Genomic DNA, 142330 nt, shown 5'->3' on the forward strand with positions numbered 1-142330 from the left:
TATGCCACTTTTATTGGGAAATTACAAGGAGAATGTGAATTTAATATCTACTGATGAATTATTCAACTATATTTCAGTCAGCCTGGCTGACTGGATGACAGAGTATGAGTATTTTTCAAGCACTCATAGAAAACTCCTGAACTCTCTTGAATGTTGGCCTGATGGTTATTTCTGGTGAAGAATGGACACCTGAATGTATAAGAAGAGAGACCCTTTCTCTAGGAATGGGAAAGGACATCATTATGGGATGCCCCAGGGGATCATTTGAAACCCTTTAAATATACAACTTGGGGAAAGAAGACTTTATCCTGACTGGATATCCGACCTGGAAAATACCTTCCAAGACAAAAGAACAGTGCGGTCATACACAGAGGGCGTGAAAGGCTTAGGAAAAGAGTAAAGGAAGCCCCAAGAAACAGAGACTGTTGAGTCCAGGGGAGTTTGAGAAGCCATACGAGACCGAAATAGAGGTTTACGCATATGTTGATGATATATGCGTGATTTGGAGGAAGTCAGAGAGAAAGATGGCTGATTTCTCAGCAAACACACTTTAAAATGCACATGGTCTAAACCTAACTCGCTATCTATAAATGCCAGCAATAGCCATGATTAACTAGTAGAGACGCAGTGGGTGGTAGGCATGAGTTCTTCCCACTCAGGCACTGGGAGGCTTTCAGTCACTCCAAAGTCCCCACTGCCTAAATAGTTACAAGTTTGTAGTAGCAAATATACACAATATTACCAAATGTAACAGCTTTAAAAATCACCCATTTGGCCAAGGCTGGAGAATTCTGTTTGCATCGGTTTCTCTTTTTGGAAGAGATCAAAATGTTGCCTCTCACAGTCCTTTGACTGAAGGAGAAATCAGAGGAAACCTGGATGGTCCACAGCAAGTTAGCATTTCCCACTGAAATAAACACATTCTTTTGACTCCCCTCCAGCCATGGAGCCCTGGCCAACATCTCACAATACAAAGCCGAGACTGGCTTCAGTAGGAACACAGCAACTGCTAATCCCCATTATCACACCCGACAGTGTCCACCACACCCCCATAAAGATGCATTTTCTAGTAACTAATAAAAACTGGTCCTGAAGACAATAGCCTCTTGCTCATCTAAATACCCGTTGGGATATTACAAATTAACACCTTGTAAAGCAACCCAATTAAAAACTATGCCCATACACACAGTCTCACCCACCAAAACATACATCTGCCTCTCCAAATATTATGCAACGCTGGATTCTAACTCGGTCTTAATTTCTAAAAAGCCTACAGGCACGGATATAAATTCGCAGTTCTTGTGGCTGTGGCCGCCCTATGCACTCTTCCCTGTGGTGGACACAAACGTTAATGTACTTGTTATTATTTAAGGACACAAAAATATAGAAGGTGGCATTTTTCGCTTTCCCCTTCGAAGACTCTCCCCAGAGCTGCCAGATGAACGCCCACGCCACCTTCTCCCACCAAAGGTGGATCCGGCTAACAGGAGACTGGATCGCGACCACAGCGCGTTTGTGCCCAAGTCTGGGGAAAGCCTCATCTTAGCGAGTGGCCCTCGGCTCGTCTCGCAGATCGGCCAAGTACACGGAGGCCGCGCGGTTTCACCATTAATGCTCCTGAAGGACAATAGCTCATCAAGCCCCACCGAAAGCCCCGGACCCGTCGTGGAGCCTGGGCTGGCGGGGGATGAGGCTGAGCGACTCCTCCTAGAGGTGGTTATGTGGAGAAGGAGCAATCCCTTCTCCCTCCTCCTCCTCCCCCCCGCTACTATCCGCGGCCCAGAGAACTGCCGCTTGCCGCCATTGACACGCACAGATAGAACCCAAAGAAAGGCAAAGAGTCCTGCCCGGCACCGGCGCCGCGTGGGCCGAACCTGCGCCCGGGGAGGGGCGCGTAGAGGGCACCGGGCGCCCGGAGCAGGCGGCGCAGCACCAGGTGAGCCCGCCATGGCCATGGCATTATTGTTTAGGGTGCTCCGGGGTCTGGAAACAAAACGCGCCGCCGGGGCAGTGCAGGGGCCGGAGAGAACCACCTCTGCCTCTCCCCCGAGCCCCTGCGGGCGCACCCTCGATAGCCGACCCACCCCCTGCAAAAACAAATTCTTAAATCCAGCTGCCCAACTTGCTTCCTTGGGCGATAAAGGGGGGGCTGCTAAAGAAGTGGTCAAATTCCTGCGGCCAGCGAGGGGCCGGGGGCATCGAGGGTACTGAGGGGGTGAGGAGGAGGGATGCGAGATTCAGCAGCGGGCCCCAGGCGAGGCTGGACCCGGAGGAAGCGGAGGGCTCCTGGGAATGCGGAGTTTCGGGCGCAGGAGCGGGAGGAGGGAGGCGCCTGGCCGCCAAGGGGCACGGGGCGATGGGTGGGGGGCTGCGCAGGGCCCGAGGGAGCCCGGGGAGGGCCGCTCGGGGGCCTCTGAGGGTACCCAGGCAGGGCGCCGGCGGCTCCAGACTGACAATGGAGGGGGCGCGGAGCAGCCGGGCGGAGGTTAGGGACCCGAGTCCGGGGGCGGGCCGCGCCCGGGAAGGTCAGGCCGGGGACGCCGGGCGGCGGGGCGAGAGCTGGGGGTTGCTGCGCGGACACCCCGGCACCGCAGGCGGGCGTGCGCCCCGGGGCCGGCGCGGAAGAGGGCGCGGGGCCGGGCACTCCCCTTCGGTTCCCTTTCCGGGGCGCCCGGTGCCGACGCGCGCTGCGCTTTCACCGGGAAATGGCGGCCCCGCCGTGGCTCGCCTGGGCAGTCTGGCTCCCGCTTTGCGCGGGAAAAAATAATAATAATAAAAATATCGAAAAAGGGAATAAAAGTAAACTGGCTGCGGCACAGGAAAGGGCTCTGCCGGGCGCCGGACGCCGTGCGTATCGCTCGCGGGGCGCGGCGGTTGGGGACCAGCCCTGCCTCCCCCGGCTCCCAGCCTGCACCCCCGGCGCACCTCAGCCCCAGCCCGGCCAGCCCCCCGGATCGCCCGTGGGTGTCCTCCCCCGCCTTTCCTCGGGGGGGCGCCCTCAGTTCTTGCCCTCTTTGTTCCTTACAACAATGGCCAAAGGGGCATTGGTTCCCCAAGGGCCAGACGAGCCTCCTCCAGGAGTTTCCCGTGGCGTGCAGTGGACCACCGTGGGCCTGACTGAGGCCTGGTCCTTGGCAGGGTTTTTTGGCAACGGCCCTGGATGAGTGAAGGGATGAAAGGCGCGAGAAGAAATGGGCTGAGAAACCAAAGTGCGGGGCCCTGAGTGTTTGAGGGGACGCGATGGGAACCGTGGCTCCGCTGCCCTGATTTTAAGGGTAGTTTCCCTATCACAGCCACGCTGGAACTGAGGTGTCCGTCCAGCCTCTGTCCACCTCAGAGGAATTCAAAACAAGGGCCCAGTTCTAAGCCCCACAGACCCCAGGATCCCCTAGGGGCGATGAGCCCACCACGGCAAATAGTTTCCTCACTTTGCTCATTTGTGTTTGTTTTGAAATCCAATTGTCACCTCACTGGGCTGCACAGTTGCTACTGAAACGGTTCAATAGGTGAGAGAAAAAGAAAACATTATTAAGAGCGAGAACGTGTCTTCGTGTGTGTTGTTTTGAAACACAAACTAAGCTACACATAATTCTCAGTCCGTTTTAACACACTTCTTATTTTCAAACTAAATGTTCAGAGCTCCAAGATTTGGAAACATACTGGTGATTTTTAGAACTGTTTTAGCCTAAAATTACATATAAATAAATAGAGGCACTGCCCGGCAGAAAAGTTTATCTTGAGTCGCATAATTCACATCTTCATAACCCCCCTTTCCCGTAGCCAAATTTCCTTCTAAAACATGCCCAGTTCTCCTCTTCTCTGGTTTTTCCTACCCTACCACAGTTACACCTCACCTGGATCCATTAATTGTCAGACTTTACACATTATTAGTGGTTTCCTCTATATCAAAACTCCGTAAAAGATTTTACCTCCTTGAATCCAGAGTGTCCCGAGGATTCTGACCCTACTCCCTCACCATTCCATCTTCTGTCTGGTTCCCAGGATTTTTAAGGCGCCTCTGGTCTGCCATTTCCCAGTGGGTGGGACACCCTGCTAGCTATTGTCTGAGACAACCACATCTGTTTTCACTGCCTCCTGCCAGCAGAACAGGAGGTGAGTCCTGTCTTAGGCAACTTTAAATGAAAGGTATCTATAACTTGTTACTGGGGAGGGATGTGCAAAAATTCAGCCAACTTTCTTGAGAATGTTTTTCAACCTTAAGAAATAACCTCCAAGTTAGATGCAGTCTTGGTAAATGGAAAGTATATTGCACAGAGATTAACAAAGAACTTATGGTTAGAGATCATTCAGCAAACACTTATTGAGCACCATTCTTTTGTTGTTTGTTTTATTGTTTTGAGATAGGGGGTGTCGCTATATTGCTCAAACCGGTCTCGAAATCCTGGGTTCAAGGGGTGCACCTGTCTCAGCCTCCTGAGTATACACCAATTCTTAAACACCTCTAGATAGGGAAGGAAATGAAATAAAATATAAGGAAGTCATTGGGCCCTTCTCTCATAAAGCTTACAACCCCAAGCCTAGGAGATAAAATATACATGAAGGTAAAACAAGGTAAAAAGTGATTTTGGCAAGCTAGTGGGAAAACAGGTACTTTCATATACTGCTGACTGGTGTGTAAATTGATATAACCAATTGAAAGAGCAGTTTGGCACTATAAAATTAATAATGTGTACATTCTGTGACTCACCATTCCATTTCTCAGTATGTCACCCAAAGAAGCAGGCATCTATGAGCTCAGCATGTACAAGGATGTTCATTGCAATTTTGGTCATTCTGAAGTAGAAAACAGCCTAACAGCCGTCAACAGGGAATGGCTAAATAAACTCTGGTGCATCTGTCTTCTGGAATATTAGGCAGCAGTTCAAAAGAATGAAGCAAATCTATATATACTGAGACAGAAAAAGATCACCAAGATATACTATTAATGAAAAAAGCAAATTGCAGAACAGTACATACTATATGGTACTATTGATATTAAAACAATATAAAATTATACATCTCTGTAAGTAAAAATGCATACAAAATGGACAGAAAAAGTATAGAAGATGTCCACTAAGAGAGACAAGAACTAGAGGAATTGTCAAGAAGGGCTTTGGCCATATCATTATTAATACCCATCCATAACCTTGTTATAATATTTGAAGTTCTGTAATTTGTTTTGTTGTTTTGTTTTGTTTTGTTTTGTTTTGTTTTGTTTTGTTCTGTTGAGATGGAGTCTCACTCTGTTGTCCAGGCTGGAGTGCATTGGCACAATGTCAGCTCACTGCAACCTCCATCGCCTAGGCTCAAGTGATCCTCCTGCCTCAGCCTCCCTAATAGCTGGGACTACAAGCTTGTGCCTTCCAAAGTGCTGGAATTACAGGCGTGTGCCACCGTGCCTGGCCAAGTTCTGTAATTTGAATTAATGTATGTCTTGCTTGGATAACTAAATACAAGTAATCATTTTAAAGTGATTGATAATACGTAATGATAATACATAATTAATACATAACGATATACACAAAAAATTTACTACAACAGTTTGTAAAGGGAGAAGAGAGTTTTGGACTTGAGGGAGGGGGTTGGGCTAGGCTTCGTAGAGAACATGGCAGGATATGGATGAAGAATGGTAAGGGAGTGAGGCAGGTGGAAGGAAGCTGGATGCAGATGCTGTGTTCCAGCTAGTCCTCGTTCTTCAACATGATTATGAGATTCCCTTGCAAGGCTGAGAGTCCTGGCCTAGCCTACCCTGCCAAGGTTCAGGTTGAAGGGTGAACTAAAAGAACCCTCACAATTTTTTTCATTGCCATTTAAGTCTGTGACCACCTTAAATTCTATATATAGAAGAAAGAGAAAAACGAACCAGTAGAGAAGTATGTGAGTTCCAGTATGGTATTGGAAGATCATGTTTTTAAAAGGAATGTAGTAAAATCTTGAAGATAGAATTTTTTTCCCCAATATACACTGGGATGTATATTGGGAATTAGGTTGGAGGGAAAGATAAGTGTTTGGGAGGATAATTCATTTCCCTCAAAAAATCACAAAAGAGACCTTTTGAAACAAAATATTTAAGGCTGGTTTCATTTATTCAAACACTAGTTGAAGGAATATTTATTGAATATCAACTGTGACCTAACACTATGCTAGGTGGCATCTGGGGGTAAAACATGCAATAGTGTGTTGGAAGAACAGCCCAGTTGCAGCAGTTGAGGTAAGGGGGCTGGTTCTAGTTTGGTCTCACAGGCCGTGGACAAGTCATTCAATGAGCACGTTCCCTTCCAAGCCATTCCTTTCATTGTAACTACATTTGGGTGGGGGCGGGGGGTGGGAGAATGCTAAATGATTGATCACTCAAGTCCCTTTCAGTCTTAGATTATGATTTTGTGAAATCCTGTGATTTCCAACATTGCAATGACTATGAATTCAGGCAGATGGAATTTGGAGACTACAGGATTAGACCGAGGGGATCTGAAAGTGCCCAGCCTTGGGAAAAACAAAACTATTTGCTGTCATGAGGGTTCTCAGCAGATGATGTGGCTCTCAGGGTTTTCCTAGAGTTAAACTTTCATTATTATCCCTTTACACACATACAACCTCAAGTACCATAATAATTGTAGCAGTTGGTTTTGAAATAGAGTGGACAAAGAGGCAGAAATATGCCCAATAAAATGTCAGATTGCATTTCATGAAAATAGTTCTCTATAATGATTTCTTTTGTGGAAATAAATCACAGTAGTTAATGTTTATTAAATGTCTGCTACCTGCCAGGTACTGTTCAAGCACCTTACATGTATTAACCCATTTAATTCTGACAGCAGCCCTATAAGTAGGTACTGTTACTACATCAATCACAGGAAAACGAAATGGTGGGGGGATGGTGAAGAACATGACCCAAAGTCACCACACAAGGGACTCCAGGCCAGGCAGCCTGACCCCAAAGCCTTACATCCTTATGCCCATGTGGTAAGAGAGGAGCTGCTAGCTTTCCAGTGATTCTCAGATGATGCTCAGCTTAATGTTTGTCTAGGCAAATTTTTATTTTCAAAACTTATTTGTCTCACTACTTTATCCAACTATGACAAATGAAAGAAAGAATATGAGACTGAGCCACAGAACTCTGTACTTTAAACTGTCTTGTCACAAAGTATTAAATAAGATAAATTTGGTGGTTTCTCTGAAGCCCTTACTGTTCATTTATCCATCTCACCATCCATCATACTTTGCCCGATTTATTTGACTGGCATTGCCAATTTGGACTTGGAATGGAGTAAGTAATTCAAGTCAAAATTCTCATGCTTTGATAGAAATATGCATAGACCACCAGTGTACAGACATTTACTCCAACTGATTCTGAGATGTCAGAAGGGTTAGATACACTGACCACATTTATTCACTCAAAGTTACAACACATGATCTGGCCAAAGATTTAGGGGTTGTTTCTGGATATGAAAGGCGGTCCTGATGATAAGAGTTTAGATGCCCAAATCTGGGATATTTCTATGACAACAGGATAAAAGCAGCACAAGATAAAATCAAACTTACCCTGGAACCCAGGCCCCATGCTGGCTGGGCTGGCACTGCCAATTTTATACACACACACACACACACACACAGAGAATTTTGTAACTTGTATTTTGCACTCCTGCCTTCACTGCTCAATAAGACCATTAAAATTAAATAGTGGTGGTGGACCACAAAGAGGCAAACCCCAATAGCTTATACAATATGCAACATAAACTTTTAGGTCAGGTGGTAATTCACTGGGTTGCTCATCCGAGTGGTAAACTTCCAAATTGAGCTTTCTTGCAGAATTTCAATGAAGTGATCATTGACTTAAGTCCCCCGTACCCCCACCACCCCACCAACAACCCTATCACCACTAAACTGAATTTTCACCTCAGCTGTTCCGTAGTAAACAATGTAGATTATTGTTTTGGGGTGAAGAAAAGGCAGTCCTAGATATAAAATCAAGCAGATTTTTTCAGGTCCAGTTTTTCTTTTCTATGGTTATCCTGGGTGAAGAAATAGCAACTTCAAAGGAAAGATCCTGTGAATGTGACTTACTTATCCTAGTTGCTCCATCTCTGTGAATGTAAGTGACGGGTGGGGCTCAGAGGGAGTCTGTTTTGAGCATCTTATAGGTTGGAGAGGACCTCAGAGGCGAGCTGGTGCATTGGTTCTCAGGTGGGGCTCCACAGAACCCAGTGCTCCTTGGAGGCCCAAGGCAGGAAAGGTGGGGACCAAGCTGTTGAAGTTCCCAGGCACTTGCCCACTCCAGCGAGGACAGCTCCCCTTGCATCTCTTTTATATATTAAAGCATAATTTTTTTTTTTTTTTTTTTTTTGAGACAGAGTCTCACTCTGTCACCCAGGCTGGAGTGCAGTGGCGTGGTCTTGGCTCACTGCAACCTCTGCCTCCTGGGTTCACGATTTTCCTGCCTCAGCCTCCTAAGTAGCTAGGATTACAGATGTGCGCCATCACACCTGGCTAATTTTTGTATTTTTAGTAGAGACAGAATTTCACCATGTTGGCCAGGCTGGTCTCGAACTCCTGACCTCAAGTGATCCTCCCGCCTCGGCCTCCCAAAGTGCTGGGATTACAGGCGTGAGCCACCACGCCTGGCCTCCTACAAATTTTTGTTCAAGCAAAAAGGGAGCCCTAAAAGGTCTACTGGTTTGCCTACAGGCCACAGCTAGTCACAGCCAAACTGGAGGCTCCCTCCCCATGGTCTACCACACCTTCCATTCTACCACCTTGATGCCCCCTTGAGCTTTGGCAGGTTTCACCCACAGAGGGGATGGTGTGGTGTGGCCAGTGGCTGGTTACACCCACAGAGAGGATGGTGTGGTGTGGTGTGGTGTGGTGTGGCCAGTGGTAGCCCTTAGCTGAAGCAGCTGATACAACGTGCCGGGGCCCAGGAGCTACAGGGGACCCACACACGCATAACCAGGGAGCAACACTGTCAACAGCACAGAACACAGAACTGCAGCAAAAGACCCAAGCCACTTTTCCCCACAGTGCAGCCACTGCCTGAGGACTGACAGCAGGGCCAGGTGCGGTGGTTCACAACTGTAATCCCAGCAGTTTGGGAGGCTGAGGCAGGCGGATCACTTGAGGTCAGGAGTTGGAAACCAGTCTGGCCAACATGCCGAAAACCCATCTCTACTAAAAATACAAAAATTAGTGGGGCACAGTGGTGGACGCCTGTAATCCCAGCTATTTGGGAGGCTGAGGCAGAAGAATCGCTTGAACCAGGGAGGCAGAAGTTGCAGTGAGCCAAGATCGCACCACTGCACTCCAGCCTGGGTGACAGAGCCAGACTCTCTTAAAAAAAAAAAAAAAAAAAAAAAAAGAAAGAGAAAAAGAGAAAAAAGGACAGACAGCAAGAAAAACTGGGTAGGGAGGTGCAGGCAGAGGAAGGGATGGAGGAAGAGGGTTTCCAGAGCAGTCTGTTGTTCTAGCTTTGAGAGCAGACAACTGGCCCCACTGATGTACTCAGTTGCCCAGCAAACATGGATGTCTCTGGAAGCCCCTGGTGGATGAGGCTCACCAAGGCATACAGCCCACCTGCTGTCTGGTACTGGAACATTCACCCTAGACCCTAAGGGTGCTCCTACACACCTCTACTCGCATTTGGAAATCTCATCTTGGCTCAGACAAAGCCAGTGCCCTGCTCAGAGAAGTAAAGAAGGTGCTGCTTATAACAATAAACTGCATTACTAATTTGGATCTGTTAGATTTGCAGGAAACAAGATAGTTTACCCACTGTTATACTTGATAAAGAACTTATTTAAATTAAAAGAAAATCTTGGTCAAGCTGGTCTCAGTGGCTCATGCCTATAATCTCAGCACTTTGGGAGGCTAAGGTGGGAGGACGATTTGAACTTAGGATGTCAAGGCTGCAGTGAGCTATGATTGGGCCACTGCACTCCAGCCTGGGTGACAGAGACTCTGTCTAAAAAAAAAGAAAGAAAAAAAAGAGAATATTGGTTTAAAGAAACCAGACTACTTCGTCTTTTTATGAAGGCCATCAGCATGTTAAATAAAGTTTATTCTTTCTCCCCAAAAGCAATTCATTCAATAAGGGCACGTGCTAAGGGGTTTTTCTTTCTTTCCTCTCCTCCCTTCTGAGATCCCAGTATAATTTTAAATATTGTTTATGGAAATCCCACTGTTCCTATTTGTCAAGCCTCAAAGAACAAAAAGACAAGAAGAGACCAGGCTGGACCCAGTGAGGGTGTTTTTGTTTTGTTTTCTGTGAATGAATAGATTCAGGAAGGCAGACTGGTTCATTTTCTGGTTGGCTTTCTTTAGGAATGCATTGCTAACTCAGATTCAAAGAAAACTGAAATTATTTTTATTCATTTCTCATCCAAGTACCACAGGTGGCCAAACATATTTATATTAGAAAATAGCGTAAGGCTAATAATAAAGAAACAAGCTACATTATAGATCAAAAACTTCTGCTTTTCTCTTTTTTAAAACAACCATAGCTCAGGTTCAACAGAGACAACAAAACATGTTAAAATGTCTTAGTATCCTGCAGTAGCAGCAGATATCCTAAATCTATCCCTTAAACCCCCCTACCCCTTGTCCCAAGCTCCTCTAGAGTGACCCCACATGCTCTGCCTCTGAATGACAATGTGCCGGCAGTTGAACTTCCCGCTCCACGATGTGACTTGAAATACTTTTTTAAAAGGGAATGATTTGTTATTCAATAGTATAATTTAAATAAATTGGATTAATGCTTGGTTCTAACATTCATGGTTGGTTAATTTGGTTAATTTGATCTGCGTGTCATTTTGATGAAATTGCATTTGATATAGCCCTTTACGTTATAAATTGTTAATGTGCTTTAACATATATGACGATAAAATTATTGACTATTCTCATTCACTTAAAGGTGGCCTTGAAAGAAAATGGTTTGGAAAGTATTATACTATAATGATTTGCCCTTGGAGTTCATAAATAGAAGTGTAATAGAGCCAGTGATTTAGCTTGTATTACTGAAAATGGTTTTTACAGCTACAAAATAATGCTAACAAACTATTATTATTTTAATACAGTACTTAGGGTAACACACCAAAATACAGTCAAACTCTATTAGGTGGGAAGCTAAGATTTTTTTCATACCCTTTAAAATATATTTCAATGTATAGTTAATATATTTATATTGAATCCCCTCATTTCCTACCTAGTTTTGTTTTATTTCCTCTCAATGTATTCTCCCAAAGGATTATTTTGAACTGACAAAGATGCTTCATTGCAGTGTCTCCATCACTTTTCATAAATATTTACAATATAAAATATTCTGAAGCACAATACCACAGATTAGGGAAATATCATAGGGGATAAGAATGAATAAATTGAATAAATTTCAGCAATTTTAAAACAGTACACGAGTCCATTAGGGATGACACTGTGAATTTCATGTTCATGAAAACAATGTTTAAAGTTTTTTTTTAAATTTCAATTCCATCATTAAAAGCTCTAAGATCTCTTATTTCTAGATTTAAAATAATGTATGATGAAAGCATTTTGATTTGCATACTTCTGAAGAGAATGATCTCTAAAGAGTGCTTTAAAATAAGCTGTCTTGTGATTCTAGATCCTTTGTCAAGGTGATTCATCGGTGTGACTGAACCCCACCTGTGACACCCTGGCCTATAATTATAGCTCCCAATCCTCAAATTACTGACTGCTGTCTCTTTTTCAAAGCCTCGTTGTAGAAGCTTGACTGTAGAAAAAAATGGTCATTTAAGTCAGGATGCTGTTGTATGTTCTCACCCATAAGTGGAAGCTAAACTATGAGGGTACAAAGGCATCAGAACGACATAATAGACTTTGGGTACTCAGGGGAAAGGTGGGAAGGGGGTGAGGGATAAAAGACTACAAATCAGGTTCAGTGCACCAAAATCTCACAAATCACCACTAAAGAACTTACTCATGTAACCTAATACCACCAATAAAAAATTTAACAAAAACAAAATAAATAAATAAATAAATAAATAAATAAATAAATAAATCAATCAATCAATCAGGACGCTGGAGGTGTCAATGGCCCACCTTGCTGGCTGGCAGAGGGTTTGTTGCAGCCCTCCACAGTTTACAAAAAAAATAAAAATGTGGAGAAGTTGAGGTGTAAAATATTGCTCACTGTATAACAGCTCCTTATACTTGATAAAGAAATTATTTGAATAAAAAGAAAATATTGGTCTAAGGAAACCAGACTATTTTGTCTTTTGATGAAGGCCATCAGGGTGTTAAATAAAGTTTCCTGTTTCTCACCAAAAGCAACTCATTCAATAAGGGCACATGCTAAGGGGTTTCCTTTCTTTCCTCTCTTCCCATCTGGGATCACAGTATAATTTTAAATATTGTTTATGGGAACCTCATATGCTGTAATTGTGCAAATACAGACACACTGAGTTGGATTCTATTCTATTAAGGAGTCTTTATCGTCTCTTGATACAAAATTTTATATTCTTCAATTATCTCAAGACCGGTTAGTTTTCAGGGACTCACCTGGTGATGAAGGTGATCTTAATTTTTTAACATGACATTATTACTCAATTATAAAACAGTTGAGCTGTTTCTCCTCAGCAGCATACTCATTTCTAGGCTAATCCACAAATGAGGTTTGTTAAAATGTTAAAGTAAAATGACATTTTCAGTTTCCAGTTCAAAATGATGGACTGAGCACATGTGCTTTCCTTCAAATCCCTCCTCTCCAGAGCCACAGAAATAATGGTAAAGAAGTACAAATAAAATAAACAATAACAAAGGGGTAGGGGCTGGTGTGGTTAGTCAACAGCAGATGGGAGATTTCAAGAAATTTCCAGAAGACTGAAAGTGCATAAGAACATATGCACGTCACAGGGGAAGCCACGACTGAGAGTAAAAGCAAGAGGGAACTGCGGCGAAGGTGGGGAGGGTGATAAGCGGGGACTCATTGAAGGTCTGTTTCCAGGACAGCTCGGTGAATTGTCCTTTCTCCCTCCTTTACTACTAGAAGAGTTTCCAGCAATTTGGTGTTTAGCCCTTAAGCTAACAATCTGAGAGTTCTTCTCTAAAGCAATCAAACAACTACAAGAGGCTGGGCATGGTGGCTCATGCCTGTAATCCCAGTATTTTGGGAGGCCAAGGCAGGCAGATCACCTGAGGTCAGGAGTTCGAGACCAGCCTGTCTAACATGGTGAAACCCTGTCTCTACTAAAAATACAAAAATTAGCCAGGTGTGGTGGCAGGCTTCTGTAATCCCAGCTACTCGGGAGGCTGAGGCAGGGAGAATTGTTTGAACCCGGGGGACGGAGGTTGCAATGAGCCAAGATTGTGCCACTGCACTCCAACCTGGGTGACAGAACAAGACTCCATCTCAAAAAAAATTAAAAAACTACAAGGCACACGTAGAATTTCTAGGATAAATATCGCACCACAAAATAAAGCTCCCCGCTCATTCTGGCATTTGGGGATTCTCAGTTCCTAACTGGACACCCTAAAGCCATGCCTACTGATGTGGTTTGGCTGTGTCCTCATCCACGTCTCAACTTGAATTGTGTCTCCCAGAATTCCCACATGTTGTGGAAGGGACCCGGGGGAGGTAATTGAATCATGGGGGCTGGACTTTCCTGTGCCATTCTGCTGATAGTGAATAAGTCTCACGAGATCTGATGGGTTTATCAGGGGTTTCTGCTTTTCCTTCCTCCTCATTTTTCTCTTGCCGCTGCCACGTAAGAAGTGCCTTTTGCCTCCCGCCCTGATTCTGAGGCCTCCCCAGCTATGTGGAACTGTAAGTCTAATGAAACCGCTTTTTGTTCCCAGTTTTGCGTGTGTCTTTATCAGCAGTGTGAAAATGAACTAATACAACTAGCTCCTAACTGGACACCTAAAGCCATGCCTGCTAATTAGCATGCCCTGCACACACACACCCAGAGATCCCAAACGGGAAGCATGCCCACCAAACAATGGTTGAAGAATTGAAGAAAGCTCTTCTATCTGCCTATAATCATCAACCTTGTCCTTCATTTTTTTTTTTTTTTTTTTTGAGACAGAGTCTCACTTTCTCGCCCAGGCTGGAGTGCTTGAAAAAGGATCGTTGCAGTGGCAGGACCTTGGCTCACTGCAACCTCTACCTCCCAGGTTCAAGTGATTCTCCTGCCTCAGCCTCCCAAGTAGCTGGGATTACAGGCACGCACCACCATGCTCAGCTTTTGTATTTTTAGTAGAGGTAGGGTTTTGCTATGTTGGCCAGGCTGGTCTTGAACTCCTGACTTAAGTGATCTGCCCACCTCAGCCTCCCAAAGTGCTGGGATTACAGGCGTAAGCCACCATGCCTGGCCTTGTCCTTCATTCTTAAATACAAACGCATAGCCAAAGATCACCAGACATTTAAGAAAAGCCTACATGAAAGTGAAAGATGAAAATCAATCAATCAATCAATAGAACAACTGCCTGATAAAATAATTTAGAGGACAGAAGATAAATTTAACACATTCTAATTAGTTTCAGAAAGATTTGAAGACATGGTGCATTCATAAAAGTACAGGATGCTATAAAAAAGGAATAATCTGAGAACAAAAAGAGCTCTTGGAAATTAAAAATACGATTACCAAAATTAGATAAAGACTGAAGAAAAAATAGAAGAAAAAAGATAAGAGACTTGGACTATTAATCTAGGAGATCCATTACCTGGTTTACAGGAATCTCAGTAAGAGACAAAGAAAGGGGGTATTGGGAGAAATAAAGAAATTGGCAGTGGGTCAAGGGGGGAGGGATAATCAAAGACATAATAGAAAAAAAAATTCCATGTTATAAAAGTCTAAGTTTTCAGGTTGAACCAACTTATTGCCAAATGCTGAGCAGGGTTCAATGACTTCAAAATATTGAAGCAAAATGATTTTGACACTAAACATGATAATACTCTACTAAATGATAACCTAAAGATCTTTCAAGTAAGATAGTTCTGTTTCTGTAAGAAAACAAAGTTTAGGCCAGATGTGGTGGCTTATGCCTTTAATGCCAGCACTTTGGGAGGCTGAGATGGGAGGATCACTTGAAGCCAAGAGTTGACAGGCAGGGGGATCACCTGAGGCCAGGAGTTCAAGACCAGCCTGGGCAACATAGTGAGACCCCATCTCTACAAAAAAATTAGCTGGGTGTGGTGTACACCTATAGTCCTAGCTATTCAGGAGGCTGAGGTAGAGGATTGCTTGAGCCCAGGAGGTCAAAGCTGCAGTGAGCCATGATTATACTACTGCACTCCAGCCTGGGTGACAGAGCAAGACTGTCTCAAAAAAAGAAAGAAAGAAAACAAAGTTTACTTCCCTGTCCTGTTTCTGAAGAGTTACGTCAGGTGGATACTAACAAAACAAGGGAGAAAACCAAGAAAGAGGAAGTCATAGGGCCAAGGATGAACAGAGAAGATAGGTCCCAGAAAGACCAGTCCCAGGAAGACCGCTGGCTAAAACAACTCCATTCCAAACTGGAGCTGGAGGTCAGAGGGCTTTGAAAATAACCCCTCTGCAAAGGGTTCTCTGGGAAAAACAGGGTCTCTACAAAGAACAATGTGATTGAGAAGCTGAGTGATTTTGAGGACATGGTAAAGGAACATCTTTTGTCAACACAGAAAAATACAGTCCACGTTCCTATTTGTGGATCCTATATTTGTGAATTTGCCTACATGCTAAAATGTATTTGGAGCCCCCAAATCAATACTTGCGGCACTTTCATTGTCATTCTAAAACACGCACGTACACAGAGCAGCAAAACATCTTAGTCGCCACAAGCACACCTTCCCAGCTGAGGTTGCACCAGGTGACTGCCTTCTTGTTTCAGCTCACACTGCAATCAAGTGCCCTTTCCATGCCCTATTTAGTGCCATGTTTTTCACATGTTTGTGCTTTTTGTTGGTGATTTTGCTGTTTAGAATGGCCCCCAGGTGTAGTGCTGAAATGATGTCTAGCATTCCCAAGTGCAAGAAGGCCATGATGTGCAAGCTTCCTTCAGGCACGTGTTACAGTGCTGTCAGCCGGAAGCTCAATGTTAATGAGTCAACAATATCTATTAAACAAGTTGTCTTTGAACACAAACATACATAAAACAAGGTGAAGTATTGATTAGTTGATGAAATGTTGTGACCAGAGGCTTGTAGGAGCCTAACCCTGTATTTCCCCTAAGCGCAGTTTTTCAGTTTTTGCTAATTCTGTGTTTCTGACTACTTTATAGAACATAACTACCCCACATATTGAGAATCAACTATAATTAATAAATTCAGGGTTAGAGAGGAGCTATACAAGAAAGACATGGTCCAAATGTGAAGCCACGGAAAATGTGGAATGGTTTTGAACATCAGGTTTTCAGAAAAAAAAAAAGAAAAATTCTTCTTGACATGAGGACTCAAGGATTCCGATGCTGGACCACAGAGAAGAAACTGTGATGCTAGCATCACGCTTGATTCTGCAGAAAATATTTACAAATGTGATGAGCACTATACTCAGTTCTGCAAGGAACAATATTTAGAAAGTCTTAACCATGTAAATGGAGTTTAACTTTCAAAATAAATCTAGAGTCAAAATGTGAATGATTTTATTGTGATTATAGAATAAAATATATATGTTATGAACTAAGACAATAGCAAGTATAGAAGACAGAGGTAGAGCTTAGGGAGGTGATGTAGGGAGGAGAGGACCAGGGAAAGATTAGGGCGCTCATATCCTCATCTCATATGATGATGACATGAGAGATAATCCCCAAAGTTGATGAAGTCAGAAACAGAGATTGGAGTGTACAGTATTACTTCAAGTTTCCAAGGCAATCAGTGGGGAAATAAAACTGAAAAAATAACTGTCAACAATTGAAAAGGGAGGAGGAAGGTGGGTTAAGGCCTCATCCTTCTTCGGCACAGGTAGAGACTGTCTAAAAATGAAAATACATCAAGAAGTGGAGGTATAAGCATGAGAGTTTTGGAGGTAGCCACCAGAACTGAAATTAACCCTTGTCACCTGTACTTGTCTCTTTCAATGAGACCAATGAGTGAGAAACTGTTGCTCTTCATTTTATACATTTTGGTTTCTTTTTGCTATTTTTTTTTTTTTTACTTTGTGCAAATATTCCTCAGATTTAAAGATAAACTCAAAATATTTAAATAATTTCTTTAACTTTCTTGTTTTCCTTGCTTTAGGGTAACCTTGAGCAAGTCAGAAGTATAGGTTTAAGCTTGTTGGTGGTGGGCCCTAGCATAGAAATTCCCTCACTTTCTCAGAGTTCTTAATGTCTCCAGCATGTTCTGGATACCACTAGGGCAGAGGAAATGCCTGCCTGTTCCATTTATGAAGTGTTGAACCCAAACAACTTAATAAGTTTTCGTGTTCTAACATTGTACTAGCCATTTGGGAAAATAATACACATGAATTAAAAGGAAAAAGTATTCTTATTCTGTTCTTAAATAACCACAATGAATTACAAATAGGATGTGTACATCTGTTGGGCACTGCACAGGTACCCAGACCTTGGAGTCAGATTGGACACTGCCACCCTCATTTTCTGTTCTGTATTGACTTTCACCCAACACTTGCTTTTAATCACAGCAACAGCCAAAAACCCAGCTTTGCAAGAAAAAAATGGCATCATCTAAAGGAACATAGTGCACCCTACTGTTGAAACTGAACCATCGGGAGCTGGTAGTGGTGGGGTCTCACAGAGGCCAACTATGGCTGTATTCAAGGGAAAGCTTAAACCTTCCTGCAGTGCTTCTGTGGGTTTGTTGATTGCCCCAGTGTACCCTGGTGCACAATTTGGGAACCATAGCTCTGACATCTATTTGAAACTTCATTTTGGTCTGTCAGGCAACTTCACTGGAAAATATTGGAGGACAAGGGTCATATAAATTTAACAACATCTAATGTAGTTTCTTGTTCAATAATAAATGCTCCATAAATACTGTCTTACATTGAATCTATGATGGTATCGATTGCAAGAGGCATACCAACTTCTAGAGACAGTAAAATGTTAAAAAATAAAAGTGCATCATAAAATCAGTGAAATACGGTAGTTATTTGAATAGTCTGGTGTGAGTTTATTGCCCGTGTCTGAGTCAATGCTGCAACTTCATATTTACCCGGTGTTATATATAAAATCTAACCTGTCGGTGTTGTTATGGGCTTAAAAGCTAAACCTAGAAATAAATCCTGAAACAACAGAGTCTGAATACGCCCTCTTCCCCAGCACACACAAGACCAATGATGTGCTTCCACTTGCTGTGCTCCTGGGGGTTGGGGGGAACAAGCCAGGAGCCCTACATTCTCTCTCTTCTTCTCTGAGTCTGGAGTTTTACCTCCCTGTTTCTCACCGTTAACATGCTTGAAATGCTCTGATCCACTCTACTAATAATTATAAGACTGTATACCTTGGTCTTTCTGCTATGAAAGGACAGGTACATTGCAGATCCAGGGTTTGTCTGGTTTCCTCTATATCCCATGTGTGTCTGGGAAGATGGGGCCACCTGAACAGAGCCGCATGGTCTCCAGGGATTGCCCACACGGTGTCTCTGAGGACACCAAGAGGTGCGTCCAGCCATATTCACTCTCCAAACGTGTAAACTTAGTGTATCGTAGTCCTTAAGCTTTGCCTAATCAGAGTGAAATTGTCTTAGAGCAGAAATTGTTTCCTTCAGGCTAATACTTAAATGTTTAAAATTTGTTTCCCTCAGGCTAATACTTAAATGTTTACATTTAAGTATTAGCCTGAGGGAAACAAATTTTCACCTTGCAGTGGTTCTTTTTAGACAGTAGGCCTACACCGAGACTCCAATTACCAGGATGTGGATAAAAACCCATTCAAGTTTTTGACTCCTGACTTCCCAAGACGGAATAGAGTTGGAGGAAAGGGTGGCCTGGGAAAGAAGGAAGTTCAGAGTTATAATTTATCATAACTCCAGGCATAATCCAGCACAGGCTTTGGGGAGAAGTGGTCTTTAGAAAGCAGGGTCTTCTCTGGAGTGGCCCCAGAGGCTCAGCACTTCCTGCCGTCGGTGGGCTCTGATAGATGTAACATGTCAGCTCCATCAGCCCCTCCTTGCTTCCCCTAGGGATTCCTGGATGTGCTCTAATTCTTACTGTCCGTGTGCGGGGACCTCACAGCCCTGAGTCCCCAGGAGGGCCTGGGAGATAGGTGCCTGGCTGCTTAAATTCCACACAAGACCTGAAAAGATGGGTTTGGCAGGCATAGAGAACTCTCCAGTCCTGCTTAAAATACATGCGTAAGTCAATCCATCTCACACTTAGACTTCAGATGGAGCTGCATCCCCCACCCAGGGGAATCCCTCTAAGGCCGTCACTTAGAGGGAAGTCTGGAAGCCACAGAGAGAAAACCTTGTTATAAAGTACCATGTTCGAGATGATTCTTACATTTAGGTTCTTTTTTACAATGTGCAGGTGGTATGTTTCTCTACTTGTTCCTACTTTGATTTTCCTTACTTGGCTATTTTATCTTCATGAGTGTTGGGTTTTGTTTGTTTGTTTTTGAGACGGAGTTTCGCTGTTGGTGCCCAGGCAGGAGTACAGTGGTACAATCTCGGCTTACTGCAACCTCCACCTCGCGGGTTCAAGTGACTCTTTTGCCTCAGCCTCCAGAGTAGCTGGGATTACAGGCACCCGCCACCACGCCCGGCTAATATTTTGTATTTTTAGTAGAGTCGGGGTTTCATCATGTTGGCCAGGCTCAAACTCCTGACCTCAGGTGATCCACCCACCTTAGCCTCTCTAAACGTAGGGATTACAGGCATGAGCCACCGCACCTTGCCTCTTCATGAGTGTTTTAGGCATCCGTCCCCTAAAGTCACTTGCTTTTCTTATACTCCTAGTCCTAAGTTCAATTTTTAGGGCAATTTGTGACTTCTCTTGGCGGCTAATAGTAGGAAAGTCCCTAAATGGCTTTATCCTGCATACCTAGTCATTCTCTGGCTGTTTTGAGGAAAGTGTGTGTGTGTGTGTCTGTGCGCACGTGTGTGTGTGCATGCATGTATGTGTGAGCACGTGCGTGTATGCGTGTGTGTGCGCGTGCATGCATGTGTGTGTGTGCGTGCACACAGGGGGTGTCCCTGGCCTTGTGGTGTTTGTACTTCATGTAGCATTCTCTGGTGGAAGCATGGTAGGGAGAGATTAAGACCAGCCAGCACACACCATATTCACAGAGCACGTCCACCCTGTGATGGGCTTTTCGGGTGGTTTTCTTGACAACCAGACTTACTAATCATCCTCCAATCCCACTTACCGTTAACTGAGAAAAGCACATAATTGGCTTAGGAGAGTCACTAATGCACCTTTATGAGCCTGCGTAGGCTCTTAAGTCTTTAGAACCGACTGCTTAAAGAGCCTAAGCTTCTCTACCAAAATCATTGAAAAGTGCCTTTCAGAAAAATCAGGATGTTTAAGAGCAGAACAACTGTAAGGATGTTAGCCACCTGCCCTGTTTTACAGATGAGGCCACTGAGGTCCAAAAAAATAACATGAAGCTCACATAACTACAGTCATGCATCACTTAACGAAAGGGGTACATTCTGAGAAATGCATCGTTAGGTGATTTTGTCATTGTGCAAACAGCATAGAGTGGACTTCACAAATCTAGATGGTACAGCCTCCTGCACACCTAGGCTATAATCCTATGATCTGTTGCTTCTAGGCTACAAACCTGCTCAACATGTTACCATACTGAATACTGCAGGCAATGGTAACACAGTGGTAAGTTTTTGTGTCTCTAAACTTAGAAAAGGACAGTAAAATACAGTATAAAATGTAAACAGCAGTACACATGTATAGGGCACTTGCCATGAATAGAGCTTGCAGGACTAGAAGTACTCTGGGTGAGTGAGTGAGTCATTCAGTGATGAGTGAGTCATTCAGTGATGAGTGAATGTGAAGGCCTGGGACATTATTGTACACACTGTAGACTTCATACCGTACATGTAAGCTACACTACATTTAAAAGAGAATATTTTCCTTAATAATAGATTAACCTTATCCAATAATAAATTTTCCAATAATAAATTAACCTTAGCTTACTGTAATTTTTTTTACTTTATAAACTTTTTAAACTTTTTAAACTTTTTGACTTTTGTAATAACACTTAGCTTAAAACACAAATACATTGTACAGCTACATGTATTTTCCTTCTTTATAGCCTTACTCTATAAGCATTTTTCTATTAAAATTTTTTTAACTTTTTAAACTTTTGTTAAAAAAAAATAAGACACATACACATTAGCCTAGGCCTACACAGAGTCAGGGTCATCAATAACACTGTCTTCCACCTTCACATCTTGTCCACTGGAAAGTCTTCAGGGACAATAACACGCACGGAGCTGTCATCTGTAATAATAATGCCTCCTTCTGGAATACCTCCTGAAGAACCCGTTTAAGGCTGGTTTACAGTTAACTTTGTTTTTAATAAGTAGAAGGAGTACCAGTAACATAGTCATTTGTTATCAAGTATTATATACTATACATAATTATATGTGCTAGACTTTTATATGACTGGCAGCACGGTAGGTTTGTTTACGTCAGCGTCACCACAAACACATGAGTAAGGCATTGTGTTACGCCGTAGGATGTCACTAGGTTGGCCGGGTGTGGTGGCTCACACCTGTAATCCCACCACTTTGGGAGGCTGAGGAGGATGGATCCCTTGAGGTCAGGAGTTTGAGACCAGCCTGGCCAACATGGTGAAACCTCGTCTCTACTAAAAATACAAAAATTAGCCAGGCGTAGTGGTGCACGCCGATAGTCCCAGCTACTTGGGAGGCTGAGGCAGGAGAATCGTTTGAGCCCGGGAGGCAGAAGTTGCAATGAGCTGAGATTGCACCACTGCACTCCAGCCTGGGCGACAGAGCAAGACTCCTTCCCAAACAACAACAGCAGCAACAACAACAACAACAACAACAAAAAGATGTCACTAGATCATAGGAATTTTTCAGCTCTGTTATGATCTTATGGGACCAGCGTCATATGTGCGGTTGTTGTGGGGTGCATTACTGTAGTTATGTAGAAGTGGCGCTATGTCCAGGACTTTCTGTTCCACAGTCCTGGGCTCCTTCCACTATAGCAAGAGCCACCTCCATTTAGAGCACCACAACCCAGCTAGCAAACACGTGCTATGTGAGGACAGGGACAACTTAGCAATGCTGTCTGTTTCCCCTCTTTCCTGTGACAGTGCTGACTAACAGCAGGCCCTCCATACATTTACCTAACACATAGTCGCTTGCTTCCTCAAAGAGAAAACCCCTACAAGTGGATTTATGAGAGTGAGCAGCCACAGACAGCAGCAGCACAGCAAATGTGGGAGATCTTGTTTCTTCCAGATGAGGAAACAACATGATAAAACAACATGGCAACATTGCCTGACCCTGGGCCTTGCGGTCAAAGAGATAATAGTCTAAGGCACTTCTCTCATCTTTGCTTGTACCTAACTGATGAATAGCTACATCCTTTGGTGGCAAAACTACATATAAAGTATAAAATAGGGGAGTAGTAAGTACGTATGAGCATTTTAAATAATGTATATGAAGTATATACTAAAATGCCCCAAACTTGAATCATTCACTTCGGGGACAGGTGAGAATTGAGAAAGGGCTTTGTTGCTAATTTCAGAGCTTTTAATATAGTCTCCTTGGTCATAATGGAGTTATCAGATGCTTTAGAAAATTGAAATCTGTTCACTCTTTCACCTAGATTAAGTAAATCCCACTTTTGTATCTATTTCGTATTAGCCAAGCATTCATTTAGTATCTTCTTCTGTCATATATTTAGCGACTTTCTTGGGCCCTCCTTTCCTTTGCCATCTTGCCTGTTGGTATGATGACCTAACCAGGATCAAGGGATAGAACCAATTTCAATTTGTTCCTGACTTTCTCATTTTTCATCTCCAGAGGAAACGGCCCCTGAGAACGCCATTGACCTTGGGGAAGAGAGCTTTGATATATTAACACATTTCCTAGAAAATGTCATTTTCCTTTTCTTTGCTCCTGACCGTTTGTCCCTTGTAATTTGCTTTTACTTACTGAAGATTATATTCCATTTGTCAGTTACAATACTCTGTCAACCAGCAGACCAAGCCTACCCAAGGTCTACTACAATTTTCTAGATTGTGGGTGGGCTTACAAAGACTGTGTCCAGGAATATGTGATTATTTTATCTTCACACAAAAGATAGCTTCCTTAAGCAACAGTAAATGTTTCTCTCTTAGTTCCTGGTGCTGAATTCACCTCTTTGTGCTGACTGTGAAGTTTCTCCCCAAAATCAACCTGGATTCCTCATTCCAAGGAACAGACGCTCAGGCCGCATTATGGCTTTTCATTTGCTATGTTTGCATACCACACATATTCAGTAAAACTGCCTCTTCTGGCCTGTTTCCATTTCTAAGAGTGCTACATTATTGCAGGATTTAGAAAAGTGTCTAAAAAATACACATCAGCTCTCAGTTATGTCTGTCAAACCTAACAGATATGGTTTGGCTGTGTCCCCACCCAAATCTCATCTTGAATTGTAGCTCCTGTAATTCCCACATGTTGTGGGAGGGACCTGGTGGGAGATAATAGAATCATGGGGGTGGTTTCCCCCATACCATTCTCGTGGTAGTGAATAAGTCTCACGAGATCTGATGGTTTTATAAGAGGAAACCCCTTTCGCTTGGTTCTCATTCTGTCTTGTCTACTGCCATATAAGACATGCCTTTCACCTTCCACTATGATTGTGAGGCCTCCCCAGCCACGTGGAACTGTGAGTGCATTAAACCTCTTTTTCTTTATAAATTACCCAGTCTCGGATACATCTTTATTAGCAGTGTGAGAACAGACTAATACACTAACCATTATAACGGGCAAAGTCATATAAGCCAAGAGGAATTGTATTAGTTTTCTTGTTGTTGCTGGAACAAATTACCCCAAACTTAGTGTTTAAAACAATACAAATTTATTCTCTTATAGTTCAGGGGTCAGAAGTCCAAAATTAGCCTTACTGGGCTAAAGTCAGGGTATCAGCAGGACTAATTCCTTCTGATGGCTTTGAGGGGAAAATCCTTTTCCTTCTGTTCTCACATCTCTTACTGCCCACTCTGACCCCCTGCCTCTGTCTTCTAAGGCAATTACGTTAGCCCCACCCAGATAATCCAAGATAACCTCCCCATCTCAAGACCCTTAGCTTAATCCCATCTGCAAAGTCTCTGTCATATAAGATAACAGTCACAGATTCTGGGGATGAGGAAATGGACATCTTTGGGGATCATTGTTCAGCTGACCCCAGGACCGAGACCTCCCTATTCAGTGACAGTTTTCTGTGGCCTTTCCTCTTGAGGTCAGGCTGCCTTGGTGGGGGAGGGATGTTTGTGGGTGGGCTTGCCCATGCCCTTCAGAGACCCCATGCCTGACTCCATGCCTCCTGCACCTGCAGTAGCAGCCAGGTTTCAGCTGCCTCCCAAGGACAGTAAGAGGTGTCACAGTGGTGCCCAAGGGCCATGCCACTGTGCCCAAGATGTTTGCCAACTACCCTTCCTCAACTCTGTCTTCTTTCCTTTTTTCCTTTTCAGCATTGTGTTAGTGCCAGGAGGCCACTGTGTCAGCAAGCTGAGAGGGAAACTGAAGCAAGATGTCAGGCCGGAGCGGGAAGAAGAAAATGTCCAAGCTGTCCCGTTCAGCCAGGGCAGGTGTCATCTTTCCAGTGGGGAGGCTGATGCGTTATCTGAAGAAAGGGACGTTCAAGTACCGGATCAGCGTGGGCGCCCCTGTCTACATGGCGGCAGTCATTGAGTACCTGGCAGGTAATGAGGACACGCAAAGGAGACTGCCTGCTCCCAGGTCCCCACCCTCCCCTGGGTCCCCCTCGCAGGCTGGGGAGGGATGCTCCAAATTGCCTTTTGGCTGGCTCAAGGCTACTGTGGGTGGTGACAGGGTTGCAACTGGCCTGCTTGGCTAAAATCAACTTCTGCAGACTTTAGGGGAGAGAAGAGGGTATAGGAAGGACAGGTGATCAGCATGGAAGGCAGAGAACCCAGAATCAAGTAAGTGGCCCTCCTAGACCAGTCCTGCAAAAGATGTGTCTTGCTTTAAGCGAATGCAATATATAAATAAGCTCCTGAAGAAAATAAACTGCAGGGAGAATGGGGGATTTGATACTCATTTTGTAAAAGGGAGTCTTTTTACATCAAATTGCTCATTAAACATTAGTTTTCCTGGTATATTTAAACTGGGACTCAGTGTCCATAAATAACATTTATCTGATCATTAAAAGCATCTTTCGGGTGCTGCCATGAAGCTGATGTAATATTGTAATTTTGCTCTCCTTCACTGAGGTGATTCTCGTCTAATAGGGGTGCACAGAAAATAGTTTCACGTATTTGTTGTTAAAGTTAATTTTTTTACTGAAAGATGAGATTTTGCTGTGTGTGTTCTTTATCTTAGTAACTTTCTCTTTAGCTTTTTTGTTGTTGTTCTCTTATGTCATAGTTAAATAGAAACCAAACTTTACAATATCAGGGGTGCTTTTCAGAAATATTTACAAATAAAATATATAAATATATATATACAATAAGTGTGATTTAGTCCCTTGTTGGGTAATAGCCACGAGCAACAATGTCTCTGACTTTGCCCAAGGTTAACAAATTCCCTAGACACCAAGGTTAAGTTCCTTGGAAATTCTGCCAGATTAAAAAGCAAACCTCCCCAGACAGTCTAACACTGGGGAGGCAAGCCTCACTGCATGAAATCCTCTGGGCTGTGGCAGGGCTGGTCCTCTCTTCTGTCCCCAGATTCCTCTTTTCTGCTGGTTTTTCCTCTTTTGATGCTCAGTCCTGCCCTGCCCTCTTAGTCCCCGTCGCTCACCAACCAACATTTATTGGTGAAAGGTTTTCCTTGATCTGTGCATGGAAATGTCCTCCCCCCAGAGCTTCCATCAGGCAGACCTCTGCGTCGTGAGCCTTCCTCTTATGAAATGAAAGCCTTGCTCCTGAGCTAAAAGTCCTTCCCTCCTTTAGGAGGTTGGGGAGAGCTGGAGGGCTCTGAAAAGCAGTGCTTTTCAAAGTGGGGTCATGCAGGGATCTTGTTGACAAGGGCAGGATGGCACCTGAGACTCCATTCCTCAAACTCCCAGGTGATACTGATGCTGCTGGTCCAGGGACCACATGTTGAATAGCAAGATTGTAGCCAGTCTTTTAACCTCAAGCCAAAAGATGTGGGGAATGCTTGTTTAAAATGCAAGTTCCCGCCAGGCACGGTGGCTCACACCTGTAATCCCAGCACTTTGGGAAGCTGAGGTGGGTGGATCACCTGAGGTCAGGAGTTCGAGACCAGCCTGGCCAATATGGTGACACCCCATCTCTACTAAAAATACAAAAATTAGCCAGGCGTGGTGGCAGCTACTGGATTCTTAAAAGCTCCCCCAAATGATTCTGATGGGCAGCCAGGTGAGGAAGGGAGTCAGCCAGATTCAGATGGGGGGAGGAGGGCAGGTAAACTACAGGAAGATAGTAAAGGAGGTAGGGAGTAAGGGGGAAGACTCCAAGTTTAAAAGAGTGTGTGGCCCTTTCTAATGTGCCAAGAGCAGAGCTTGGAAATGGGAGGAGTGAGAGATGAAATGGGGGCAGGGCAGCAGGCGCTAGACTGTGACAGGCCGGTAATCCCAGCTACTTGGGAGGCTGAGGCAGGAGAATCACTTGAACCCAGGAGTTGGAGGTTGCAGTGAGCTGAGATCACACCACTGCACTCCAGCCTAGGTGACAAAGCGAGACTCCGTCTCAAAAAATAAAGGCCAGGTGCAGTGGCTCATGCCTGTAATCCCAGGACTTGGGAGGCCGAGGCAGGCGGATCACGAGGTCAGGAGATCGAGACCATCCTAGCTAACATGGTGAAACCCCGTCTCTACTAAAAAAAAATAATAATACAAAAATAAAAATAAAAAATAAAATGCAAGTTCCTGGATACACTCTCAAAGGGTCTGATTCACTGGATCTGGAGTGAGGCCAAGGAATCTGATGGGAAAACCTCCTAGCTGAGGAAGGGAGAGAACAGACTTTGAGAAGAGTTTATGAAGCTTTAGAACAACCTGTTAGGTGTGTGTCACCCACTGGGACTGGAAGACACTGAGTAACTCCAAGATCCCACAGCTTCCAGATGGGGAACTAGGACTCCCTCAGGCCCTCGACCTCGAGCCGCGCAGTTTTGCTGCCCTACACTGCCCCAGTATTTGTGTGATGAAAATAACTAAGTACTTCCTGTGCCTCCATTTGGCAAAAGTCTAACCCAGTGCATATACAAAATTTGGCCTTTGGAATCCCTGGCATCTCTGTTAGTCTTTGGTTCAGATGTGTGAGATAAACGAAGCTTACCTCTTCCTGTTCGTTCATCCATTCAAAGAGCATTTGTTGAGCATCTCCACGTCAGCGCACACAGTAAGTCCTTAGGCAGAGTTCCCGCAATAGAATTGGGCCATTTATACGGTGGGTTGAACATGGAGAGGATGAGCACCTGCAAGGGTGCCATTGCCAAAGTCCTCCTGCCCCTGGCCAGTCCCAGTGTCCAGACCATCCTGGGCCATGTGGAGGAGGAGAAGGTGACATTGGTCTCCTGAGGCCCAGGCCTGTCCTCTGTGTCCTTTCCCTCCCTTCTTTGTGCCCTTTCTCTCCCCCAAAGGCAGGCAGGCACTGAGAGAGTGCAGGCTCAGATGTCGGTTCCAATCAGGATGACTCATTGGCCAGCTCTGTTACCTTAACCTCTCTGAGCTCCAGGTGTTTCCAGAACTAGCCCATTTAACCTCATTCAATGAGCTAATATGTGTAAAACACCTGGCGTATAGGATGCACTCAATAAATGGTAATTCTTCTCCTCCCCCCTCTATTAAGAGCTGACAAAATCATTCAGGACAAAGTATAAATGACTAATTCCATTAAGGTGGTGTATTTTTAGGCTGAATTTGCATTTTAATGGGATAAGGTGTTTTAATCCAAAGGAATGAATCATATTAGTGGAATTGCAAGCTACTGTTGAGTAAGTGACATGGGGGATTTTAGTCTGTTTTTTGGTTTGTTTGTTTTTTAAAGAGGTATCCATTGATTCTGTTTAGGGAAGGGGGGTCAAAGTGTGGAAGCCTCCTGTCACCCTTGAAATGACTTCCACATTCATGAAACAAATCTAGACTGAGTGCCTCATTTGTATCAGGTCTTGAAGATACAGCAGAAAACCAGCTAACTTGGTCCTTCCCATTGCTGGACTTAGAGCCTAGTGAGGAGGACAAGAAGGAAATGCCTCACAATACGAATCAGGTGCTGTCGGGCAGGGAATGAGAGGAACTTCGGGAAGTGCGGGTTGGGGGAAGGGCTGCCTAATCTAACATAAGTGTTGTTAAGACCTAAACCAGGCTGTCAACCCTGCATTTTCTCCTATCAATTGATTTCAAATCCTGATGCCTGGGTCCCACCCCCGAGATTCTGGGGTATTTTCCGTGCATCAGGATTCTTAAAATCTCCCCCGAATGATTCTGATGGGCAGCCAGGTGAGGAAGGGAGTCAGCCAGATTCAGATGGGGGGAGGAGGGCGGGTAAACTACAGGAAGATAGTAAGGGAGGTGGAGAGTAAGGGGGAAGACTCCAAGTTTAAAAGAGTGTGTGGCCCTTTCTAATGTGCCAAGAGCAGAGCTTGGAAGTGGGAGGAGTGAGAGATGAAATGGGGGCAGGGCAGCAGGCGCTAGACTGTGACCGCCCTTGAAGGCCACGTTGAGGGTTCACGCACACACACACAGACACACAGACACACACACACACACACACACACACATATGGCAGAGGAGGCATCAAAGAGAGGTGGCAGCATCTGCGAGGCATCACTCTGGCTTTAGGTAGAGATCAGTTGTCAAGGAGCAAGAACAGATTCCAGGAGACCAGTGGAGTTGTTTTAGTGTCACTTTGTAAAGAACTGACAGTGGCCAGGACCAAGGGTGCACAGTGGGGATGGTGAAAAGAAATGGAAAATCTGGGAGCTTTCTGGAGAGTGGAGTCAGCTCCGCTCCGTAATGGATTGGATCCGCAGGGAGAGGCATCAAGGTTGACATGAATCCTGTAAGCATGGACTAGCTACTTTCTCTCAGGCCACACTACCATGGGGTGAGAAGTAGACTGACGTGTGGACTTGGAGACAAAAGGAGTAGGGAATGGGTAAAAGAAGTCTGGCCAGCTGGACGTGGTGGCTCACGCCTGTAATCCCAGCACTTTGGGACGTGGAGGCGGGCAGATCACCTGAGGTCAGGAGTTCGAGACCAGCCTGACCAACATGGAGAAACCCCATCTCTAATAAAAATACAAAATTAGGCCGGGCGCGGTGGCTCACGCTTGTAATCCCAGCACTTTGGGAGGCCGAAGCGGGCGGATCACGAGGTCAGGAGATCGAGACCACGGTGAAACCCCGTCTCTACTAAAAATACAAAAAAATTAGCCGGGCGTGGTGGCGGGCGCCTGTAGTCCCAGCTACTCGGAGAGGCTGAGGCAGGAGAATGGCGTGAACCCGGGAGGCGGAGCTTGCAGTGAGCCGAGATTGCGCCACTGCACTCCAGCCTGGGTGACAGAGCGAGACTCCGTCTCAAAAAAAAAAAAAAAAAAAAAAATACAAAATTAGCCGGACGTGGTAGTGCTTGCCTGTTATCCCACCTACTCGTGAGGCTGAGGCAGGAGAATCACTTGAACCCAGGAGGTGGAGGTTGCGGTGAGCCGAGATCGTGCCATTGCACTCCAGCCTGGGCATCAAGAGCAAAACTTCATCTCAAAAAAAAAAAAAAAAAAAAAAAGAAAAAAAAAGTCTGGTCGAGAGGAAGGAGAAGAGAGAGCAAAGCAGCTAGTGGATGGAGAATGGTGCCTGTACCTGAAGTAGGGAGCAATGGATGAGAACCAGGCTGCAGCAGGAGGGGCTCAGTTTGGGACCTGTTGAGCTTTGGTGTCTATAAGATGTCTAAGAGGGCTGGGCAGAGTGGCTCGTGCCTGTAATCCCAACACTTTGGGAGGCCAAAGTAGGAGGACCACTTGAGTCCAGGAGTTCCAGACCAGCTTGGGCAAGATGGTGAGACCTCGTCTCTACAAGAAATTAAAAAATTAACCAGGTGTGTGCTGGGCACAGTGGCTCACACCTATAATCCCAGCACTTTGGGAGATCGAGGCGAGTGGATCACCTGAGGTCAGGAGTTCAAGACTAGCCTGACCAACATGATGAAACCCCATCTCTACTAAAAATACAAAAATAAGCTGGGCATGGTGGTGCATGCCTGTAATCATCCCAGCTACTTGGGAAGCTGAGGCAGAAGAATCACTTTAACCCGGGAGGCGGAGGTTGCAGTGAGCCAAGATCACACCATTGCACTCCAGCCTGGGCAACAACAGTGAAACTCCATCTCAAAAAAAAAAAAAAAAAAAACCTAACTGGGTGTGGTGGCATGTTCTGAATAGTCCCAGTTGCTAGGGAAGCTGAGGTGGGAGGATTCCTTGAGCCCAGGAATTTGAGGCAGCAGTGAGCTATGATTCCACCACTGCGATCCTCAGCCTGGGTGACCAAGCAAGGCCCTGTCTCTCAAAAAAAAAAAAAAGATGTCCAGAAGAGCAGAGTGGATAGAAATGCTGGATCCAGCCAGGCCTGAACCTAGATTCTGGTTCTGTCACGTATCAGCTATGAACCCTGAGGCTCATTGCTTTACCACTCATGATGTTACTGTGAGGATTACATAAAATAATGCATGAAAAGTGCTTAGCACTGCTCGGCACACATGAGCAACTCCATCCATGTGGCTATTGCTCTTATTGAGTGAAGACACCCTAGGTGTGTCGGGAGCTCAGGAGGGAGCTGTGGGCGGGAGGTTCACATCGGTGTGTTAAGGCAGTGGAAGTGAGGGAGGTCACCCAGAGAGAGCACAGGACCCAGCATGAGTGACACCAGTGTGCCCAGTGGGCCAGGGAGAGGGGGAAAGGATGGCAAAGGAGGCTGAGGAAAGCCAGAGGGTAAGGAGGAAAGATGTGAGCATGTGACGCGTCAGAGGCCAAGGGAAGAGAGGGAAGGCCAGGAGCCCCTAAGGGTCACGCTGATAAAAACCAGACAAGTACAAAAGATCTAGCCACCTCAGGGTCATGGTGACCTTGGCAAGGACAGCGTGGGAGGTCAGAACCAAACCGCAGTGAGTTGAGAAGTGGGAGGTGTGGACTGGGAGACAAAGGGGGTGGGGACTCTTCACACTCAAAGTAGTTATTAGAGCTGCCACCAGATCTTATGAATGAATGAAATGTAAAATGGTGCAGCCTATAGTAAAAATAATTTAATTGTACATTTTTAAATAGCTAAAAGAGTACAATTGGATGGTTTGTAACACCAAGGATAAATGCTTGAGAAGGAAACCCCATTTTCCATGATGTAATTATTACACATTTAATGCCTGTATCAAAATATCTATGTACCCCATACATATATACACCTACTATGTACTCACAAAGATTAAAAATAAAAAATGTATTTTTAAAAAAGAGTGCAGCCACGGTGGATAACAGTTTGATGGTTCCTAAAAAAGTTAAACATAGAATTACCAATACAACCAAGCAATTCCACTCCTAGCTATTTACCCAAGAGAACTGAAAGCAGGGACTTGGCCGGGCACAGTGGCTCACGCCGGTGATCCTAGCACTTTGGGAAGCCAAGGCGGGTGGATCACCTGAGATCGGGAGTTCGAGACCAGCCTGACCAACATGGAGAAACCCCGTCTCTACTAAAAATACAAAATTAGCCGGGTGTGGTGGTGCGTGCCTGTAATCCAGCTGCTGGGGAGGCTGAGGCAGAAGAATCACTTGAACCCGGGAGGCGGAGGTTGCAGTGAGCCGAGATTGCACCATTGCACTCTAGCCTGGGCAACCAGAGTGAAACTCCATCAAAAAAAAAAAAAAGAAAAAAAGAAAAAAGAAAAAGAAAAGAAAGAAAGAGAGAAAGGACGTAAACAGATATTTGTGCAACCATGTTCTTAGCAGCATTTTTCACAGCAGCTGAAAGGTGGAAGCAACCAAGTGTCGATCAACAGATGAATGGATAAGCAGAATGTGTTATATTCATACAATGGGCTGTTATTCAGCCATAATATTTCAAAAATGAATAAAATTCTGATACATGCTACAACCTGGATGAATCTTGAAAACATTATGCATATGAAGGATGGCAGACACAATAGGGCAATATTGTATGGTTCTATTTATATGAGATACCCAGAGTAGGTGATACCTAGAAGAGGTGAATTTATAGAGACAGAAAGTAGAATAGAAGTTACCAGGGGCTGGGGAGAGGGAGGGAGAAATGATGAGTTATTGTTTAATGGGTACAGAGTTTCCATTTGGGATGATGAAAAAGTTCTGGAAATGGATAGTTATGGTTGTGCAACATTGTGAATATACTTAATGCCATTGAATTGTATCCTCTAAAATGGTTAAATGGTAGATGTATGTTATGTATGTTTTCCTTTTTTTTTAATCAAACACCTTGTTCTGAGAAGAGTTGTTGGGCCTCACCAGACTACCAAAGGGATTCCCAGCACCAACAGGGTGTAGCCCCCCTGCCGGAGGGGGAGAGCTGGAAACACAGGGACAAGGAGCCCCGTGGGAAAGCTGGGACCCCGGGGTCTCCAGAGCTGCCTGGGGGCCTTGGCCCCAGGTGGGGAGGCACCTCCTCCAGCTCCCAGAAGAAAGGCTGCTGGGGACTGATGCAGACACTGCAGTGTGCCCCTAGAGACAAGCACCCCCAAGATAACTTCTTCCCACACACAGGCACAGCCTCTCTAAGTGACCCTCATTACACAACTCTTAAGTGGCAGTATTCCACTCTTCTCTCCCACCCAAATCTCCGTGGCAAGCAGTGCTCTTCACCCCCACATGAACTGGATTCTCCTGCTGATGTCCTGGGGACCAACGAGCCACCATCGGTGGGCTTCCCCTGGCCAGTCTACTGCTCCTGTCAGATTTATGTCTGTGGTTTCTGAAGGCCCTCTCTCCCACACACTGCCTCTGGAAGGCAACCTGGGGCCACAGGTATGGCCAGGAAGAGAAGGCTGGGGACAACACGGTCAAAAAAGGAGGGCACAAATTCTCAGCAACACTGGGTGAGAGACAGCAGCCTGCCTCACCTGATTCTATGGACTGACTGTCTGGCTAGCCCCAGGTTCACGTGCGATCATGATGCTAGAGCCACAGTGTCTCTAGCCCCAACCCGGTGAAGGAGGGTGCACAGTCCCGCAAAGAGTGCATGCTCAGCTGCTCATCTAGAATGCCCCATTGACCTGAACATGCTTGCCTCCCAGAATGGTTATCACGTTCCTGCGTCAGTTTCTTGATCTGTGGAATTGTGATAATGTTGGCCCAGTTCACATCTCCAATGTAAGTGAGGAAAAATGGACTGAAAAAACAAGCCCCAAATTCTGCAGTAACATTTTGTATGTGCTGACAGTAGATATTGATAGTAGATATTGAGAAGGAATAGTTTATAATCATTTTGATGATGAGAAAATGTTCTGTCATATAATACATTTTCAACTGACCAGAACAAGTAGGTCTTAAAATAGGGCTGAATTTCAGGACATCCCATGAAATCATTGTGTAACATAAACACTTGTCATTTACATGTCATTTCCAGATAATTGGGTCTCACCACTTAACACCAAAAATTTTCTTATCTAATGATTCTCATTTATTACATTTGTGTTTTTAAAAGACTACTTGGACCACCAGCACATGTGGCCGTGCAGGTTGTACACAGCACAAGAATACACATTTAAGGGAATATCATTCAAATCCTAGACTACAAAGATTTGTGTATTTATTATGAGAATTTCCAGCAGATGGTAGTAAAGAGTTTTGTTCTAACAAAATCCAGAAAGTAAAACATCTTGCTAGGCATAGTGGCTCACCTTTGTAATCCCAGCTACTCGAGAGGCTCAGGCGGGAGAATCACTTGAGCCCAGAAGGTTGAAGCTGCAGTGAGCCTTGATAGCACCACTGCACTCCAGCCTTGGCAACAGAGCAAGACCCCGTCTCTAAATATAAAAAGTGTCTTGAGGCAGGAATGTCTTTTCTTTCTTTTTTTAGAGGCAGGGTAAGTTTTTGTTGCCCAGGCTAGAGTGCAGTGGTGTGGTCACGGCTCACTACAGACTAGACCTCCTGTGCTCAAGCAATCCTCCTGCCTTAGCCCCCTAAGTAGCTGGAACTACAGGCACATACCACCAGGCCTGCCTAATTTTTGTATTTTTTGTAAAGACAGGGTTTCGCCATGTTGCCCAGGCTGGTCTTGAACTCCTGAGCTCAAGCGATTTGCTTGCCTCTGCCTCCCAAAGTGCTGGGACCACACCCGGCTAGGAGCATCTTTTTCTAATTTGCACAAAGGTACCTATTGGGTCACCAGTGGCCTTGCTGGCATGGATCTGGAGAACAACAAAACTAGGGATGGGGAAACCATCTAGACACCCAATACAATTATCTGGGCTAGAAGAGAAGAGAGCTTTAACTCAGGCGATGGCAACAAGAAGGCCAAAAGTATGTGAGATTGATGAGGCTGGATGGACCCCACATGGTGACTGGAAGGAGATGGGGAGTGGGAGAGGGAAGGATAGGGAATCACTCCCAGGCCTCTAGTAGGAGCCATGTGTGGATGGAGCTGCCACTTCTAAGGGCGACGAGAAATGTAGGTTTGGGGAAATTATTTTGATTTGGGGACTGTGATTTTGCTTTACCTGTGAAACCCCCAGGTGAGGCTATCTGGGTGATATCATGGGAGGGCTGGAGGTGCAGATTCAGTAGTACATATGGGTGGGTAGAAGCTGGAGCCATGAGTCCGATGGAGTTTTCCCCAGAAGATTGCACGGCCCTAGCAGAGCAGAAGGCACAGACAGAACCCCAGGGACACCGCCAATCAGTGGGCAAGTGGACAAGGAAGAAAGGGCCTGGGAAGGAGACAGAGTCTTGGTCACTCCACCTCACCTGTCCCAACCCTATAATTAATGTGCTATTTCCCATCTTCTGTGGGCTGGAATATCCACTGTTGGTTTAAATTGTATACAAAATGAAAGGACACAGACTTTTCCAAAATAATGTGTATGAGCTTTACAGCATCCCTTTTGGCTAAAGAAATTCTTTTTACTACTAGATACTCAGCTGTTATAAGGATTTGGCAGGATTAATAAAATCCCCAAGATCAATAAAGTCACTCAAGAATGTAGCAAACTTTTTTAGTTCATGGGACAATATTTGCCATAATCACATTTGAAACTATTAATGATGCTTAATGTTTTTCTTGTTTCATTTGCTTTGAATTTTTTTTTTTTTTTTTAGAGTCAAGGTCTCTTCTGTCACCCAGGCTGGAGTGCAGTGGCACTATCACAGCTCACTGCAGCCTTGAACTACTGAGCTCAAGTGATCCTCCCACCCCAGCCTCCCAAAGTGCTGGGGTTATAGGCATGAGCCCTGTGCCTGGCTAATGATTAATGTTATTACAAACATTTAAATGGTGAAATCCATGTCTCGGGGATGTCCAGACTAAACATCCGAAAGAGATAAGAACTATTTGATGTAGATTTTCTGTGATGTATTATCTTTTTCTCTCTAAGGAAAAAAAAAAAAAAAAAAGTCCTACCACTGCTTTTGCACTAGAACACGTAATCAAGGTTTTCTTTCTTATGAATTATTTCAAAAGGGTTCAGCCCAGTTGCATGATCCCCAAGCATCGTCCGCATTCCCTGAATTGTGCTGCATGCTGAGTCTCTGCCTTCAGTCTCGTCCTATGCTGTTTGATTCCAGCAGATTTTTTTTGTGTGTGAATGTCTGTGCATCTGTCTGTCAAGCTGAAAATAACCTGACCTTCATGGGCTTCCTGAAGACTCCAAATATTTAGTGCTTCCCATGAGCCCTGCCTCTTATGCTGACAGTCAATTTGATGAACTTGGGGAGGGCGCTTAATTTCTCCCTCTATATGCAGGTAACAGGAGGCAGGAAAGTAAAGATCCAGGATGCTAAATTCAATTCAGTTGCTCAGAAGCTTAAAATTGGGAGGCTCATTAACCCCCAAACCCATCTATAAAAAGGGACAAGTGGAGTGCTTCTTCCTCCCATGTGTACCCCAGAAATGAGAGTCCCTTGAGATGAGCAGGGGCAGCACACTTCCCTTCACTGTGCACAATGGAGAGCTGCACATTTTAACCCAGAGCCATAAAGCAAGCCTGCCGGGAACAGCGGCTCACGCCTGGAAATCCCAACACTTTGGGAAGCTGAGGTGTGAGGACCACTTAAGCCCAGCAGTTTGAGACCAGCCTGGACAACAAAGTAAAACCGTGTCTCTACAAAAAAATTAAAAATTAGCCTGGCGTGATGGCACCAGCCTGTGGTCCCAGCTACTGAGGAGGCTGATGGGGGAGGATCACTTGAGTCCAGGAGGGTAAGGCTGCCGTGAGCCATCACTGCACTCCAGCCTGGGTGACAGAGGTGAGATCCTGTCTCCAAAAATAAAGTCTATTTGAAAGCTTTATAATTCCATTTTCTTTTCTTTCTTTCTTCTCTTTTTTTTTTTTTAAACAGAATCTCACTATGTCTGTTGTGAGTGCCGTGGCCCAGTCTCGGCTCACTGCAGCCTCTACTCCCAGGTTCAAGTGATTCTCCTGCCTCAGCCTCCCAAGTAGCTGGGATTATAGGCGCACACCACCAAGCCTGGCTAATTTTTGTATTTTTAGTAGAGACGGGGTTTCACCATGTTGGCCAGTCTGGTCTCGAACTCCTGACCTCAAGCTATCCACCCGTCTCTGCCTCCCAAATTGCAGGGATTACAGGCATCAGCCACCATGCCTGGCCACTCCATTTCCTTTTAATGGGCATCCTTTTGAAGAGGAAGCAAGGATTGGGCAACAGCCTGAAAGCAGCAAGCCTGCTTATCTAATACAGCATTAATTTCATTTTTCCAATGTAATCCGTGGGTTCACAGACAGCATTAATTTCAAATACCTTATCCCGCTGTCCCAACAAGCATTCTCACACTTCTCAAATTTTAGTGCCCCAATCTTTGATTCAGAAAACATGGTCACTGCATAAATGAATTGTTGGCAAATACAATATTCATTGCTTAATAATCTGGAAAAGATGTGAGAACGAATTTACGGTGATTTAGCACTTTTCTTTATGGAAATGCTTATGAATATTTAACTGTAATGTTTATTTTATTCTAATTTTTTTGTTAATCACATGTGCTTAGTTAATACGGCATACTTATGCCAAGTTTTTGTGATTGCCGTAGATTTTATGAATGATGGCAATTTCATGTGCTCTTTTATTTGAAATTAGATTGATTGCAAAGACTCATACAAAGTCATCTGTTAATTTTAGGGCTTAGTATTTGTGCCATTGTATCAGCGTATCCTCCCAGCACATACCCACATGCACACGCACACATATGCCTGCCTGCACACACACACACACACACACACAATACATTCATGCACACACACGCACATATGCCTGCCTGTACACTCACACACACACAACACATTCATGCACACGCACACACGCACACTTTCCCCCCTTATTATCAGTGAGACAACAACACATTGGCACATTCCCTCTAGCTTTCTAAGGGAAGGAATTTTTCTTTAAAGGCTCATTCATACTTTTGAAGGCAAATTTGATTTAGCAGAACATCCTTCTAAAATTGAGGAAGAAAGAAAAATAACAAAATAAAACAGAAGAGGAAGGGGGAAAGCATATAGATAGTAGAAACCAATTCTACAGATTTCTTTTTTTACCCCAAGGTTTTAATAGCATGTGAAATAGCTTTAGGAAAATTTCTTCTTATCAATTTTTTCATATTGGCCAAATGGCGTGTTTGTTACAGTCAGCCATGCTAAAGTTTTGGGAAGTATGTGGAAGACCCCCAGGCTCTACGTGCTTTCCTATGCAGGTCTCCTGGCATTCCCTTTAGGAATTCACTTTTCGGATTAACCATTTCCTCATCCCAAAGTATAAGTCAGTCCTTCCATCCACTTTTCTTTTAGGACAGGAAGGACCTAGGGCATTGAGCAAAGAGGAAAAGGAGAGTCAACCAGGCGCAGTGGCTCAGGCCTGTAATCCCAGTACTTTGGGAGGCCAAGGTGGGTGGATCACCTGAAGTCGAGCCCAGCCTGGCCAACGTGGTGAAACCTCGTCTCTACTAAAAATACAAAAATTAGCCAGGCGTGACGGTGTGCGCCTGTAATCCCAGCTACTCAGGAGGCTGAGGCAGGAGAATTGCTTGAACCCAGGAGGCGGAGGTTGCAGTGAGCCAAGATCACACCACTACACTCCAGCCTGGGCAACAGAACGAGCAAGACTCCGTCTCAACAAAAAATAAAAAAAAAAAAGGAGAGCCTAAGAGAAGTCCAAGTGGGCACCCAGAACAGACTTTACCTACATCATTGTTCTCTTCAGAGATGGCCCTGCTCCCCACAGACTGAGAGGAATTTAGGTTCTATAGCAGGATTCTGTATTGGTCAGGATTCACTTCTGTAGACAGTGGCTTCAACAAGAGAGTTTATTTCACTCTCATACAGAAGAAGTCTAGAAAAGACAGTCAAGATTGGTAGAGACTCAGTTTCCTCCTGTGCTCTTGCTCTAGCGTGCACAACTTCCTCTTCTTGGTCAAAGATGGCTGCCCAAATTCCAGCCATCGTGTCCTCAGCCCACCATTAGAAAGGAAGAAGGGCACAGCCCCTTCATTGATGGACACTTCCCGGAAGGACCAGACAACACCAATGGCTTGCCTTCGTTGGCCAAATATTGGTCATAGAACCATACTTATCAAGGGAAATAGAGTTTTCCTGCAGTTATGGGCTTGGCAAAAAAAAAATCAGAAGTCCTGTACCAAGGAAGAAGAGGAAGAGGGAGAACTGACGCTGACGAGCAACCAGGAGGCTTTGCCACAGGATCAGATGACAGCTTGCTAAAACAGCTTACTTCTCTGTGACCTGACTTATTTTTTCTTTCTTTAAATTTTTTAATTTAAAAAAAATTTTTTTTAGAGACAGGGCCTCACTCTGTTGCCCAGGCTGGGGTGCAGTGGCACAATCATAGCTCGCTGCAGCCTTGAACTCCTGGCTGGGCTCAAGCGATCCTCCTGCCTCGGCCTCCTGAGTAGCTGGGACTAACTTGAATTCTCTTATGCTTCCTGGATTTCTTTCCAGGCCGAGACATAGAAATCACAAATGAATGAATGTGATCAAACTTGAAGGCCATTTCTAAAGAAAAGCTTTAGCTCAGACCCCATTCTGTGATTGCCTGTTAACGCCTCCTTGTAATTTCAGCGGAAATTCTAGAATTGGCCGGGAATGCCGCGAGGGACAACAAGAAGGCCCGGATAGCCCCGAGACACATCTTGCTGGCAGTTGCCAATGACGAGGAGCTCAACCAGGTATGTCTGAAGCATTGAGGGAAGCCGTAGAATGGGTTTGCCAAACATGCTAATGTGTGGGCCTGGCTGGCCATGAGTCACTCCCGCTACAGTTCCCAATTACATTTATACAAAAAAAAACTCAGGCCATATAAAAGAACAAATTCTGCTAGCTCTATCATTCAGATTCAAAGTAAAATTGCCTCTGGCATGGATCTCACTATATATTCTAGGTCTTATCAGACCTTTCTTTTCTCTTTGAAGGCAAGTTCTGTGTGTTGCTGAGGAAGGTGTGGCACAAATGTTATTCTCTTCACTTTCTTCACCCAAAGTTAGTTGACAGTTTTTTCTGATGAAGGCAGAAGACTCTTTATATTTTAGAACTGACCTTTATATTCTAAAACTGACTCCAAAGTCAAGTGACTAGCCCCTTTTCACCCACAGTATATATAAGGTGGTGGGTAAATAGTATAAGAATTTTTATTTCTGTTTCTTTTCATTTATCTTTATTTTCTAATCTCATTCTTCTCAAACTGTAGTGAAGAAGCCGTTTTTATGGCCAATCCATCATAGACTGATAATTTCCAAAAATGTAATAAAAGTTACTAGAAAAAATAAAAAGCAAACTACAAGCCATAATTTTTTGTTATCAGATTCAACAGATATACAATGTCAGTTTGCTGTGAAAGTTTCTAGATGCTTACTATACTTCTCTTGTCACTGATGGGCAACTACCAGTTCATGGGTGAGCCGTGGTCGCAGACCACGCTTGGGGTAGTGTTGGTTTCAAATCTGCAGAATATATTAGTGGAGTAGTACATGTCTGTTCTTTATGGATAATTAACTTACATTGATTGGGAGGAGCATGGCCAGACATACTTTACTGACGGAATGTATGTGCAAGCTTGTGGAGACCACTGGTTCGTCATTAACTGGGTCTAGTCTTTGCAATGACCTTTGAACCTCATTCTCTCAAGCTGCGCTCCCCACATGGGAAGCTCTTTATCCTGCGTTGTGTCTGGAATTTCAGAGCCCTGGGCAACATCCCTGGTTTCAACTTCTATGTCGCTTCTATTTTTCTTTGCTTTGTTTTGCTTTCTGTACAACATCACAGGATGCCTTGTTAACCTACAGAGAAATGCTCTACAACTGAAAGTGGGAAAAGCCAATTAAATGGTGTATTATGCAGTTTCTTTAGGAAAGCGGAGGCCACATTTAACAGAACTGTATTAAATCCAGGCCAGGCTCAGTGGCCCACGCCTATAATCCCAGCACTTTGGGAGGCCGAGGCAGGTGGATCACCTGAGGTCAGGAGTTCGAGACCAGCCTGGCCAACATGATGAAACCACGTCTCTACTAAAAATACAAAAATTAGCCAGGGGTGGTGGCAGGTGCCTGTAATCCCAGCTGCTCAGGAGGCTGTGGCAGGAGAATCGCTTGAACCTGGAGGCGGAGGCTGCAGTGAGCCAAGATCGCGCCACTGCACTCTAGCCTGGGTGACAGAGTAAGATTCTGTCTCAAAAAAAAAAAGAACTGTATGAAATTGGGAACTAGCAGGCTAGCAGGCTGTTTGCTACATGAGTGCATGCATTTCTCTCTTAAGCTGCTAAAAGGAGTGACCATCGCCAGTGGAGGCGTCCTGCCCAGAATTCACCCCGAACTGCTGGCCAAAAAGCGAGGGACCAAAGGCAAGTCGGAAACGATCCTCTCCCCGCCCCCAGAGAAAAGAGGCAGGAAGGCCACATCAGGCAAGAAGGGGGGGAAGAAATCCAAGGCTGCCAAACCACGGACGTCCAAAAAGGTAAGCCGAGGCTGCGTGTCCTGAGCCAGGCACTCCCACTGCAATGGTCTGAATGTCTGTGTTCCCCCACAATTAATACATTGAAACCTAACCCCAGAGGCATAGGATTACGAGGTGAGGCCTTTGAGAGGTAACTAGATCATGTGGGTGGAGTCCTCACGAATGGAAACAGTCCCCTTATAAAAGAGGCCTGAGGGTGGCAGAGGGACCCTTCTGCCATGTAAGGACACAGCTAGAAAGCGTCATCTACCAGGAAGTGAGCCCTTGCTGCCTCCGGAACTATGAGAAACAAGTTTCTGGGCCAGGCACAGTGGCTCATGCCTGTAATCCCAACACTTTGGGAGGCCAAGGCAGGAGGATGGCTTGAGCCCAGGAGTTAGAGGCTGCAGTGAGCCATGATGGCGCCAGTGCACTTGAGCCTGGGTGACAGCACAAGACCCTGTTTCGAAAACAAACAAAAAAAAGAAAGTGGTTTCTGTTGTTTGTGAGCCAGCCAGTCTATGGCATTTTGTTAGAGCAGCCCAGACAGACACTAAGACACTCACAGAACAGGAGGGAAGTTTAAAGATGAAACAATGATTTCGTAGCAGACACCTCTGAAGGACTGAGGACTCTTGCAGCTTGGTGCCGGAAGAAAACAACAAGAATGTACAGGTAAAAGAATAAAGGCCCTTTGAGGTTAGAGCTGAAATGGGTCTTCTCTAGGTTTCCAAACCCTAAGCAGGGATGGTTTTCAGATTCCTTTTACTACCCCCAGCAAAATCTGAAGTGAGCGATGATAGCCGGCAACCTACGTTTTATTTCTCTGCAGAGCTCTGTGTTGCCTTCCAAACAGCCTCTAGTCTCCTGCAGGCATTCCCTGAGTCCCGCCAGTGGAATTTCAGGTGTTTGGGATAGCTTGATATGCTAGGTAGCTTAGCTCAGAGATGCCACTGATAGAATAATGTTTTCCTATGTTGCCCAGTACAGTAACCACTGGTCACATGTGGCTTCCTTTTTTTTTTTTTTTTTAAGAGACAGGGGTCTCAGTCTGTCACCCAGGCTAGAGGGCAGAAATGCAGTGGCGAGATCATAGCTCACTGTAGCCTCAAACTCCTGGGCTCAAGCGACCCTCCTGCCTCAGCCTCCCAAAGCATTGGAATTATAAGTGTGAGCTAAGGCACCCAGCCAAGGCTATTTGGATTTGAATTAAAACTAAATTAAATTTAAAATTCAGCTCCTTGATTGTACCAGCCACATTTCAAGCACTCAGCAACATTATTGAGGATCAAGACAGAATATTTCCATGATCACAGAAAGTTCTATTGGACAACCCTATTGTAGAAGTTGTGGATGTTTCATTCCACATTGCCTCTGTGCCCCGAGAAATCCTGGGGAGAAAGAAGGCTAAGGAATGGGCTATCAACAGCCCCACCCGGCTCCGATGCTTTTCGTTATGAGCTGCAGGCATCGAAATGAGCAAGGACAATGTGCTGGTGCACAGGGGTAGGTGAGGACTGTAGGTACATGTGAACCCTTTAACACACTTTCTATTTTGCTGCTTTGCGGTACCCTTTTCTTTCCTTATATTGCTTTTGCTTCCCTCCTTCAAGAAACAGCAGAACACATCACCTAACCACTTCCTTTCATATTCAACTTAGTGGCAGCCATGAGAAGAGCTTAATAAAGGCATCTCAGGCTTTTTCTGGATTGGTTCTCATCTTGCCTTTTGATTTTTACCGACAGTCCAAAGCAAAGGACAGCGATAAAGAAGGAACTTCAAATTCCACCTCTGAAGACGGGCCAGGGGATGGATTCACCATTCTGTCTTCTAAGAGCCTTGTTCTGGGACAGAAGGTAACAAAGAGAATTGCCTTGTGCTATATTAAAACACTACTGTATTTTTATAACCTACTGTTGACAAGCAGTGATGCCTCCTTTGCTCCCCTAATAATGATTTTCACTGCAGTCTTGAATTATTCATTTTTAAACTAAAGAGCTGTGGCAGCATCAGCATTGTGAGAGTAAGAATTGTTCTTCTTTGCTGAGAATTGTTAATGCTAACGTTGGTCAGACAAGGGTGAGCATGGAAGCTCTTTCTGGTCAGTAGATAGGATGGCATTACTGGTTTTGCTGGGAATTCCCCACACCCCAGTTATTTCTACATCTGCCAAAAAAAAAATCCATAGCTAACTTTCTCAGACAGCTTCTGAGAGGCCCGTCTTACATGGTTCAATGTAATTTATCAAAGAAAGAAAATAGAAATGTATGTTTCCCAAATATCCTTGGTATTAGAAATGAATTATTTGCCAATAATTCAGTCTGCCTGCCTTCCTAGGCTTTAGAAAGAAAACAAACAGGGCTATACATTTGAACAGTCTTCAGCAACACAACAGCAGCCCAACCAGACATGCAAATAATTCATTCCTGCAAGCGTAAAGTTTACTGAGCAGACAATTTATCTACCAAGTGAACTGGGGCTGAAATAAAACACCCAAGGAAAGAGTCAGTTAATCATATCTCTGGTAGCTGAATGTTTCCATCCTGACAACACAGTAAGCCTCCATTCAAAGAATTGGGAAGAGTATGTTCTAAGAAGAGCATCGGTGTGGCTGGTTGCTAATTTGTCACTGATGAAAGCAGGGAAACAAAGAGGTGGAATTTATGTCCCCTCTCTGGCCTGTTTACTGTTGTATGATGATTAGCTTTCTCTCACTTAGCTAAGGGAACATAAAGGTTTTGCTCACATGGGCCAACAATAGAGAATGCCCTCCATTCCACTCTACTGTGAACACATAGGGTAGCAATTCCCAATGGTAGCCCCAAGACTGTGGTCTCCGAAGGGCAAGGGAGCCAGACACCCCCAGGTCAGAATCCCAGAGCCCATTACTTCTCTCCAGCAAGGTTATTGGCTTCAGAGCCCTGCCCCACAAATTTTGTGCCCTTCTAGGGAGAATGCAGGATGCTGAGGGGAGAAGAGAGAGCAAACCCTGGGCTTCCTTGCAGGAGCTGCTCAGAAGGTGCACCACTGAAAACTAAGGCCACCAGGGTTGGGAACCAAAGGCATGAGCTGTAAGGGAAAGAAAGAAAGGAGAGGGGGCCGGGTGCAGTGGCTCACGCCTGTAATCCCAGCACTTTGGGAGGCCGAGGCGGGCAGATCACAAGGTCGGGAGATCAAGATCATCCTGGCTAACACGGTGAAACTCCATCTCTACTAAAAATACAAAAAATTAGCCGGGCATGGTGGTGGGCACCTGTAGTCCCAGCTACTCAGGAGGCTGAGGCAGGAGAATGGCGTGAACCCGGGAGGCAGAGCTTGCAGTGAGCCGAGATCGCACCACTGCACTCCAGCCTGAGAGACAGAGCAAGACTCCGTCTCAAAAAAAAAAAAAAAAAGAAAAAAGAAAGAAGAGGGGAGGTCCTGTTCCTGTTCCATGGAAGAGGAAATGGATTTGCTGCCAGTCCCAGAGTGGAAGGCAAATCAGCTGAGCTCAAAGAGCTTATTGCAAGCCAAACACCTGGGAAACTGGAGGTTGTCACTCTCTATGCAGCCCCTATGTTGACATTGGGTATGAATAATTAAAAAAAATTAATGAATGCAAGTAAAATATGAGATTTTTCAACAGAATTTTATCTTTTCCACATTCTCCACCTTTTCTTCCTAATGCAGCTGTCCTTAACCCAGAGTGACATCAGCCATATTGGCTCCATGAGAGTGGAGGGCATTGTCCACCCAACCACAGCCGAAATTGACCTCAAAGAAGATATAGGTAAGGTCCTGAGACTTCAGTAGAAGTGCCATAGAATAGGCCACTGTTCAGGCAAGTTCTTGTGAAGCTGATCATTGTCAACTGGCTATCCCATTGCTGGGGTCCCATGTTAAACTCTGTCTTTATGTGTAGTTGAACAGTTTCACTGGAGAGAAGCTAACTTTGTTTTAATTCTGCATATATTTTTGAAATTTTTATTGGGATATTGTGTAAAAGCAAATCTTTAGCGTAGAGCTAGATGAATTTTTCTCAAAGTGAACCCCACTTTGCAACCAGCACCAAGATCCTGAAGCAGACCCTTACCAGCACCCCAGAAGTCTCCCTCAGCCCCACTCCCAGTCAGTATGTCCTCCAAGGGTAACCACTGTCCTTTCTTATCAAAGCAGAGATGGGTTTCTTCTGTCTTGAATTTTGTAAAAATGAAATCTTGTCCTCTTCTGGGTCCGACTCCTTTTGCTCAATTTAGTATTGTGAAATCTATCCATGTTGTTGAGTATGCTTGTATTCACTCATTTTCCTTGCTCTGTAGTATTACACTCTATAAATATATGACAGTTTATGGATCTACCACTGATGACATTTGGGGTAGTTTCCAGTTTGAGCTATAATGAATAGTGCTACTATAAATATTGTTGTACATGTTTACATATATCGTAAGCTTAAATATTGAGAGTGCTATTGATAAAAGGGAAATGGACATCTAGAAAATATTAGGTTGCCCATTAAGCTATGAGCATTGAGTTATTTTTGCCTGTGGTTTGCCACCTGTCCCACGAGTGGCAGAGGGAGCTGTTACTAGCCAGGGTGGAGGAGCTTGGGAGGGTAAGCTGTTATGGGCGCTGGAAATAACAGCATGCTAACAGTCCCCATCCCGTCCATTTTTACCAAGCCAGAACTGCCTTAAACTCTCCACGGAAAGGGTAAAGTGAGCAAAGAAGGGGCTTTGTCTCTAGGGTACAGGGCTTGCCTGTGAGGGAGGCAATTTGAGGTAGATGCTAGTAGTTCAGCCCTGGGTGGTAGCACCAGGGACCCCAGGCAGCTGGACTCATTCAGGGCTTCCTCCTGGCATCAGAGGCCACTTGCTGTGTGCTGAAAAGGAGACAGACAGCCCTGGGAAAAGTCAGCATTACAGAGAAACAGGTCTCCTTCCACTGTCCATGGAAGGACGCCCTCTAGTAGCCTTCATCTGGAGCTCTTTTAATAGCTGTCCTGCCTCTCACTGACACATTGCAGTGTTCATACTTTACACATTTCTATAGTAATGAAATTTTTATGTAAGAAAAACAATATGCTTCCTTTTTTTAGTTGGCACGGTGGCAGAGTAGAAAGAGCACTGGTCTGGGAGCAAAAATTCACACTCAGATCCCAGCAGTGGATTCTAAGGCTAACCTCTTCAGGGTCTTGGGAGGAGAAATGGGCTAAAGGCAGTCAGGTGGTTAAGAGGGCAGGTTCCAGGTCGGCCTGCCTGGACTGTCCCAGCTTTTCTGAATTGCTTCCTAGCTATGTCACCTCTGGCAGGCTTCTAAACCTCCCTGAACCTCCGTTTCCTCCTCTGTAAGGGAGGATAGCAATAGTTCCTGTCCCATAGGGGTGCTGTGATGGAGCCTAGCACAGTGCTGGGCTCCTAGGCAGTTAGTAATTGACAGTTGTTTTATTGCTGCTGTGTTAGGAGGAGTCCCTCCCATTATGATTCCATTCTCCACCACCATCACCCAAACTAATCATCCCAGCAGCCAAGGCCCTGCCTTACTCTTTTCAAAACATTATTTTATTATGGGAAAAGTCAAGCATACACAAAAAATAACAGAAAAGTATAATGAAACCCTGTGCAATCAGATGCAATAATCACCACCCATGGCCACCTTTGTTTCAGCTCTTACCCCCTCCACATACTTCCAGACGTCATTTTATCTATGAATATTTCACAATGACTTCTAACAGATAAGGGCTGTTTACTAACAACACAGCCACAATACCATTATTGTACCTTTAAAAAGATAGCAATATCAACAAATTACCAGTGCTCCAATTCCAGTTACATCATAAATGTCAAGTTTCTTAAACACTTGTTTAAACCAGGCACAGTGGCACACTCCTGTAGTCCCAGCTACTTGGGAAGCTGAGGCAGGAGGATCGCTTGAGCCCAGGAGTTTGAGACCAGCCTGGACAATATAGTGGGACCCCCATCTCTTATAAAAAAAGGGGGGCCCGAGTACGGTGGCTCACACCTGTAATCCCAGCACTTTGGGAGGCTGAGGTGGGCAGACCACTTGAGCTCAGAAGTTCCAGACCAACCTGGGCACATGGCGAAACCCCATCTCTACAAAAAATATAAAAATTAGCCAGGCGTGGTGGCACATGCCTGTGCTCCCAGCTAAGGTTGGAGGCTGGGGTGGGAGGATCACTTAAACCCAGGAGTTCTAGGCTGCAGTGAACTGTGATCACGCCACTACACTCCAGCCTGGGCCACAGAGTGCACAGAGTGAGACCCTGTCAAGAAATTAAGAAAGCAAAGAAAGAGAGAAAAAGAGAGAGAGAGAAGGAGGGAGGGAGGGAGGGAAAGAAAAAGAGAGAAAGAGAGAGACAGAGGGAGAGAGAGAGAAAGGAAGGAAGGGAAGGTAGAGAAGGAAGGAGGGAGGGAAGGAGGGGGAGAGGGAGAGAGAAAGGAAGAAAGGAAAGAAAGAAAATTTGTTTATTTGATTTCGGATCCAAATCAGTCCACGCACTGCAGTTGGTTGATGAGTCTCTTATACCACAGGTTCCTCCTTCATCTCTTTCTTTCTTATTTCTTTGCAATTCATTTGTTGAGGAAGCTGGGCCATTTGTCCTATAGGGTTTCATGCAGTCCGGATTTTGTTGATTACATCCTCCTGGCATCATGAAACATGTTTCTTTGCTTTTTTATAACTTGGTGGTTGGATCTAGAGGTTTCATGAGGTGTAGGTTCGAAAACTTTGCCAAGACTCCTTGGTCAGTGGCGAGCGCTCATGCCTGAGGAGGCGCGTCGTGCCTGGTTGTCTGTCTTGGTGTGATGCTGGCAGCCATTGATGCCTCTTCTCTAGATTCCGCCATTTGTTAGGAGTTGCAAACCTGTGGTATTCTCATTCTAGCATTGCTCCTTTCCTTCTTGGGAATGCTTCTGTAGACAGAAACTACCTGTCTCCAGGATGCTTTTTTCTTAAAAGCCTTCAGTGAGGAGGGTGGATTCCCCTTGCCTTCTGCACATTCCCATTTGGCCCTTGACCTGAATGCAGAGGGCACCAGTGTAGACCTAGTCCTCTGCTTCTCAACATGAACTGGCTGCCAGCTTCGGTTACCCGGCCTTCTCCAGGCTTCTGGACCCAATAGATCAACAGTGTCCAGGAATCTGGGGGCCAGAAAGGAGCCTCAGAGGTACTGGGTATAATGCACAATCACCATTTCTCAGTTGCATCATGGAAACCCAAGCACATTAACAAAGAAAACCCCTCTGCACGCCCTCCCCCAGTGGACAGTGACCACTGGAATAGACACTTGTCCTAAACCAGCTGCACAGCGTACTGTGGCTGTCTACATATACTTGAGGCTCGAGTGTGGAGTGGGAAAGCATCAGCACCCAGGCCCTGGGGAAGACCATGAACTGAACCATAATAATAATGATGATTCATAAAGAGGGAGCTGAGACTTGCCTCAGACATCCAGATCACCAAGTTCATTCGAAGATAAAAACATCTGAAAAATGCCTCCTCTGCTGCCCCAAAGCCGCCGTCATCCCAGTCTGGACAAAACACCCATGTCATCTCAGAGACATGACAGCTGGATGCGCTGGTGCACACAGACAGGGTTCCTGTGAGGTCAGAGGTGGCGTCCTGTCATCTCCCAGGGGTTCCACTTGGCCTGTGTAGAAGTAAGAGCTGAGGTAGGAAAAAAAAGAAAGAGTGAGGCATTCCCCTAACATCAAAGGCTCAGGGTATCTCCCGGCAGGAATGTCCTTAGAGATTAGCCTCTCTGCATTTCTCCATTGCAAACTGAGCACCGGGCTGGGGGAACAACGTGCCAGGCTGCCCTGGGCCTCTGTCTGCCCTTTGACTCAAGCACATACAGTATGTTGATGGCACTGTGATGGGACCAGGACTTCAGAGCTCTCCACATGAGTACTAAACCTGTGGGACACAACACTAGAATCTCAGTTTTTTGTTGTTTTGTTTTTAAATCATCTACAAGACTCAAGCCATGAGACAGCTTTATGGCCAAATTACCCCTTAAAAGATCCTTGATAAAAGCTTGCCAATCTAAGTCTGCTAGACTGAGGCCCAGAGACCCCTGCCTCCCCTGACCACTAGCAAACCAGGATAACAATTGGGAATTTCAATTCCTAGTTTCTAACAGTGCTTCTGTTTTCTCCTGGCCTACCACAAATATGTCAAACAGTGTAATTAGATTGAAAGAACAACCACAGTGGCTTCCCATTGCTCTCCTTTGCAGGTAAAGCCTTGGAAAAGGCTGGGGGAAAAGAGTTCTTGGAAACAGTAAAGGAGCTTCGCAAATCCCAAGGCCCTTTGGAAGTCGCCGAAGGTAAGTGTGGAACTAGGCTCCTGTCACCAGCATGGCCTCACCCTCCTCTCTGGAGTCTCCAGCCTCACGTGCCTCATGCCTATTCAGCTTATGAGACAAAGTATGCCATAACTAATCAGAAAGCTGTTTTAGCATCTCAGGTAATTTGGGCAGGCCCATAGAGATCCTTTCAGATGTCCTGGGGACTCTAATATGTCGGAATAATTCAAGTCAGTTTGCATCAGATCCCTCAAAATGATCTAGAGCCATTGGGTGAACTTCGCATGTGTGTGATAAAATACACAAACCATAGGACTTACCACTGGAACTATGTTTCTTTTTTTTTTTTGAGAAAGAGTCTCACTCCGTCACCTAGCCTGGAGTGTAATGGCATGATCTCAGCTCACTGCAACCTCTGCCTCCCAAGTTCAAACGATTCTTGTGCCTTAGCCTCCCGAGTTGCTGGAATTACAGGCGCATGCCACCATGCCTGGCTAGTGTTTGTATTTTTAGTAGAGATGGGGTTTCGCCATGTTGGCCAGGCTAGTCTCAAAGTCCTAACCTCAAGTAATCCACCCGCCTTGGCCTCCCAAAGTGCTGGGATTACAGACATGAGCCACCACACCCGGCCACTGGAACTATTTTGAAGCGTATAATTCAGTGGCATTAAGTACTTTTACAGCATTGTGCAGCCTTTGATATCACCTCACACAGAAACCCTGTTGGGTTGATCGGACTCAACACCAGGTCGTGGGGGTGACGAAGTCCAGCGGAGTCAAAGGAATGAGAAAAGATAGTTTGAGAGAGAAAGTGGGTCCACGGGGCTGTCGCTAGTGTGTGGAGGCTGGGAAGGCCCCGAGCTCAGGAAGCCCAGGCTATTTACAGGTGGTGAGGATGTGGGGGTCGAAAGGGCAAGCGTATGATCTACAGCTGTGACAGTTTAGCATTTCCTTTGAAGCATTTGGAACATATTCTGCTACTTGAGATAATGGAGAGCAGGATCTTTTAACTCAAGATACAATCGATCGAGAGCAAGGAGCAAGAAGCCAGCAAGTCTAGACACATTCCACAGCCACGAGCCCTGGATTCTATCCAAGCCACGAGGGGTTTTATGCCCTGGGCTTAGATTATGGTGCGTCAGGGTAGCCTTCCACCCTTTGGCACAGAGCTTGGTGTTCCAAAGGCCACAAGGGGTTTTAGAATCTGGACCCCGGATATGTTCCAAGACTCTTTTACATTATGTCAGATATGCAAGCCCTGCCTCAGCTTCTCTCAACACTTAGCTTGCTTTTCTCCCAACAAACCCCCTAACCATTAAGCAGTCATGCCCAGTGCCCCGCTTAGGCCCTGGCAAGCACTAATCTACTTTCTGTCTCTATGGATTTGCCTATTCTGGACATTTCATATAAATGGGATCATGCAATATATGACTTTTCTGTCTGGCTTCTCTCACTTAACATTTTTTTCAAAGTTCATCCATACTGTAGCATGGGTCAGTATTTATTCCTTTTCATGGCTGAATAATATTCCATTTTGTTTAACCATTCATTTACTGATGGACATTTGGGCTGTTTCCACCTTTGGTGATTGTGAATAGAGCTGCAGTGAACATCTGTGCACAAGTTTTTGTTTGAACATCTCTTGTCCATGATATTGGGCAACTTTTTGACAGGTGGATTCAACCTCAGATCCATGTTCCCACCCACACAATTTCCAATCAGTTCACTCCTTGTACCCTCAGTCAGTGCCAAGTGCTGCAGGGCTTCAGAGGAAAATAAAACCCACTGCTGCCCTCAGATGCATAATTGGGGCACAGAGCAGGAGCCACGACCTCAGCATAGGGGAGTGTGGGAGGACTGCAGTGAGGCTGTGAGACCCCTTGGGGGTGGGACACAGAGGGCAATAGGAGCACTGCATGTGAGAAGATACGTGTCTTGCATGAGCAGGGAGTCCTGGGTCAGCACGTGGGAGGGGAGAAACAGCAGCCAAGATGAGTCTGGGCCTGTGGGCTGTGTGAAGGGGTCTGGATCTGACCCTACATGGACATGAGGGCACTTGGAAGTTTAAGCAGAGGGCTGTCCAGATTAGACTTGATTGTTATAAAAGTAGGGCCCAGGCATGGTGGCTCATGCCTGTAATCCCAGCACTTTGGGACGCTGAGGCAGGCAGATCACAAGGACAGGAGTTCAAGACCAGCTTGACCAACATGGTGAAACCCCGTCTCTACTAAAAATACAAAAATTAGTCAGGCGCGGTGGCGCATGCCTGTAATCCCAGCTACTCAGAGGCTGAAGCAGGAGAATCACTTGAACCTGGGAAGTGGAGGTTGCAATGAGCCAAGATCGCGCCACTGCACTCCAGCCTGGGCAACAGAGAAAGATTCTGTCTCAAAAAAAAAAAAAAGAAAAGAAAAAAGTAATGGGGGCTTCTAGTCCAGAAAGAACAAGAGCCCACACTTTAAATCTCCACCCACCACTCCCCAGAGGCATAGCAGTAATAGATGCAGTGTCTCTTTAAAAACTGTAAGAGCCACACTCAAATATAAAATAAGCCTCCATGTAGACAGACAGGAGGGCTGCAGCAGCACCTCCAGAAGGCCGCCGCCCCAGGCCTGGGCTCCAGGTCTGTAAGATGCAGAGTCGCTTCACGTATAAAGAGGGCCAGAGCCAGGCTCACTGCCCAACGCAAGGGGCTGCATGAGACTCTCACGGCCTTTACAAGAAGCCAGAGCTCTAGCCACCACCCAGGGCTACAACTTGTATAAAAATCTGTCCTTCTAGGGTAGCAGAAGGGAGAAGAGAGCCCCTCATCCAAGCCCAGGGCCACATCGCCCACCAAGTCAATGTTTGGCTCCACCACATCCCTGATATGACCATGAGACCAAGCCCCAACTCAGTCATCTAAGATGGCATCTGGACTGGGGGCCTGGGTGTGGGGAAGGTTCCCCAGAAACTGCCTGATAGGGTGCAAAGGAGAGGAAAAATAGCTGCTGTACACAGAATGAGAGGCTCCAACACACTTCTTTTTTAAATTATTTTTTAAATAGAGATGGGGTCTTGCTATATTGCCCAGGCTGATCTCGAACTGCTGGGCTCAAGTGATCCTCCTGCCTCAGCCTCCCAAAATGCTAGGATTACAGGTGGGAGCCACCGTGCCCAGCACCAACACACTTCTAAACAGAGTCCCAAAGGCAGAAATAGAAAGTAGAGAAGCATTATTTAAGGAGATCATAGCTGAGAATTTTCTAGGATGAAGCATGAGCCCTTAAGCTGAAAATATCAAGCAAAATACATGAAAATAAATCCAAAACCTGGAGTGTTGTGGTAAAGCCTCAGAAATTGAAAAATCAAAAGAAACCTTCAAAGTAACCCGAGAGGAGAGGCAGATCATTTGTAAAGAAATGATGGCTCTTCTAATGACAGCAGACTTCTCATCAGCAAAAAAAAAAGATGTGTGGAAACAGGAAAGAAATAGCTTCAAAGCACTGAAGGGAAAAAAAAAAAAACTGTCAACCAAGAATTCCACATTTTGCTACGTTGTCATTCAAGAATGAGGACAAAAGATGTACAATTTCAGATGTGCAGAAGTTGAGAGGCAGCAATCCAGACGCTAGCTGGAAAGAATACAAAAGTCTGCACCGAGGAAATAGACATGAACCTGGAAGGAAGGAGAGGGCTGCAGGACACAATTTTGAGCTAAGACATTGGTGCAAATGTGTTAGGTGTAAGAAGCCATGGCCTGGGGCCAGTGAGTGTTAGCACCCTGGGAAAAATGGAGAAGGGGAGATGGTTTGCCACTGTCTAACACCACATTGCATTTCATTTAAAACACCATCAGTTGTAAGATATACTCTTATTGTATGTAACACTAAGAAAAATTAAATTTCCAAAATAAGGTGTCTAATAGGAGGCCCCACATAAAGCTGGGGCACATTAGTATAACAGCAAGCAAGACATGACCCGCCATGCAGAAAGGAGCAGCAAATATCTTGATCTTGGCATCCAGTGGACAGAGGGGGGGGGAAAAGAAGCCTCACTAAAGAATTTGGCCAGGCATGGTGGCTCACGCCTATAATCGAAGCACTTTGAGAGGCAGAGGCGGGTGGCTCACCTGAGGTCGAGAGTTTGAGACCAGCCTGACGAACATGGAGAAACCCTGTCTAGTAAAAATACAAAAATTAGCTGGGCGTGGTGGTGGGTGCCTGTAATCCCAGCTACTTGGGAGGCTGAGGCAGGAGAATCATTTGAACCCGGAAGGCAGAGGTTGCAGTGAACCGAGATCACGCTATTGTACTCCAGCCTGGGCGGCAAGAGTGAAACTCTGTCTCTAAAAAAAAAGAAAAAGAATTTGAACCGCAAGCCAGTGCTCCTGAAGATTTGCAGCCAGATCCAGTGCAGCTCAAAACCTCAGGCAGAGAAGAGAGTGAGACATAGCCTTAGTTTGGTAGTGTCCCCAGGTGACATAGAAGGAAATGTAATTTCTTTCTGGAAGAACTCAGCTCCAGGCTGACAGCAATTCTAAGATGCTTCCTGATTTCAACAATATTAAAATGTTTAAACAAAAAAAAAAGTGCATCTTAACATGGTTAAAACAGACCAACTGCAGTGCAGGCCCACCCTGTGGCAGGGGGTGGGGGAGGGTGGATCAAGAAAATATTTCAGGAGCAGAGTCAGTGAGAGGCAGCGATGCTGCATGTTCAGGGAGGCAGAAGCTGGAGCTAAGGTAGGTCCAGGGTTTCCAGGCTGAGCAAACTGATGAAAAGTCAGGCCTTTCATTCATTTGTTGAATATTGGAGCACCTGCCTGCCAGTGACTGTGCTAGGAGCCAGGCAGCAGCAAGGAATACAAAAGTGCTTCGGTGAAGATGTCATCTGGGGCAGAACCAGTTCACGTTAAGCATCTACAGTGTGTGCTGTCGGGTGCAGGCATCAGGATGTGGATGTGATTGTAGGCCCTGAACACTCCTGAACTTTACAACCAGGCGGGGACCCCAGGGTAACACAGTACATCACTTAGCACAGCTGGCTGCTGAATTGCATGGCCGAGGCCCAGAGAGAATGGGTGAGGGAGTCAGGGACAAAGCAGGATAGCCAAGTTTGGAGACAGAGGTGCAGACAGACCCATGTGTGCAGGGGACTGAGCCCACTGGCTGGAGGACGACTGGGCATCCAGAGAGAGCAAGAAATGGATAGACTCCAAGGGGAGAGGGGCCGACCATGAAGGGAGCCTGGGAGGACTGCAGTAAGGCCAGGTAGCAATCAGGAGCAGTTGCAGATTCTGAGTTTAAATGTGGAGTTTAAGGACCTTGGCTCCAGCAACCATATGGAGGATGGTTTGGCAGAAGGAGGGCTGGGGCCCGAAGACTATCGAGAAAGCTGTATCGGATGAGGGTGGGGGTGGAGTGGGGGTGAAAATGAAGCACATGGGCCTGGAATGAGACAAGGCAGAGGAAACCGATGGTGTCTGCAGTGACAGAGAGGGAAAAAGGGGAATCGGGTTTCAGGAGTGAATGGCCATTTTACTGGGCACATGTTAGCCCTGGGGCCCCGGAAAGGTCATGAGGTGCAGGTCCCTGTTGAAAGCTAAGGAGGAAAATGGCTTGCAGATGGCTGCTTAGGAGCTGAGGCTGCAGCAGAGAGAAGAGCACTGGGCCCAGACACGCAGGAGGAGGAGAGGCCATTGTGGGAAACTGAGGTGCTGTTAAAAGAAAACCCACAGTGTCGTGGAAACCAGGCATCAGCAGTAGCAGTCTCTCAGCAGGACAAGGGGCCAACCTAGAGTCCCCTTTTTCTGTGGTGACTCCAAGAACTGTGATGGCTCACCTGGGGGAAGGTTCTAGAAGCTCCCAGCAGCAGCACTGCCACCCTCAGAATGCAGGTCTTCACCAGGCATCACATTAGGTAAGAGAATGCCTCTAGTCATTATGTGGATAGGTGCTTATACCAAATACCAGGGTCACAACCCTTGCAATAACTTGACCCTCATCCTTGACACCTCTGGAGAACATTACAAAGCATTACAGCTACAAGCTGTGTTATTCATTTCCAGTTGCCATGAACATACTTTGTTTTGGACTGAAATGTCATCGTGCACTACCCTGAAAGTCATTTTTTACTTGATTGGATGTTTGACGTTGCCAATAGGAACATATTCCTTTTATTTAAAAATGACTTTTGGCTGGGTGCGATACAATCCTAGCACTTTGGGAGGCCGAGGCGGGTGGATAACTTGAGGTCAGGAGTTCAAGACCAACCTGGCCAACATGGTGAAACCCCATCTCTACTGAAAATACAAAAAATTAGCCGGGCATGGTGGCGGGTGCCTGTAATCCCAGCCCCTTGGGAAGCTGAGGCAGGAGAATCGAATCGCTTGAACCCAAGAGGCAGAGGTTGCAGTGAGCTGTGATCGAGCCACTGCACTCCAGCCTGAGCAACAGAGGGAGACCCTGTCTCAAAAAAAAAAAAAAAAAAAAAAAAAAAGACTTTACATTAGAGGAATACCATTCTGCTAGTAACATGATTATACTTTTAAAATATATGAAATAAATCAGCCATGACTGTAACAAGCCAAACTCTGTCCGGCATACAATAGCAGCCAGGTGCTCGGGAAGATCGCACCGTGCAGGCAAGGCCCATGCCCAGGCTCCTTGGCTCTTGGCAGAGCAGCCTCCAGTTTTAGCGGCATCATTGTTCAGGCCAAAGAGGGACGCTCTGCTTCTGGTGAATATACATGATCGTAGAGTCAGCATGCATGGCGGGCCCTACCCAGGGCCTCGGTGTATTGTGTGGCCGGGGTCCTGCACTCAGGCGTTCACATGTGATGACACTGAGCCCCCTCTAGGCACTGGAAGGCAAGGAGCCTACAGCCTCCCCTGATGGACGAAGGGGTCCCTTGGATTTGGCTTCCACCCATGCGAGGAAGTGCAGTCAGCACTTCCCTGACACTGTGGACATTGCCAGGAAATACTTATCATAAACTAGGTGGGCATCATAGATTTCCAGTCAGTCTTTCACCTCAACCCCACACACAGCTCTGGAATACGGCAGACACACATTTCTGTTACAAGTGCTGCCCCTAGTGGCCACAGACCCTTACTACGCCGATTCCTGAGTTCCTGGAGGGGCACAGGGCACCCGGGCGGCGTGGGGGCACGCATGGCTCATGGCTGAAGCTGCAGCTGCCTCAGGCAGATCCGAAGGAACTGCTCCCCTGGGGGGTCCCACAGGGACTTCCCTCGAGCTTAGCAGCCACGGGGCTTTATCAACTGTCACGAATGGGAACCACGTTTAGGGGAGTAAACAGTAAAACAAAGGAATATGACAGAAATTGTGAGAGAAGGCTGGCCTAATCCAATTTCACAGCCCGCTTTTGAAACCCCACTCTCTGCAGGGCATGTGGAGATCATCAAATGGCAGTCCCTGTCAAGGAACTATACAATCAAGTTCAGTGGTTCTCAACTCATAGAAGGTCCTAAAATCACATAAGCATAAGCCCCTGCACCAGACCTACTGAGTCAGGACCTCTGGGGGTGGGGCCCAGGCACAGCTATTTTTTAAAAGCCACAGTAGGCCAGGTGTGATGGCTCATGCCTGTAATTCCAGCACTTTGGGTGCCTGAGGCAGGAGGATCACTTGAGCCCTGGAGTTCAAGACCAGTCTGGGCAACATAGCAAAACCTCATCTCTACAAAAAAATTTAAAAATTAGCACATTCCTGTAATCCCAGCTACTTGAGAGGCTGAGGCACTAGAATCACTTGAACCCAGGAGGTGGAGTTTGCAGCGAGCTGAGGTCGCACCACTGCACTCCAGCCTGGGCAACAGAAAAAGACTCTGTCTCAAAAAAAACTAAAAATAAAAAAATAAAATAAAAGCCACTGTATTCATTTCCTGTGGCTACTGTAGCAAATTACCACAAAGTTCATAGCTTCAGACAACACAAATTTGTCTTCTTACAGTTCTGGAGGCCAGAAATCCACAATGAGTTTTAAGAGTCTAAGATCCAGGTGTTGGCAGGGCTGGTTCCTTCTGGAGGCTCAGGGAAGGATTCCTTCCTTGCCTTTTCCAGCTTCTAAGCTGCAACATTGCTTGGCTCCTGGCTGCATCATTCCAATCTCTGTCTCCTTCATCACACGGACTTCTCCTGCCTTGGACCTTCTTGCCTCCCTCTTATCAGGCCCCAGGCTCACCCAGACAGTCTAGGATCATCTCTCCATCTCAGGAGCCTTAACTTAATCACATCAGCAAAGTCTTTTTTGCCATGTACAGGAAAACCCACAGGTTCCAGGGAGGAGGACGTGGGTGTTTTGGGATGCCATTACTTTACCTACCACAGCCACCAGAGAGGATCTGACATGTCCCTTTAACTAGGAACCATTGTGAGGAGGTAGCCCAACCCAGGGACTACTTGGCAGACCATATGAAAATGGCGCATCAGAGCAGCATTAAACGTTTCTACCCAAAGCTTGTGCTAACTGTGCAAAGCGATCCAACCCAGCTCTTGCTCTCTGTTAAACATAGTCCACATCAGGAGCACAGGATGCTGCCCAGCCAACGTCTCTATCACTGCCTTATCTCCAGATCTAACAGGTACCTGATGAGGTTAGGCTATAACCTAGGAAACCTTAGGAAATATAACCCGCGGCATTTTCTCTCCTATGTCCCAGCCGCCGTCAGCCAATCCAGTGGACTCGCAGCCAAATTTGTCATCCACTGTCACATCCCTCAGTGGGGCTCTGACAAATGTGAAGAACAGCTTGAAGAGACCATCAAAAACTGCCTGTCAGCGGCGGAGGACAAGAAGCTAAAGTCCGTCGCGTTCCCGCCTTTCCCCAGCGGCAGGTAAGATGCAGTTCCCCTGAGTTGATTCCTCCAGCTTTTTCCCTGGAAATCAGCTGCTCCCCCACTTACATCTGATCTGGGTGTTACCAAGGGCTGCCAGCACAGCCAAGTATGCTGACCAGATGGCGGGGCAGAAAACCCAGTTTTCATCCTTCAGAACCCATGGGGAAGCGAGCCCACTGGCTCACAGGCAGCAGGTCTTCCCTGGCTGGGGCTAGCCCCACTGCCTCTTTGATGTTAAAGCCCCAGGAGGAAGGCAGCCCTGGGGAGGAGCGGGAGGCAGAGGCTAGCTGGTGTGTTTTTTTTGAGAGCCTTCCAGATTCAAAGTCCATATTCCCACCAGCTGTCCATGTCCAAGACACGTGATCAGAAAACGCCAGGCTCGAAGGCCTTGCTACTCAAAGTGTGGTCCATAGGCAGCAGTGACCGATGTCAGAATGCAGAATCTCAGGCCCCCATCTCCGACCTCTGGCTCCAGAATCCCCAGGGAATTCCATTGCTGCTCTGGGAGACTGCAGAGCCAGGAGTTCCAGGCTTTGACAAACACACCTAGAGAAGTGAAAATCTGTCCCTGAGTGATTGCTGAAAAGGAGGCTGGGCAATGACTGGATTGTCACAGATCCCAGCTGGGCATTGTTTCAGATATGTAATGAGGATATCTGCTGTCACATAAAACATATCTTCTCCCTTCATGCCCCTAGCCAATCTATTGCTTTAATTTTGAACACCCTCTCATCTTGAGAGCTGCCCTTTATAATATAGCTATGGTTTATAGTTGTGTCCTGGGAAGCCCAAGAGGAAAATAATGAGACCTAGGTTCCTGCTGTAATCATACGTCAACCTAGGCAAGCAGCATTGAGTCTTAGCAGTCCAGGCCCAGAGATGCTGTGAGATGCATTGTGTCATCAGTGGGCCCATGGCAGTGCTGTTCTGTACTGGAATACACACGAGTGGGAAGAATCCCTATTAACAGGCCCCTCCTGGACCTGCTCCAGAGGTCTTTGTGGCTGACCCCTAACGACCACTCTGGCTGTGTCCCTGGAAGCTGGTGCTGTGGCCTAACCTGGTGGATGGCACTATCAGTAGTTCCCTGGAACCTGGAGCCTTTAACAAACTTTCATCAACCCCGCCATGCCCAGAGTCACGATGCTGAAATTACATGGGCCTGTGCCTATGAAATATTAAGTGCATAAAAAAGGACTTATGAAGACAGGTTTGGAGCATACATTTTTGCCCTTTACTAAACAATCGGGTTAGTATATCAACCACTTTGGAGGGAGCTAATAAAACTTCTGTTTGCTTTTTTGAAGACCGGGTATTTTTAATGCTGAATGGCTAGCATTTTTAAAGCCAAGCTTGACTTGGTCAGGTGACATAGATTCAAATACAGGGAGCTGGCGCAGTGGCTCACGCCTGTAAATCCAAAAGCTTTGGGAGGCTGAGACAGGAGGATCACTTGAGGCCAGGAGTTCGAGACCAGCCTGGGCAACATAACAAGACCCGTCTCTACAAAAAATTAAAAACAAAAAAAAAATTTTTTTATAGGCACACGCCTGTAGTCCCAGCTACTTAGGAGGCTGAGGCAGGAGACAGATACCTTGAGCCCAGAGGTTTGAAGCTGCAGTGAGCTATGATCACACCACTGCACTCTAGCCTGAGTGATGGAGCAAGACTTTGCCTCTAAAAAAAAAAAACTACTTTAAAAAAAGTATAATAAAAAATAAAATACAGGGCACTCTTCACTTGGCCAGCCCTATGACCTTGACTAAAATCATTGTGCTTGGCAGGGCACGGTGGCTCACACCTGTAATCCCAGCACTTTGGGAGGCAAAGGCAGGCGAATCACCTGAGGTCAGGAGTTCAAGACCAGCCTAGCCAACATGGTGAAACCCTGTCTCTACTAAAAATACAAAAATTAGCCAGGCGTGGCGGTGCGCACTTGTAGTCCCAGCTGCTTGGGTTGCTGAGGCAGGAGAATCACTTGAACCCGGGAGGTGGAGGTTGCAGTGAGCCGAGATCGCGCCACTGCACTCCAGCCTGGGCAACAGAGACTCCATCTCAAAACAAATAAATTAATTAAATTAAATTAAATCATTGTCCCTCTCCGAGTCAGTGTGAAACCTATAAAGTGGGGGCAACATGCCCCACCTGCCACCCCCAGGCTGTCCCTTTGGCTAGGGTCAAAGGATATCATGCATGGACTAGCCCTGCACACAGTGAGGCCCCACCCAGTAAAAACAAAGGCACTTCATGCTCTCATGGGTCCCACGGACCAAAATGACATCAGCTCTTCTTTTGCTTTGGCACAGAAACTGCTTTCCCAAACAGACCGCGGCCCAGGTGACCCTCAAAGCCATCTCAGCCCACTTTGATGACTCGAGCGCATCCTCGCTGAAGAATGTGTACTTCCTGCTCTTCGACAGTGAGAGCATCGGCATCTACGTGCAGGAGATGGCCAAGCTCGATGCCAAGTAGCCGCCGAACTTTCCAGCAGGGATCAGAGGACGACCCGAGTCCCAAGAGTGGGGTTTTGCTTTTTAAAAGGAGAGAGGAGGGGTGATGGCGGGGGAATGGAGGGCGGCCGGGCAGGTCCTGCCGGCGCAGTGAGCCCTCTGCCCTTCACACTCTCCTCCAAAAGAGTCTCCGTCTGTAAGGAAGCAGGTCTCCGCGAGGGGTTTCTTTCCATGTGTTTTCCTCCTGTTGTTTTAGAACTTTTTTAAAAAAACAGACCTCGTTTTAGATTTATAGCATTGACTTTTACACACATTCACACAAGAAAAAAATCCTTTCAAAATTCTTAAATCTTCTGTTCCTCCTTTTTCCAAGGGAAGAGGGCAAAAAGTGGCCTGGGCTCTGTTGGTGTGCGTGTTCCGTGGCGGAGAGAAGAAAATGGGAAAGACATCTCACTGGTGCTTTTCTCTTTTGTTTTAGTGCCCCCGCCCCCACCCCTATAATATCTGTAACTACTCCTAAAAAGATTTTGCTTCAGGCTTTTTTTTGGTTTCGTTTTGTTTTTTTAAGAAAAAGAAAATGAAAGGAAAAAAATAAAAGATCCAGTGTCTTTCTTACAACATATTCTTTTATTGCAACATTTTCCTCAGTTTGGAAAACTGTGTCCCCACACGTAGGTCCTTCTAGAATTTTGTAAATCAATAGAACAAGGCCTGTCACTGACACACTGGGATTCCCACCTCGCTGGACCCCAGGTCAGATAGCACCAGGGCCTGTGTTTCTCAGACCAAAGGTCCTGCCTCTGGGAAGGTAGGCTTCCGTTCGTGGTCCATAAAGACAGATCCTTGGATGTAACCACCAGGGGAACAGCCATCCTCCAATAGAGGCACACGACTCACTTAGGCCTGGGTGACAGCCCCAATGGGATGGCCTGAGAACCCCAGAGAGGCTGGTGTCCCAAGGACTCTGCCCAAGTACCCAGAGGCCACCATCAAAAGGGAGCAGGGAGGGGCAGGGTGGGGAGGTAGGGCCTGAATTTCTTCAGATGAACTCATCAACCACTTCTGCTATGCAGATTTAACCCAGGCGGTCCCTGGATTGGAAGATCTCTCCCAAATAGAGGAGTCATTTATACACCATAACATAGTCGGTGACAGACATTAGTGCCCAGCTGGTCCTCCAGACGAGTGACCCTGGGGTTGGCCAGGAAACCAGAAGCACAAAACCACAAAGTCCCTGGAGGGCCCTCTCCCCATTCCCAGCATCAGCTGGAGTTTTGTCACTTACAAATCTGCCCATAAGTAACCTAGAAATATGCTGGGGGTCACCCGCAGAAACCCCCTCTGCTCGCTAATGGGTAAGCAGATGGCACCCCACAAAGAGTCACATTATCTGCCCTTCCTTAAACACCTCCGGTGGCTAGCAGGCCAGGCTGCAGTCTCAACCCCTGCTAGCCGTGTAAAAACACACTCTGTCAGGGTGGGGTAACCAGAAGGGAACATTTATCTAGCTCTTTCTTCTTAAATGAAACCTATGCTATGGAGTTAGGATCTAAAAGTGGAAATGTGCTGGCTGCAGTGGCTCACGCCTGGAATCCCAGCACTTCCAGAGGCCGAGATGAATGGATCACCTGAGGTCAGGTGTTCAAGACCAGCCTGGCCAACACGGTGAAACCCCGTCTCTACTAAAAAAAATACAAAAATTAGCCAGGCATGGTGGCACGCGCCTGTAGTCCCAGCTACTTGGGAGGCTAAGGCAAGAGAATCACGTGAACCCAGGAGGCATAGGTTGCAGTGAGCTGAGATCCTGCCACTGCACTCCAGCCTGGGTGACAGGGCGAGACTCTGTCTCAAATAAACAAACAAATAAAGTGGAAATGTAGGAAGGCCATGAGGCTTGAGGAGTACAGGGATTATGCTCCCGTTAGCAAATTGAAAACAAGGCTCCTGTGAAGTCCCTGGTTGTTGCAGAATGTATGGGCTCCCTGACCATGTGATGGCAGAGATTTGGGGTGAAGGGCATCTCCACCTCAGGTCCCTCCTTTGTTCTCAATGTGCAGCTCTCCTTCCTGCCCTCACAGACAGACACTGGCTACCAGAGCCCAGCTCTCTGCCCTACTCTGAGAGCTCTAAATGGCACACGTCATGACCACAAACACGTGCACATGCATGCACATCCCAGAGGAGGCAGGTGCAGAGGGAAGGCTGGCTGTGGCCTCCCCAGCACCATGCAGCCAGCACACATGAGCCGCTCAGCCAGTACCACGGCAAGCACACCTTCCAAACCCAGAAAGCATCCACTAAGGGGGGTATTTGTTTAATGCCTCTCTCTCTCCATTTTTGTTTTATACAAGTTGCATTTCTGGCCACCACATCATTGGCATCTTATTCCAGAAGAACAGCATTAGTTCTAGCACTTGCCAGGCGGGTGCCATGTGCCAAGCAGTCCGTATGCCCACCTGCTGCAGTAGCTCGTCTCCCGCCCGGCCTCTCCATCAGGGTGGAGACTGCTTCATGGTTTTCCAGCTTGTAGAGACGAACAGGTCCCGGCTCTTGGTCAGCCGAACCATGAGCCGGCCCACATAGAAGCCACTGATTTGGCCCACGCCGTCATTTCTCCCCATGGACAGGAGGAACGTCAGTGCACCTGCAAGCAGAGACACAGAAACCACCAGAAACTCATTGAACCTCCTGGGGCTGCACATCCCAGAGTGCCGATCCTTCCTGAGGCCTTCGGACTCAGGGCCGGAAATGTGAAATCGCTTTAGGAAGGTGGGTGAGGCCCTGATTTTTTTTTTTTTTTTTTGAGACAGAGTTTTGCTCTTGTTGCCCAGGCTGGAGTGCAATGGTGTGATCGTGGCTCACTGCAACCTCCACCTCCCGGGTTCAAGTGATTCTCCTGCCTCAGCCTCCCGAGTAGCTGGGATTACAGGCATGCATGACCACGCCTGGCTAATTTTGTATTTTTAGTAGAGATGGGGTTTCTCCATGTTGGTCAGGCTGGTCTCGAACTCCCGACCTCAGGTGATCTGCCCGCCTTGGCCTCCTAAAGTGCTGGGATTACAGGTGTGAGCCACCGCGCCCGGCCTATTTTTAAAGAGCTCTAGGGGGATGTTTCCATCACCAGCTTGGAGAGTTTGTTCTAGCGGCCAGGTATCTGATAGCCCAAAAAGGCTTCCCCATGTTTAACCCCAAACTCTCTTAAAACTGCAAAGCACATGGGGCCTCTCTTACCCGGCTTGTAGGCCTGGAGAGGCCGCTGCTTCACGGAGTTGACGATGTTGGCCACGGCGATGTTGGCGTGGAGGCCGGCAAGATAGGCCATCTTGGGCGTCCTCACGTCAGCACAGTCACCAATGGCGTAGACATTGCTGTGGCCCTCCACCTGGAGGTGCTCGTTCACTCTCAGAGCACCACTGCTGGCCAGTCTGCTCTCTGCCAGAAGAAATGACACTGAAACCAAGACACTGAGCTGCTGTGTTAAGTGGCCACCAGGAGGAGGTGAGGGCGAGCTCTAGACGCTGGTCAATAGGTGCTGGTCAGGTCACCCTCCTGAGGCATGACCACCCCCTGGAGGTGCCTGCTCTAGAGGCCACCCTCCCACCTAATTTATTCCCCACTGAAGTCTCTACCTCACAACTCTTCCTGCAGAGGCAAGGTTGCTGATGCCAGGGTGGAAATGGGTCAAAATACCAACAGGCCTCCTTTTAGAAATGTACACAACTCTCAACAAGCTACAATGATTAGCTGAGTCTTGAATTGACTTTTGAATGTAAGTGAGATTTTAAAAATAAATGCAGGCCAGGTGTGGTGGCTCATGCCTGTAATCCCAACTCTTTGGGAGGCTGAGGCGGCCAGATCACTTGAGGCCAGGAGCTCAAGACCAGTCTGGCCAACATGGTGAAACCCATCTCTACTAAAAATAGAAAAATTAGCCGGGCTTAGTGGCATGCAGCCGTAATCCCAGATATTCGGGAGGCTGAGGCACAAGAGTCGCCTGAACCCAGGAGGTGGAGGTTGCAGTAAGCCAAGATCACGCCACTGCACTCCCGCCTGGATGACAGAGCAAGACTCTGTCTCAAAAAACAAAAATAAAACTGAAGCATTAAAAATAAATGCAGAGCTTTAATAAATGGCAAACTGCTTTTTTAAAGGGACTTTTAAAAACTTGTATTTGAAAATACAACATTAGGACAATTTGGTATTAAATTCTGGGATCTCTGTCCATTATAAGCCCTCAATCTCACTGCTACACACAGCCTGGACTGGCTTCCTTTTCCTGGGATTGGATCATTACTTCTGCTGGACACAAGGCAGGAGCTCCTTGTCAGGGAAGGGCATTCGGGAGTAAATGACAGGGACTTGAGGACACAAAGCAACCACCAGGCCTGGCCACTGAGTCTCTTGCTCACAAATGGAGGCTTAAACACACATCAGTCCACCTCTGCCACCTCCAGCCAGCTAAATACGCAAATACTGAGCTTTAAGAAACGAGGCCATGTTACCAACCCCACTCCCTAGTCAATCCAAGCTCAAGAGACCAAATGTTTTGATCTGGGTTTGGGGACAGCAGCACGCCTGCAGAGAGAGGAAGGCCTGACCCTGAATTTCCTCTGTCCCCAGGTGAGGGGGAAAGAAACAGAACACCAACCTTTGTCATCTCTCTGACGCCTGTTCCCACCTCTTACCACTAGGGGGCGGCCCTAATTTCAGAAGATTCTGGTCACCTTGGCCACCTGGGGCTGAGCCATCGTCACAGCTGAGAAGAGCTCAGCAAGGGTGGCCCCTCACTGAATTTAAAGTCTGAGCTGGGAAGAAAGGGGGAAGGCAGCAAGGTGTGGACTCCTAGGGGCAAGCACTGCAGGGCATTCAGAGGGTGCTGGAGAGCAAGGAGGCATGGGGGAAGCCCGGCTGGGCACCTGCTCACCAAACGCGTTGCGGTAGGCGGAGCTGTTGATCTTGATGCCGGTGCAGAGAATCACCAGGTTGGTGGCCACCTCTGTGCCTTTGTCCGTCTGCACCTTGATGTACTCTCGATACTCATTGAGAGGCAGCTCCTCCAGATTGCTCACCCGCTCACCTAGAAGGGGGTTCATGACCAGGAGGCTGGTGGGGGCGGGGACCCCATCAAGCCTGGGCCCCAAGCCAAGACTGACCCTGGGGAGGGCCTGGACCTCTGGGGCCCAACTGGGCAATGGCTGCACCCCATCTTCCCACCATGCCCCTCCCTCAGTCCACTCCATGCCCCACAAAGCAGATCTGGACATCTGGCCCCAAGGGGTCCAGCTGGAGAAAAGTTCCAAGAAGGCCCTGGAGGGAAGCGAGGCTGTTTCCCAAGAAGTTCTCAGAAAAGCTGTTTAACGGAAAACCTCAGACGTGCCTCTTTGAGTGCCAGCCATGCCATCCTAATCAGGCAGGACAAGCGCTCCAAGTGCACCACGACAAAGCGGAAAGCCAGAGAAAGAGAAGCCAGCTCACTACACTCACTGCCTAAAGTGACAGTGACAGCAGCACTCCACAGCCAGTTACCAAAAGGAGGCTGAGGCAGCCATGCAGGCCCTTCACAGGGCAGGTGCCTCACACTCCCGCAAACAGTGAGGAGGCTGGGGCCCCATGCAGTGAAGTGTAGGGGCCACAGCACCGGAAGAGAACCCCACTCTCCAGCGTTTGCTGGGTGGGTCTCACCCCCTGCTCTACAAGAAGGCCACACTCCTCACCACTCTCAAAACATAAACCAATAAACCTATTCCCTCGACCACAGAGACATACTATTTGGGGCAAATCCTTCAGATGCACTTAAGAAAAATCATTCAGCAGACAGGCATACCACCGTCTGCACTGCATCCAAAGCAATAACCAGGACATGGAAATCCTGTAAGTACCAGGCCCTCTTCCCTGACCGGGGACAGGCACAACTTCCAGCTGCACAAGGCTCAGACGGGCTTTGATGCTCATGGCCGCTTCTGAGTGCTTCATGCTCCACCCCAGGACACAGTGGAAAAGAGAGAGCCTGGGGTGGACCATAGCCACCCACCTGCTGGAAGCAGTGACCAAGCCTCCAAGCCACATCTCACCAGGCCAGGGCAGGGCAGGGAGGGAGGTGAGGGTGCACGTACTCAGCAGCAGCTGCACGCCCTTCCGGAGAAGGATCTCCTTCACTTCCTGCCGGACGGAGGGCAGGAGCTCCTTGTCAGCCAGGGCCACTTGGGAGTGAATGAGAGTGACCTGAGGACAAAACGACCACAGGGCCTGAGAAGGAGCCCCCGAGTCTTCAAACACAAACATTGCACAAACGTCCACCTCCACTCGTACCTTCAGGTTACAGATGAGGAAACTGAAGCTCCAGAGAAGTAATCTGTCCAATGCCAGGACCAATTAGTGGTGAGCTGGGCTTAAGCCCACATGTTCTAGACTAGGACTCTCAGTACCCTCCTGCCACACCCAGGCCAGAGGACTACCAATATGCCAACACGTCACAACCTACACCTTACCTAGGGCCACCTGAAAAATTATCTTCAAGCATCCTTGGGCACTTATAATTATACAAGCCATGGACATTCCAACAGTCAATCAGGCTGATGTCAACATTAAAGCTTGTTTAAAATTAGCGCTTCCAGGCATATCTGCTTGCTGTCTGGGACAAAACAGGGAAGCGTCCCGGGCACCTCATGTTGCAATCATGTTCAAAGACTGGGCTTTGATATCAAATTGCCTGGGTTGAAATCCCATCTCTGATACTCACTTGGACACCTCCAAAAGGCTCACTAACATGGGCACAATAGCCCCACTCATAGGAATTTTGTAATGATGAGCAAAAAAATATGTATAAAGCATGTAACTCAGCACATATTAAGTCCTTAATAAAGGGTGGCTGCCACTACCCTTATTGTCTACAAATCCTAAACATGTGGATATTTTACTGAGTTACTTGAAGTTTTTTACTACTTCAGACTGGTCTGACCCCTGTGAAATAAGAAGAAATGTATATATTGGTCTCTGCCCCCAGTTCCTGATGCAGAGCTCTTAAAACCCTTGTAAATTGGGGTATTAAGAGAGAATCATTTGTTCTAATATTTGGTCCTCATTGCCAGTTCTTGATAGAGAGCTCCTGAGATCTTTGTAATGTCCTGAGTGATGGGAGGGTCTGACACAGAGCTCCTAACTCCTTGGATGTTCCCGGGTGATGGGAGCATCTTTTGTTCTAATGAAGTTACTCCTGATGGGCTCCTGGATGATCGCTGGTCACCAGAGAGACCAAGCCAGCTTAGAAGTCTGGAACTTTCAGCTCCAGGGACAAGAGAGGGGCTGGAGATTGAGGTCATAATCAACCTTGCCTACCTGATGAATCCTCCATAAAAATCCCTAAAGTACGGGGTCCAGAGGGCTTCCAGGTTGGTGAACATGTCCACATGCCAGGACAGTGGTGCACCCCAACTCCATGGGGACAGAATCCCCTGTGCTCAGGACCCTTCTAGACCACACCCTATGTGCCCCTTCATCTGAATGTTCATTTTTATCCTTTAAAACATCCTTCGTCATAAATCAGCAACAGCAAGTAAACTGTCTCCCTGGCTTCCATCAGCTGCTCTAGCAAATTATTTAACCCAAGGAGAGAGTCATGAGAATCTCTATCTTGTAGCCAAGTGGGACAGAAGCATGGGTAAGCTGGGGACTTATGGACTTGCAACTGGTGTTTGAAGTTGGGGCAGGATCGTGGGACTGAGCCCTTGACCTGTGGGGTCGGCACTAACACCAGGTAGTGTCAGAATTGAATTGAATTGTAGGAGACCTAGCTGGTGTCAGAGAATTGGTCAGCGGGGGAAAAACCCCACACATGTTATCCCAGAAGTGTGGAGTGAGTAGGGAGAAAAACAGTTTGGTTTTTCCCTATAGAATCCTCATAAATCAAAATGAATGAATTGTAACTGTATCAACCACGCATCATAATTTCCAACAACTTGTCAGAGAACAGCCATATAATTAAATTATCCTCTATTGATTTTTCTTTTCAAAACCAACCTGCCTTTCCCTGAGGAAAAAAGATCCATTCACAGGCCCCACGTGGCTCTCAGAAGCCGATCTGGCTTCAACCGCAAGCAAGCTCTCGCCTAGAGAACCTGTAATGACGTTTATCACTCCGCCCTTGCCAAGCCTGGACAGGGTGCCAGGATTTCCTCTTTCTCGCTAGGTTGCCCAGTAGGATCTCTGTCTTTTGAGCATGAGAAAGCAACAGGGCAGGCTGATGTCCCCTCCCTGTTACCACCCATGGGCAGAAGGCAGTGCTATTCAGTCATCCCCCAGTGTGGGCAGAAAGGGCTGTGCTGCGGGCTCCCCACCACCATGCGGCTGCTCAGAGCAGGGGCTACCATATCAGGCAGAGACCAAAGCAATAACTGAAGGTGTCTTTGTCCAAGCTGGTTGTCAGCAAGAGGTAATCAAATATACATTTATATCACAAGGGCCTGAATTCTGAAGGCGACACAGAAGTTCGGCTTTTGCAAGGTATCGCCCCTGGGCTTGATCCTCCAGGTTGGAGCAGAGGGCAGGACCTTTCCTTGAGAAAGGACACACCCTGAGCAGCTCCGTAAGGTCAGGTGCTGCAGGATCCCAGCTCTGCAGGAAAAATCCCCTATAGAATCGCACCTTGGCACAAAACAGAAATACACACTCCCAGTTCATGTGAATAGAGCTCCAGACTTCTCTGCCCTGAACGAATTCCTGATGTTCTTAAGATAATGCAGAAAAAAGCCAACCACTTAGAGCTCCAAGGCAAGGCAGCCTGGCCCACCTCTTTCTCAGGATATTCTGTTTTAATCTCTGCTGCCATCTCCACTCCAGCCGAGCCTCCTCCCACCACCACGATGAACCGTGAGCGCTGGACCTGGAGAAGAGGACATGTGAAACAGGAACATATGAAACACACCTACACATCCACCCCTGTCTGCTGGTTCAGCCTGTGGTGTGGCTCCCTGGGTCAAAGGAGGGCAGAGAACCCTTTCCACATTTTGGGTCCAAATGTGCTTTCTCCCACCCACCTCGCAGAATTGCTGTGGAAACTGACTGAGATCGTGGATTTAAGCCTGCTCTACAAAACACAGAGCCTTGTGAAAACAGGAGCAGAGAGGACCCATGAAAAGCCCCAGGAGAGGCTACATACCAAGAGCAACATGAGCAGGTCTAGGGTGCTCACGTCCTGGCTCCAGCAGCAAGTTCAAGGTCTCTTCCCAGGAAAGTCTCTTCCTAGTGACTCTCCAACTCTATGGCTACAGCCAGCAGCTCTGAGTACCCCCGTGGCCTCCCAGCTGTGGGCCTAGGCATCCCCATGGCTGTCCTCCCGTCTGCCCGCACTGCCCCATGCCTTCAGTGCACAGCTCACCTGCCTCACCATGTCCTCATAGGCCTGGATAGCGGCCTGCTGGCTGGAAACCTCATTAAACTTGCCCGGGAAGGGCCCAGTGCTGCCCGTGGCCAGGATAAGATGAGAGAAGGGGAGGGCCTGGGAGAGACCAAAAAGAAAAATGGATGAAGGTAGGGCAAAGCAGGGCAGGCCTAGGCCTCTGCATCCTACTCCCGGCCTGCCAGCCAGAATAAACCAGGCAAAGAGGCCCCTCTAGGCACCCGAGGCAGCCCCCGTAGGCTGCCTGCCCAGGCCCTGCAGAGGGCCCTTGAGCCAGCTGGCAGCCAGGCTGGCCCTCACTCACCTCGCCGCCCTGCAGCAGCACCGTCTGGTTCTTCAGGTCTATCCCCACCACCAGCCCCTGCCGGAAGTTGTCCTTGAAAGTCACCGAGTAAGAAATGAATGTCTTTTTGGCGAACCCTGGGGAAGGGACACAGAAGAGGTCATAGGGCAGAGCCAGGCTGCCCACGAGAAGCCAGAGTGACTCAGAACCTTTCACGAGCTGCACACCAACAGGGGCGCCCTTGACCAAAGAGTCGGGCCGTTAGGTATGCCTGGGATACCCCTACTTCCTAAAACGCCAATCTGGGCCTCAGACCCTCAGAAAAGCTCAAGCTTTTACTTCTAGGGTCTCGTTATGGTGGCTACTTAAGACCAAAGACCTTGAGCTTCTCCAGAACTTGTCTGATAGTGGAATGCAGGCACTTTGCCCTAAATGGAGAAAACCACCCCCAGCCCTAAAATCAAGCCCCAGAGCAGAGACAAGACCCCCCTCACGGAGACAGCCCCAGACAGGAGCACATTACCTGTCTCCACGGAGGCTCGGAGGGCAGCCACATTGTGGTGGAAGGAGTCCTTCATGTCCACCAGCATGAAGGGGACGTTCAGGGCCTGCAGCTGGCTGGCTGCTGCGATCCCGCCAAAGCCCCCACCCACAATCACCACGTGCAGAGCTCCTGATTCCACTGAGACCTGGGACCCCATCTTGAACCAGGCACTGCTGGGAAGAAAGAGGAGAGCACATCAGAGTCAGGTGGCTGGGAGGGCTGGGAGGACCCACAGTGAGAGAGGCCTCGATCATGAATTGACCTTTTTAGATGAGGTAAATCTTTGATTAATGAAACTCCAATTTTATAAAATTTTAATTAAATTCAGAAGGAACAAGGGGGTATCCCACTTCCAGCCCATCCCCCAAACACCCAGTTCCCTTCTCCAGAGGCATCCACTGTTACATAACAAGTTTGGATGACTCCTTCCAGAGATAGTTTATGAACCTATGATCCCAATTATTTTTTGCACCCATTAAACAAAGTGTTCTGCACTTTTGTCTTTTACTTGATATATTTCATCAAAGACTTTTGGGAGAGATTGTAGTGGGGCAGGAGGAAAAAAAAGACTTTTGAAGAGGGGAATAATGTTCACTCAACAACATACATGAATTGAACTCCTGCTTTTTGACACACTCTGTATTGTGTATCCTGTGGTCAGACAGGAAGATATGGTCCCTGCCCTTATAAGGGCAGACCTTACAAAGTCAAAGAACCAGGTAGGCAATGTCAATGATGTGGGAAGCTGAGAAAACGTACAATAACAAGAAACAGCGGGCACACCTGTGGGGAACTGGCAAGCATAGGCCACATCTAAAGGAACAACAAAAAATATTCTTTAAGCACTGCACTAAACAAACACTGCAACCAGATTCGGCCCAGCTCACAGGTCACCAACTTAATGTCCAGGTCTAAGGAGGTCAATTAGCAGGTTACGACAAGAATCCTGCAAAATTCTGCTGCTAGGGTTTGAATATGTCTCCCAAAAAGGAACAGTGTTGAGAGGTGGGGCCTAATCGGAGGTGTTTGGGTCATAAGGTCTCCACCCTCATGAGCAGATTAATACCAATTATAAAAGGGCCTCTGAGGCTGCAAGTTCAAGCTCTTCCTCTCTCTCACTCTCTCTTTTGCCTTCCACCATGGGATGACTCAGCATGAAGGCCCTCACCAGACACTGGGCCCTTCATATTGGACTTCCCAGCCTCCAGAACGATGAGCCGATACATTTCTGTTCATTATAATTACCTAGTCTGTGGTATTCTGCTGTAGCAGCAGAAAACAGACTAAGACAAATGTGGTGTGAACTAAGACTGTGATCATAGAGTAGGAAGGAGGGGCCACAGCCGTATGCTACAATGCCTGGCTAATTTTTTAATTACTTGTAGAGATGGGGCTGGGTGTAGCAGCTCACGCCTGTAATCCCAGCACTTTGGGAGGCTGAGGCAGGAGGATCTTTTGAGCCCAGGAGTCCCAGACCAGCCTGGGTAACATAGAGAGACTCTATCTCTACAAAAAAAAAAAAAAAAGCCAGGCATGGTGATGTGCACCTGTAGTCCCAGCTAATTGGGAGGCTGAGGTGGGAGGACCACTTGAGCCGGGGAGGTCAAGGCTGCAGTGAGCCATAACTGTGCCACTGCACTCCAGCCTGGGCCACAGAGTGAGACCCCATCTCAAAAAAATAAAGCAATAAAAATAATAAATATTGATAGAGATGGGGTCTCCCTTTGTTGCCCAGGCTGGTCTCAAACTCCTGGGCTCAAGTGATCCTCCCACCTCAACCTCCCAAAGTGCTGGGATTACAGGCATGAGCCACCGCACCCAGTCCCCATTTCTTTTTATGACCTCAAGATGGTATATAAGCTTCTGTACCTCTTTTGGGGGTTGGGTCTTCCTTCTGAAGGCTCCTGTGTATACACACATTAAATAAATTTATATTTTTATATTTGTATAAAGTTGCCTTTTATCCAACTCAACAGCCTTGACCCCCTACAGCAGCAAAGTTGCCTGGGCTCCCCAAGCCAGCCTGGAAGGCTGGTAAACAGGGTCACCTGGTGCATCCCAGAGTCTGCCCCAGACAGGGGAGGGCCCAGGGGCTGGCCTGGGGCTGCACCAGAGGCCTTGTCTCCAGCCCAGCAGAACCCCAAATTAGGAAGCTTGCAGTGTGGGCCTCAGGCAGGCAGAGGGCTGCTGGTGTGGGAGGAGCCGCGTAGCCCATTGAGGGGCACTCTTGACTGCAGCTGAGACCCTAAGAGGTGACAGGCAATCAACCCTCCTCCTGGCCTGTGCTGAGCCCTAAAGAGAGGCAGAAATAAGCCAGGCTGCTGGGGGGAGATGCTGAGAAAAAGAGACAAACCTCACACTATACAGAAAGCAGCCCGAGAGGTTCAACAGCTGCGGTGGGCTTCAGGAAGGGGGACTGGAGGGGGTGTCAGCGAAGGAGGAAGTAGACTCTGAGGTCAACCTTGAAGGACAGACATCAAGCCACTGAACAGCCTCATAAAGAAGTGTGTTCCAGCTCATCTGGAACCCTCAGGCCACTGGAAGGCCACTGCACTGCCCTGATCATCTTTGCAGGCCTGGGGCACAGCCCCTTCCCTCTCTGGGCCTCAATTTACCCCCTATAATGGGAGGGGACTATAAGGCCCAACCGGCTATAATATCCTGAGATGTCCTCGTACGCACTGGTTTCCAAGACATGGTGGTGGTTCCCCAAGACGGTCCCCAAATCATCCCATACTTATGGGACAGCTTTTGGTTAGAACTCTGGGCACTGTTCCCATTGGTGTTCAAATGCCCACTACCTAACTTCTCCCCTGGGGAAGGACAGTATAGCGGAGGGAGGGCACTGACACAATGGATTGGAGGGGATTTAAAGTTGTTTCTCATGGGTCAAATGGTCCCCAAAGCATTGAGGCTTGAACATACCCATTTTACAGATGAGGAAGCTGAGCCCTAGTAGTGATTAGGACCCAAGACAAGCCCCCCAGCAGGCAGGGCCACCCTGGCTCCTCTAAGCTCTCAGAAGGGTTGTCTAGAGCTAATCCCAAGCGTACCTCAGGCTGAATCTGCCAACTGGGCCAGAAGGGAATGTCTCCTAGGGACCAGGACCCAGGAGGGCCCACAGGCCCAGCCAGAGGTAGCAGTGAACACTAGCAGCTACGCAGGGCCTGAGAATGTAGGCAGTGATGAGGCAGGCCGTGAGTGGCGTGTGTTTCACCAGCCCCTGGCAGCGTGGAACCCTCTGTGCTGGGTCCTACCCTTGGGGCTGTCAGCCAGGGATGAGGTCAAGAAAACACCCAGAAAGCCCCACTTCCAAGTTAAGCTGGGCATGGCCCCTGAGAGAGGCTACACAGCTGGCCGGGGATAGGGATAGGGGAGTCCACTGTGCATCAGGTCACACTGGAGCACCCAGGGACACTCAAAAAGGACAGCCTAGAGCCCTGAAAAAGAGCTGAGATCAGGGGGCCTTCCTAGCAGAGGAAACAACTTGGGCCAGAGGCCCAGTGGCAGGAAGGGAGGAGGCAGGTAGAGTTCAGGGCACCTGTGGCAGAAGGCGGAGAGGCTTCGAGGACCAGTGACAGGGGCAGACATACAGACAGCCTGCCATGCCAGGGCAGCTTTGACAACCAGGTGGACATACAAGCCTGCCCCGGGCCCTTCATGGGGTTTCTTCCAGGGAAAGAAAGTCTAGTGACCCCAGAGTGGACCTCAGGGGCAATGAGTTGACCAAAGGAGCTGAGCCCTTGACCCCCAGGCCCCTAGGATCATTAACCTGCTTCCCCGAAAGGGCAAACTCTTGCCTCACCCAAGGAAGTCAAATTGCTTATCTGGGGTTCCCTGTGAAGGGCCTGGGGCCTGAGGGGACACCCGGGCCAGAGCAGGGCCAGGGAGGGGAAGCACTTTTCCTCTTCATGCTGCCTGAGGCCTCTCCTGCAATCTGCTCTCTCTCTCCTCTCTCTCCTCTACTGACCCCTGCCTCCCTTACTTGGGGAACAGGGAGGCCAGTGACTCTCCAGCAGATTTCACCCTGCCTCTTTGGCAGCCCCTTGCCCAATACTCTTGGACATGCCAACTCTCCTTGGCTCTACCAGTGTTGGTTCTTGCCTGGCCCCAGAGAACAGTGAACTCCCCTCTGCTTGGCCATGATCTACTTGGCCAGACACCTAAAGCAAGGGCTTAAGCCATGGAGCTGCATTTCCAGCCACACACCCTGTAGGAGATGAAAATGCACATATGGAATTAGTGGATGTCCAGTTATATGTTCTAACATAGCAGTAGTGCTGTGCAAACCTCCACCTGTGTGACACTCCATCAATCAGTGGGAACTGCCACCAATGAGAGACTACAGGATAAAATATTATAAACCCATACAATGCAGTACTGTGTAGCCAGTCGTTTTTAAAGGGTGAGTGATGTTTTGTTTTGTTTTGTTTTGTTTTGTTTTGTTTTGTTTTGTTTTTGAGATGGAGTCTCACTCTATCGCCCAGGCTAGAGTGCAGTGGCTCAATTTCAGCTCACTGACTGCAACGTCTGCCTCCTGAGTTCAAGCAGTTCTCCTGCCTCAGCCTCCCAAGTAGCTGGAACTACAGGCATGTGCCATCATGCCCAGCTAATTGTTTTTTGTATTTTTAGTAGAGTCAGGGTTTCGCCATGTCGGCCAGGCTGGTCTTGAACTCCTGACCTCAAGTGATTGGCCTGCCTCGACCTCCCAAAGTGCTGGGATTATAGGTGCGAGCCACTGTGCCCAGCCTGTGAATGATGTTTTTATATAAAAAGTCTGTCCATGAGAGTCAGGCAAGGGCTGGGTGTGGTGGCTCCTGCCTATAATCCTAGCACTTCGGGAGGCAAAGGCAGAAGGACTGCTTGAGCCCAGGAATTTGAGGCTGCAGTGAGTAACTTTACCTTTGCTCCCTCCCACACCACACATACACAAAGACACACATACACAAAGACACACATACACAATCTGGTTTACACAAAACATGTTTTCAAGGTTCATTAAAGTTGTAACATGTATCAGTGCTTCATACCACTGCACTCCAGCCTGGGCAACAATGTGAGACCCTGTCTCAAAAGTAAAAAAAAGAAAAGAAAAAGTCAGGCAATATTTATTTATTTATTTACTTATTTTTAATTTTCTTAGGGACAGGGTCTTGCTCTATCACCCAGGCCAGAATGCAGTGGCACGATCATAACTCATTATAACCTTGAACTCCTGAGCTGGCTAATTTTTTTTTTTTTCTGTAGAGATGAGGGTCTCACTATGTTGCCTAGGCTGATCTTGAACTCCTAGCCCCTCAAGGGATCCTCCTGCCTTAGCCTACCGAAGCACTGGAATTACAGATGTGAGCCACTGTGATTTCGAGCTGTAGAAAAGATTCAATGAGATCATTTAAGTAAAGCATTTTAACATGGTGCCTGGCACACAGTAGCAATGAATACATAGCAGCCACTTATTTTATATATATATATATAAAATATATATTGCAGATTAGTTTGCCCAGTCCCAAAAAGTCAGGCCACAGAACCACATGTAAGATCTAATCCCATTTATGGCCAATAAGACACATCCACCTCGGTATGTATACACATATACAGGCAATGATTACAGCAGTTAGCATCTGTTGCACTTTTGCTCATATCTTCGATTTAAGGTGTGAGTTTTTTCTCCTTATTTTGGAAGAAAGTTCAACAACTTGCCCAAGTTCAATTCTCAACACATCAAACCTGCTCTCTGAACCAAAATGCTAATAGTGGTCATAGATGATGTTTTTGTTTTCTTCCTTAAGCTTTTGTATTGTTTGAATTTTTTTCAAACAAGCATATGTCATTTTTGCAGAAATAATGTCTTTAATAATAGGACGGACTGTTCACCATCTAATTTTTTAATCAAAATAGAATTCACATATACAATTTACCACTTAAGATGTAAGTTCACAGTGAGCTATGATTACACCACTGCACTCCAGCCTAGATGAGACCCCATCTTTAAAAAAAAAAAAAAAAAAATGAGATGTAGGCTGACTCACACCTGTAATCCCAACACTTTGGGAGGCCAATGCAGGCAGACTGCTTGAGCTCCGGAGTTCCAGACCAGCCTGGGCAGCATGGTAAAACCCCATCTCTACAAAAAATACAAAAAATTAGCCAGGCATGGTGGCACATGCCTGTGGTCCCTGGTATCATCAGGAGGCTGAGGTGGGAGACCGCTTGAGCCTAGGAGATCAAGGTTGCAATGAGCCATGATCATGCCACTGCACTCCAGCCTGGGCGCCAGAGCAAGACTCTGTCTCAAAAAAAATTTTTTTTTAATTTAAATTTCAAAAAAAGAGATGTAAGTTCAGTAGGTTTTAGTGTATTCACCAGGTTGTGCAACCATCACAACTATCTAATTCCAGAACACTTCCATCACCCCCAAAATAAATGCTGTACCCCACCTACCCTAGCCCTGGGCAGCTATTAATGTTCTTTCTGTCTCTATAGATTTGTCTTTTCTAGACAATTCATGTAGATGGAATTATACACTATGTGGCTTTTCGTTTGCGACGTCTTCCACTGATCATAATGTTTTCAAGGTTCATCCGAGTTGTAGCATGTTATCAGTGCTTTATTCCTTTTCCTGGCTGAATAACAGTCCATTACTGGTGTATGAATAGACCACATTTTATTTATCCACTCATCAGCTGACGGGCACTTGGGTTGTTTCCACCTTTTGACTATGTGAATAACGCCACTATGGACATTTGTGTACAGGTTTTTGTGTGAACCGGTCTTCAGTCCTCTTTAGTACATATTTAGGTGTGGAATTGCTGGGTCATATGGTAACTCGAAGTTTAACTTTTTGAGGAACTGCTAAATCCACCATCTGATTTTGAACTGAACACCAAAGCCCCAGTGGGAATCACAGAGAATCTTAACTACGTGTGTCTAGATTCAGGAATGTTAGCTTAAAAGAAGGCCTAAGAGAACGGAACAAACCCTGATTGTCCAGGAACTCCTCAGTAACTTTACCTTTGCTCCCTCCCACAAGACACATACACACAGACACACACACACACAATCTGATTTACACAAAAATTTGCTCAGTCAATCCTGTTTTCTCTGCCAAGAGCGTCCACCCTGATCTCAAGGGTATTCTTCCACAACAAGCAGCCCATAGGACTACTGAAAAACCAGGAAGTTACATTTATGCCAAAGCTGTTCAGAGGTTGTGCCTCAGAAGACACACAGCAGGAACCGTGTGGGCTCTGATCAAAGCAAGAATGTCATCCCAGAATTGCTCCAGTATTGCTTCACAAATATTACAAATAAAACACGATGCTTTTTGAGTCGTCATGGCTCACGCAAAGGGTAGGTTTCAACATCAGCCTCTGGAGAGTCACATTCCCAGAGTGGCCATCCCGGATGAGAGGGCAACTACAGCACGACTCACAGCACCATGGAAGTTTCCTCCACCTGGGGGACACAGCAGGATGGAGAGGGTTGGGCGGCCTCCCTCCCTGGGACACTCCATGGCCAGCCCCTCAGGGACTACTTGAAGAACAGAACCCCAAAAAGACCAATTTCTGAAAAGGGACTCAAAGTCTGAAGGGAGGCAGCCTCCTTTTATCCCCAGGAGATGGCAGCTCTGGGGCAGACAGGTTCATCTGGATGTCATATTCACTCCCACACAGAAAACCTAGGCCAAGCAATTTGTTCATCCACCTCAGAGCCAGTTACTTTGTGGTCCCCATGGTCTGCCCACCACCTGTACCTGGACGCTGGCTTCATTTCGCCACCAGACAAAAGTCAGGCTGGCCCTGGAGTCCACCGGCCTACCCAGCCCATCACTTCTGGGCTGGGTAGTGTTGAGCCTGCCCAGCTCACCCTGGCTGGGGCTCAGTGCCCTCTTCTTGGTGACACACTGTGCTCCTTGGAGAACTCCTCTCTAGGTGCTGGGGTGAGGACAGGTGTCATCTGAGATCCCGGGGCTCTCTGGCAGGTGCACGCACGCACACTGGAACCTGATACAGGCTTTTGAACACAGGTGCACAGTCCAGAAACCTGCAAGTCCCATCCCAAACTATATCTCACTCTCTGCCCTATGCCTGTCCTCCTACAGGATCATCAGCCCCCAAGAGACCTCACCCCTCCCCATCCTCACCTTAAATTCCAGGGTCAAAAAGACTCTCGTTGTAGGGAAAGGCAGGGTGTGTTGATCAGGTGGTGTTGGAAGGAGAGCCCCAATATCGGCCACTAATTCAGTTCCAGGTGGACTGCACGCGTCCCATCAGAGTCAGTTTACTCACCACTGGTCTTTGTCCCCGCAGCACCCAGGGCTTCGGGAAGGGAGAAGCAGACCTCCTCGTGCTGCACCCCCCACCCCCTCCGAGCCTATGGGCACTGGGGTAACTCCAGTTTCTTTCCTCTTAGAGACTGAGGTTTCTCCCTTTCCTCTCACACCTGCTTCTGTCCTTCTGTCCGGACCGGCAGCTTCTACCCAGCGGACCCTCGGACGGTCCTCGCAGGATCCGGGTTACACCCGCCCCGTGTTCCCTCTTCCCCTGTTCGCCCTTCCCGGCCTAAGCCCATCTTCCTTAGGAAAACTTAGCAGGGATTTAGGGGCCAAACCAGGAGGGTGGAGTTTTCTTTGCCCTCGGCCAGGAGCAAATCTCCCTGTTGCGTTTTTTGGGGAGACGGAGAGCGGCGGGCCTGAGCCGAGTATCCCTCTCCTCGCAGCGCCACAACTGCGCGCACCAACCTCCCCACGCCAGACGCGGCGTGAGCCAGGCCTCTGATCCGCTCGCCCCTCTTCCGGGTCCCCGCCCCGCCCGGGGCGCCCGGGGTCTCCAGAGCCAGCCCGGCGGCGCGATCTCACCTGCCGGCCGCGCCCGCGCGCTCTCGCTCCGGCTCCTGCTCCCGCTTGGTAGTCTTCCCGAGTTACCGACCCGAGGCGCTCCCGGGCGGGGCGTGACTCAGCACTCGCGCTGGCGCCCGACCCCGCGGCAACGCCCCGGCCAGGCCCCGGAAACGGTCCTGGCACGCTGGGGCTGGTCTCCGAACTGACTGACCGGACTGACCTCGACCCTGAGCGAACGGCCTTGAACTTTGAAACAAATGCTCCCATGGCCAGATGTCGTCTCTCCGGCTCCTGCCAGCACCCGCGCCCCAGTCCTGCCCGAGCCATTCAGACTTGGCTTAAAGTGCCCTTTCAGCATACTTTAAAGCAAAAAGAATGAGAGAGAGACAGAAAGAAAGCGAGAGAAGGAAAGAAGGAAAACAAGTGTCCCCCTGTCCCTCTGACTTTCTCGAGGACACCTTTAAAGCCACTGGAAACGGAGAGTGGGGTTCCCCTCACACGTTGGGTGCACTGCCAACATCCTTCCTTCAGACATACACATAATAATTCCGCAAACCCTGTTGAGCTCCTACATATGCCAGGCACTGTGCTAGGCGTTGGGGGGATAACTTGGAGGAGAAAACAGACAAGGTTCCTGCTTTCATGGAGGCGACAGTCTGGGAAAAGATAGAATTAAACACACCACCAAAAAATAGATGTATAGAGAAAGCAAAAACCATGTATCACCAACTGCAGTAAGAAAGATTGGGCATGGCCAGGCGCGGTGGCTCATGCCTATAGTCCCAGCACTTTGGGAGGCCAAGGCGGGAGGATCGCTTGAGCCCAGGAGTTGGAGACCAGCCTGGGCAACATAGCGAGACCTACAAAAATTAGCCGGGCTTGTTGGTGCACACCTGTAGTCCCAGCTTCTCTGGAAGCTGAGGTGGGAGGATTGCTTGAGCCCAGGAGTTTGAGGCTACAGTGAACCATGATCATTGCACTGCACTCCAGCCTGGGTGACTGTGAGATTCTGTCTCAAAATTAAAAAAATAATAATAAATGAAATGAAAAAATAAAAAAGAAAGACTGGGGGCAAAGGAAGGGTGCAAATACTTCTCTCCAAGGATAAGAAAGAGGTAGATTTAGGTAAAGAGGAAGGAAGTGTGGTCTGGATGTGCAAAGACCCACAGGCAGGACAATGACCTGGAAGGCAGTGTATGGCCAGCTCAGATCACATCAAGCTAACTCAGCGAAAGATAAGCCATCTCCATCTAATTAGTGCAAATATTAGCACCTACTTTAAGAGTTGTGGATAAGGGCCAGGCACGGTGGCTCATGTCTGTAATCCCAGCACTTTGGGAGGCCGAGGTGGGTGGATCACCTGAGGTCAGGAGCTCGAGACCAGCCTGGCCAACATGGTAAAACACTGTCTCTACAAAAAATTAGCCTGGTGCACATGCCTGTAGTCCCAGCTACTCAGGAGGCTGCGGCAGGAGATTCACTTGAACCGGGGAGGCAGAGGTTGCAGCGAGCGGAGGTCATGCCATTGCACTCCAGCCTGGGCAACAAGAGTGAAACTCCATCTCAAAAAAAAAAAAAAAAAAAAGAGTTGTGGAAAGGTCTCAATGAGATCATTTTTATAAAGTGTTTTAACATGGTGCCTGGCACACAGTAGCAATGAATACACAGCAGCCATTTATTATAGATATTTTATATTGCAGATTAGTTTGCCCAAGGCAACCAGAATGATTTATTTCTGATGAAAAATCCTACTCATCGTCTTAGAAAAACAATAAGCTAATATTTATTGATCACGAACTAAGTGCTTTTGTTTTGTTTTGTTTTGTTTCCACAAAGGTCTTGCAAGGTAAGTTTTGTTAATCTCCATTTTGCAGATATCCTGGAAATTCAGCCTCCCAGAGGCTAAAGAATTTAGGCAAGGTCCCTCAGCTAGTAAAGCAAGGGGGTGGGCCTACAATGGAGGTCTGAACCATGACCCCTTTTTTGGGGGTAGGGGGACGAATCTGGCTCTGTCGCTCAGGCTGGAGTGCAGTGGCATGCTCTCAGCTCACTGCAGCCTCCACCTTCCAGGCTCAAGCGATTCTCATGCCTCAGCCTCCCAAGCAGCTGGAATTACAGGCACCTGCCACCACGCCCGGCTATAGTAGAAACGGGGTTTCACCATGTTAGCCAGGCTAGTCTTAAACTCTGACCTCAAGTGATCTGCCCGCCTCGGCCTCCCAAAGTGCTGGGATTACAGGTGTGAGCTACTGCACCCAGCCTGAACCATGACCTTAAAGCCAGGAAACCCCTCAGCAGGCATCATCCCTAAGGAGCCAGAGGGCACTGCTCAGGCAAAGCAGAATCTCAGTTGTGGGGAATTTACTGGGCATGTACCCAGTAAGATGTGACACAGAGAGGTGAACAGAGAGACTACAGCCTGCCCAGTGCAGGGAATCAGCCCTGAGGCTTGAGAAGGTCATGGAAGGCTTTGTGTAGAAGCTAGGCATGCAAGGATGAAGGGGATACCAGCTGGCAGGATGCAAGGAGAGGACTCCAGAAAGAGCAGGACAAAGATAAAGCTGGAAGGGAGGAGAGAGAGGTGCGAGGTGGCCCAACACTGGGCTCAGGTGTGTCAGGGCTGGTGTGGCCCATCTCTAAAGACCTGTCCCAAACCATGAAAATATTTTTATTTTTCCTTAAGACCTGCTACAAAGCAACAAACCATGAAAATCAAGGAATTTTTCTGATTATCACTCAATACTTTCTTGGCAACCAGAAGACACCTCCATCCAGGAGAGGGGACATGGTCTCAGGCAACCCCTCCAGGTAGCTCACTGCACACCACTCCTCTGGTCCCACCCAGCAGTGCCCATAGCTTTGGAACTGAAAATCAGGGCTCGCTGCCTAAAAAAGGACGTTTGTCTCTGAATTTCCAAGTGCCAGAGGTAGCAGGAAAGTGTGGTGGTTAGGATGCTGAAAAAGTGGCAAGTTCATTCCATGGAACTTTGATGGTTAGTGGGGACAGCAGGCAGATTGTCTAACATGATGGAATCTAAGAGGAGGAAGAGTTGCTGGCTCTCTGCTGTAATGAGCTCAGCCAGGCCTGAGGGCACTTCCTTACAGACAACAGGTGGCTTTTCTGCTGGCTCCCAGGGCTGGAGGAGCTCCAAGGTACTGGGTCATCTCAGGAGCCCAGAGAAACAGAGGCAGTATGCCCACTTGAAGAACAGGCAACTCTTAGATCTGAAGAGCCTGGTAAATGTTCTCCTTTTCCATACGTAGTTCCAGTGAAACTTGTAAGCTTCAAAGAAGAGAGGAATATCCTCGTTTCTTCTCTCCCCCAACACATGGTTTGGTATAGTGCTCCCAGCTAGGGAGAGGCTATATTAGTGAAGGTAAGTTCTGCTGCTATGACCAATAGACTCCAAATGTAATGGCTCAAATACAACAGAAGTGCATTTCTTGCTAGGGCATCAGTTCCAGGCCAGTGAACTGGTTAATGAGGCTGTCTCCCTCCACATAGGCATCCAGGGACCAGGCTAACAGGACATGGCAAGTGAGTACCACTCATGGTCCCAAATTAGATCTTTGTTTTTCTTTTTTACAGACAGGGTCTCCCTCTGTCACCCAGGCTGGAGTGCAGTGGCATGATCATAGCTCACTGCAGCCTCGAACTCCCATGCTCAAGCCATCCTCCTGCCTCAGCCTCCCAAGTAGCTGGGACCACAGGTGTGCACCACCATACCTGGCTAATTTTTGTATTTTCTTTTTTTTTTTTTTGAAGAAACAGGGTCTTGCTATGTTGCCTAGGCTGGTCTCAAACTCCTGGGTTCAAGCCTCCCAAAGTGCTGGGATTACATGCGTGAGACACAGCACCTGGTCTCAAATTAGGGAGCTCATCAGTTCTACCTCCTGTGTTGTCACTTGATCTCACCTCCGCCAGTCCTGCCTCAGCCATGTTCTCTCTCACTAAGCCACTGTAACTGGTCCCTGGGCCTGTCTTGCACTTTTCCAATTTTCTCTCCACAAGGAAGCTGTGCCACACTTCCTTGTCCCAGCTCCTGCCACTCTCAGCCTGGAACACTGTTTCCAGTACATTTGGTAAACTCTGAACTCTCTTTTCATGGTTCAGAGCCTGAATCCCCTTGAAGCCTTACCTGACCCACCCCTTCTGGGCCCCCAGACATACTCTTCCCTGGACAGAGCTTCCCTGCTTATTGCACTAATGGGCTGACACATCAGTCTCCCCAGAGTAGCCTGTGGGTGCCTTGATGCCTGGATTAGTCCATTTTCATGCTGCTGATAAAGACATACCTGAGACTGGGATGAAAAAGAGGATTAATGGACTTACAGTTCCACATGGCTGGGGAGGCCTCCCAATCATGGCAGAAGGCAAGGAGGAGCAGGTCACGTCTTACATGGATGGCGGCAAGCAAAGAAAGAGAGGGCTAGTGCAGGGAAACTCCCACTTTTAAAACCATCAGATCTGTGAGACTTATTCACGGTCACAAGAACAGCACAGTAAAGACCCAGCCCCACGATTCAATTACCTCCCAATAAGTTCCTCCCATGACACATGGGAATTGTGGGAGTTACAATTCAGGATAAAATTTGGGTGGGGACACAACCAAACCATATCAGTACCCACACGTGCAAGAATAAATCCCACCCCCCCACTCCCACTCACAGCAAAGTCAGACCTCAGATCTAGGACTCTGCTACCATTAACTTACTGTAGAACTTCTCTTAAACTAGCCATGACCTCTGGACCCATTCCTAACCTGTAAAGGGAGGAACAACCATCCCAGGAGTGTTCTGTGATTGCCCCATGTTTTAGGAAAAACTCTCCTCAAATAGTGTTTTCCCTCTACTCTCATGCCATCACAATCATCAACACAGAAGACTTCAGTGACCAAATGTGTGTGGGGTTTCCCCACCAACAAGCAGTGGACATCAGCTGGGTGTCCTGTAATTCAGTTCCAACACTATCTACCCAGAGACATTGTCAGACCCCACAGGTTGAGGGTTCAGTCTCCAAGACTGCCCCCATCAATCACACCAGGCACAAGTCTGGGCCTCCAGAACTTCTGACCAACTGGCTTCAAGTTGAGTTCCCACGACCTCCTCTTTGGGTTCAATTAATTTGCTAGAGTGGATCACAGAGCTCAGAGACACACTTACTTATGTTTACCGGTTTATTATAAAGGATATTGCAAAGGATACAGATGAAGAGACGCACATAGAGCAAGGAATGAGAGAAGGGGAAGGAGTGCAGAGCTTCCGTGCCCTCCCTGGGCATGCCACACTCTAGGAAGCGCCAGGTGTCCAGCTATCCAGAAGCTCTCTGAACCCTGTCCTCTTGAGGTTTTATGGAAGCTTCATGACATCAGTATTCCTTCCCCCAGGATTGAGACCCTCTCATGGGAAGGTCTTTAGGACCCACTGTCAATAAGGTGGGCGAACATTAGTGAAAGGATACCCAGAGGTCAGAGGCCTGCCCCCTGAGCCCTAACATACCCAATATTCTAACAAAGACTGGAACAAGGACTATGAGAGTTACAGGAATGCTGGCTGAAAACCAATGTAACACCACACCCAGCATTGGCACTCAGCACACAGGTGTTAGAAACAAGTTACTCCTAGGCACTCTTCCTGTGTGGCCTTCGCCCACAGCCGCCCCTCACAGGGCTTTCAGCCTGCCAGTAGAAATCACTCGAGGGCCCACACATGCAGGGCCCTGGGCACACGGCACAGTCCTGACTCACAAAGTTGGCCTGAGCTCCTGGGGGTTGCCCTGGCCTCATTCACCCTTGAACTCCCCAACTGCCACCCACCCTAGGCATTCTTTAAGCACCTGCTGCCAGGTCAAGACCACCACCTTCCAGGACCTGCAAGCCCCACCCAGCTCTGACTGGCACATGACCAGCTATGAGGGCCAGACTGGCAGGACCGTATCCCGTGAGCTCACACCCGGCTGAGAAAACAGCATGGAAAGGGTTTATTACTGGGTTGGGCACAGTGGCTCCCACCTGTAATCCCAGCACTTTGGAAAGCTGAGGCAGGAAGACAGCTTGAAACCAGAAGGCTGAAACCAGCACAGGCAACAAAGCAATACCCCATTTCTACAAAAATAAAAAATTAGTCAGGTGTGGTGGTGCATGACTGTAGTCCCAGCTATTCAGGAGGCTGAGGCAGGAGGTCTCCTGGAGCCCAGGAGTTTGAGGCTGCAGTGAGCTATGATCGCAACACTGCACTCCAGCCTGGGTGAGAGAGCAAGACCAAAGCTCCGAAAAAAAAAAAAAAAAAGGAAAGAGTGTGTTTCTTTGCCTGGTACTTGCCTATTCCCAATTCAACTCCTGAAAAAAGGAAACAATTTGATATATAAATACAGAGGTTTTTCAATAGATCATGTTTATTCCCAAGCCCCAACCAGACATGTTCTATCCCTCAAGATCCCTGAGACCCAGGCTGTGGGCTGGAAAATGAAGGCACAGTGTCAAGAGCGCCCCTGTTGGCATATGAAGACCCAGGGGTGCTGACCTTCAGGGATCTGCCTGCACTGCCCATGGGCCTGGCACAGCAGGAGGCACTCCTCTTTCTGTCCCTTCTGTCTCTGGTCTGCAGAGCAAGGTTTCTGCTGAGATGCCGAGGAAGCTGAGTCCTCTGTCAGCCCTGACTCTGACTGAGAGGCAGACAGGAGCCAAGGCCCCACCGAAGCTCCAGGATAACAATGGCCCTCAGGGGAAGATGCAAAACCAGGCACGGGCCTGCCTTCCAGCTGGCATCTACCTGTCAGGCCCAGAACTTCTGTGCAGTTGGAGTGGGCTCCCCAGAAGGAAAAACAATACAGCTGAGTCTAGTGCTAGGGGGCAGAGAACTGGGGGCTCAAGAAAGCACCCCAAAACGGGCTGCCAGGTTAAGGATCCATGGGGCTGAAGAGAAGTTTGCCCCAGAGCCCAAAGCCCAGACTGCAGTCAGTGGGTGGAGATGAGAGGCAGCCCAGGCCCCTGCAGTGGCTGGGCCCTGATTCCTGAGGCCACCATCACCTCAACATCATTTCCTACAGCAGAAAAAGGTCACTCTTCTTTCCAAAGGTAGTAACACAGCCTCAGAGCTTGCTCCGTGGGGCCTCTGCCAGGGGCCGCTGCAGCCGCCACACCACCCTGACCGGCTCAGCAGCGCGGTCCAGCTCACGGAGGCCACCCAGGTCGTGGGTCTGGCTGTACTGCCGCAGGGCCGGCTGGAGCACCGTGATGGGAATGCTGAAGTTCAGGTGGGGGTAGGTGGCCCCCGTGTTATTGTCCCGGGTGTTGCTGGTGATTATGCCTGTTAAGGAGTCAGAGAGCAAAAGAGGATGTGAGCCAGGGGGCAGAAAGGCTGGAGAAGGGAGGAGGACTACCTCCACCCTGGAGCCCCCAGGGCCTGGTAGGGCTGGATACCACCCCGCACGGTGACAGACGCTGAGCTTCTAGACATGAACACCTGCTGCCCACACCCCTTCCTGGCTTTACGTTCTCCTTAACACTCCCAAAATCTAACACACTAAATAGTTCACTTATTTCACTTGTTATCTTTCTCTCCACCTAGTGTCAGCTCCATAAGGGCAGGACTTTGATGTTTTGTTAATGCAGTCTCCCCAGTACCTGAAACAGTGCCTTGTGCCAAGTAGGCGTTCAACAAAGGCTTGATGAATGAATGAATGAATGAATGAATGAATGAATGAATGAATCAGACCCACAGACATGTTTTGTTTGGCCTGCTCGGTACATGGATGTGTGTGTAGTTTTTTAAAGATAATTTCAGACATACAGAAGTCTTGCCTAAATAAGTGCAGAATTCTATATACCCTTTGACCAGCTTTCCTTTATGTTCATATCTAATGTCACCAAAAAATATTTATCAAAACCAAAACATATACCTTGGTAGAATACTGTTATTAAGTGAACTATAGAACTCATTGACATGAGTTTCACTAGTTTTTCCACTAATGTCCTTTTTCAGTTCCAGCATCCAGTCTAGGACTCCATATTGCATTTAGTTGTCACATCTCCCAAATCTCCTCCAATCTGAGTCAATTCCTCAGTCTTTCCTTATCTTTCACGGCCTTGACATTTTTAAGAGTGCAGGTTATTTTATTTAGTTAGTTTTTTTGTTGTTGTTCTTGTTTTAGAGGCAAGGTCTCGCTCTGTCACCCATGCTAGAGTGCAGTGGTGGGATCACAGCTCACTGCAACCTTGACCTCCTGGGCTCAAGTGATTCTCCCGCCTCAGCCTCCCTAAAATATTTTGTAGAGATGGGGCCTCACTATGGTTGTCCAGCTTGGTCTTGAACTCCCAGACTCAAGCAATCCTCCCGCCCTGGCCTCCAAAAGTGCTAGAACTACAAGTGTGAGCCACCATACCTGGCTTTTTTTTTTTTTTAAATAAACATACAGTTTATTTTTTTGAGATGGGGTCTCGCTCTGTCACACAGGCTAGAGTGTAATGGTGACCATAGTTCACTGCAGCCTTGAACTCCTGGGCTCAAGTGATCTTCCCACATCAGACTCCTGCAGAGCCAGGACTACAGGCACATACCACCATGTCTGGCTCAGGTCAGTGATTTTAGAGAATGACCCTCAGTTGAGGCTTACCTAATGTTTTCTCATGACTATTGGATTGGTGCAAAAGTGAATGCGGTTTTTGTCATTACTTTTGTTTTGCCATTACTTTTAATCGTTTAAGGTTATGCATTATTGGGAAGAATACCATAAAAGCCATGTGTCCTTCCCAGTGTCTCAGCTGTCTGATGTCTGTATGGAGTACTTGTGATGTTCACCTTGATCACTTGGCTGAGGTGGTATCTGCCAGGCCTCTCCAAGGTAGGCTTAGTATTTTCCTTTTTTTTTTAATTAAAAAAAAATTTTTTTAATAAAAATAGAGGCAGGGTCTCACTATGTTGCCCAGGCTGGTCCCATTTCAAGTGATCCTCTTGCCTCAGCCTCCGGAAGTGTTGGGATTACTGGCACGAGCTACCACACCAGGCCTAGACTTACGGCTCTAAATATTACTTATGGCTCTAATATTTCCTCTTTGTAAGTACTAAATATTTAGAGGAAATATACTAAAGTTATGCAAATACAACTTTACTTGTATACTAGGGTGGAACAGATAAGTAAACATATTGTAGACAGCAAGAGCAAGGTTTCTCACTACAGGAGAAAGAAGAAACAAACAAGGAGAGTTAGACTGGACTGGAGTTGGAGGTTTCTAGATGAACTCATGTTTTTTTCTTTTTTCTTTTTGACAGCTAAACAGACTGTGTTTTAAAAACCTGAATGTTACCAAAATTTAAAAATTGATTGATTTAATGGCCACATGTATTTTTTTTAAAAAAGCTTTACATGTCTTGTGAAAATATTAGAATACCAGCCAACGTTAGGCCCATCCTCCTTCATGGCCACAGTCTGCAGTGGCTGAGTCGAGTGCGCTTCAGTTTAGACCCCTCCCCTCCCCGCCCTGTTGTCTTCCCTCATTCATTTGCTTTACCTTTTCAGCCTCTGTTGGCTTTTGAGTCTGTGACGCTTTGACTAATCCAACTCCTGAATTTCACAGATCAAACCAGATTAGATTAGTAGCAGAGAAGGGACCAGAGCCCAGATCTCTTTCCTCCCAGTTCAGCATCCCTCCCTCTCCACCATCAGAACAGCCTGCAAACCTTGGCTAGCTCACTCATAATGCCCACTATTTTCCCAGACAGAGGGTGCACTGGGGCTGGCCACAAGCACTCATGGGATGGGACTGAGGTTCTGGCAAGTGGGAGGACAGGAGGGGGCCAAAGAGCTGGTTACCAAGGAGGTTTCCTGAGTGGTTGGAGAAGAGGGGTCCCCCACTGGAGCCGCTGTGCACAGCACACGTGGTCTGCAGCATTACGGGCGTGCCATCTACCTGCACCACAGCCGAAAGGATGCCTGAGGTCACCGAGGGCCCGCAAGCCTGGCCAAAGACGCCAAAGCCCACCACACTCACAGCCTCGCCTGCCAGGGAAGGAAGGAGGGTGAAGCTGGGGACACCTGTGTTATAGCAGGACTCACACTCCCTAACTCCCATCCCTACCCTCTCCAAACGTCCCAAACCTCTCCACCCTTCAAGTTTCCGCTCAGATACTCCTGCCTCCAGAGAGCCTTCCCCAGGTCTCCTGGCTGGAAGAGGCAGAGAACTCCATTGAGCTCCTAGCACTGTATCTGCATGACCACTTCTGAGCAACAGGCTGTTTCCCAGTCCTCATTCCCTGGACAGGCGGGGCAGTGACTTTTAGGAGTTCCTAACACCTAGCTACATGCTCAATAAATGCTTGTGGAATTCACACCCATCTCCTCCTGGAACTCCTAAGAAGTCTCTTGGTGAAAAGAAATGGTGATGATGGCTATAAGGCAGCCATGACCTTCCTTTTTCCAAGTGCAGGGCATGGGGGTAAGTGCTTTACAGGCAACGTCGCGCCCAGCCCTCATAACGCCCAGAAGTAGGATGCATTAGCCCCATTTCAAAGACGTGGAAAATGAGGCAGAGGACAGTTAACTAGCCAGTCCAAGGACATGGGACTAATAAGTGGCAGAGGAAAGATGCCCATCCAGAGCCCCTGGACCCTTCGTCACCGTATCACACTGCCTCCATGGACTGCGACATCAGTACTTATATGGCAGCATCACAAAGCCTTTTACCCAAATCGTGCCCCTGGAGCCTTGAAAGTGCCACATGCCTCTCTGACCAGCCTGAAGTGTTAAGGAACCCCAAAGGCCCAGCATCCTCACACTACATTGCTGTAGGCACTCAGGGAAAGGGCGTGCTTTATCCTTCACAGGGCACTCCACATGCCCCACCAGCACAAGAAGGGAGGCCTCCAAGGATCTTGACCAATGCCACCCTGACTTCGTGAGAAGGCCCAACACTGATTCTCCTTCCTGAGGCCCACCCTAGCCCAGAGGGGCCCTCCTTCAGGCTGCACCCTTTGTCCTTTACCTTCGTGGAAGTGCTCAGCGGGCACAGGGATGGGGACATCATCCAGGTCCTCCTCCAGGCTCACCACTGCTATGTCATAGGGACATGTCTCCTGAGTGGCAAATACCACACGGCCCCAGATGGCCACACTCCTGGGAGCAAAGGAAACAAATGACAGGCTAGCTTTCTGACTCCTCAGTACTTGGGAGAAATCAAGGAGCTGAGAGTGACAGGAAAAGTCATGGACTTCGAGTCAGAAGATCTGGGTATCAGCCCTGAAATCAACCAGCCAGGCAACTCTGGGCCTGTATCATGTAACCATTCTGTGGTATCTCCAAAGGTGGTTGACAAACTGTGCTACTTCTATAAAGCTTCCTGTACCTGAATAATCAACCTGACACTTAGCACTGTGGGCGAGGTTTGGTGTTAATGCTTTGTGGACATCACTTTATTTAGTCTTCACGACCCTATAAACTAGGCACTGGCATTATCTCCATTTTAGGTGGTATAACTGAGGCCCAGACACGCTCGGTAACATTCCCAACACCAAACAGGAAGTGGGAGGAGCCAAGGCAAACACAACACTTTCCTTCACTGCCTCGTTGATACCCACAACAATCCCTTCAGTTGGTGGGGCAGGTATGACATGGTTTCACTCCTCTGGGTCCCTATTTACATACATGCTAACACTTCTGTAGCACACTACGTGGCAGGCTCCGTTCCGCGACATTTCGCATCAACTCCCAAGGAGGCAGCTTAGACAGATTAAGTGACTTGCCCGGGATCAGACAGGGGCGTCCTACTACACACTCTGTAGGGGTAGCTTCCAACAGACCTGGCAGTCTCCTTAGGAGCAAGGGGCATGTGGGGGGGAGTGGAAGGAATCTGGTGGGGGCCACACACCATGGGGAAACCTTCATCATCAGTCTTCCCTATAAAGTCATGGCTGTCCTATAGGCCACCAGTGGGGACACCTATAGCAAAACTGGGCAGTGTTACCCACACCTGGCTAAGCTTGGGGATTCAGGAAAGAGATGTGGAAAAGCCTGGGCTGCAAGGGTGGGTTGAACCACGTACAGCTGCCTGGGCCACCCCCCTACTTTCTGATTAGGTAGAAACCCACGCTTCACTCAGAAGGGAAGGTCTGGCTAAGCTCTAAAAGATGGATAAAATTAACAAACCCATCTCCTTACCCCAGGAAAGCACCATCCTGGGCCTCTGGGACCTTATCACTTTCAGAGGAAAAGCAGCAGGGTTAGGGAATCTCTGTTCAAAGGGCCAGAGAACCGTGGGGTATGGCGTGCAGGGCTATCAGACAGTGAAGCTGCCCAGAAGAAACTCAGACTTTGAGGGGAGCTCAAAGATGCCCAGTTCCGGATTCAGGTTGTCCCACAGTACCCAAATCCAGAGCTGCTTCGAGCTTGACACCTTGCCCCAGATTCTCCCCACAGGGGTTCTGGATATAAAGGATGAGGGGAGGGTTCCAGATCTCTACCCACTACACGCCCAAAGCATCCGCGTGACACAAGAAAGGCCTGCACAATATTCAAGAGTATTAGGGCTGGACCCAGATCTGAGACCTGGAAAGGGATGAAGTGGGGTCAGCCCTGCGGGCTTACTTGGGGGTGGTGGAGCGCACCAGGACCCTGGCTGCTTCCCGAGGGGACACGTGCCGGCAGGTCACTACAAGGCGGGGTGCCACAGCCACTCCGGAGCCCCATACGGTGCCGCACTCCACCAACACTGCTGCGGCTGCCCACAGGGGCCCAGAGTCTCGGAGGGGCAGACCCCACGGGACGCCCACCTCTGGCGGCAGGAGAGCGGCCAGGGCAGCGGCGCTGGGGGGCAGGCGGCGAAGCGCGTCGCGGGCGGCGCGGAAAAGGGGGGCGGCGGCGCAGAGCAGGGTGAAGCCCACCCATTCGCCGGCCTTCCAACAGAGCGGCGCCGCTACCAGCGCCACCAGCGCCCCCGCGGGCCGCGCGGTGAACACGCCGCCGCCCTCGGTGCCGGGCAGGCAGCGTGCGTCGGTGAGCAGCAGCGGGCCGGCCACGTTGCTGAGCACCCCGCAGCTCAGCGTGTTGAGAAAGATGTCGGGGCAGAAGGCGCCGAAAGGGGAGCCGCAGACAAGCAATGGCGCGCCCTTGGGCACGGCCCCGAGAGGCGACACGGCCATGGCTGGCCCGCGCTCCTCCTCCACCTCCTCCTGGCCTAGCCGCACGCCCAGCAGCGCGAACCAGCCCAGCGCTCTCAGTTGATCCGCCTCCTCGTCCTCCGACACTTCGTCATCCCGCGCCGCGCTCGAGAAGCGCCACTGTTCCGCTGCCTCGTCCCCGAAGAGGCGCGCGAAGTGGGCCCAGAAGGCCGGGCAGCTCAACAGCAGCAGCAGCTCAGCGGGAAGCCGGGGCTGCAGGGGACGCCCGTGGGACGGGGCAGGTGAGCTGGGCTCGAGGCTCGCGCACTGGGGCGTGCACAGCCCTGGGCGGCCCCGCTCTGCGCCGCCCCCGGGACCCGCGGCGGTTGGGGCCCACTGCACGTGCAGGCGCAGGTCGTCGCTGCAACTGTCGCCAGGGAGGAAGAGGGCACCGGCCGCGGTCAGGACTTCGCTGCCAGCTCGCAGGAAGGGGACGAAGATGCCCCCGTGGCAAAGCACCAGGCCCGGGCTACGGCTCAGGATTACCCCGCTGCAGCTCCATGGGCCCGCCTCGGGCTGTCCGGCCCGGGAGGCGCTCACCACGCAGCCCGCCTGCTCGGCCGCCCTCATGGCAGACCCCCACTGCCTTCTCATGGCCTCTACGCCGGACACTCGGGGGCCTCTCCGAGAAACAGCGAGCTAGCGAGCGAAGACCCCTACCCGGTCCGGCTCAACCGGCCTAGCGCCACCCACAGCTGGAAGCGAGAGGCGCAAGCTCTGACTCAGGTCTTCCTTATCGAGCCCGATTGGTTAAGCCCCAATTGACCCGACCCGATTGGCTGGGCTTGTGCCGAGCTCTGATTGGCTACCTATTCTGATTTTTTTTTTCCTCTCCCCGCCCTCGTTGGTTTGTCCAACCGGTGGGACAGAATCTCTGCCCCATTCCCCCGGATGAGCCCCGGGGAGAGTAAGAGGTGTGCGGCGTCACGAGGAATCGGAGGAGAGGAGGGTGGGTCCCTTCAAGCCTAGTCTCTTGTTTGCTGGACTGTGGGAAAGGGAATAGAAATGAGCGCTGACGTGGCCAGATTTGCCCAGGCCATGATAGTACCTGTTAGCATCTGCCCAGGTCTAGGCGACCTTCAGCCTCTGAGCCTTGGGATAATATGGACCAAGGAAATCCTTGGCCAATTCAGTATTTTGAAAATTTAAAAGTAAACCCTATAGCAATCCACTAGGGGGCATGGAACTCTCAAGATTACTCCTACGATTTTTTTTTGCTGCCAAAGCCCCAACACAAATCTCCGAGAAACTGGATTTGCTGTAAATTAAATTGCCCTTTAAATCGACTGTGAACAGTAGCTGAAATAAAAAATTTTAATCATACAGCCCTATATTTTGCAGTGTGCACATTTCACATAACATAACCACCACCCAGAATTTATCTAGGCCAGGGTCCAAATACTTTCTGTAGAAGGCCAGAATGGAAACAGTTCCAGTTTGGGGGGACCATACAATGTGTCTCAAATAGTCAACTCTGCAGCTGTTGCATACAAAAGCTAAAGGAATGGCGGTGGCTGTGTCCCAATAAAAAGATACAGACATTGAAATTTGAATTTCATATAATTGTGTCCAAAAATAGCGTTCTTTAAATATTTTTTCCAACCATTTAAATGTGTAAAAACCTTTCTTTGCTCACAGGCCATACAAACACAGGCAGCAGGCCCGATTTGACCCACAAGGCATAGTTTACCATCTCTAGTGTACACTAACATAAAACTTCTCTACTTTTCCAAAGAAGTACGCTTTAGGACAGAGGAGGATGAACGAGTATGTCGGGGGGGGTGGGGGCGGAGGCGCGGAGCTTCATGATACCCTCAATCAGTCACCACAAGATAGACAGTTTACAAAGGTCTGCTTTATCACTGAACTGATAAAATACACATTATTTTTTTTTATTTTTTTTTTATTTTTTTGAGATGGAGTCTCGCTCTGTCGCCCAGGCTGGAGTGCAATGGCGCGATCTCTGCTCACTGCGAACTCCGCCTCCTGGGTTCACACTATTCTCCTGCCTCGGCCTCCCCAGTCGCTGGGACTACAGGCGCCCGCCACCACGCCCAGCTAATTTTTTGTATTTTTAGTAGAGATGGAGTTTCACCATGTTAGCCAGGATGGTCTCGATCTCCTGACCTCGTGATCCGCCCGCCTCGGCCTCCCAAAGTGCTGGGATTACAGGCGTGAGCCACCGTGCCCCGCCACCATTAATTTTTATTAAGGTTACTATATTGCTTACTATATACAATTGCTACTTAAATTCTCTAAACTTTCTGCCTGAATTCTTTAAATAAAGTTAACACTGCTTGGTATAACCCCAGCACAACACAGGATAATGCTCCCAGTACTCCCAGTGATACAAGCCTGCTAGAGAAAGGAAAACGATTATCCATGATAGTATGAGTCAGGAGTAAAATTAGGCCCTCTTGCCATAGCAGGCAGTCTTCTTTTGGTTCTATGACACAGAAGGTGGCTTGATCACGCAAAATTTCTTTATCCCAACTTCCTAGCAATTAAAGAGTTTTTCTCTTGGTGGAGCACAGGGGCTCACACTTGGAATCCCAGCACGTTGGGAGGCTGAGGCAGGAGAATTTCCTGTGCCCACGAGTTTCAGACCATTTGAGACCAGCCTGGGCAACATGATGAGACCTTAACTCTACAAAAATTTTGAAAACTAGCTGAGCACAGTGGTGCACCCCTGTGGTCCCAAGCTACTTGGGAGGCTGAGATGGGAGGATCACTTGAGCCCAGAAGGTCAAGGCTGCAGTGACCTATGTTCATACCACTGCACTCCAGCCTGGGCGACAGAACGAGACCAACTCAAAAAACAAACAAACAAACTTTCTCTCTAGAGTCCAGTGATTCTCCCTCAATGCTCAAGACTCCAGCATGAACTGTTAGGCACTGGGTTTTTCTGTGTTTACAGCAGACCATGGTAAAAAGAAGTCCCAAGTCACAGCCAGAACAGCCAAAGTAAGATCTGTTGAGTGCTAGGCTCATTGACTGAGCCTAATCTTATTTTCTACTCTGCCTCAAACAAAACCAACTCATTTGCCCATACAACCCATGGCATCCTTTCACAGTAACAAGGACAACAGGACACCTCCAGTACTTTTTTTTTTTTGAGACGGAGTCTCACTTTGTCATCCAGGCTGGAGTGCAGTGGTGGGATCTCGGCTCACTGCAACCTCCGCTTCCCCGGTTCAAGCAATTCTCCTGCCTCAGCCTCCCGAGTAGCTGGGATTAAAGGTGCGTCCCACCAGGCCTGGCTAAATTTTGTATTTTTAGTAGAGATGGAGCTTTGCCATGTTGGTCAGGCTGGCCTTGAACTCCTGACCTCATGATCCGCCCGCCTTGGCCTCCCAAAGCACTAGGATTACAGACGTGAGCCACCGCGCCCGGCAACATCTCCAATACTTTAATACTTGGTTGAAAAGAACTCATTGCACTGTTTCCCACTGTTTGTCCCAGTACTTTAGTTTTATGATCTCATTTGGGTTTTTCTAAAAGCAAGGCTTCCTACAAGCCTAGTAAAGGAAATTCTTTCCTTCCCATTTTGCCAAATGTAGCATTTAATTAATTTTTTTTTTTTTTTTTTTTTTTTTTTTGAGAGAGAGAGTCTTGCTCTGTCACCCAGGCAGGAGTACAGTGGCATGATCTTGGCTCACTTCAACCTCCACCTCCTAGTTCAAGCAATTCTCCCGCCTCAGCCTCCAGAGTAGCTGGGAGCTACTCCGTGTACCACAATGCCCAGCTAATTTTTTTGTATTTTAGTAGAGATGGGGTTTCACCCTGCTCCCCAGGCTGGTCTCAAACTCCTGAGCTCAGACAATCCACCCACCTCAGCCTCCCAAAGTGCTAGGATTACAGCGTGAGTCACCACACCCAGCCGATTCTAATTCTGTGTAAAATGAGTGAAACACAGCTAAACTAGAACTAGTCCTTGCTAGCATGTTAATATAGATTTTGCTCAAACATCTGCCATCCCCATCCTGTTGCAGAGATGACCAACAACCCTGGGTCCACAGCATGTTCCAAATCTCCCAAGTAGTACTAAATCTATTACCTCTAGTACCCCAGCCTCTTTCCCCCTCCTGGTGGCAAAATTCAAGTATCTCACACGCACCCTAAATGTCTCTTCCTCTATGCAGGGAACTTTTGGTTGCCTCCCCAAACAAACGGCATTGTTCAAACTCAGAGCTCAGAACAAACCAATGCAAAAAAAAAAAAAAAAAAAAAAGGAAATAGCACATTTGTTTTAACTTTTTATTAAAATGCTTAGGATACAGATTGACTTTCTTTTGTAAATGACTGTTTTACTTTTCCTGAAATAGGACATATATGCACTCTGATAAAACAGAATGAGAAGTCATAATTCATGGGAATTCCTATACAAGGTGCTGATCCTGTGTTTGGAGCTGAGCTCCTCACAGCAGCTTCTTTCAGCTATCTTATAGGAATAGTGTTCCGTGGGGCAAGAAATACATTGGTTCTAACTGATTTTCAATCCCCTTTCTCCAGTGGAATAAACCACTTTCACAAAGAGCTGCCCTATGTATAACCCACAGATTTCTAGCTTGCAACAAAGTGACAATGGACAAATAGGGAAAAAAAAAAAAATTAAGAAAACTAACACTGAAGTAATCATACTTCTCATGTCTCCGAATAGAGAAGTATGGGGGACCTTTAACCGAAGGAAATTAAAAATATGCAAGTTAATTACCTAGTCCATTCACTGTTAGCTAGATTTGTTCACTTAAGGTTTTAACCCCTTTCCAAACCAACAATTTTGTCTTAATCCAGCTATGTTTGCTAATAAATGAAATGCATGCACTTCCCACATATATACTTCACTGAGCCTCTGCATTCAGTACCTGGCAGTGAAAAAGTATGCTTTCTCCACAAGTCAGTACTGGAGAGCAAGAATGAGAACTCCAACTAAAGAACGATGCCTCCCTCACCCCAGTAATGTTATCCACATTTTCCCTACCCTCACATTAGAATAAAGACATCCTCCCAACTTTTCATCTCCTATCTCCAATCTGTTCCTAGGAGATATATCTTTGATCTTTTACTATAAGGGTAGAATATAGATTAAGATCATCAAAATCCAATTTCACATGTGGCACTAGGAAAATGGAATGCTATAAAATTAATCCCCATCACCCAAGTAGGGATGCTGGTGCTTTTATACTGAGTCTTTACTGCCAATAAGTGAGGCTGCCTCCAAAGGAACAGCTCTACAGAAAGTTTTTGGGTTAGTGTTTCCCCAGCTTATTTCTGCAATGGAGAAAGACAATTTCATTTAAAAAAAAAAAAAAAAAAAAAAAAAACCTGGAAAAGCTACAGATGTTAACCTTTACTTTACTTTAAACACCAATAAAATAAGTATCAAAGGAGAAAAAATGTAAGAAAAAGAGCTCAGAAACAGCCTGAGAGCCCAAATTCTGCAAACGGAAATTTTAAAGCCCACTAAATAGATTTTTCCTGGATCCAAACAAATGCTACAATACTTTTAAGGCCTCAACTCACAGAATTAAGAGCCCTTAAGCTGTTAACTTTGTCCTGTCTTCCTATTCAGAAAAACGTCCCCCTAGAATCTGTGCAAAAGTAACCGATGCACCTGCAGTATGTGACATGAGAGATGTTCTCAACTCTTTTATGAGGTGAAAGTCACTTTTTATAACTGAAAATGAAAAAGGAAGGTGCTATAGAGAGAAATTAAATTTCACAAAAGTATAAAAGCAAAGACTGGCTGAAATCTGTAACTTCATGAGTAAGAATAACAACAATAACCCATTCTATAATTAACTCCTCCACACTGAATAATCTGCTACACATTCCTTGATGAGGAATGACCCTAGCTTACCACAGTGGAAACCTGCCACAACTGCAAGGCCAGGGTTCTGCCCCTTTTCTAGTTCTCTGTGCACAAGGTTATGCCACCTACTCCAAGGCAGTCAGAGAGACAGATGAGCTCAGGGGAGCTTCTCTCACCAACCTGCTAACTCAGCAGGAGTAAGTTTACCCAAATAAGCTCTGGCCTCCATATCTGTTCATAATTTTATGAAGTATCTAAATGTCATTCATTAGTTTTAAAAAAAAAAAAAAAAAAAGAATAGAAAACTCTGGACCAAGTAAATTGTGAACTCAAAAAGTGAGGAGGGATACCAATTACATTAACAACACTTTCTTTAAAAAATAGAATCACTTTCTTTTGAATCAACCACAGTGGTGAGACGTGTTTTTCTTTTCAGGTGCCCCATGATGGCACACAGCTTTACCCGGCAAATCCTGCCAGCTTCCAAGTCCCGGGATACTGACCTGCACCAGCATGTGGGGCAGCATTACCTCCCAACAGTGTGGAGAAGAGCACATGTCACCACTGGGCAATGAGAGAGTTGACAGAGACTCTTGGCTTCTCAACGCCAGACATGGTTGGAGAGCTTTCCTTGTTCTATTAGAAAAGTTCATGAGGAAGCTGTGAATAGGATCAGTCCAGAGAAGTAAAACTCTTTTATTTTCACCGTCCAAACATCAGTCAATATACTGGGAGAGCCAGCGGAAACCCTCGCCGTAACCTTGCCTCTTGAGCACACTGCACATGAACACTTCCATGGGGCGAGCATTCAGCTCCTTCAGGGTCACATTCCCCTAAAGGAGGCAAAACCAAGAAAGGCCTGTTAGCATCTCTGTGGTGGAAAAGATTGAAAGGACGATCATTACAATCATTTTATCCATTCCTTAAAAGCAAACCTAAGTAGGTATTAATTACAGAAATGTGGTCAAGGCCATGTAGATGACTTCCCCAGGCTTCGTGTTTTCAGGATAGAATAAGCAGCACAGTTCTATTCCCAGCCTCTCTCTCTCTGAAGAGCATTTGCTTTGAATACCCAGTATTTATCTGTAAAGTTATGGCAGCAAACCAAGAAAAAAGCCACTGGGACTTATGGAACCAGCATGCTCTCTGATGCAGAAAAGAGGTCTGGGACTGTTTAGAAATAAGGACATTCTCATTAACAAAAGCATGCAGAAATAAACACTCATAACAGGTGGCACTGAAGAAATGAAGAATTCATGTGTATTTAATACTGATGCAAAAGAGGAGAAATTCAATGAAAGAAAAGAAGTATTTCTATAAAGACACAGATAATCAAGAGGTGAGACTAAGGAACCATGTAAAAAAGTCAGAAAGTTATCACAGAAAAGGAAGATTTTTAAAAACTAAATATGCCAAAACCCCAAGCTAAAAAAGAACAGAAAGATTCCTGCTTAACTTTATCTGATCTAGATTTTCTCTCTCTCAAGCCTGCTTTTCTACAAGAGTCCTCCTTCCAACTGAAGACAGTAAAAACTATTGATTTGGAAGACTCAAGTTCTTTTTCTGGTTTTATCACTGACTTGCTGTGTAGACCTGAACAAATCACTCTCTGTTTCTTCCTCTGCAAAATGGGGCCAACAGTCCTACCTCTCTCAGCAAGAAGCAATGAGGATAATCAAGTGCTTTGATTTCAATGCTTGGAAAGTGATTGAAATGATTATCTTTCTTCATAACCTGCAAACTCCAGTCCAAAAAAAATATTCTTTTCTGGCTAAAAAGGGCTATTTCAAAAGCAATTTCTCAGAATCAAATTTGAAAGATAATCATAAACTCTTAAAAGAGTAAGTCTGCCTTTTCTACCATTTCCTTCTTCCTCAAATACCCGATGAATGAATCCCATTTAAAACGTTAAAAAGAACACACTCCTGCCTCTAGTGAGCTTACAAAATACCCACAGTAAAACAAATCCTAAGCCTGTTAAAGCCTTTAAAAGAAAAGGGTAATCTAGATAGCAAAACGTCATGTTTTAAAAACTGTTAATGTCCTTTATATGTAACCCAAATATTTTTCTCTTACCTTTCCTGTGGTCTGTCCATAAAGCCCAAATATCTCACGGAGTTTTTCTTCACTGATTGCATCTGTTCTGTCAATTTTGTTACCCAAGATAAGGATTGGCACATTGGATATTGTTTCATCAGTCATTAAAGCCTAAAGATTGAAAAAAAAAAAAAAAGAAAGAAAGAAAAAAAAGAATTAAGTGAGGAATCTACAAAAGCCCACCAGATAATGAAAATTCTGACTTCCACTAATCTTTTAAGGCATTAATGTAAAGTGAAAATCTGATCAACTTTATACCTGAGTGATTAAAGATTCACCTTGACATTACACAACACCCATGACACTAGGTAAAAATCTCCTAAGTGCCTCGAAACAGTTGCAACTTTAGTCTATTTATTTACAAGGCAGCAGAACTGCCCCAACATTAACTTTTGAGCTAATCTGCTCAGCCACAAACTATCCTCAGGATGTCCCTCAGCACAGTCCTACAAGAATGAATGCTCTGGCTACAGAACCTCAAAGATGACTACAGGGACTCCCCAAGTATTCGACAAGTCCCAATGTGTGCAAAGAACTGTCTCAGGCATTGAGAGGAATACAGTAGGAAGGGTAACTATCTCAGGCACTGAGGATACAAAAGGAAGCACATTCCTGTCCTCAAAAAAATCCTCACTCTATGTTCACATTTTTTTTTTTCTTAATCTCAGCTCACTGCAACCTGTGACTCCCAGGTTCAAGCGATTCTCCCATCTCAGCCTCCTGAGTCGCTGGGACTACAGGCATGTGCTACCATATCTGGCTAATTTTTGTATTTTTTTTTAGTAGAGATGGAGTTTTACCATGTTGGCCAGGCTGGTCTCAAACTCCTGGCCCTCAAGTAATCTGCCAACCTCAGCCTCCCAAAATGCTGGAATTACAGGCATGAGCCACCACACCCAGCCACATTTATGTTAACAAAGCCAAGTAAGAACACAACATAGTGAATAAGTGTCACAATGAATGGGAACTGAATATTAACACTAAGACAAGTTCAGGGAAATAAAATGGCAATTTTGGGCTTCAGCAAAGTCTTAGAAAAGATCTGGAACCTAAACAGGGTTCTAAAGGAAGGACAGGGTTTGGACAGGTGTAAAGGAGAAGGAAGAACATAAACAATGGCTTTGCAGTAGGACAATAATTCAGGAAGCCACACAGTACTGCATGGCTGGATTCAAGCATTTAGATTGACATGCAGCAACAAAGTAAATGGATGGGAAGAGATGACTCACATTCTGGGGCCAGTGTGAGAAGTGAGCTGCAATATATCCTAAAAGACCACAAATCCAGAAGTTAGTGAATAAAATCTTATTTCAGTATAATGAATTCACAAATAGTATCTATCTGTGGTGTTCACGTAAGAGATCATGATCTAGCTTAAGGTAGAGCATTCAATTCACTGCAGGAGGCATTTTGAAGGAAGAATTGAAGAGACCAATGTCTAAATGATTAAAAAAAAATAAAAAAAAGACAAATGAGTCAAAACTGGCACCGATTTCAAGCCTGGGAATCTAGTTGTCACCAATAGGAAAGCTAGGGGGGAAAGCAGAGTTAAAGAGATAAAGGGGGCCGGGCGCGGTGGCTCACGCTTGTAATCCCAGCACTTTGGGAGGCCGAGGCGGGTGGATCACGAGGTCAGGAGATCGAGACCACAGTGAAACCCCGTCTCTACTAAAAAAATACAAAAAAAAAATTAGCCAGGCGTGGTGGCGGGCGCCTGTAGTCCCAGCTACTCGGAGAGGCTGAGGCAGGAGAATGGCGTGAACCCGGGAGGCGGAGCTTGCAGTGAGCCGAGATCGGGCCACTGCACTCCAGCCTGGGTGATAGAGCAAGACTCCGTCTCAAAAAAAAAAAAAAAAAAAAAAAAAAAAGAGATAAAGGGAAACATACTCTGACCATCTGGAATCCAGGAAATGTTACACAAAATTAGAATAAGAATGTCCTTCATTCATTAAGCAATAACAAAGTACCTAATGTGTCTAATGCTTTGCTAGGTGCAGGGGTTTTGCAAAGAAATAAGACACAGTCCCTATCATGTTAGTTCATAGTCTGATGAGAAAGAACTGTAAAAAAATCAATGAAGACAACAGACATTGGTAAGGTAGGAGTCTAACACAGTTTCAGAGGTCAAGGGAGGCTTACCAGAAGCAGTCATATCTGAACTCTGAGGACTCTTATAGAACATTTTAAAATTTGCCGACAAAGTGAGGGGTTGAGGAGAGGTACAGGTGAAAAAGCCAGGCAGTAGCTACTTGTGCATATTCAAGGATGGCTAAGTTGTTTGTTTGGAATATAGTTCAAGGTAGACAGTAAAAACAAACAGAGGGAGGATCGTGAATGATCTTATGTGCTATGCAAAAGATTTATAGATTTTATCCTGAAAATGATAGAGAACTATCAAAGGATATTAAGTAGAGCAATGAAGTCTGAGGCAGTTCCTTCTAGCATTATGGTGCATATCAGGGTCATGGTAGGATTTATATTAATTCACAGATTTGTGGACTGCATGTCCAGGTAGGTGATGGGTGGGAAAGACGAATAGTTCCATTCTAGGAAAACAGAATCAGTAGTAGGAGTTGTCGAGAGTAGGCAGGATTAGGTATGAGATTGGAGCTCAGGAGAGGTCTACAGGAGAGAAATGCATTTGAGAGTCACTGACATGTACGTGCCAAATGAAAGGAGTAGATGAGACCAGCCTAGGAGAAAGTAGACTCTGGAGAACACAAACATTTAAGGACTAACCAGAAGAACTAGTGCTTCTCAAAGAGACAGAAGTATCAGCCAGAGAGATAGCTCCAAAATCAAGAGTGAAAAGAGGAGTTTAAACAAAGAGAATGGAGACCATGCGTGGTGGCTCATGCCTGTAATCCCAGCACCTCATGAGGCCGAGGCAGAGGATCACATGAAGCCAGGAGATTGAGACCAGCCTGGGCAACATAATGAGACCCTGTCTCTACAAAAACACTTTTTTAAAAAAAATTAGCTGGGTGTGGTGGTGTATGCCTGTAGTCCTAGCTGCTTGGGAGGCTGAGGCAGGAAGATCGCTTGAGCCCAGAAGTCTGGAGGTTACAGTGAGCTGTGATTGCACCATTGGACTCCAGCCTGGGCCACAGAGGAAGAGTCTGTTTAAAAAAAAAAAAAAAAAGCAAGGTAAAGATTGTGTGGCAGGCAATTCTACGTGAGGCTGGAGCTATAGATGTGAGAAACATACTTAGAAATAAATTCAAGACAGGTTCAAGTTGCCAGAAACAAGAATGCAAGGAGTTATAAATCAAAGAGAAAGAAGAGATATAGGGTAAAGGAGTAGGGATAACAAAGCCAATAGTATAGAAACCATCAAGCCAAGAGAAAATGCAATGTTGACAAAGGAGAAAACTTGAAGTGAGTCCTTGATAGTATCAAAGGATGTATGCAACCAAAACTGAAGACTGAGAACAGACCATGAAGGTCTGGCAAGTCATTCAGTGGGAAGGTGGGTAGGCACAAGCTAAGAATGCAGATTCAAAAATGTAAAGAATTCTAATATCGCTTTTAGGCTTTCACTATGCCAACACTACTTATAAAGAATTACTGTTCATGGGCCAGGCACGGTGGCTCATGCCTGTAATCCCAGCACTTTGGGAGGCCAAGGCGGGTGGATCATGAGGTCAGGAGATCAAGACCATCCTGACTAACATGGTGAAACTCCGTCACTACTAAAAATACAAAAAATTAGCCGGGCGTGGTGGCACGTGCCTGTAGTCCCAGCTACTCAGGAGGCTGAAGCAGGAGAATCCCTCGAACCCAGGAGGTGGAGGTTGCAGTAAGCCGAGATTGCACCACTGCACTCCAACCTGGGCAACAGAGCGAGACTCCGTCAAAAAACAAAACAGAATTACTGTTCATGACATGTGAAATGGAATACTATTAATTATGCTGGGACAACAGGCATAAATGAGGAGTATCCTGAGCAAACTTGGCCATATAATCACTGTATGATAGAAACAACAGTTAATTTATTCAAGTTTGAGCTGAGTTTCCTCAGGACATTGAAAAGCAATGTCTTAGATTTAAAACATTGTCCTCCTGCAACTAGGTCTTTTTGCCAAATGTTAACTGGAATGACTAATTATTGGCACTACTGAGCTACATTCCTTAAAAAAAAAAAATAGAGGCCAAAAAAGGACAAAATATACATTAAAATACACATTAAAAGACAAAACATACATTAAGCTCAACTTTGGATTCCACGAGGCGAGAATGATCTGCACAGTCCACCAGAAAGACAATCCCATTAATTGCTGGGAGATAATTTTTCCAAACTCGACGTGCTAAAAAACAAAGTTTGTAGTTGCATCAGTAAAAAATATACATTGTGAAAATGAATAACCTAATGGTCTGTAAAATGGACAAATCTTGGTCGGGTTTCAGTAAGATTAGACTCTATGGATTTCTCCAAGTTCTGGCCAGTATCAATTCAGAACAGAGGATGCAACCTGATGGTCCATGAGCTGAACTTGATTTTTGTAAATCTGAAAATCAGAGTTTCCGCTTTTCTTGAAAAACTGCAACATCTGGCAATCCCACGCCTACTTATCCACATGACAATTATCAGCAGGAACTAAGCAGTGGCTGCCCCTTCAGATGACGTCTGCACACTTTTGCTTGACAAAATTTCCCTGCTGTCTTAGAGCCAGCCAATTTTACTCACTTAAATGACTTGCCTTGCCCCTGGAGCCAAGGCTAGTTTGCAACCTCTGAGTTAAAACATCAGGATACAAATTACTTGTCCATGTAACTTTAGTCCCAGTTAGTTTCTAGCCAACTTGTGTGTAGGTATCTTGACACACTCCTCTGCTCAGCCCTTAGGGAGACTGGGCCTGACAAGTGGTTCAAGGCCTCAGGCTACCATATTTTCCAGTTATCTCAGCCTGCCATATTTAACCCAGCATGCCTTATAAATATTACTTGTTTTTTTGCTTGTGACATGAAACGATAAAGGCTGGGAAGCAGTGATTTAATTGTACTATCATTTCTAAGCCATTAATTTCCAGCCCTTGCAATAGAATGAATAATGAAGCATCTCTACATCAGTTAATAATGGTTACCTTTAAAGAGTGGAGCTAGGAAAAAGAGGTTGAAGGAACTTTCCATTTTACTTTCCGTAGTTCTATACTATACTGATTTTGTTACATCGAACTTGCTCTCCTTTTATAAGTTAAAATTTTTAAGTTACACACACACAAAAAAAGGAAACCTCCAGATGTATACAGTATTTTAGTAACTTTTATAAAATGGTGGCTAGGTTATTATGTAAAAGTGTTTTTGTTAAGTAGATTTTCCTCAGTCAAATAAACAAAACTAAATACATCAATACATTTCCCTTCTTACTTTTAACAAAACCTGAAACCTAAATTTATCACACCAAACAATCTACAATTCCCAGTTCAGGTATATAAAACTATCTGGTGTCTAGTCCTTCTGCATTCTCCAGATGGTCTAGGTTCCGTCTTATCTTGCTCTGAATTTAAATTTGTAAGCAGTTACAAATCCTTTTGTGGAAGCAGCAGAAAGGACACCATATACCCATTCTTACCCAAATGAAAAAAATACAAGCTCCTTACAGAAAAAAAGGAAACAAAATCATTTCTAATCCCTCCATCAAAACACACCCCTTGTCAATATTCTGACATTTTCTTCCAGTCTTTTTTCTTTACTGGTATTTTATGTGATTATGATCATAATATACATGATTTTTCAGGGCATAAATATTAAATAAATTAATTAAAATGTAATTATATGTTAATGAAATCACTGACTATAAAATTATTAGGCTTAACAACTAGAAATGACCAATGTTATATTTTACTATACATTTTTTTAAAACTGTATTAGGCTGGGCACAGTGGCTCACGCCCATAATCCCAGCACTTTGGGAGGCTGAGGCAGGTGGATCACCTGAGCTCAGGAGTTGAAGACCAGCCTGGGCAACATGGCGGAAACCCAGTCTCTACAAAAAACAGGTGGGAGGATTGCTTGAGCCCAGGAAGTAGAGGTTGCAGTATGCCAAAATTGTGCCACTGCACTCCAGCCTGGGCAACAGAGCAAGACCCCATCTCAAAAAAAAAAAAAACAAAAAAAAAAACAAAACGGTATTAGCTCAACCGAATGTTTCAAAACGAGACTTCTCCACACAGTGTAATAACAAGTAAGTAAATCTGACAGAATCTCAATAGTTCCTTTTCCCTACCTTCCCAGAATATTTATTCTCACATCTTAAATGTTTTACTCCTATACCTACGGTCTTGTCAAATGTGAACTGAGTGCCCATCAGACAAAGATGCCCACTCTGTATGTCTCTAAACACCTGATAGGAATCTGGAAACCAAAGACATAGCCTGAGTAGGCAAAAAGCACTTCTGAGGAAAGCAAAAAGGTAGAAGGAAATGTTCCACCAACTGTCAGAAATGGATAGAATATACAAAATATCAACTTGTATCAGAGTAATCACACACAGTCACTGTATTACTTTTGCAACTTTTGACAAGTCTGAAATTACTTACAAATATTTCATTTCCTACATACTTTCACTCCATTGAATAAAGGATGCAAAAATGACTTGATAACTAAATATATGATACTGTATACCTGGTCAAGATGAAAAAACGGTATAAAAAAGATTATCAGGACAACTGACCAAAAAAAAAAAAGGAAATACAGAGTGGATAAAAATAAAACTTCCTGGATTTGATAACTATTATGATCATATACAAGGAAATATCTTTGTTCTTAGAAAACGGCACTAAAGTATTAAAGAGTAAAGGGGCATGATATGCTCACAAACAGTTCATAAAAAATAAGCATTAATATGTATTATGTAGGGAGGAGGAGACTAACAAATTTGGGCAAAAGGTATAGAAGAAAATATACTGGCTTAGGGCAAGTCTAGTTAAAATGATGAAATAATTACTCTTGTTGAAGCAATACATATATCTTTTAACGTATTTTCCAGTTACAAGGTAAATTATATTAATAAGTAAAAATGTAGTGAAGATTAAAATGGCAAGATGCTGTCCTGCTTTGTAAAAATTTTCAGTCAAGATTTGAGTTGAGTTTGGCTATATCAGGCAAATACTTAAAAGTTCATGAATAGTTATGGCTAACTTTATCCCAGCTCAATAGGGTAATATTGAAAGGGACTTCTGTGTATTATTTAATGCAACTTTTGACAAGTTTGAAATTACTTAAAAAAAAATGAATAAAACAACTTCACCAAAGTAATAAGATCCTAATTCTGAAATGTAAGTAATGTAAAAAGTAAAAATGACACACTGCTTTTAAAAGGAGCTCTCGGGGGCACAAAAAAAATAAGTCAATAAACATGCTTTCCACTGAGTCATCGCTTACCTTGCTCGTGCCCACCAAGATCAAAAGTTGTAAAGGTCATTCCAGCAATTGTTAGCTCTTCTGATGCTGAAAAATTGTTTAAAAAGAAGAAATAAAATTGTCAATTCAACAACCCCAACTACTAGTACCATAAGCCAATACCAATGCTTTCACCTTGTAAAGAAAAAGATACAAGAAGTTAAGTGTGGTGGCACCCGCCTGTAGTTCCAGCTACTCAGGAGGCTGAGGGCAGGAGGATAATCTGAGCCTAGGATTTTTGAGACCAGCCCAGGCAACGCCCCACTCCCAACAAAGAAAAGGAATACAAGGGTGAAATGTTCTTAAACTATTCTAAAAGCCAAAGGTTTCTTTTTTTCCAAGCTATTTTCCACTTCTTAGAAGTAGGTATAGGAGAGGTGTCCCTTTACAGGACCAGTGACAACAGATAATGACAAAGTTCCAGAGGTTTAGATCTGAAAGTACATAACCTGAGTGTGTCTTACAGGGAATTTTTTTGTATGAGTTGGCTTTTAGGACTTCAGTTAATAAAAGAACTCCACCAACTAGGGATTCATCCTCCAAGCCTAACACTGACCTTTAAAGATCAAAAGGTCACCTGATATTTTCAAACCTACTCGGATGTAATGTTGGAACATGTTGGCCCAATCTGTCATCTTTGAGCATGTGAAGAAGAGTGGTTTTGCCTGCATTATCCAAACCCAAGAATACAAGTTTTCCAGATTTCTTGTATAGTCCTAAAAGAGAAAAAAATTGTTAACACATTTGCTCTCTACAGACCAAAGCCTATTTGTAGTTAAATTACTGAAGGAAATGCACAAACTTTGAAACCTGTATTTCAAGGAAATGGCTTTACCTAGGAACTGGAGCACACTGCTGAAGCCATTGTAGATCCACTCAAAGATGAAAGACATTATTAATGCTTACTACCTGTATAAAATATGAAAGTAGCAAACATTAGCTTTCTGAATGACAGTACAATTGTGGAGAGGTTAACTCTTGTTCCCTAGCCATGATGCACATTTATAGTCCCATGTTTTCAGGCATAAGAAAGCAGGCCAGGCATGGTGGCTCACACCTGGAATCCCAGCATTTGGGAAAGCCGAGCCAGGAGGATCACTTGAGCCCAGGAGTTCACAACTGGCCTGGGCAAGAAAGCTGGACTCAATCTCTACACATAACTAAAAAAACAGCTGGACATAATGACATACACCAATAGTCCCAGCTACTCAGGAGGGTGAGACAGAAGAATTACTTGAACCCAGGGGTTTGAGGCTGCAGTGAGGCATGACGGTGCCACTGCACTCGCTTGGGCAACAGAGGGAGACTCTTGAGAAAAAAGACAGGACAGGACAGGATGGGAAAAAGGAAAGGAAAGGGAAAGGGAAGGAAAAGAAAAGAGAGGGGAGGAGGGGGGCAGGGGAGGAGGGGGAGGGGAAAAGGGAAGGGAAGGGGAGGAGGGGAGGGAAGAGGAAGGGAGGAAGCAAAGTAAAGAGAAACTAATATTCTTCTTTCTTGACACTTACAGATTTTACAATCTGGAGGACAGGCCCTAGAATCCTTATATGTGCAAAAATAACTGGTTTCCTAATAGTTTTTGGTCTATGATACTCAGAGAACTAGGAGTTAAAAATATAAAGGCATACCTCATTTGATGATACTTTGTGGATCCTGAGGTTTCCTGGTTTTTTACAAATTGAAGGTTGGAAGCAGCCCTGAGTTGAGTAAGTGTATCAGTACCATTTTCTAACAGCATGTGCTCCCTTCATGTCTCTGTGTTACATTTTGGTAATTCTCACACAATATGTCAAACTTTTTCATTATTCTTATATCTGTCATCATGATCTACCATTGGTGATCTTTGGTATTACTATTATAATTGTTTTGTTGTGCCACAAACCACAACCATAGAAGACAGCAAACTTAATGACTTCCTCCACAGCCCTGCCACCACCACCCCAGGCCTCCCTATTCTCCAAGTGAAAGTAACAGGTCTATCCCTTGAAAGCGAAAGTTAGAAATGATTAAGCTTAGTGAGGAAGACACATCAAAACCTGAGATAAACCAGAAGTTAGGCCTCTTGCACTCAACAGTTACCCAAATTGTAAATGCAAAGGAAAAGTTCTTGAAGAAAATTAAAAGTGCTACTCCAGCAAACCCATGAACGTCAAGAAAATGAAACAGCCTTATTGCTGATAAAAAAATAATAATAAAATAAAACAAAAACACGAGGTAAAAAAGCAAGTGCTGATGTAGAAGCTGCAGCAAGATAACTGATGAAGGTGGGTGGCTACACTAAACAACACATTTTCAATGTAGGCAAAACAGCCTTCTATTTGAAAAGCCATCTAGGACTTTCATAGCTAGAAGGGAGATATCATTGCTTGGCTTCAAAGCTTCAAGAGGCAAGCTGACTCTCTTGTTATGGGCTAATGCAAGGTGACTTTACGTTGAAGCCAATATTCATTTACCATTCTGAAAATCCTAGGACCCATACTCATTCACCATTCTGAAAATCCTAAGGCCCTTAAGAATGACAATGAATCAGTCCAAGTGGAGCAAGTGAGCGAGCAGAGTGGTTGTGTGGTTGCGTCTCGGAAACCAGTAGCACTTGCAGCATGGCTGACCAACTGACTGAAGAGCAGATTGCAGAATTCAAAGAAGTTTTTTCACTATTTGACAAAGATGATGATGGAACTATAACAACAAAGAAACTGGGAACTGTAATGAGGTCTCAGGCAGAATCCCACAGAAGCAGAGTTACAGGACATGATTAATGAAGTAGATGCTGATGGTAATGGCACAATTCACTTCCCTGAATTTCCGACAATGATGGCACGAAAAATGAAAGACACAGACAGTGAAGAAGAAATTAGAGAAGCATTCTGTGTGTTTGACAAGGATGGCAATGGCTATATTAGTGGTGTAGAACTTCACCATGTGATGACAAACCTTGGAGTGAACTTAACAGATGAAGAAGTTGATTAAATGATCAGGGAAGCAGATCCTGATGGTGATGGTCAAGTAAACTATGAGTTTGTACAAATGATGACAGCATAAGGAAGACCTTGTATAGAATGTGTTAAATTTCTTGTACAAAACTGTTTATTTGCCTTTTGTTTGTAACTTATCTGTAAAAGGCTTCTCCCTACTGTCAAAAAAAATATGCATGTATGGTAATCAGGACTTCATTCCTCCATGTGTTCTTCCCTTACTGTCACTGCCCTGAAACATTATTTTAGAAAACTGATGAAGTAACATGTTGCCTGTGGCTTACTCTGGATATATCTAAGCCTTTCTGCACATCTAAACTTAGGTGGAATTGGTCAAATAAGGGAACATCTGGGTTATGCCTTTTTTTAAAGTAGTTTTCTTTAGGAACTGTCAGCATGTTGTTGAAGTATGGAGTTGTAACTCTGTGTGGACTACGGACAGCCAACAATATGTACTTAAAAGTTGCACTACTGCAGAACAGCTGTATTATCCAGGTACTCCCAGGTACCTCATACACTATTTTTTTTGTACTGCTGGTCCTGTACCAGAAACATTTTCTTTTACTGTTACTTGCTTTTTAAACTGTTTAGCCACTTAAAGAAAATGTGTTTATGGCACAATTTGCCTCAAATCCATTCCAAGTTGTGTATTTGTTTTCCAATAAAAAAATTACAATTAAAAAAAAGAATTACACTAAATCTACTCTGCCTACCACACATCTGTTTACAGCATGGTTTACTAAGTATTTTAAGCCCACTGTGAAGACCTATTGCTCAGAAAAAAAGATTTCAAGATATTACTGCTCATTGACAACGCACCTGGTCACCGATGGGCTTTGATGGAGATGCAGAAAGAAGTTAATGTTGTTTTAATGTCTACTAACAACATCCATTCTGCTTCCCATAGATCAAGGAGTATTTTCGATTTGCCAGTCTTTCATTTAAGAAATATATTTCACAAAGCTATCAATGCTATAGACTGATTTCTCTGCTGGATCTGGGCAAAGTAAACTGAAAACCTCCTGGAAAGGAGTCACCATTCTAGGTACCAGTAAGAACAGTTATGATTCACGGGAAGAGGTCAAAATATCAATATTAACAGGAGTTTGGAAGACAGTGATTTCAACCCTCGTGGATAACTTTGAGGGGTTCAAGACTTCGGAGGAAGAAGTAACCTTAGATATGGTAGAAACAGCAAGAGAACTAGAATTAGAAGTAGAGCCTGAAGATGTGACAACTGCTGTAATTTCATGATCAAACTAATGGATGAAGAGATGCTTCTTATGGATAAGCAAAAAAAGTGGTTTTCTTGAGATGGAATCTAGTCCTGGTGAAGATGCTATGAATACTGTTGAAATGACACCAACGATCTAGAAAATTACAAAAACTTACTTGAGTTTACATAAACTTACTTGAGCAGCAGCAGGGTTTAAGAGGACTGGTTCCAATTTTGAAATAAATTCTGATATGGGTAAAATGCTATCAAACAGCACTGCATGCTACAGAGAAATCCTTCTTGAAAACAAGCATTAACTGATGCAACAAACTTCATTGTTGTCTTATTTTAAGAAATTGCCACAGCCACCCCAACCTTTAGCAATCACCAACCTGATCAGTCAACAGCCATCAATGTGGAGTAACATGGAAGTAAGACCCCCAATCAGCAAAGAGGTTATGACTCGCAGAAGGCTCAGATGCTTGTTAGCATTTTTTAGCCTAAAGTATTTTTTAAATAAGGTACGTATTTTCTAAGACATAATGCTACTGTACACTTAACAGATTACAGTATAGTGTAAACGTAACTTTTATGTACACTAGGAAACCAAAATATTCGTGTTACTTGCTTTACTGTACTTGTTTTATTTCAGTAGTCTGGAACCAAACTCACAATATATCCGAGGTATGCCTATACTTTCTTTTACTGTGTGGCTTCAGGCAGCGGTTCATTCACATTCCCTAGACATACCACTGCTGTCATCCAGTGAAGAATAACTCTAGGAAATCAGTCTCATCAATAATGTGAATCAAAATGCCACTTAGATGCACTAATACAAAATAAGAATGAAAAGCACATTGATTTGAATGAAAAACATATTAATCTATCCTGTAAACAGCTCTAAAAAACAAAAGTCACCCAAAATTCTACTGGCCGGCACCACTCAACCTGCTCCATTTACCAATGCTATCTCAATATTTAATCATTTTTGCAGACACGGGTCTCAATTTATAAAAAGAAATGACATCACTATTTTAGAGAACCATTAAGGGATAAGAAGAGAATCTTTTCATACATGAATAATCACACCCAAACTCATTTTACAAATAGATCTTCTTAAAATAAGAATACTTATTTAGGCTGGGCCCCCGTGGCTCACACCTGTAATCCCAGCATTTTGCGAGGCTGAGGTGGGGGATTCCTCCCTGACCTCAGGAGTTCAAGACCCGCCTGGGTAACACAGAGAGACCCGCAACTCTACAAAAAAAAAAAAAATTAAAATTAGCCAGGCATGGTGGCACGTGCTTGTAGTTCCAGCAACTTGGGAGGCTGAGGCAAGAGGATTGCTTGAGCCCAGGAATTCGAGGCTGCCGTGAGCTATGATTGTGTCACTGCAACCCAGCCTGGATGGCAGAGCAAGACTCTGTCTCAAAAAACAAAAAACAAAACAAGAATACCTGTTCAGAATATAGCAGTAAGTTCCCAAGCAAGTAAATAACTTAACTGGTAGTGATATTAACACTACTTTTTCTATTGTTTCTCATAGCTATCAAAAGCTACTAAAAGGTTTACATATATTGGTAATAAGCAAAATGACCTCTGAATGAAATTAAGAGGGTAGGATCTAGACACGCTGGTGGGTCTTAAGGTTTCTCAGCATTGTCTGGTCATGCTGAATTTTTGCTTTAGTATCTCAGATATGGTGCATAAAAATGGAAGGTCCACACTTTTACTCTTCTCCATCAGCAAGAGCATCTGAACACAGGGCTTTATACTAGATATGACCAACTGCAATCAAAATTTTCATGAACAGTAACCAGTAAAAGCGTTACCCACAAAAAAATCCCCTTACATTCATTCAAAGAATGCCAGATGAAGAATAAAATGAACAGCTGGGCACGGCAGCGCTTGCTTGTAATCCCAGCAGCAGAAGGCTGAGGCAGGAGAATCGCTTGAACCTGGAAGGCGGAGGTTGCAGTGAGCAGAGATCGCGCCACTGCACTTCAGCCTGGGTGACAGAGCAGGACTCCATCTCAAAAAAAAAAAAGAGCAAATTGAAAAGTAGAGATGGTATGTTTTTCATCCAATTACTGGGTTTTTATCAGGCCCATGGCCTAATCTATAAATTTTAGGACCTAATTAATATTTATTTTTCATGGCCCTTACCAAAGACAGCCAAATAAAGTTTGGCAGTTTGGGTGGAGGTACATACTAAGCTCTTAGGAAAAAATACTAAATAAGGTGATTTCTTTTTTGCCTTTTCAGTAACAAATATATTTCAGAAGAAAAACCGCATTTATCACATTAACTAATAGTTTTCCCTGGAAATTGAGTCCGCACTTTAAGGTGTCCAATAACTTAAATATACTTAATAAAGCTCCTGTGCTTAAATTCCCATTTACTGTAAATAAGTAAAAGAACAATGTGCCCTTCCTCTGCAACTCCCTCAAACCAAACATCCTCCTATACTTTCCTCAATCTACTGCTTGGAGAAGCACAGCTCACCTTTAGAGCACACCCCTCATTAAGGTCATTCCCACTCAGATCATTTTGGAGGGAAGAATTAAAGCAGCCAAGTAGCTAAATCCTGGCTCCTGCTGATTTGTATGCTCCAAGGGAGGAGAAAGCTTAAAAGCAGGAGTGTCAAAGGAAAATAAAACGGAAAATTAAAGTAGTTCAATTGCCACGAAAAACTATTTAAAGTGTGGCATTTTCTCCTTTTCACCTTTGCAGAATTCATCTAGTTGAAAATACTTGGCTCATGCCTGTAATCCCAGCACTTTGGGAGGCCGAGGCAAGTGGATGACCTGAGGTCAGGAGTTCGAAATCAGCCTGGCCAACATGGTGAAACCCCACCTCTACTTAAAATACAAAAATTAGCTAGGCATGGTGGGCGCCTGTAATCCCAGCTACTCGGGAGGTTGAGGCAGGAGAATCGCTTGAACCCAGGAGGCAGAGGTTGCAGTGAGCTGAGGTCACGACATTGCACTCCAGTCTGGACAACAAGAGCAAAAACTCCATCTCAAAAAAAAGAAAGAAAATATTTCTAAAGTGATGTAAACATTTTTTACAAGTCTGTAAAGTATTGACTGAAAACCAGTGTAGTACAAATATATATAATATATATAGAAGTGTTGGGTTGTAAAGGAGTGATCAGAGTGGAGGCTGACTGAAGAAACCCTTCGGGTGAGCTAAAAATAATAAAAACCCTTACTAGATCCAAAGAGTTGGGTTGCACTGCTACCCAAAGTTAAGAAAATGCCCTGCCCCCCCTTTTTTTTAAGACAGACCAAGACTCTGTCTCCCAGGCTGAAGTGCAGTGTTGCCATCATGGCTCACTGCAGCCTCAACCTCCCAGGCTCAAGAGAACTTACCACCTCAGCCTCCTCAGCAGCTGAAAATGGCCTTGGTGGCTCCTCTCTCCTTAAGATCTTAGGATTTGTACCAACTCATCAGTAGTTTTATAATCTGCACAGTACTTGTATATCTCATTTCATCCTCACACCAACCCTACCAGGCAAGGATCACTGGCCTCATTTAACAAGATAAAGATGAGGATACTTCTAGTTTTGCTGAGTCGTTTAAGACTGCTCAGTTGAAAAAGTAATAGTGCCAGGGCTTAAACCCTCATCTCTAACACCAAAGCCTAAGCTCTTTCTGTTAACAGTACATAAAATTCAAACCCAAATCACAAAATTGCTGGAAAAAAAAAAAAAAAAAACTAAAACTTCTTTAACCCACCAACTACACAGAGGATGATCTTCCGAAGTTCTCTTCCTTACGACTCATCACATCTTTTGAATGGTATTTTAATAACTAGCATTCTATTTATTTTCTATTCTTGGTCCATTGTACCACCTTACGAGAAGTTAAGAGTAATCTAAAATTTAAGGTAGGTCTCTTAAACTATCAACAAAACACTATTAATGTACCTAAAACGAAAACTTGCGAATTCCAGGGCTAAATGATTCAAACAAATGTTAACAGAAAAGGAGGGCACCAAGCTGACCATTACCCAATTTAAAAATTTACGCATGACTTGTTATACACAATCAGAGCAACTTTAAGACGCAATTCCAGGCAGATTTGGGGTAGTAGGCGGCTGGCTTTTAGCTAACTCTGCTTAGCTGCGGGGTAAATGTCAAAGGTCAGCCCCATGGCAAATCTCCCTAAGTCCCCTGTTGCAACCGAAGCAGATGGAATCAAGATAAAGATGCTCCTGACCCACTGGCTAGAATCGTGAAGAAAACGCTAATCCATGTCAAATGCACATAAGGAAGTTTTTCCATGCAGAGACCAGACAGGGGAAAAGGGGAAGGTGGAAGGAAAAAATACAGGGTTTGACCCGGGCCATCGGACGACAACCGAGCGCTGACTTGGGGGTAAGCCCTGGACTAGGGGCCTGTAGACCAGGTTCGAGCGCTCACACTGGCTAACTGCGGAGCCTCGGCCAGCCTCAGTCTCCGAGTCTACAAAACAAGGATAATCATCAAGGGCTCCCACCCGCCTCACCGAGGGCTGTGAGGCTCTTCCGAGACAGAGGACATGGAGCCATTTCGTAAACCGGAGCGCACGGTACAGACAAGAAACTGTTATCAGGCCCAGCAGCTGCGAGACCCCCGAGCGGAATGCAGGTGGACCCCAGGCCAAAGAGGACAGTAGGGGACGGAGCAGATCTGGCCAAGTTGGCCCGTACCCGCCCAGTATCAGCCCCGCGGCCCCACAGAACCGCCTGCGTGTCACTTCCCCCCCCAACCCCGCCAGGGCCAGCCTCCGCTCCGACCTCCCCGGCTTCCGTCCCAGCCCCTCGAGCCCCAACTCCCGTCCCCGACGCGGCCCTCAGACTCACGGCCTGAGGCGCTCCTCCGGCAAAACGGCGGCTGGCTCGGACCCTCCCTCAGAGAACACTAACCAGCAGCACCCGGGACCGCCAGCTACTCGCCGGATGTACGTCACACCCCTCCCGGGACTTCCGGGCGCGTAATGAGCCCCACCCCCTCGCAGCGTTACGCCTCTCTGCCCCGGTGCCGTCCCACCAGCGACTCGGGCCGAGGAGGGGCGGGCATAAGGCGTGATAAAGTGCGCTCGGGGTCTGGCCCCGCCTCGGCCCCGCCTGCTCCCGTCTGGCTAGCCGACCGCGCGAGACGTGGCAACGCCGGGACCCTGGTCCGGGGCTGGGTCCTGGAGTCCCTGAGCAGCCTGGTATCCTCGGGATCGCGGCTTCCCTTTCCAGACGCACCAGGAAAGTCAGAAGCGGGGACCGACGGTGACATAGGTCCTGGGAAAGATGAGTTGACCTTGGGGCCCTGCACTTGATGTGGATCCCTCCAAGCTTTTGCTTTTTTTTTTTTTTTTTTTCTTCAGATGGAGTCTCACTTTGTCGCCCAGGCTGGAGTGCAGTGGCGCGATCTCGGCTCACTGCAAACTCCACCTCTCGGATTCAAGCGATTCTTATGCCTCAGCCTCCCGAGTAGCTGGGACTACAGGCGCATGTCACCACACCTGGCTAATTTTTTGTATTTTTATAGAGACAGGGTTTCACCGTGTTGGCCAGTCTGGTCTCGAACTCGTGACCTCAAGTGATCCGCTGGCCTAGGCCTTCCAAAGTGCTGGGATGAGAGGCGTGAGCCACCGCGCCCAGCTGCTTTTGCTTTGAGTCGCACTTCCTTGCCCTGGGGTGGCCTATGTTTTAGAAAAACATAGAAAAAGAGCTAGTATTTATTGTGCACTTATGTTCCAGGCAGAGCACTGGGTACTTTGCGCGCTTTGTGTAATTTCACCCTCATTGGAGTCCTGTGACTCCAGATGCTAGTATCCTTATTGACAAATGAGAGAGCAATGTTCAGAATAATCTACCATGCCCAAGTTCACACAGCTAAGTGGCAAAGCAACGTGTTCACCCCAGTATATTTCGCATGCATTTTCTCATTTAATTCTCAGGACAGTCCTACGAGATTGGTACTATTATTACTCTCATTTTACAAATAAAACAGTCTAATGGAAAGATGAATGACGTCTGTGAATTCATGAAGATCTCAATTCTCCTTTAGTAAAATTTAAATTTAACATAATCCCAATAAAAGTACTAATAGGATTAATAGGTTGTGTGTGATTTAGTTCTTTTTTTTTAGTTACCCTATTTGTTCCTAAAATTTGTATAGAAAACCAAACAAGACTAGTCCAGAAACAGGCTTTCAAAATGAAGAACAAGGAGGTGGGAACTAACCTTGTTGGATATTAAAACATTATAGAGCCTAAGTTATTAAAACTGGTGTGCGTGCACACGCACAAACACACACACACACAAAACACAATGGAACAGAGCGAAGCACAGAAATGACTAAAGTACATGCAGAAACAAAACTAAGGTAGCACCTGGGACTCCAGCAATACTCAGGGAGCTGAGTGGGCAAGCTCACCACCCTCTACCCTCCGCTCATCCTGAGGTCTTGGATGTTGAATTTGAACCCTGTCCAGTCACAGAAAGATGTCAGGCCACTTCTGAGGCTTCTCACCAGCTTTAGCTAAACCAGGGACACTGTGTCCATGGGGCTTGGAACCCCTTGTGCATCCTGGAGACACAGATGCAAGCCCAGTGCAAGCCAACACATTGGATTACTGGCTTTGTTGAGAGCCTGGCTGCACAAGGTGGAGGTGTCTGAACCACAGGATGGCTTGGGAGGCTGGGGAAGGAGGGAACATGCAGGCAGATTCTCAGAAAAGCCGCAAACTCTACTTACCTAAAGGCTTGAGCAAGTTGACAAATGCCCCAGACCACCACGTACCCACTGTAAAATGGGTGAAACAGGCATTGTTGTGCACATAGTTTTTCCAGAGTACAGTTTTCAATAAATGATTCTATTATGTGTTGTTAAATAATAAATAATAAAAGGGGTTGAGACAATTGGGTAGTCAAAAAAACCTACAGGTTGAATCTCCAAAAAGTTTATTACTCCAAACAAGTTTCAAATGATGAAAAGATGTGTATATTTTGAAATGACACTATAAAGGTACTAGAAAAACAGAAGAAAGCATGGATTCCTTATAATTTTGCAATGAGAAGACCTTTCTGGGTATGATTGAAAATCTAGACCGGGCCTGGTGGCTCATGCCTGTAATCCCAGCACTTTGGGAGGCTGAGACTGGCAAATCACAAGGTCAGGAGTTTGAGACCAGCCTGGCCAACATGGTAAAACCCCATCTCTACTAAAAATACAAAAAATTAGCCAGGCGTAGTGCAGGCGCCTGTAATCCCAGCTACTTGGGAGGCTGAGGCAGGCAAATCGCTTGAACCAGGGAGACAGAGGTTGCAGTGAACTGAGATCACACCACTGCACTCCAACCCTGGGCAACAGAGTGAGACTCCATCTCAAAAAAAAAAAAAAAAGAAAAGAAAATCTAGATGCCATAAAAGAAAAGATTGACAAATTTAACTACATAAAAATTAAAAACTTGTATGGCATAACAACAATCATGACACCATAAGCAAACTCAAAAGACAAATGACAAGTTGAGAAAAATACATAATCACATCATAGGCAAGTAAGAAATAAGTATGAAAAAGACTAACAACACAATAGGAAAATAGGCAATGGTTCAGAACAGATAATTCATAGGAAAGGAAATAAAAATGACTTTTCTTTTTTTTTTTTTCTGAGACTGAGTCTCACTCTGTTACCCAGGCTGGAGTACAGTGGCGATCTCGGCTCACTGCAACCTCTGCCTCCCAGATTCAAGAGATTCTCCTGCCTCAGCCTCCTGCATAGTTGGGATTACAAGCATGAGCCACCGCGCCCAGCTAATCTTTGTATTTTTAGTAGACATGGTCTTTGTATTTTTAGTAGAGATGAGGTATCACCTTGTTGGCCAGGCTGGTCTCAAACTCCTAACCTCCGGTGATCCGCCTGCCTAGGCCTCCCAAAGTGCTGGGATTACAGGCATGAGCCACCGCGCCTGGCCCAAAAATGACTCAAGCATAATAAAATAGTAATAGAAATATAGATACTATAGAAAATATAAATATAGATATTATAGAATAATAGATATAGAAAATATATAAATCCATTTATTTGTCTATGTATCTCTGTATATTATATCTATACTGAAATAGAAATAGATTTTTAAAAAAAGATAAATTTAAAACTTACTGAGATACCATTTTCACCTGTCAGATTGGCAAAAGTTCACCAGTTTATTGGTGGGAAGGCTGTTTCAGATAGAGAAGTCAGACTGGGCATGGTGGCTTACGCCTGTAATCCCAACACTTTGGGAGACCGAGGCAGGAGGGTCGCTTGAGCCCAGGAGGTTGAGGGTACAGTGAGCCATGACTGCACTCCAGCCTAGGCAACAGAGCAAGACCTTGTCTCTAAATTAATTAATTAACTAAATCAAATACAGAAGTTAAGAAAGGCCCACCCAGGTGCTATTTGGATAAGAACATGAAGGACATTACATGGCTGTCAGGGTAGAATGTTCCAGGCTTACAGCAGAGGCCCTAAGGCAGGAGTGTGCCTGGCAGTTTCCAGGAACAGCTGGGAGGCCAGCGTGACCAGGCAAGGTGAGCAACAGAAGGAGTGGTAGGAAATGGGGTGAGGTGTTTGTGGTCAGAACTGTGGAGGTTCAGGGGTTTTACCTAACTTGCAGGTTAACAGGTTAGCCTGACACAGTCTCAGATGCTGGCAGAGTCACAGGACTCCTGGATCAGAGACAAACTATTTTATTACTTCCGGCATAGACAGCAGCATGAACTTCCTGTTTGTGTTACTTCCACTTGCCCCTTCTTCCCTCCTCCTTTCCGAGGACAATGGGGTGACACAGAGTAGTCTGGATGGACACTGCCCATTCGATGGTGTGCAACACAGCTGAGGAACCCAGAACTTAGGGAACCCAAATCTTTCATAATGGCTGCAAGCAGACCTGCCTGAACTCTGACCCAGTGGGAAATGGTATGACACTGGGCAGTATACAGACCTGTCCCCTGCACCAGAGAGACACTGTTTTCCAAGGCTGTTCATTATATAAATATCCTTCAAAAGATAGTCTAAACAAAGGCAGCTGGCACCTCTGTTTGAAAGAAGTGCAAAAATCAAAGAGCTTCATGGAGAATTGTCTCTTAATGGGGCAAATCTTGAGAGCCTTGTAGGTAAGGACTTTAGCTTTTATTTTTGGTGACCTAAAGAACCAATGGAGGGTTTGAGGAGAGTCATCTTATGTAATTCTTCCCCCGACTGTATGCTTACTCCCTTACATATTCTCAGCATTAGATAGACAGGGTTATTCCCAGCCTTGCCAGCATCCGCTTTCCCCCTTTTCTCTTTGAGTACCTCTTTCTCCCTTCTTTGCAGAGGCTTTTTAGGCTTTGGCTCTGGTGTGGAGGAGCAGTGTTAGTGATAACCTTGCAGATCTTCTCCATGGTTTGTCCTTCACCTTGGCTTTAACTCCCTTAGCATTCCCTTCAGCCTTTCTCTTGGGCTTGATGCAGTGGACGTGGGGAATACGCACTGCCTGTAAGGATGCAGCCAATACCAGCTTTGGTTTGTCCAGGGGTTGCTGTCACTTCTTCTTCATATTACTCTTTATTTTTCCTTTTTTTTTATCCTGCTTGATAAAAAATCTTTCTTATTTTTTAGAGGCAAGGTCTTGCTATGTTGCCCAGGCTGGACTCAAACTCCTGGGGCTCAAATGATCGTCTTGCCTGGGCCTCCCCAAATGTTGAGATTATAGGCGTGAGCCGTTATGCCCAGCTAGCTCTGGTTTTGTTTTTGTTTTTGTTTTTGTTTTCTCACTCTATGCCTCAGGCTGGAGTGCAATGGCATGATCGTAACTCACTGCAGCCCCAAACTCCTGGGCAAGGGATCCTGCTGCTTCAGCCTTTCGGGTAGCTAGGACTACAGACATGTGCCAGCATGCCTAGCTGATTTTTAAAAAATGTTTTGTACAGATAAGTTCTCTCTATATTGCCCAGGCTGGTCTCAAGCTCTTGACCTCAAGTGATTCTACTGCCTCGGCTTCCCAAAGTGCTAGAATTACAGTCATGACACACTGCTCCCAGCTGTCTGCTCTGCTTTTTAATGTGTGTTAAATGCATTAGTTTGGTAAGCATAGACATTTAAAAATATTTAAATGTAGACATTTAAAACATTTAAAGTATTCCATGACTTTCATGACCCTCTTTTGGCATATCTTCAATTTGACAAGTACTGGGCATCTTGAGAAATTCCATCGCTTCCTGATCTTGGAAAATCTCAGCCTGAGAAAGCCAGGATGCCGGCTGTGTCCTGCCTCCACAGCTCTCACATCAGGCCCAAAGACCAGAATAGTGGTCTTTAATTTCCTCATTCCCCAGAAACAGCACTGCTTTCTGGAATTCTCACCTACCTCCACTAAAATGGGGCATCCAAATGGAACCTTAAGATGGTTCGGGCCATGGCCGGTCGCAGTGGCTCACACCTGTAATCCCAGCACTTTGGGAGGCCGAGGCAGGCGGATCATCACGAGGTCAGGAGATTGAGACCATCCTGGCTAACACAGTGAAACCCCATCTGTACTAAAAAAAAAAAAAAAATACGAAAAAAAAAAAATTAGCCGGGCATGGTGGCGGGTGCCTGTAGTCCCAGCTACTCGGGAGGCTGAGGCAGGAGAATGGCATGAACCTGGGAGGTGGAGCCTGCAGTGAGCCGAGATCGTGCCATTGCACTCCAGCCTGGGCGACAGAGCGAAGACTCCGTCTCAAAAAAAAAAAAACAAGTTCAGGCCAAAGGTCTCACTGACAGTAAGCTGCCACCCTGGAAAGAAGGGGACTTGCCCAAAGCCACACAGCAAGACATTCTGGAGCCAGGTCTCCAATCCAGGTCACTTCACCCAATCCCCAGCTCCCTCCCTTGCCCAGGCCACTCTTCCTGTTCTCTTACTTCACCTAGGTCTGACCTACTTCCACCACCTCTGGAAAGTCCCCCTTGCCTCTGGCCACCAAGCAGCAAGCAGGGGAGGAGCTCCTTTGCTGGTTCTCCTTGGATTATCCTTGGGTACAGATCGTGGTACCACCTCACAGAGTTCAAGTGTTATGTGAAATCATGTTTGTGAAGTGCTTAGTATAGTGCCTGACACACACAGGAACTCAGTAGCCTCTCTTTCTTTTATGTCGGGAGGGCCTTCCTTCTTATACAATTCATGGGTCTCTTCTCCCTCACAGACCACAGCGACAATTGGAATTTAGTTCTCAGAAGGGTTTTTCTAGGAATATTTCCTTCTTTAATTGGTGAAGACCAAGCTGGCCTCTGGGGTTCCAGGGAGGGTGACTAATTCATCCCACTTTTCCCAGGGCCGACTGTTTTTTTTTTTTTGTTTGCGTCTTTGTTTTTGAGACAGTCTTGCTCTGTTGCCCAGGCTGGAGTACAGTGGTGTGATCATGGCTCACTGCAGCTTTGACATCCGAGGTACAAGCAATCCTCCTGCCTCAGCCTCCTGAGTAGCTGGGACCACCCACACACGCCACCACGCCTGGCTAATTGTTTAATTTTTTCTAGAGATGGGGTCTCACTATGTTGCCCAAGCTGGAGGCCAGAGCTCAAGTGATCCTCCTGCCTCAGCCTCCCAAAGTGCTGGGATTACAGATGTCAGCCACCAAACCCGGCCTTGAGTTGTTTTAAAAACTAAAAACCCTGCATCATGGGAAGCACTCAGCCCTTACTCCTGGGTAAACTGGACTGCAAAAATTCTCCTGCCTAAGCACACCAGGTGACTCCAGCTAGTCTTTTTTTTTTTTTTTTTTTTTTTTTGACATGGAGTCTTACTCTGTCCCCCAGGCTGGAGTGCAGTGGTGCAATCTCAGTTCACTGCAACCTCCGCCTCCCAAGTTCAAGCGATTCTCCTGCCTCAGCCTCCTGAGTAGCTGGGACTACGGGCTCCCACCACCATGCCCAGCTAATTTTTGTAATTTTAGTAGAGATGGGATTTCACTGCGTTGGCCAGGATGGTCTCTATCTCTTGACTTCGTGATCCGCCCCCCTTGGCCTCCCAAAGTGCTTGGATTACAGGCGTGAGCCACTGCACCCAGCCTAACTAGTCTTCTTTTTTTTTTTTTTTTTAGATGGAGTCTTACTCTGTCCCCAGGCTGGAGTGTGCAGTGGCACGATATCAGCTCACTGCAACCTCTGCCTCCTGGGTTCAAGTGATTCTTCTGCTCAGCCTCCCAAGTAGCTGGGACTACAAGCACGTGCCACCACACCCAGCTAATTTTTTTGTAATTTTTTAGTAGAGACGGGGTTTCACCGTGTTGGCCAGGATGGTGTCGATCTGTTGACCTCATGATCCACCTGCCTCGGGCTCCCAAAGTGCTGGGATTACAGGCATGAGCCACGGCGCCTGGCCCCAGCTAGTCTTTTTAAAGCAGGATAGAGATGATAGAGGCTAACCTATGCTACACCTCCCTGGTGTCCAGGAGAAAAAGAACCTGTAATAGTAATGGAATTCCATTGTACAGGCAGAGTTGGGGGAGATGACTATGATCTCTTTTGGTGCTAGGGTTATGGATGATTCATATTTGTACCATGATGCAAACATATATTAAAAGTCTAGTCATTGGACACTTAAAATTGGTTAAGATGGTTAACAAAATCTAGTCATCAGAAACATTACGGGTGAAAAGTACAGTTGATGCAGAGATGCATCTGTTCACACTACAGGGTGAACGTAACACCTACAACATACTACACTGATAATAATGACGCTAAGTTAATTATAATTCCTAATTAGAATGGATTAGTTGAGGTCTCCAGCCAATTCAAGAAGCACTGAGTATGCAACAATAATAAAACTATCTTTCCTCAAACTGCAGAAATTCCAACTACCTCCATGCAAAAAAGGAAAAGAGAAAAAAACCTGAATGAGGAAGCTTTATAAACTTGCCAATTATCATGTAACCGCTAGCTAGATTTAGCGGAATACTGAATTTGAGTAAACTCCAGTAATGTTCACGTGTTCCTTTGTGAATATTGAATTATGGTGATATATTGGTACATAACTATTTGCAAGGAAGAAATGGAAGAGACTATTTGCTTCTAGGAAGGAGTGAAAGAATTTGCAGTTTTAGGCCAGACATGGGGGCTCACACCTGTAATCCCAGCATTTTAGGAGGCTGAAGTGAGAGGATCACTTGAAGCCAGGATTTTGAGACCAGCCTGGGCAACGTAGTGGGACCCCATCTTTACAAAAAAAGTTGTGAATTTTTAGATTAATTAATTCATTCAATATTTATGAAACACATGTTATATGTGAGGACCTATGCTAGGCACTGGGAATAGGTAATGGGGAACAAAAGAGATGGGGTCCCTAAACTCATAGAGCTTACAGTCTAGCAGCACTTAGAGATCATCTCCTAGTTTTTAATTTATTTTTAATTTTTTATGTGTATATTATGTATTTATTTTGTGACAGGGTCTCACTCTGTCACCCAGGCTGGTGCAGTGGCACAAACACAGTTCACTACCTTGATGTCCCAGGCTCAAGTGATCCTCTCACCTCAGTCTCGCAAGTAGCTGAGACCACAGGCACATGCCATCATGCCCTGGCTAAATGTTTTTTTAAGAGACAGGGTCTTGCTATGTTGCCCAGGCTAGTCTCATACTCCTAGGCTCAAGGGATCCTCCTGCCTTGGCCTCCAAAAGTGTTGAAGTTATAGGTAAAGCCATCTCACCTAGCTGGCCCCTAGTTTTAATGGCCCAACTGGAAGACTTCCTTACCCCTCAGAGGGTTTTGGACCCTGCTTTAAGAATCACCACACTGGGCCAGGTGCAGTGGCTCACGTCTGTAATCCCAGCACTTTGGGAGGTTGAGGCAGGCAGCTCACTTGAGCTCAGAAGTTCAAGACTAGCCTGGACAACATGACATCACACAAAAATTAGCTGGGTGTGGTGGTGTGCACCTGGTAGTACCAGCCACTCAGGAAGCTGAAGTAGAAGGATGGCTTGAGCCCGGGAGGTGGAGGTTGCAGTGAGCTGGGATCACTCCACTGCACTCCAGCCTGGGTGACAGAGCCAGACCCCATCTTAAAATAAATAAATAAATAAATAAATAAATAACTACACTGCTTTGTAGTCTCCTTTACTGTTCCTATGGTGCCACCCAGTAAATAGCTGAGAAGATGAAGGTGTCCAAATGGCATGCCATACCATGGCTACTCCAGTATTTATAGAGCAGTCATAAACTCAAGAAATACACTTGAATATTTTCTAATGAGAAGAGTTTAAGGGTAAAAAGTGGATATGTTATCAAACAGCATTCCACATAACTAACATTCCTTAAAATTCTTCTGTACCCATTACAGAAATAAAACCATATTCTTTTCTAACTTTAAAAGCTCTTGGTGCCTCTTCAGGGCCTCTTTAAAGTCCAGGATCTCCTTAGCAGGGGAGCACAGAGCCTTTGTTAAGCATGAGGCTACTGCTTCCTTTCTTACCTGCCCTTCTTCCATTCTCCAAATTGTACCCAATGTCCCAGCTTTCTGGAATACACTAGGGTTCTGGAACACATCACATGGAGTGGATTAAGCATTTGTGTTCAACAGTACATCTCTATTATCTTTACACCAGTTTAAAAGAATTAAGTACACTGACAAAGTAATAACATGAGATTTCAAAATGTATATAAAGTATAATCTTATGCCTCTTTAAAAAACACACACAAAATTATACATTTACATATGTTCAAATATGTGTATAAAGACATAGAGAAAAATCTAGAAAGATTCTTATCAAACTGATAACAGTGTTTATAAGAAGGGAGTGGGAATAACAGCAACCAAGATAGAATTTTTTTATCTGTATTTTTGAAATTTTTAAAAATGTATTTTAATCTTCTGTAGAGGTGAGTTCTCACTATATTGCACAGGATGGTCTTGAACTCCTGGGCTCAGGGGATCCTCCCATCTCAGCCTCCAAAACTGCTGGGATTACAAGCATGAGCCACTATACCTGGCTGAAATTTTTTAACATACTAGTATTTGTGTAATTTAAAAAATAAACAGGCTGGGCAAGGTGGCTCACGCCTGTAATCCCAGCACTTTGGGAGGCCGAGGCAGGTGGATCCTGAGGTCAAAAGATACAGACCATCCTGGCCAACATGGTGAAACCGTGTCTCTACTAAAATACAAAAATTAGCTGGGCGTGGTGGCACGCGCCTGCAGTCCCAGCTACTTGGGAGTCTGAGGCAGGAGAATCACTTGAACCCAGGAGGTGGAGGTTGCAGTGAGCCGAGATTGCGTCACTGCACTCCAGCCTGATGACAGAGCAAGACTCTGTCTAAATAAATAAATAAATAAAACAATGGTGAATACATGACACGATGCATTTGTCAAAAGCCATAGTCCATTACAGGACAAAGATTGAACTTTAGCATATGCAAATTTTAAAAAATCCTTTAGCGATCAGGGGATCCTAGAAAAGATGCAGAATCTGAGAAAAAAAAACTATATTATAAATGTATGAACAACCTTACTGAAGCAGGCAGGCAGAAAAGGTGCTGAACTAAGTCACTTTGGAAATGACTGCAGTCTGTAAAGACAAAAGGAATACACATAAACACTGTATTCTAGTTGATCAGGTAGTTTCCCACAGGGTTTGTAAAGGCCAACAATTTGGAAACCATTATAAAATTTGGAAACCACTATGTATACTGGAATTTACCAATTAAGCAAATGGATGGTGGATGATGGGAGCAGGTGTCTCACTCTTGGAGTGTGAGGTTATAGATAAGCAAGGAGAGAAGAGGCTAGAATGATCCATGTAGTAATGGATTAGAGTTGGAGATATCAGTATGAACTCATGCTTAGTGTGATATAGATAGAAATGCATTTATAGATATGTTTATATATATGTCAATATACACATATATATTTCCTTGCTATGTCAGCTGAGAAGGCATAGAAGCAACAACAACTCAGTAGCAGTGAGCACCCTAGTGCCCAGATCTTGGTTTCTAATACCATTCTCCAATGAAAGGAACCAGGGCTTCTTGGGAAAATGACTGATTCTAGGGCTGGGGCAGGGAATATACAAGATGAGCCTGGAACACCTTGTGCCAAAAAGTATAGAAGTATCCCCATATCCAAAAAACACCCAGAATGAGGGGATCAATGAGACAAGCAACTGAAAGAGCTCCCAGTGGCCAAAGCTGGCATAATTTCAGCAACAAAATAAATTTTAAAATAGCTTTGGATTAGAACCTAAAGTATAAGATAGACATGCATGAGTCCATATGGACATAAATAAATAATTGACTGAATAGATAGCTGGGCATGGTGGCTCACATGTGTAATCCCAGCATTTTGGGAGGCCAAGGTAGGAGGATTGCTTGAGGCCAGGAGTTTGAGAAAGCCTGGGCAACATAGCAAGACCCCCACGACTACAAAAAATTTAAAAAATTAGCTGGGCATGATGGTGTGAACCTGTAGTCCTAGCTAGTCCAGAGGCTGAGTTGAGAGGACTGCTTGAGCCCAAGAGGTCCAGGCTGCAGTTAGCCATAATCAGGGCACTGCACTCCAGCCTGGGTGACAAAGCAAGACCCTGTCTCAAAAACAGAAACAATAAATAGATAAATGGAAAAGAACAGACGTATCTTCCATGGAGAAGAATTCCAAATAATTAAGGTAAATAGTCTACCCTCAAGGAGGTGGAGTGTAACTCCCCCTCATGTATGGGCTACATGCAGTGACTTCCTTCTAAAGAGAACAGTGTGGAAAGGGGATGAGGGGGAGAATATCATTACAGCAGAGAAACATGACAATCACTATCTCAGCCAGGTGATGAAGTTTAACACCTCCAGTGATATGTCATGTTGATATTATGTGCCCTTCATATGATATGATGAGAATGTCACTTTAGCCCTATGATCTTCCTCCTCCCAACACACATCCCCAGTCTAATCATGAAAAAAATATCAGACAAATCTCAGCTGAGAGATGTTCTATAAAACACCTGACCATACTCCTCAAAGATAGAGTCATCAAAAATGAGGAAAGCGGCCAGGTGTGGTGACTCACGCCTGTAATCCCAGCACTTTGGGAGACCAAGGCGGGTGGATCACCTGAGGTCAGGATTTTGAGACCAGCCTGGCCAACATAGTGAAACCCTCTCTTTACTGAATACAAAAAATTAGCCGGGCATGGTGGCACATGACTGTAATCCCAGCTACTTGGGAGGCTGAGGCAGGAGAATCGCTTGAACCCAGGAGTGGAGGTTGCAGTGAGCCAAGATTGTGCCATTGCACACTCCATCCTGGGCAACAAGAGTGAAACTCTGTCTCAAAAAAAAAAAAAAAAAAAAAAAGGAAAGTCTAAGAAATTGTAACCACTAAGAAGAAAATAGGAGATAGGACAACTAAATATAGTATGGTATCTCGGCCTGGCGCAGTAGCTCATGCCTGTAATCCCAGCAGTTTGGGCGGCTGAGGCGAGCAGATCACCTAAGGTCAGGAGTTCGAGACCAACCTGACCAACATGGTGAAACTCCATCTCTACTAAAAATACAAAATTAGCCAGGCATGGTGGCATACACCTATAATCCCAGCTACTTGGGAGGCTGAGGCAAAATAATCACTTGAACCCAGGAGGCGGAGGTTGCAGTGAGCCAAAGATCATGCCATTGCACTAGAGCCTGGGCGACACAGCAAGACTCCATCTCAAATAAATAAATAAATAAATAAATAAATAAATAAATAAATAAAGTATGGTATCTCAACACATTAAAAGACATTAGGTAAAAAACTAAAGAAATCTGGGTCGGGTGCAGTGGCTCACACCTGTAATCCCAGCACTTTGGGAGACCAAGGCAGGTGGATCACCTGAGGTCAGGAGTTTGAGACCAGCCTGATCAACATGGAGAAACCCCATTTCTACTAAAAAAATACAAAATTAGCCAGGTGTGGTGGCACATGCCTGTAATCCCAGCTACTCGGGAGGCTGAGGCAGGAGAATCACTTGAACCCAGGAGGCAGAGGTTGCGGTGAGCCAAGACGGCACCATTGCACTCCAGCCTGGGCAACAAGAGTGAAACTTTGTCTCAAAAAAAAAAAAAAAAAAAAACCTAAGGAAATCTGAATAAAGTATGGGCCTTAATTAATAATGTTGACATACCTCAGGCTAGGAGTGGTGCTCACACCAGTAATCCTAACACTTTGGGAGACCAAGACGGGAGGATCACTTGAGCCCAAGAGTTCACGATCAGCTTGGGCAACATAGTGAGACTCTATCTCTACAAAAAAAAGCCGGGTGTGATGGCATGCACCTGTGGTCCCAGCTACTTGGGAGGCTGAGGTGGGAGGGCTGCTTGAGCCTGAGAGGTTAAGGCTGCAGTGAACCAAGATCGCACCATTGCACTCCAGCCTGGGCAACAGAAAAAGACCTTGTCTCAAGAAAAATAATAAAAATTTTAAAAATTAAAAAAATATATATTTTAAATGTATCAATATTGATTCATTAATTGTAACAAGTGTACCATAGTAATGTGAGATGTGAATAACAGGGAAATGGGGTGGGGCACACAGCAACTTTCTGTACTACTGTCTTCACAATTTTTCTGTAAATCTAAAAATGTTTTAAAATTAAATTTTTATTTAAACATAAATTAATAAAACTACTTCAGTCTCACCTGTCCCCCACAAAGAACCTTTGTTGGGGACAGCAACTGTCAAGGGGGAAGGACAGAGGCAGAGGAGCATAGGCAAGCAAAAAAGAAAAAGATTGAAAGAGAGAGAGAATAATAGAGAAAGAGGAGTACGTGATTGTGTGTATACATTTATGTTAAATTATAACTATCTGTGGGGAGGTATAAGATTATAACTTTTTTTGAAAAATGGATTCTGGAATCAGACAAACTGCATTTGAGTCTCAGTTTTTCCACTAACTAGCTCTGTAAATTTCAATAACTTATTTAACCTTTCTCTGTATAAAAAGGATAATAATAGTGTCTACTTCATTATAGTGGCTCCAGTCGTTAGCACAGTTCCTGGTATGTGGTGGGTGCCTAATGAAATTTGTTCAGACCTGGTGCGGTGGTTTACACCTGTAGTCCCAGCGTTTTGGGAGGCCAAGGCAAGAGGATCACTTGAGCCCAGGAGGTCAAGACTAGCCTGGGCAACACAGTGAGAACTTGTCTCTACAAAAAATAAAATTAGCTGTGAATGGTAGCACATGCCCATACTCCCAGCTATTTGGGAAGCTGAGGCTGGAGGATGGCTTAAGCCTTGGAGGTTTATGCTTCAGTGAGCCCTGATCACACCACTGCACTCTAGCCTAGGGGACGGAAGGAGATCCTGTCTCAGAGACAGAAGGAAGGAAGGAAGGAAGGAAGGAAGGAAGGAAGGAAGGAAGGAAGGAAGGAAGGAAGGAAGGGAAGGAAGGAGGGAGGGAGGGAGGAAGAAAAGAAGGAAGGGAGAAAAGAAAGAAAGGGAGAAGGAAGGAAGGAAGGAAGGAAAAAGAAATTTGTTCAATAATTGGCTGAGTGAATCAATGAATTAATACATAATTTTTTTGGAGATTAAATAAGATTATATAATTTTAGTTTGCTAGCTCAAACGTTCAATAGATGTTGAGTATTACCATCCACATCCTCTTCAGCCTTGGGACTCCTTCCTGCCTCTGTACCTGTGAACAGGCTACCACTCTGCCTGGAGCACCTTCTACTTCTCCATCTTATTTCTCAAGACCCAGGTCAAGCAAGCCTATATAGTCAGCCTTTCCCAGGTAGTCCTTCCCCACATTGCCTGCCTGCTTCCTTCCTATCACTGTAATACATCTAATGTTCATACCTAATGATGAGGGGTGTGTAATGGCTTTGTTGATATATAATTCATATACCATAAAATTCACCCATTTAAGGTATACAATTCAGTGGTTTTTAGTACATATTCACAGAGTTGTGCAACCATCACCACAATTAATATAGAATATTTTCAGCCAGCTACAATGGCTCACATCTATAATCCCAGCACTTTGGGAGGCTGAGGCAGGAGGATCACTTGAGCTCCAGAGTTCAAGACCAGCTTGGGCAACATAGTGAGACCCCATCGCTACAAAAACATCAAACAATTAGCCAGGTGCAGTGGCTCACGCCTGTGGTCCTAGCTACTCGGGAGGCTGAGGCGGGAGGATGGCTTGGGACCAGGATGTCAAGGCTGCAGTGAGCTGTGATCACACCACCGCACTCCAACCTTCTCTAAAAAAACAAACAAAAAATGGAATATTTTCACCATTTCAGAAGGGAAACCTGTTAGCAGTCACTCTACATCTTCTCTCACCTCAACCCAGCCTCTGGAAATCACGAGTCTACTTTTTGTCACTATAGATTTGCCTATTCTAGACTTTCACGTAAATAGAATCATACACTGTCCTTTAGTGTCTGGCTTCTTTCACTTAGCATAATGCTTTCAAGCCTTATCTGTGCTGCAGCATTATCAGTGCTTCACTTCTTTTTATAACTGAATAATATTCTGTGGTATGTATACACCAAATTTTGTTCGTCCATTCATTAACCAATGGATATTTGGGGTGTTTACACTTTTTGGCTATTATGGATAATACTCCTATGAATATTTGTGTATCAGTTTTTCTGTGAATGTATGTTCTCCTGGCTATATATCTAGGAGTGAAATTGCTGGGTCATATGGTAACTCTGTTTAACTTTAAAAATATATATATATACACATATATATTTGATTTTTCTTTTTAAGACATAGGGTCTCTTTCTGTCACCCAGGCTGGAGTGCAGTAGTGCAATCACAGCTCACTGTGACATTGAACTCCTAAGCTCAAGTGAGACTCCAGCTTCAGCCTCCCAAGTAGCTAGGACTACCACCATGCTTCGCTAATTTTTTTTGAGACGGAATCATGCTCTGTTGCCCAGGCTGGAGTGCAGTGGTGGGATCTCTGCTCACTGCAACCTCTGCCTCCTTAGGCTCAAGCAATTCTCCTGCCTCAGCCTCCCAAGTAGCTGGGATTACAGGTGCCCACCACAACACCCAGCTAATTTTTGTATTTTTAGAAGAGATGGGATTTCACTATGTTGGCCAGCCTGGTTTCAAACTCCTGACCTCAAATGATCCGCCTGCCTTGGCCTCCCAAAGTGCCAGGTTTACAGGTGTGAGCCACCATGCCTGGCCCATGCCTGGCTAATTTTAAACATTTTTTATAGAGATAGTATCTCGCTATGTTACCCAGGCTGGCCTCAAACTCCCAGACTTAGGCGATCCTCCCCCCTCAGTCTCCCAAACTACTGAGATTACAGGTGTTAGTCACTGTGCCCCACCTATGTTTAGCTTTTCGAGGAACTAACTTTTCCAAAGTGGCTGCACTATTTTACATTCCCACCAGCAGTGTATGAGGGGTCCAGTTTCTTCACATCTACAATACGTGCTTTTTGTTTGTTTGTTTTTTTGAGACAGAGTCTTGTTCTGTTGTTTGTTTTTTTTTTGAGACAGGGTCTTGCTCTGTTGCCCAGGTTGGAGTGCAGGGCACGATCATGGCTCTTTGCAGCTTTGTCCTGCTGGGCTTAAGCAATCCTCCCACCCCAGCCACCCAAGTAGCTGGGACTACAGGCTGGTGCCACCACGCCCAGCTAATTTTTACATTTTTTGTAGAGATGAGGTCTCATCATTTTGCCCAGGCTGGTCTCAAACTCATGGGCTCAAGTGACCCCCCGACCTTGGCCTCCCAAAGTGCTGGGATTACAGGTGTGAGCCACCATGCTCAATGATAGATTTTTACTACGAGTAGCGCCTTACTAGTGAACCCCTTGAAGGCAAAGAGAGTGTAATTGTGGTATTCAGCCACCCCAGCTCTTATTAGCCCAGTGCCAGCATAGGGTCAACTTGCAACACATGCTCACCAGATAGCAGAAAGCCTATCAGGACCACATTCCGCTGCTAGCTGGGAGCCACTAAGAAGCAATATTCAGAGTACAGAGTAAGACACATGACTCAGAGAAATTCACAATACAGAGAAATGCAAGGTCCACAGGAAAAGTTTAGTCTTCACCATGAAACCAAGAAAGTCTCTTCTTGGAGTTGTGCTCGCCACGTGCAGTCCACACCCCAGCCCCACCCGAGATCTTATTAGAAAAGCACATTCTCAGGTGCCACCCCACATCTAGGAGATCAGAATCTCTGGGCAGGCGGCCTAGCAATTGGCTTTAACAGCCCTCCAGGTAATTCTGATATTTGCTGGAGTTTGAGAAGCACAGTGTTACAGTATTCTTTTAAGGCTTAATTAGGCATTGTTAGGAGGAGGGGGAAAGTGCCTTTAATAAGTCAAGAGGTTTTAAAATTTTTTTATTATGTTCAAAACCCTGAGATTTGGGGCACTCTCATAAACAGGCTGGCAAGCCGGTAAGACCTTTCTGCAGGGCAATTTAACACATGTCCAGATCTTTGTCAATGTGCACACTTGTTGATCCCGCACTTCCACTTCTAGAAATTTATCCTCAGGAAAAAAGCCAGAGATATTCTCTGAGGTTTATTTATAATGATGTTCTCTTATTGCAGCATTATTTAAAATCAGAAGAAATTGGAAATAAACCAAGAGGTGAATCACGGGAGACTGAATACGTGAACTGTTATCTTCATTACATAATTAATTCAGTCATTTTGTATAGTATTGAATATCTTTATAAATGAAGAAGAGTTCACATTTAAGTTAAAATAAAAGGTTACAAAGATGTAAATCATTTTCCCCATTTTTAAATTTTATTTTATTTTATTTTATTTTGAGACGGAGTCTCGCTGTGTTGCCCAGGCTGGAGTTCAGTGACGCTATCTTGGCTCACCGTAAGCTCCGCCTCCTAGGTTCATGCCATTCTCCTGCCTCAGCCTCCCGAGTAGCTGGGACTACAGGCACCCGCCACCACGCCTGGCTAATTTTTTGTATTTTTAGTAGAAACGGGGTTTCACTATGTTAGCCAGGATGGTCTCAATCTCCTGACCTTGTGATCCGCCCGCCTCGGCCTCCCAAAGTGCTGGGATTACAGGTGTAAGCCACCGCGCCTGGCCAGCTATTTTTTTTTCTTTTTCTTTTTTTTTTTTAAATTATACTTTAAGTTTTAGGGTACACGTGCACAACGTGCAGGTTAGTTACATATGTATACATGTGCCATGTTGGTGTGCTGCACCCATTAATTCGTTATTTAACATTAGGTATATCTCCTAATGCTATCCCTCCCCCCTCCCCCCACCCCACAACAGGCCCCGGTGTGTGATGTTCCGCTTCCTGTGTCCATGTATTCTCATTGTTCAGTTCCCACCTATGAGTGAGAACATGCGGTGTTTGGTTTCTTGTCCTTGCGATAGTTTGCTGAGAATGATGGTTTCCAGCTTCATCCATGTCCCTACAAAGGACATCAACTCATCATTTTTTATGGCTGCATAGTATTCCATGGTGCATACGTGCCACATTTTTATTTTATTCGAGACACAGTCTTGCTCCATTGCCCAGGCTGGAGTGCAGTGGCGTGATCTTGGCTCACTGCAACTTCAGCCTCCCGAGTAGCTGGGATTACAGGTGCACACCACCACATCTGGCTCATTTTTGTATTTTTAGTAGAGACGGGGTTTCACCATGTTGGTCAGGTTGGTCTAGAACTACTGACCTCAGGTGATCTGCCTGCCTCAGCCTCCCACAATTGCTGGGATTACAGGCATGAGTCACTGTGCCTGGCCTGTTTTAGAAATATACATATATATGCGCACACAAAGACATGTGTCTCTATCTACAATTGATTCTTGCTATTTGCAATAGTTACGTTCTATAAAGTCACCCCAAACATTGAGTCTGCTTCCCTCTGCTGTTCCTTAGGAAAGAGAATTTGTTCAAAAAGAAGGGAGCCCAATTCTGCATACACTTTCCCCCTCAAATTCTTCCAGCAGATTTCTTTGTGGTTCCTACTGGCAGAGATTGCAGCCAGGCGTGGTGGCTCAAGCCTGTAATCCCAGCACTTTGGAATGCCAAGGCAGGAGGATCCCTTGAGCCCAGGAGTTTGAGACCACTCTGAGCAATATAGAGAGACCCCATCTCTACAAAACATAAATAAATGAATTAGCCAGACACGGTCGTGCATGCCTGTGGTCCAAGCTATGCAGGAGGCTGAAGTGGGAGGATCACTTGAGCATGGGAGGCTGAGGCTGCAGTGAGCCATGATCACTCCACTGCACTCCAGCCTGGGTGATAGACCAAGACTGTCTCAAAAAAAAACAAAAAAAAAAGGCTAGACACGGTGGCTCATGCCTGTAATTCCAGCACTTTGGGAGGCCGAGGTGGGCAGATCACCTGAAGTCAGGAGTTCAAGACCAGCCTGGCCAACATGGTGAAACCCCATCTCTACTAAAAATACAAAAAATTAACCGGGCATGGTGGCACATGCCTGTAATCCCAGCTACTCGGGAGGTAGAGGCAGGAGAATCGCCTGAAACCGGGAGGTGGAGTATGCACTGAGCTGAGATCGCACCGTTGCACTCCAGCCTGGGTGACAGAGCGAGACTTCATCTCAAAAAAAAAAAAAAAAAAGAGGTTGCACACCTGTGACTGAGCACTAGACTAGGACCCTGAGGGTGCCTGAGGACTTGTTCTACTTTCTGGAACAATGACCTTAACTTTCTAACCCTGCACACTATCCCCATGGCAGGAACTGTGGAGATAAAGCTACAGCAGGACACAGCAGGATATTGTGAGGTCCCACCTTGCCCTGTCACATCCTCTGACGGAAGCTATGAACACATCCTGACATGGCGAAGGGTCATGACCAGTCTTTGTGGTCTGCAGTTTCAGAATCATGCAAATACGGCTTTGAACTTTAATATCAGTTTCCCAATCACCCACCTTGTCCAGTTCAGTGGTAGAGAGGGGTTTTTCTTCCCCCACTGCATCCTGCCCCACTGGACTATATCAAAATCGTGGGGATGTGACATCTTCCACATTAAAACATATGCACAAGGTAGGAGCCCACTACCTTGTTATCCAAAATAAGGAAACTGAGTCCCAGAGAAGTGAAAAGACCTGCCTGATGTCACAAAGGAGCCAGGGCCAGCATGTAGGTCTTAGGACTTCCAGCACAGAGTTCTTCCCCAGAGTGTTCTCAACTTTGACTCCAGGAGTCTAGTGGCATAGTCATGACATGGAAGCCACCAATAGCAACTTGCCCTGAAATAGCACATTTTTCCTTCAAAATTCATGGAAAACTGGCATTTAAAATTGTAGCCTATGGCCGGGCACAGTGGCTCATGCCTGTAATCCCAGCATTTTAGAAGGCCAAGGCAGGTGGATCACCTGAGGTCAGGAGTTGGAGACCAGCCTGGCCAACATAGTGAAACCCCGTCTCTACCAAAAATACAAAAAAGTAGCCAGGCATGGTGGCAGGCACCTGTAGTCCCAGCTACTTGGGAGGCTGAGGCAGGAGAATTGCTTGAACTTGGGAGGCAGAGGTTGCAGTGAGTGGAGATCATGCCACTGCACTGCAGCCTGGGCAACATAGTGAGACTCCATCTGAAAAAAAAATTTTTTAATTTTTTTAAATAATAAAATTGTAGCCTATGAAGAACCTTGTCATTATTCACTCCCCAATAAAATGGAAGCCCCAGGGCTTTGCATGGTGTCTACCCTGTGGCTTCAGTCTCCTTTGGCACACACTCTGTGTTCCTGTGGGGTGTAGAAACCCCAGTGTGGAAAGCCATGCACAGTGCCACGTGAAATGCCCACGCAGAACCTCTCTGTGGAATCAGGCAGTCACTAGGCTGCTGACTTTGTCATCTTGAGGAGCACAAAAAGGCAGTCCTGTTTGAAAAGTCATTCGAGAAGCAATCAGAAGGTTATTAACCGAGTTCCTGCTATGGGCAGTGTAGGACGACAGGGGCATAAACATGACTGTGACATGGCCCCTGCTTATGAGGAACTGGCAGACTAGTCAGGGATCCAAGTTCTGAAGTCACGATCCACTTTCATGAGGAGAGACAGAGAAGCAAGGAAATAGACTTGAATGTGCAGGAACGGGGCATAGCACTTCTGCCTGTCTCAACAGGAAAGGACAGGAGGCCAGGCCCTAGGAGGAGGGCTCCAGTGCATGGGGGAAGTGACAAGGAGCCACATGTCACATTTGAACATTCACACTACGGTGACAAGGCTGCTTTAAGCCAGAGAAAAGTTGGAGCTGGAACAGGTCTTCCAGGGTACTTGGGTCGACCTCTTCTTTTGCAGGTGTGGAAGTCATGTGCTGAAGGTGATCCAGCTATTAAACCAGCATCACATGGCTTGCTGGGCGAACAACACAAAGAAGACGACGACGAACTCGTCTCTGTGCAAGTGCCATGGGGCTAGGATCTGCATTTCCAGCCCCTAGCCTTGTGCTGGACCCAAATAAGGAGCTCAGAGACCTCGGGTCACCATGCAACCTTCCCGAAGCCACGTTCATCATAGTAACACTCGGCTCAGGGTTGCTAAGTGAATTCAACAGGTCCAAGTGGGTAAAGCCTATAGCACAGGGCCTGCATTTAGGAAGTTCTCATAATTGGGAGCTATTATTGTTGTTGCTTTTGCTATGAGTAGATGTTTGCTGGATTATCTCACACTGATTATATTAAACCCCACTGAGAAATCTTTTGCTGATCTCTGGCGTTTATTACAAGAGCAGCGGTTTCAAACATCAGGGTCCTGGTTGAAAAGTGGATTTTAGGCCGGGCACAGTGGCTCATGCCTGTAATCCCAGCACTTTGGGAGCACGAGGCGGGAGGATCACTTAAGGTCAGTAGTTTAAGACCAGCCTGGCCAACATGGTGAAACCCCATCTCTACTAAAAATACAAAAAATTAGCCGGGCGTGGTGGTGTGCGCATGTAGGCTCAGCTACTTGGGAGCCTGAGGTGGGAGAATCACTTGAACCAGGGAGGTGGAGGTTGCAGTGAGCTGATATCGTGCCATTGCACTCCAGCCTGGGCGACAGAGTGAGATTGTCTCAAAAAAAAAAAAAAAAAGTGGATTTTAGGGCCCAGCACCTCCCAGTTCTGATTCATTCGGCTTTTTTTTTTTTTTTAAACAGATAGCTCTGGTGGTTCAGGGACCACTTGGAGAAAGTCTGCCTTAGAGAGCTGGCAGCCCTTATATCACTGGGTGTGCTGAACACCATTCATCAGTGTTGTCCTCCTACTTCATTTGATTTTTTTTTAATAAAATAAGGCATACTGCATATGTTTTTAGAAAAATAATTCCGAGAGTACAGAAGATTTTAAAGAAGAAGGAAACTCTCTGACCTTATCTATTCCTTGCTTACTCCACAGTCCCATTACCAGAGGTAATCATTGTTAACTGTGGTTTTAGATTTTCTTAACTGTGGTTTGGATTTGGATTTTCATTGTCTATGCTTATAGAAGCATATCTATTGATACACGTCTTTCCTCCAAATGCTCCCTTTGTAAAAAACACAAATAGGATCATATGATAGAGCAGAGATTGTTTTCTGTAAACAGACAAATAGTAAACATTTTTGGCTTTTGGGGCCATAAGGTCACTGTCCTAACTATTGAACACTCCATTATAGATGGAAGGCAGCCACAGACAATTTGCAAATGAAAAGATGTTGGCTATGTTCCAATAAAATTTTATTTACAAAACAGACAGCAGGCTGGATTTGGCCGACAAGTCATAGTTTACCACTATGGAGTACTACAATTTTCTCTCCTCACTTATATATTTTGAACATCTTTTCCATATCAGTCCATGCAGTGATTTCACTCTTTAAGTGCTGTGGGTATGGGTAACAGATTCAGCCATTCCTCTGTGGGGCAGTTAGGTACTTTTCCAGATTTTGCTATTACAAACAAAGCTGCTGTATACTATGTGTTTGGTTGACTGTTCTGCGGAATGAATTCTTAGAATTGCTGAGTCAAAGGTTAAGTATGAATTTAAATTTTTGATAGATATTGCCAAATTGCTCTCAGATTTCTTTTTAAGTTCAGATTGCCACATAACCTTGTAATCCTCTTGCTTAACCTTATTCCTGGGAAGTATTTCCTTAATTTAAAGGTTTTGTAATAATCAGGGAAAGATCTCAAAGACCGACAGAGGTAGCAATGAACTATATAGCAATTGATTCAAATTTATAACTCATAAAACTTTTCCACCATGGCAATTTGCACAACATTCTTATTAATGCAAAAGTAAATTCCTTTCTGCCTTGAGAAAAAGTAGGAGCAGCTTTTTCTAAATGTAAAGAACGTTGTGTGCAAAAGCACAAGTTAGGCCCTTGTAGAGCAAATATGCTTATCAGATTGAACATAATTGCCATCAGAGCAGCAGCACGTGTAGGCCTGGGCTCAGTGGTGAGTGATTTGGGTTCTCATTCAGATCCTTTACATAACCAGGCCAAGGCATCAAGTTTCCTTACCTGGGAAAAAAAAATGCATTGATCACACTAAGAGTTGTTGAGATCACAACTATAAACCACCAGCCTTCACCGAACACCCACTATGACATGGACAGTGGGCAAGCTCCTTCACATATGTTCTTGCCAATCCTGTGACGCAGATGGGAAAACTAAAGCCCAGACATGTTAAGTACCCACTAATAATGATTGTGAAGGCAGACAAATAACATAAAGCTAGTAGGAAAATCCCTGGTCTCAAGGTCAGATGACCTGGGCCTAAGTCCTGCTTCAGACACTTACTGACTTTGGATAAATTTAAGTGACTTTGGCTAAATTACTTAGGTTCTCTGCATCCTTTTCTTATTAAAAAAAAAAAAGAGGCTGGGTGTGGTAGCTCACACCCATAAACCCTGTAAACCCAGCACTTTGAGAGGCTGAGGTGGGAGGATCACTTGAGTCCAGGAGTTTGAGGTTTGAGACAAGCCTGGGCAATATAGTAAGACCCCATCTCTACAAAGCAATTTAAAATTTAGCCAGGCATAGTGGCACATGCCTGTAGTCCTAGCTATACAGGAGGCTGAGGTAGGAGGATCGCTTGAGCCCAGGAGTTCAAGGCTGCAATGAGCTATGATTATACCACTGCACTCCAGCCTGGGCAACAGAGCAAAACCCTAACTAATAAATAAATAAGAAGAGCTTATTTCTCTCTGTGTTAGATGAGATGTGTCAAAATACCTGGCACTCTCACAGTTATTTCCTTTACTCCATGGTAAGACTGCACTTCCTTACCACCTTGAGGTCAGGCATGGTCATTTGGCTTGCTCTAGCCAATGAAATGTCTGTGATGTGCGTCACTTCTGGGCAGAAGCACCTAATTACCAGTGCAAGACTCCACCACTTTCTTCCTCCGAGAGGCTGATCAACATGAGAAAGCATGTGTTAACATGGAGGCGTGATGCTAAGCTATCATAGGAGAACAGCTGCCCACAAGCAGAGCCGACTTTATGCGAGTGAGGAATCAACTTTTGTTTCCTTAAGCCATTGAGATTTGGGGAGATCGCTGTGCATAACAAAGCCCATCCTACTGCCAGGGTGACCTCATCTGTCTTGCTCAACACTATATCCCCAGTGTCTAAAACGATGCCTGGCAAACTCAAATCTCAAGAAGTGTTCCTAAGAGGGCTGTTCCAGGAATTAAGATTCCTTTTGGCTTTAGTACCCAGATAACTTTTATCTAGCATGGATGATGAAAAAGAGAACTTTCCAAACACCCAAAGCTTCTCTTTGAGAGTTATGTGTTGTGTCCCACAAAAATTCATGTTGAAGTCCTAATCCCCAGCACCTCAGAATGTGAGGTGTTTGTGACCCTCTTTTTTTTTTTTTTTTTTTTTTTTGAAACAGAGTCTCGCTGTTGTCACCCAGGCTGGAGT

The 142330-nt window shown here is 45.9% G+C and overlaps 4 protein-coding genes and 1 pseudogene across 18 annotated transcripts; 2 read left to right on the forward strand and 3 right to left on the reverse strand.

The window, feature by feature from the left end:
• The first annotated feature begins 1479 nt into the window (after positions 1 to 1479).
• MACROH2A2 (macroH2A.2 histone) lies at positions 1480 to 61403 on the forward strand. Its single transcript, XM_055274559.2, has 9 exons — positions 1480 to 1936; positions 24574 to 24804; positions 39348 to 39454; positions 41037 to 41234; positions 42960 to 43070; positions 44884 to 44983; positions 49448 to 49537; positions 58179 to 58353; positions 60663 to 61403. Exons 2-9 carry the CDS (start codon positions 24633 to 24635, stop codon positions 60826 to 60828), a joined length of 1119 nt encoding a protein of 372 aa, XP_055130534.1. The 5' UTR covers positions 1480 to 1936; positions 24574 to 24632; the 3' UTR covers positions 60829 to 61403.
• AIFM2 (apoptosis inducing factor mitochondria associated 2) lies at positions 46730 to 80052 on the reverse strand. Of its 7 annotated transcripts, none has more exons than XM_063637188.1 (10): positions 79885 to 80052; positions 71007 to 71197; positions 70505 to 70620; positions 70180 to 70299; positions 69592 to 69684; positions 66920 to 67028; positions 65731 to 65883; positions 64038 to 64238; positions 63263 to 63450; positions 59568 to 61064 (listed from the first exon to the last, which is right to left on the reverse strand). In XM_063637188.1, exons 2-9 carry the CDS (start codon positions 71182 to 71184, stop codon positions 63299 to 63301), a joined length of 1122 nt encoding a protein of 373 aa, XP_063493258.1. In that variant the 5' UTR covers positions 71185 to 71197; positions 79885 to 80052; the 3' UTR covers positions 59568 to 61064; positions 63263 to 63298. The 7 variants fall into 7 exon arrangements, with proteins under 7 accessions (XP_063493255.1, XP_063493258.1, XP_055130528.1 ...); XM_055274553.2 differs by having other exon boundaries at positions 71007 to 71200; XM_063637185.1 differs by lacking the exons at positions 59568 to 61064; positions 79885 to 80052 and adding an exon at positions 46730 to 48876.
• Positions 80053 to 86242: 6190 nt separating this feature from the next.
• TYSND1 (trypsin like peroxisomal matrix peptidase 1) lies at positions 86243 to 97163 on the reverse strand. Of its 6 annotated transcripts, none has more exons than XM_055274561.2 (5): positions 92444 to 97163; positions 90846 to 90976; positions 89678 to 89863; positions 89376 to 89428; positions 86243 to 87174 (listed from the first exon to the last, which is right to left on the reverse strand). In XM_055274561.2, the coding sequence occupies exons 1-5, from the start codon at positions 93607 to 93609 to the stop codon at positions 87169 to 87171; spliced, it is 1542 nt and encodes a 513-aa protein (XP_055130536.1). In that variant the 5' UTR covers positions 93610 to 97163; the 3' UTR covers positions 86243 to 87168. The 6 variants fall into 6 exon arrangements, with proteins under 6 accessions (XP_055130536.1, XP_055130539.1, XP_055130535.1 ...); XM_055274563.2 differs by having other exon boundaries at positions 87083 to 87174; positions 89678 to 89774; XM_055274564.2 differs by lacking the exon at positions 89376 to 89428 and having other exon boundaries at positions 89678 to 89774.
• Positions 97164 to 97258: 95 nt separating this feature from the next.
• SAR1A (secretion associated Ras related GTPase 1A) lies at positions 97259 to 117534 on the reverse strand. Of its 4 annotated transcripts, none has more exons than XM_055274568.2 (7): positions 117363 to 117534; positions 109161 to 109234; positions 108922 to 109041; positions 108308 to 108373; positions 105128 to 105231; positions 100904 to 101035; positions 97259 to 99660 (listed from the first exon to the last, which is right to left on the reverse strand). In XM_055274568.2, exons 2-7 carry the CDS (start codon positions 109216 to 109218, stop codon positions 99544 to 99546), a joined length of 597 nt encoding a protein of 198 aa, XP_055130543.1. In that variant the 5' UTR covers positions 109219 to 109234; positions 117363 to 117534; the 3' UTR covers positions 97259 to 99543. The 4 variants fall into 4 exon arrangements, with proteins under 4 accessions (XP_055130543.1, XP_055130544.1, XP_063493272.1 ...); XM_055274569.2 differs by having other exon boundaries at positions 117426 to 117498; XM_063637202.1 differs by lacking the exon at positions 117363 to 117534 and adding an exon at positions 114366 to 117200.
• On the forward strand, positions 110863 to 111502 carry LOC129480600 (calmodulin-alpha-like; annotated as a pseudogene).
• Positions 117535 to 142330: the final 24796 nt, after the last annotated feature.

This window comes from Symphalangus syndactylus, chromosome 4 (genome assembly GCF_028878055.3).
Source record: "Symphalangus syndactylus isolate Jambi chromosome 4, NHGRI_mSymSyn1-v2.1_pri, whole genome shotgun sequence".
NCBI classification, from domain to species: Eukaryota; Metazoa; Chordata; class Mammalia; order Primates; family Hylobatidae; genus Symphalangus; species Symphalangus syndactylus.

What these genes read in the sequence shown, in the direction of transcription:
- AIFM2 (XM_063637186.1), bottom strand. An exon ending in TGCTGCTGCAGGGCGGCGAG is followed by an intron (nt 70,300 to 70,504) that starts GTGAGTGAGGGC and finishes GGTCTCTCCCAG; the next exon opens with GCCCTCCCCTTCTCTCATCT. An exon ending in ATGAGGACATGGTGAGGCAG is followed by an intron (nt 69,685 to 70,179) that starts GTGAGCTGTGCA and finishes CCTCTTCTCCAG; the next exon opens with GTCCAGCGCTCACGGTTCAT.
- MACROH2A2 (XM_055274559.2), top strand. Translation starts at nt 24,633, where the DNA reads ATGTCAGGCCGGAGCGGGAAGAAGAAAATGTCCAAGCTGTCCCGTTCA. An exon ending in AGTCATTGAGTACCTGGCAG is followed by an intron (nt 24,805 to 39,347) that starts GTAATGAGGACA and finishes TTGTAATTTCAG; the next exon opens with CGGAAATTCTAGAATTGGCC. An exon ending in GCCTTGTTCTGGGACAGAAG is followed by an intron (nt 43,071 to 44,883) that starts GTAACAAAGAGA and finishes TTCCTAATGCAG; the next exon opens with CTGTCCTTAACCCAGAGTGA.
- SAR1A (XM_055274568.2), bottom strand. Translation starts at nt 109,218, where the DNA reads ATGTCTTTCATCTTTGAGTGGATCTACAATGGCTTCAGCAGTGTGCTC. An exon ending in CAGTGTGCTCCAGTTCCTAG is followed by an intron (nt 109,042 to 109,160) that starts GTAAAGCCATTT and finishes TTTCTCTTTTAG; the next exon opens with GACTATACAAGAAATCTGGA. An exon ending in TGTTCCAACATTACATCCGA is followed by an intron (nt 108,374 to 108,921) that starts GTAGGTTTGAAA and finishes ACAATTTTTCAG; the next exon opens with CATCAGAAGAGCTAACAATT.
- TYSND1 (XM_055274560.2), bottom strand. Translation starts at nt 93,609, where the DNA reads ATGAGAAGGCAGTGGGGGTCTGCCATGAGGGCGGCCGAGCAGGCGGGC. An exon ending in CGCTGAGCACTTCCACGAAG is followed by an intron (nt 89,864 to 90,845) that starts GTAAAGGACAAA and finishes CTTCCCTGGCAG; the next exon opens with GCGAGGCTGTGAGTGTGGTG. An exon ending in CCACTCAGGAAACCTCCTTG is followed by an intron (nt 87,175 to 89,677) that starts GTAACCAGCTCT and finishes ACTCCTTAACAG; the next exon opens with GCATAATCACCAGCAACACC.